The 119,594-nt window shown below is 36.1% G+C and overlaps 4 protein-coding genes across 6 annotated transcripts; 2 read left to right on the top strand and 2 right to left on the bottom strand.

The window, feature by feature from the left end:
• Positions 1-463: 463 nt before the first annotated feature.
• On the top strand, positions 464-61,989 carry DIP2 (DISCO Interacting Protein 2). Of its 3 annotated transcripts, none has more exons than XM_053768223.2 (18): positions 464-675; positions 6,452-6,529; positions 26,524-26,604; positions 34,680-34,808; positions 38,694-38,903; positions 41,980-42,101; positions 42,758-43,058; positions 43,709-44,020; positions 47,260-47,452; positions 50,248-50,460; positions 51,544-51,713; positions 52,345-52,548; positions 52,814-53,035; positions 53,540-53,748; positions 54,013-54,244; positions 54,684-54,793; positions 55,053-56,662; positions 57,110-61,989. In XM_053768223.2, the coding sequence occupies exons 1-18, from the start codon at positions 591-593 to the stop codon at positions 57,360-57,362; spliced, it is 4,734 nt and encodes a 1,577-aa protein (XP_053624198.1). In that variant the 5' UTR covers positions 464-590; the 3' UTR covers positions 57,363-61,989. The 3 variants fall into 3 exon arrangements, with proteins under 3 accessions (XP_053624198.1, XP_053624197.1, XP_053624199.1); XM_053768222.2 differs by lacking the exon at positions 26,524-26,604 and adding an exon at positions 9,864-9,971; XM_053768224.2 differs by lacking the exon at positions 26,524-26,604.
• Positions 23,747-24,789, bottom strand: LOC128683048 (zinc finger protein 555-like). The gene has a single exon (XM_053768242.2). The coding sequence runs from the start codon at positions 24,603-24,605 to the stop codon at positions 23,790-23,792; it is 816 nt and encodes a 271-aa protein (XP_053624217.1). The 5' UTR covers positions 24,606-24,789; the 3' UTR covers positions 23,747-23,789.
• A 6,505-nt stretch (positions 61,990-68,494) lies between the features above and the next one.
• LOC128683234 (uncharacterized) lies at positions 68,495-70,717 on the bottom strand. The gene is made up of 3 exons (XM_053768637.1): positions 70,713-70,717; positions 69,334-69,903; positions 68,495-69,290 (listed from the first exon to the last, which is right to left on the bottom strand). The coding sequence occupies exons 1-3, from the start codon at positions 70,715-70,717 to the stop codon at positions 68,495-68,497; spliced, it is 1,371 nt and encodes a 456-aa protein (XP_053624612.1).
• A 4,813-nt stretch (positions 70,718-75,530) lies between these two features.
• On the top strand, positions 75,531-118,122 carry RhoGAP15B (Rho GTPase activating protein at 15B). The gene is made up of 11 exons (XM_053767689.2): positions 75,531-77,266; positions 79,108-79,300; positions 102,960-103,080; positions 109,034-109,155; positions 112,070-112,193; positions 112,699-112,911; positions 113,540-113,727; positions 113,956-114,189; positions 114,611-114,970; positions 115,588-115,712; positions 116,294-118,122. Exons 1-11 carry the CDS (start codon positions 75,849-75,851, stop codon positions 116,415-116,417), a joined length of 3,222 nt encoding a protein of 1,073 aa, XP_053623664.1. The 5' UTR covers positions 75,531-75,848; the 3' UTR covers positions 116,418-118,122.
• The last annotated feature ends 1,472 nt before the right edge of the window (positions 118,123-119,594 follow it).

The raw sequence follows: 119,594 nt of genomic DNA, 5'->3' as shown, positions 1-119,594 counted from the left end.
CACTATTGCGACCCAGACGCTGAAGCCGGCGCGTGGTGGAAGATGCGTGAAGCCATGGTGAAACCTCATATGACATGAAATCCCAAACGCTTCGACTTGGTCGAATCCGATTGATCAATAAAAAGAGATGCATGTATTCAACATAAAAGGAGAGGCTTCCTTGTACTCTTTCTTTTGTATAACTGCATTCCTTTCTATATGTATTGTATGACTGCAACAGTCAGTTCAAGTGGTTCAAAATATACACCTATCATACTGTTATATTTATTATACGATTTTAAGTTGATCAAAACCAAGTTTACAAGTTGATTATCTAAGTATCATTATCGTTAACAAATTTTCTTTTTTTTTTTGCCAAGAAGTGTATCATACCTGAAACCCATAGAGTAATTATTTTTTTATTGAGCTCAAAGGGCCCAAAGACAAAGGATAGCGAACAGTGACCTCTGGTGGATTCGGTTGGCAACTTTAGTTGCCAGTTGGAGTCGAGCAGAAATTAATCAAAATTCAAGATGGCTATGTGTCACGATGGTGTCTTGAAGTGTTATCGTTAACTTTATTTGTTTTGTGTGAAAAAGTGTTTTTCCACGATGGCTGACTTAAGTGTTGATGTTTCTAAGTTGCCTGATGATATAAGAGACAAACTAGCTGAGTTGGACTTGGAGTTATCTGAAGGTAAGTACAGCAAAGTCTGCGTTTCTTCTAGATCGATAATTTGTTAATTTCGATTATTTTGTATAAATGAGCGGTCAAAACATTCTGTTATTTTTATTCTCATTAATTTTACTGTAGTTCCATGTACTTATATGTTGTTTAAAATTCGTTTTGAAGATATTATGGTAATCTTGACAGCTGATATGAAATCTTGATGTTTAGGGTAAGTAAATAAAAGATGTTAGATAGATTTGAGAATTTGTATGTTTTTGCCGTATAATTACATCGGTGTTAGTCGTCCATGGTCTAGTTATTTGTGTTACACATGGCCTGTTACGGTATGCGAGGAATAATTCAATGTGGTTGTACATAACGGCAAGAATTCGACGCAACTTTGTCCATCAGTTGCACGTCCATTGAACATTTACCGAGATCCTCTCATGTATATATCTAATACATTTATTGTTCTGCAGTTTCATTTTATTTTTAATAAACTTTGGTTCAGTATTATTGTTTCATATCCCCAGAATAAATTGTCACCTTTTTATATTTCATTCTGAAATACATTTTTTATTGGGTCACCACTACAATTTTTTTAAATGAATTGACTTGCTAATAGTGATTTGCACTAATTTAACAGAATGAATGAGAATATAAAAATGTACATTTGATATTTTACCAGATAACACAATAAAGTTACTACAACAAACAAATATGCTCTTTTTATTGTATGTAAAACAAATAGGTACATAAAAAGTTTAGAATAAAATAAATTAAAGACAAATGTGAGTATGTATAATTTCATTATGTAAGTATATAGTCAATAAGAGTGTGTTTCTTCAATCTCTCTCCTTTAGTATATGAACTGGATCAGACATGCCTGTGACTCTGGTAAGGTTTCACAACTTGTGGTTCCATCTACTGAACAAAGATGTGTTTATTATTATATTATACTATGTTATTTCATTGTTCAGTGACACTATTGTTCTATATAAAGTTATTGTAGTTTTTTTTTATATTCAACATAACTACTCCAGAACCTATGATACTATAAACACTGGAGTTTGTTTATTTTACTTTTATTTTCAAAGTGTAAGCAGATATTTTCTTCATTATATTATTTATTCGTATTATAAATAATACAAATATTTCTAGAATTTGATAGAACAACATACACAGAACAAAGAACACTTGTTCATTTGGTGTAAATGGCAATAATGCACACAGTTGTGTAGAGCATTCTTGGATATTATAACATCAAAACCCAGTTTCAACTTCTTTCGTCCACTTTACACGATCTTTAGCACCACACCATTTGGCACACATATCATCCTTGAAGATATCAACCCATCACTTCTTGGTTTTGCTCTCAGGGCCAAACAAAATCAGCACACCTCATCATTTGTTCTGTTTGCTGGTTTACGCAGACATGGCCAACTCTAGGAGTGCTGCATATGCTTGTATGGACAAGTGGCATTCCTGGAATTTTTCTGCTATGCCATGGACATGAAGGATGTGCATATGCAACCTCACAAATTTTTTGCATTTTAATTATTATTAGGCTTGCAATTATAACAAAGATGTTTTTAATATTCTTGTTTATAGGATTAGTCTTGTTTGTAATTTCCAGACTGACATTTGCCGATCATACCAAATTTTCTATCCATTTTTATTAGATATATATGTTGAGTTTTATAAACTCATATTTTTCATACTTTAACTTTTAAATGTATAATTTGGTTTTTTGACTTTAAAGAAAAACTGTAACAAGTTTGTTGCGCCGCTTATTCACCTGCAACTGCTTTGGAAGACTAGATTTTGCTTCTACGGAATTTTAGATGTTGGGTATAAGTTGAGACTAAAAAGTTTTATTATTTGTACAAGGGTCTGGGTCTGGGTACAAGTAAATCATGTTTAAGTCACTGTGGCAATATTGGATGACATTGGATGACGCAGAATCAAAAACAAATATCCCTATAAAATAATACACAATGGGTTAGCATAGTCACTTAATATACTCTTCAAAAACGTCCGGCAGATCTAAATGGGCTACTCTTGTAGGCTAGCACATAATGGGAAACAAAATATAGCTATCTGTTCCGTTTCTCCTCGTGTATTTCTAATAGGTACGCGGCTCTTTTTTATTTTATCTATCTGTCCTATCGCAGAATAGTGTAGCCTACTGACGACTAACACCGAATCGAAAAATCGATGATGCGATCAGTGATGAATTAATCATCAATCAAATAATGACCTTACTATAGGTACAACATAAGATTTTAAACGAAAACGTAACTCGTGCCATCTCGCTCATAATACTTTTAAGCCAGACGAATAACCGATTACCGCGATGCTACGCAGCTTCCAATAGCTCGCTCGATTCGCTACTATTGTCTGAAATATTTCGCAATATACATCTTATTTTACCTGCATCGATGTAACTTTTAAAATTGGGAGATGTATACTCACTTTGAGTAATTATCCTTATAACGGTTTCTTGTTTCACCGTTTTAGCGTTGCGTCAGTCAACTTTGATCATAACTTTAACCTGCGCACATCAACTTAAAGTTCGACATTTCATTTCATCCACGCGAGTAAAGTTAGCTTCAAAATTGACTGGTTCGAAGTCCAAACCGCGTCTCGTACAAATGCTTATTTATGCTGGCTGTGCCCAAATCATGTTAGAGCTTGCCGCTGAAGGGGTTTATTCCACTTTGTGCACCTGGCTGATAGCACCTGAATGGACAAACTGGAATTTCAAGTGTCCTCATTTCACCCCTCTCTCATATCAACCAGATGATATTATTCTTTACACTTTTGTTGGTCTCCTTTGTTCACCTTGGCATCAACTCACCCAGGTGATCATTTGTGACTTTATTGACTTTTATTAGCTAAATGTTTTTAAGAAACGAGGTTGGTCAAAATATTTGAATTTTACCATCCATTATCTTGGCATCATCAAACGGCTGAAATGATTGTTAGAAACACCAATCCTATATTAAATAGATATGGCTTCTAGATGTTACCTTGGGCTCTGACGCTCAATGGCTGCGGAAGAAACATTAATAAGCTCAGATGAGAGTGAGAAATTTAATAAAACTGATATTTAAAATTGGCTTGTTATTGCGTATCGAAGAAAACACCACACCGTAATTTGCGAAGCGAATATTTACTGCTTTTGCGAAATTGTTTTAATCCAAATGAGTACTGCATTGTTTTGATTTTGTAATTGTTATTAAATTCGTGACTTTTTAAATATATGATGGGATATGGAAATATTTTAAATATATTTTTAATATAATAAAAATCCATATCTATTAATAGTGATTAAAATAAAACTGTAACGTAATGGGCGTCTCGTGTACTTAATCTTGTTATAGCTTCAATTTTATAATTCAGCCTCAAGTTAAGTTCATAATAAATAGTTCCTAACTAGTTATATGATCCAGATTTGTGTTTGGTCTGACAACTAGGGATGCCAACGACGACCCTGCGAAGTGGTCACGAAAAAATAGGAAAGCATACCCTGGGCTCAAACGCTCAACGGCTGAGGAAATAACCGGGAAAATATTCAGATGAGAGAGTGTTTGGTAAATCTTTAGGGGCGTCTACCTTGTAGATTTTATCGTATTGTGTCTCTAATAAGACACTATTTGCTGTATTTTAGTTAAAGATCTTAATAATCATAGGGCATAATAATAATATAACAAGGGAATAAATTATGTCGTATGCACTTTTAAAATTTTAAATTGTAAGCAAAAAAAAATTATATTATAAAAATTTGGTAGGCAATAAAAAATTTTGCCGGTAATTCTTGTTCCGCATAAAATCGTGATAATGGTCAGCAATTTAAATATAAGCAGGTCAGCAAAATAACTATTTGGGTAGCAATATTTGGTCAGCCAGATATGGCCAGCAAAATGCTTATTTGCTTATTTTGATGCCCAATTGGTTATTCCCTTTCGGCTGACCAAAATAATATTCGCATTTTGAAAAGCAGAATGATTTTCAAAATGATATAAATTGCAAACCTTTTTATAATCATTTGCTCCAAAATCCAAACACTTTCGTTTAATAATAATACGCTAGCTATAGGCGACACTAAAGCTGTGCTGGATTTTTAATCTTTGGGTGATCTGTTGATTTTGATGGGTCAGTTTCTTTATGGGCTATTTTAATTAGAAGCCATTTGGAGATGCTACATCTTTGCAAACGTCCGGAGGTACTACTACGGCTTACAGCTACATTATTATGGCTGGCTTGAGGCAATCTTTTATTATCCAGTTGCTGGAGGTGCACTGAGTGACTTCCCACTGGGCTGACCTATTCGCCTGCCGAGAGACAGCGCTAATCAGGCCGTAGTGGTATGTGGTAACGTGGTACAACTCCATATCCTCCTGCGGATGTAGTATAGACCCGCAACGATCCGAGAGATGGAGAAAGTGAGACAAAGCGATAATCCCGCATGTTAGTTACCGCCGGAGATTATTTGGTATCCCCAGATATGAGTTAAGGTCTTCTTTTTCTTTTCTTCGAGTCGTTTATGACTTTATATAATTTGAAACTAGTATGAGATCATTTTATGCTCTGTCGTTTGCCTTGTAGAGGTCATACATGTTACAAGAAGTGGGACAAAAGAGCCATTGATTGGACAGCACTACAATCGCAGAGATGGCGGTTAGAGAAGACCCACTTCAACACACACCCGGTGTACCTACGCGTCTCAGCAGGAATGAAATCGGGATAGTCTAATAGCCATTAGATATTAAGTGTCCTCACGATCTGTGTCACGAGATTTTTCTGATTAGCAAAAAGATAATTAAAATTAAATGTTATGTTGGACATTGTAGCAATTAATTTAACTAGTTATTTTTGTATGTTTTGCTTATGTTATACATAACGACCTCGTTTAGTCGTATTCCTCATGGTTGAGGGTCGTGGTCATAAGTGAATGAAGCACACAACAACTCTCTTGGCAATATTAATGGCGTGGTTTGCCATTGCCTTCTCTCATTTCACAAACTAGATGATAAATTATCATCTAGAGTGCTGGTTTCCTCACGATGTTTTGTAAATGGTGCTTGAAAACTACTATAGATTCAGATTGGTGTACGAACTCTAGGACCTTTCGGTTTACAGGCGGGCTTAACCATTACACCACCACCGCTTTATTGAAGCGGTGGTGTGCACTGTTATACATGTCTACATTGATATACCTGTTGTAAAATTGTTAAGATAAGATAATGTTTTATCAGTACCGCGCATGTTATTACGTGTACATAACAATATCTGGATTATATGAAGTGTCAGATGCATTTGTAACATTGTTACTTGTGGTCCGAATATTTGGCAGTCACGCAGACGTCCAGAGAAAATTTAGCTTTTGGAAATCTTTGTGTACTGGTTGACATGAAATTAGTGATTGTTTAGTTGCCCTAGAAACATGTTGATGCAAATAACATAGCTTTTGCCGTGTTTATGGTTCATATTCACTAATTTCATTTTCAACATACTCTAAATAACTTTAAGAATACATATACAAATTATAAGAAAATTGTAATACATATGTAATTTTATATTTTAAGTTTATTATTTTCAAGCTATTTATTGCGATTGAAATGTTTGAATGTTTCATATAAAATTATATTCTTTTCGTATCGTTTGTGTTTCTCGCTATTATAATAACACGATAATTTGAAATACCTCAATATGTTTTTTTCTGTCATGTTCTTGTCTGACTCCATATAAAGTATAATGATCTTTCTGAAATATATGTATACTTGTTTTTTTATTGCAGGAGACATAACACAAAAGGGATATGAGAAGAAACGAACCCGCCTCCTCACCCCCTACCTTACACAACAACAGCCACAAGGTAATATATTTTCATAAATAGACATAAAGAAATCGTTGCTAACACCGACGCCTCAACTAATAAGTCTACCTTAGTAACCGCAAGTACTGGTGTAAAAATGAATATTAACGCTGCTGACTTCATGCGACGAATTTAATAAGCTCCAGTACTTACGCGTCCAAGGTCGCGACAGAAGCATTGCAGGGGTCAAGTGTCAATTGGTAGACGTCGATGGTCGCTGGACATTCGCGAAAGGACACTCGCGCCTGCCGAGCCTGATTCAAACGAGGGTCAAACGGAGAGGCCACGTTGAATCTGGATCTCCGATTGTTTGAATTTAGAATGCGAGTGCGTTGAACTTTCTGTTGTCTTTTTATATTTTAAATTTATATTGTTGCCAGTAACCTAGTAACGTAAGTAGTGTCGGACTGTTGTGTCATTCTATTTTTAAGAGTCATTATAAATTTTTTATCGGTCGAGCGGTTGAAATTATTGATATAATGAGGTCGGCCTTCACTAGCGTTAAAAAAATTGTTCGATGTCAGAACGTCCAGCGACCACCGTCCTATAATTATGATTTAACGGAATATTTTCATACCATTTTCTCTATTATAATTTATGATGGTTTAGTTAGTCGGTTGTCCTCACACACCCAACCACACTTATCACATGGTATGTCCTAGTGGCACGAACTTTTAGAAACACGGCACTGTAAAACTCGCTTGCTGCTTGCCGTGCAATTAGTCATAATATACAAAACATAACCATTAAAAACCTTGGCCTGGGAATATACGTAAGTAGCCTTGAACAGTGTTGCAATTTTTTTGTTTTTCGAAATTACGTCCACTTGCTAATGTCTAGTAATAATATTTTCTGTATATCGCCTTATTCCTTTTCTTTGATAAATGACTATCGTTCTCATTAAGTCCATAGTTATCTCATCATCTACGTAATACTAGCTGCACACCGCGGTTTCGCTACCGTGAGAATTTTGGAATATAAAATCGTAAAGTGGAATCATTTCCACACGACATTAGCTTAAAGTTAGACGAGGACCTACCTAAAAATCATCCTGCAAATAAAAATAAAATGCTAGCACCAGAGAGCGGCGGCGAGCGCTCGTGTCCTAACTAATTGACAGTAAAGTATCCACCGAACACTTTTATTTTACGTAAACCATTATATATACCAGTATAATCCATTTCCTTATTAATGGAAATCTTGAAAATATCCAAATTTCGTTTCCCAATATTGATATAACACACGCATAAAGTCATCTAATCAACGACGCATCTGCACTCGTGTGACGCGATATAACCATACTCCAATATGATTGGCTGGCCGCGTCTTACTGCGTAAAGATTGAAAAATGTATTACAATCTTGCATTGAGGCCTTTGTACATACATAAAATTACAATATTGTATTTAGTTTCATATTTCCCGATGTTTGTTTGTACTCTATATAACCAAATTTTGCAAATTAAATTTCACCTACTTCCGCTTGTCCTAAACAGTTGAAATTTTCCCTGTCCCTTCTGTATCCATTACAATGCATTTATTATGATAAGCACGACCAGATGGTGCACCGAGAATTGGCTGCCAATGAACCCTCGTCGGGAGCCGATCCTAGGTGCCACCCCTCAATGGTTTACTGCACGGAAAAAAATATTGTTACGCAAGATCTCTTTGACGACAATAAAAGCTTGTAGCAAAAATGACATTTTCGTAAAAAAAACTTGTAAAATAAATTTGCAATATAAATCAATATTATAATTAATGATAACACGTATATTAAAAAGTAATTTTGTAGCCCTTGGAAGTGCGTAACTAAAACTAAATGATAACGGTACCATGCAATGTTAGTTGTTACTAATTTGGGCTGGTTATCGCTAGGGATCTACGAACTCTGCCTAATAACGGTAGAGGCGAGGGCCTTATCAGGTGTCGCAGTGCAGGCCCACACTATGGGCTTGGCGAAGTGAGGTGGCGATCGATATTGGTTGCATTGCACGGCGGGTTGCGACACTGCGTACTGCCTGGCGATTTTAATTCGATATTTCGATATTTGAAATACCTAGATATCGAACATTTTATCAAAGAACTCTCGAAGAACGTGACTTCGCAAAATGGTCACCGTAAATAATGTTGTCATTTTGCGAAAGTGAGGTTCTGTTCATCTTCTATTTACGTTCTAAATAAACGTCGGCTTAACTTTGAAATAATAATATAAGTTATAGATTTGTATAATAATATAAGTTGTAGATTTGTATAACTGTTCTATAAAATATAGAATTACCAAAAAGTGCAATGAGTAAAACTCACAGATTTAATACATTAATTTTTGTTCGGACGAAGTGCCTTTCCTTGTTCGATAACTTCAACCAGAGAGATATTTTAAGCTGATAACGCTTGCGTCCCTCGCATTGCTAGTAGGTAAATTTACGTGCATTAATATGTATACACATCGGTTCTTATTCCAATGTGACAGATTCTAAAATTCAATGCAGTTCCGCACAAATCAATGCACGTGACTGTACGTACGTGTATAGCAAGGCATCAGCACGCGTCAGTCTGACCATTGAATGGATTTGGCATACTGTACCTACTCGGGAAATTTAGTCTGGAGCTCTGGACATATCGTCGACAGAGGAATCTGCGTTTCATGCTCATGTCACATATTTTGATGAGCCGAAATTGAAAATGAATTTTGGTCAGATTCAATTCCGTTCGATATGCCAAATTAATAATGAAAATACGTGCATCACAGTGCAGCGTGGTCACGTTGGACGAATACCCGCCGAATACCGTTAATTAATTCGGAATCGAAAATATGCATATGTTAGTTTATAGAATGTAATCGAATATATTTTGTTACTACTAGTGATTTCTGAAAATTTATATTTATAAACAATTTGTGTAATTTTACAAAATTTGAGATTCTAGTCTCTAGATTGGTATATTGTTACTTTTTTTATATAACTTAATGAGCATTACTAAAAATACTGTATTACCTATGTATAGACTTTTTCTTTTAGAGTAGGTAAATGAACGAAAGCTTAAGAGCGGCCTCAATAGGCCAATTAGAGCAGTAGTATAATTAGAATTAAGTATGTCGATATTTACATCGCTATTATACATAAATATTACTTAGGTAACGAATTATACAAGGAAACCTATGAAGAATTGACTATAATAACCTAATAAAAACTTCAGTTATTGGTTTTGAGTGTAAGAAATATTAAAGTTGGTTTAATTTTTGTCGAAAAACTTTGAAACTACTTGAAATATGAAGTGATGAAATATGATTTGTTTGAGATGGAATATTAGCGTGAACATTGCGGGATGTGTCTGCAGGGATTCAACCACCGAGAGGGCCTCGTGGTGACGGTGGCAGCAGACAGCATACACGGAACAGGCGCACTCATCGACGCGTCACCCACAATGAGAAGAGATACCATTCAGGTATCTTGTAGTTTTACACCATGGTACAATCATCAAAACGAGTATTTTGACGTCCCACTACTACCGACAAAATTGATTTTAATCTAGGTATTTAACAGTTAAAAGGACCGACTTGTGCGCGATTTTATCCACTTTGCCGCTTTGGTTCGATATCATAGGAGACCATGGATCTTCATTTACATCGCCTTAACTGATCCTCCGATGGTATCAAATTTAGTCGGGATTCAGAGAAGAGATGGAAGGATTTTAATTAATTCTGCACGTGTGCTGCATAGTTTTGCTCATTCATTCATTCTGAATTCCATTTTATAATTTCATTGTCATTTATTAAAAACTCTGGAGCTCTCTCTTTGTCCGCAATTCGCGATAAAAATCTGTGAGCCACGAATTCAATTGAGTAGGCACTGGGGTGCACAAAGAGTTTACATAAAATTAATGTATTATTGATATTGTACCATGGTAAGCAAAATGCTCGTTTGATTGGTTTGGTTTAGAGAACATATTTTTAAGGTGGTTTTACTTTTTCCTTTTGATAGATTTTGGCATGACACTGTAGTTCGGTATTTTGTTTTGTTTGGTAGATAGTGGAGTCAGCTGTAGTTTTATAGTGTTTTAAAATTTTAATAGGTTGTTTACGAAATGGATATTTTTTTACAATATATTATGTTTTATGGAACTAATTGTTTCCAAAGTAAATTACGTATTATATATATATTCATATTACGTTTGACAAAGATTTTGATTATATTTATACTTTTTATATAGTACAACCTGTGTGCCACATTTATATGAGACACATGTCACTAGAATCTTAAAAGATTGTGCTAGACGCCTCCTTATCAAGTCCTTTGTAGACAAAAGCTTACAAAAGCGGTAAAATAGCGCGACGCGATCAAATGTATTTACTTGTGACTGTATTTTCTCTGTAATTGAGCAGCGTTGAATCGTATCGTGTAGCGTTTCGTCGTTCACTTATCACGTTGGGCTCGAACAGGAAAATAGGCCACGAAAGTATTTGAAAAATAACATAATGCCGGCGGCGCTAGTGCGCACAGATGGTGTTTCGAAACTGCACGCACTTTAGTGCCCTCGATAGGCAAACTTTACTGCTCTATTATTAGACATTTACTCAATATACAGAGTGATTACATAGAGTTATTGCTATGCATGAAAATGGAAGATTTATTCTGGGTGTTTATATCGATACATAAGCACCCAGAATAGTTCTTCTATTGATTGATTCCAGTTATCGTAAGGTATAAGAAGGTGTCGACTTTACGATAACTGGAATCAATTTCAGCAATTTGTAACCCGCTTCTTTCTAATGATGTCGCACATATTTCATTAATAGATATTGTAAAAAAAAAACCTCTAATCAAGTTTTAATTAGTACTTTGTAAGTCAGCGTACATTTTTTTTCGGCTTTGATATTGTACTTCTTTTATGCGAAAGTTTGGATTATGTGAAGGTGTTTGTGTTGTGACTCACATCACAACGATAAATGTACTGAGCGGGTTTTTAAGAAAATGTTTCGGGTGAGATGTCTATGGTGAGTGAAGTGAGGGTGAGATGGTGTAAAATATAAATAATGAACAATGTTATCTGTGTTTCTACGTAGGAAAATCAGCAAAGAAATATTCATCCGAATTGACTGCATAACTTGGTCGATAAATATTTAGTGTTGAGAAAGTTGTCCATTTCAATTTAAACTCGATTCCGGGTTTGCGAGATGAAATTTATTATTCGAACTAATATTGGAATTATAAGCGTTTGTTTATGTGTTTCGTATGTTTAGCTTATGTAACTATCTATTAGCACGGCACCATTAGTGTTCGTTATGAAGATCGGTTTTTGGCCGATGTTGATAATCTTCTGCACTAGCTCTCATGGAATCGTAAGAAAAACATACAATGTGCAAGCTGCTTCTCCCGCACAGATTGTAAAATTAGATCAAGGGGCTATATACTGGAGGGAGATACTACTCATAGGAGATAGGCTAGCAATATTATCACTATTAAATTAATGTCGATTTCAACAATAGCCGTTGTCCGTTTTCGCGTCCAGTTCGCAAGGTCGTCGGCATTCGACGACCTCCGTGGCCTAATGGTCATCATGCCGGACTGCTACACTGGAGGTCCCGGGTTCGATCGCCGGTCAGGTCAACATGGAAAATGATCTTTTTTCAGATCGACCTGGGTCTTGGATATATGTTACAGAATATGGTATCGATTGAGTTAGTATCCCATAACCCAAGTTTCGAACTTACTTTGGGGCTAACTCAATCTGTGTGATTTGTTCCTATATTTATTTATTTATTATTGATATCCCTGGTTGTCAGACCATATGTAACCTATATGTTTTATCATTGCGCATCAAATGTCAACAGTGAATGTGTCTATCACTATATGTGTATATTATCGCCAAAATGTCTGTGTACCCAATACATTTCTCCATCGTGTTATTGGCCACCTAATTGATGAAACGACAAACATAGTGACTAATACAAACAACCGATATGTTGTTATATGTCTTTTGTTTTCTTGTTATGTGTACACAACGACAGATAATATAGTAGGTACACACTTTTAAATTAAATTGTAGTTTTGAAGGTCCTCTTCTAGATTAACTAGCCTGTTATCTGGTCAGATGTGAGGAAAGTAGGATACTTACATCTACTCTATTCAATGATCCAAAATAAACAGGTGATGATTATTTGAACTAAGTTCCAAAATCAAGATCTGGCACTATTTATTTATTTTAGCCAGGGTATAATAAAGACAATTGAACAATAATAGGATCGCAGTCCGATTGGAACGTGCGTGAACTGAGTAGTAAATTTCTTGTTAAATAATGATTCTGTGTTCAAACCTACGGTATATGGTATATGGTTTTACGGAACTTGTGAAATCTCATTTGTTAAATGAATTATTATCTTAGCATTATCGACGTCCGTACGAACGTGTGTGTGTCTTAATCATAATATATTTTACATATGTATTTATACAACTGTAATGATTGTAAATATGATGTCGATGATGTCGTAACGTAATTTTATAAAGATTGTATTTTACACCTAAATTAAAAAGCAAAAATCAGAGCATATAATTTTTTTGTTTTCCGCCCACGGTAATTAGCTTATTTTCGTATTGTTTATATGAAAATAAAATTCCACTTTGTTTTCATTCAAACTGTTAACAATCAAAATCGCTTGAGGTTGATTTAATAAAAATAATCATTTCACAATCATATCAAAATAGGTTTAGTAGTTTACTATGCTACCTTTTGACCGCAGCTTCGCCCATGTTAATTTAGAGATAATTGTTTGAGCAGATAATGCATGAATATAATAGTCAATAAACTTACTACTGCTTTAATTAAATTATTTATCATAAACATCGCCTGTGGTTTCTAAAGATTCTCAACTACATATATTTATCAATTCGAAAGCATCTAAAATCTCCTTTCAAATCTGTGTTGATTGCTTTTTATTGGTTTTAAATAGACACTTTATCGATGTAATAGGCATCAAAATTATATTTGCCAACTACAAAACGGCCAAGTTATCTAGTGAAAGTGCAAAATATGTTATTTGGGCGTCGTCGTTGTAAAACGGGTATGATATTTGGTTGTTTTCTTTTTTTGGGGTTCTGTATCTAAAAAGTAAAAGAGTTTGTTAAGAACCTTTCAGGAAGGTGTAAAAGTATCAAGTATAAATTTATATCAAGTACTCTTTTAACTACGGACTCTTTATTCTGTGAAAAGATGAAACTTGTAAGTAAATGCGATATATTTAACGATATACGCGTATTTAACGATTTTACAAGGGACCAATACGTATACACATAGTACGTACTTCCCGTTGCGCTTGAAACTTTAAATTTGACAGTCTACGATACATATACTACTATACGAATACTATACGATACATATAAAAAACAATAGATATAAAGAAAATAATCCGAAAATAAATATTACCTACAAAATTATATTTCTAAATCATTTCTTAAAAAATGAGTCCAAAGTATTTACATATGGACTCGTTGGTACGGAACACTCGGAGCTCCAATCCGATTCGCTCTTAACCGGCTTTTTTAGATTATATTTATGACGCACTAGGTACGTCCCGCTTTCATATTTTAAAGAACGTTAGGATTAGGATAGTTAGCATAGGATTAGATACCTACGATTTATTTTAAAAGTATTATGCAACTACTGAACGGTTAGGTAGTTAGTAAACAGTTGAAAATTCAGGCCACATAGGTACTATGCTTAAAATGTATGCTGTTATAAACTACAGCGTTGCGTGTGATTAAATCACGTAGGGTTTTTTTACCTTTAGTAGTTTCGTTTTTTTTTTTTTTCGTTTGTTATACTTAGTCACTCTGGCATGACTGTTGAACGCGTTGATGTGTTATTTTTTTGTCTGATGAATAATATAGAGCCGGGCCTGTTCGGACACGAGGCCTTGGTTAATGGCGTAGGGTCACTTTTTGTATATTTTTTTATTTTATTTCTATAGCTATCAAATAAGTACAAAAAACAGCATACCAAGCTATTGCTACAATAGAGTAATAAATTCATTGCAAATTCGCCGCTATCACTGCCGCATGCAGTGTCACTTTGTTTTGCGGTCGACTATACATTCTGTTCGCTTTTATCATGAATTTTAATTGCATTTATTTTTATTGTCATAATCAAAGTCAAAGATTTTATTTATAAAATTATATACTTGACTATATACTCCATGTCATATTCTGAGTGAAATTACATTACTCAAAACGACTATAGCCTATAGTACTATTAGTATTAGTGATCATCATTAACAATTTTAAGGGGGCACTCCCCAGCAGTGGGCACCTTAAAATTGTTAATTATTGAAGGACAGTGGTCCTTCCTAATGTTGGATTAGTATTTCTTATTTATTATTCAGATTTAATTTCGAACGTTATTTTGGAGCGACCATTATGCTAAGAAATGCCGAAAGAAATTCGTGACTAACATGACATGATGATATATATTCGTAGGTTAGGACTCGTACCTAAGTATTTTCGTCACGGGACATTTTTGTCCAATCTGAGTCAAATAGATCCTAAACGGCCACAAAAACAACATATTATTTTGATGTTTTCGACAACAGCTCAGTCGCGTTTTCGGGAATGCGTTTTCGGGAATGTAATATAAATCAATAATTCCTTGGAATGGAACCTAGGAATGGAAAAATTTTCATTGATTGACTTTATGCAAAATTCGTGCTAGTTCTTCAGAGATGATGTCTCGCGGTCGCGGCAATTGAGGTTGCGGATCTTGATCGACAATTAGCCGGCTTTGGGAGGCCCCTGCATGAATAAACTATTGACCTATTCCTGTGTTGCATCCATAATAACGACCCGACGTCGCAGTGCGTCTCCTTGGTAACCCATTATCCACTCAGGTTTCACTTGACCAAATTGAAGCAGTGGTGGCCAAGTGGTAAATACGCCTGTGGTTGTAAGGTTCGTGTTTTATAGTCCTCCTCTTAATTTGCATGATAGCACTTTTCATAGCCCACCATTTACTTCCAGTTAAGGAAAACATCGTGGATACTTGCACTGATAGATTGTTTAGTTAATTAATGTGTATGCGACAATTATCGCTAAATGGATGGACTTGATTGATAAATTTGTTTACTTATGTCTTTGAGTAGTAAAGAAAAATATAGACAGGAAAGTTGGCAATGAAATTGTTACCACGAAATATACTCAGGACAGCATAGTATGCTGAGCATAGCATAATAGCATTTTTCCACTGAAAATGCTCATTATTTAATTAAAATACACATCAGGTGCATTCCACGTATTTAAGTTTAACAATATTTTGTAGCATTGGTGGAATTAATTAAAATTTGAATTGATGAACTGTGTGCGAAAGTAAGCAAATTTTACAAAGACGAAACCATTCCTATAAAAATAATTTTCATTTTAAACTACAGGGGTTCGAGCCCGGGAAATCTGGATCAGAATGTCGGGTTATATTTTCACGTTATTTTTATGCGTTGGTGTGACCGCGAGTGCTCTGATGGAGACTAATTGTTATTACCCGTTATTGTCACATAAACATTTACGCAACACAGATGGCCCCGCTGAGCCCCTTGCGCAAGAGTTGCGTCAACTGCAGATTTTACTGCATTGGAGATGTATGGAACAACAAATGCATGGACGATAACTGTAGTTACAAGATAATTTCACAACACCGATATACCGACATTATCCAACAAATCAAATTAATAATAATCAACATCAACAAATCAAATCAAATTAATATTTCTACAAAAGCTGAAAGCGCACGACTCCGTGCTCAAATTTCATGAATTTTCATACAAAACGATTAAACTACAATTTGTATTTGTATTTTTCGATAACCTTTCATAACCTATAATTTCATAAACTAAAATATTATTTCAAATATTTTACTAAAAGCGGGTACAATAGAAATGGGGAAAACTTTAAAATAACTTTTGAATATATTTCAAAAACCGGCATCAAGATCAGTTGCGTATTCGTTTTAAATATTTAAACATATATAGATAGCGGGAAGTGACTTTGTTTTGTATTATGTACCTAAAATGTAATGATATACACATATAGACAAAATTAGATCCAGATCAACTTGAAAAAATTTAATTTTACATCATGACCTGACTTTCCAACAAACCCGGGACCTCCAATGTAGCAATGCGTCTTTTAATGAGATCCCTCCAGTAAGTTAGGACAAAGATCCTAAAAGGACCGCAAGTTGCTGGGATGACCAAAGTGCAAAATGACGGGGGTGGCCGCCTGTGGATCAAAAGATCTCAATCGTGCCTACTCGTGCCACATAAGTATGTACTCTATATGTATATACCAATCTGACTAATTTATAGTAGTTTTTTTTTCCATAGACGATCACCTGCTTTCGGTGTAGGAAAACATCGTGAGCACCTGCACACTGGTTGATTTTTTGAATTGTGTATGAAATGGAGAAGGCAATGGCATACCACTCCATTCATAAGTGTCAAGAAAGTTATTGTGTGACTTTGACCCTCAGCCATGAGGAAATACGACTATGAAGAAGATAATTTAGCCAGATATGTCTTCAAAATGTAAAAGACGACTACGCCAGCTATACTAAGCTGGCGTAGCGCAACGACAACAATAGCTACTTCTCAGTCAAGTCTGATCTAATGCCGGCTTTAGACTATCGGTAAACAGTTTATTTTAAAAATTATAAGCCCTTTTCGTATTATAGGGACGAACACTTTTTAAATGAGTCTCTTTCGGCGTTTCTTTTGCAGCGGTCGCTTTGAAATACTAGTAGTTTGTAGCTTTGGTAAATATTATTTATTTTAGAATATGAGGTGAAAATGTGAGTGCCTAATTTCTGAATAAATTATTTGATTTTGTATTGATCTTGATCGCTGAACTTTACAGTTTCCAAGTACATTGCTTGTTTTATTTACCTTTTTTAAATATAAATATCATATACAAATTACGCAATGTACATTGCGTCGGGATCTGTTCGAGTTCGTCGATAGTGTGTAGCCAGCGTAAAACAAATCCCACATAATATTTTATAATCCCCGTCTACCTGAACAAAAGGGCGGCGCGGTGAGGGATAACCGGTTCCATCTATCCTGCCGGAACTACAGTCGATAGCATATCAACCTACCCAAATTCATTGAAAATTCGCCCCTATTACCGCGCCGTAAAAGATTGTAATTTGATAAGTGGGCGATATACATATGATAAGAACCGAATTCGGTTGTAAAGATTACGCTAGCCGTATAGATAGGCGACTTTTCTAACAATTAGTCATTAGCGTATTGGTCCTTTATTTATTTATTTTAATAAATACAGCACTTGGTGGGACGGAACAGGTTAAAAAAAAAGTACAGCATGACCCACTGCTGGGCAACAGCTTGAATTGGTGAATCGTACAAAACCTCGTCTGGTAAATTTTGAGTTTAACGCGTTCATACATACAGACTTCTTTTTATAATATGTAAGGATTTATGGTCAAAATCACCTTTAATAATGTCGATAAGCCACTTATGATCTGTGAACATAAGGAAAGAATGTTCGGGCGGGACGTGGATACCCTAGAATCACCTCATAATAGGTGACGAGTGGACACTCTACCGGCGGATGTGGGTTTCCGCGCCGCCTAAATACCTCTGGTAATTAGGTTTCGCTGGAAAGTAGTGGCCACAATGTCAATACATTTAATTGCAAATTAATTATAATACGCCTATAATTTTTATTTAATACTTTAAATTATTTAATAGCGACTATCTTTACTTTATTTTCCTTCGACATCGCAGGTTATTCGATTGAAACTTGTCTCACGTACGCGTGTTGAGATTCGTACAAAAAAGGCCATGGGGCAATCATTCACCTATAACATGCACTATATAGGTAAATATAGCCGTGAATCCTCGAGAAAATGTCAAGGCTGGCCGCACCACACACGGTCGAAAAAAATGTTTTATACGACACCTGTTATGAAAGAATAAAATTCCATGTTTGAAGTTATAAGTGATCTATGTATCACTCTAGTTCCTGAGCGGTGGTGGTGTAATGGTTAAGACCCACGCCTGAGGATCGAAAGGTCCCAGGTTCGAATCCTACTCGTGCCACATGAATTTGTATACCAATCTGAGTCATGTATAGTAGTTTTCATGGATCAGCAAGTGCTGATCCATGAAAAGTTAACCGGAAGCAAGTGCTTCCGGTTAAGGAAAGGCATCGTGAGGAAACCTGCACACTTGTTGATTATTAACTTGTGTGTGAAATGGAGAAGGCAATGGCAAACCACTCCATTAATAATACCAAGAAAGTTGTTACGTGTGTTTCTTTCCATGTAATGACCACGACCCTCAGTCGTGAGGAATACGACTATGAAGAAGATCTATCACTCGAAAGAAAGTACGAATACGATTCACAACTCGTGTGTTCACAACATACACCCTCGTTATAGAATCTGTGACTTTCTTTGGACAATAATGTGGTCAAATTTTAAAATGAATGAAATATCTAACCATACTAATAACCATTATATTATAAAATGTGAGATGATTACTAACGGCTGTGTCTCACAACACATTCTTTTCTTTAGTTAGATTTTGCGTAATGTAGTTTTATTGCACTTTTAAGAAATAATTACTGGGAAGTCGTTCAGCAAATAGTTTTATGGGGCCTCGGCTTACCAAGATGCCCTGCCGTTTTATTATTATGGTCTTTTAACTATGGACTTAGCATTAATGAGATCAAATCTCAGCACTTTCTATTCGTTTTATTCTATACTCGTATTACCGAATTGTAATGCAGTAACCTCGACGTCTAAAAATAACTAAATGCTTAAACCTAGCGTTTTAACAGAAACGCCAGTTTCAATTAAACTCGCTTTTGCGCGAGCTTTGCCGATATTTCAGGATTGCTGACGGTCTACGTAATATCGAGGGACGAAGCTTTTAACATTCGAGGATTAGCGATTTCCTGGAAAGACATCGAATCAAATGTGACTTACTTTTGTGTTATCAGTTTCAATTAACTCACTGCTTATCTACTGAAATAAAGTATGCACAAATTTTTTTAGGAAGTATATTAATTTTGTTTAATTATATCATAAGTCATGGCTATCAGGTTATCATAAGTAACGGGGAAGATTTTTTTTAGTCTCGTCCCATTTTCCCTTTAACTTGTTTAAAATATATTTTTAATAGTTTGGGATGTCCCAATGCTATCATATAAAATATTTATATTTTAAAAAAGAAAAATAATGTTTTACCAATATTTAAATATGTTGTCTTAACAGTTTCATAATAAATTAGGGGGATAGATAAAGAAATAATACAAGAAACTATTGGAAATTACAGTACTATTTTTCCTCTGCAAGCAATTTTTCATATCAAAAGGTTGGAACTTTACATGGATAAGGCAGCCGTTAGCACATTTTCATATTTCGTTTAAGGTTAAAATCACTTAGTGTTTTCCACTTTTTCACGCTCAACAAAATACAGCAAAAAGAGTTCTTTCACCCACTTCATCCCCGCAGGCGCGTAAAAATTACAGCTGGACTTTTAAAATTTTACGCCCGACAACCTTGGATGACACTTCGTGAAGCAAGTTCATTTCGCCAATGTTTTATCTATGTCCCCTAGGTACGTTTTCCCGTTTTAAAAATAGCAAAATTCTCTCCCTCTTAATTCATTAATCGAAATAATAAAAACGGGATAAAAATGTTGATTATGAAATTTTGATTGTTAGTTACATTACTGATACTGTTATTATAGTCGAGCCAATTAAATAATAATAATGTGGTTTTAATCACTTTTGCGAACCGTGCTTCAAACAGATTGGTTGTTCATAAATTTCGGTATCATTTGCGAATATGTAGGGTATCATTAATCTAAGTATATGTGTGTGTTGGAGGTACTAGTTCGACTTTATACATATTGTTACATGCCAGCTATACACTATCGCCGAACTTTGACAGGCGCCGACATTAATATTGGGTAGTTTGAATGAGTGCTTTTGTTTGCCATATTAAAGAACAGGCAATGCATGCGGTATCCACCAATTACGACGATAGCGTAGGTCTAGTAGTATTCTAGTTGTTGCCCGCGACAAATGTTTGTCACTCTCCCAACAAAAATCACCTCAATACAATGCACCATTTTGCGGCACACGCTATTTCTTCTTCCTTTTATTATATTCGTATGGATGTGGTTGAAAGATACCATTTTTTAACATACTTTATTTATCTATGGTAGATATAGGTAGATAAATAATTTATACTTGAAATTAATCAATAACAAAATGTATTGTAATCATAAACATATCAATGAACATTTTGTCATAAATGTATTAATATAAAAGCTGCATTCGTTTTCGATAGTTTTTAATTGAAGCTCAAACTGAAAATTTTAATCCTACGGTTTTTTTGTATGTAGTGTGAATATAATATGTTTGTTCATCGGATTCGAGTAAACAAAAGTTTGGAACTAAAACTCCACCACCATATTCTAGTAGTTATCAAACATAACTGAGAGCGAATACTATTCGAATTTGAAATCTAGATGCATGTGTTAGCGACAGGTTTGCCACGTGGTCGGACTAGAGATTTCCCCGACATTTCATACGATGGCTAGAATCCTAACAAGTGCAAAGTTTCCCCGACCACAACACACAAAGTAATGGTAATTAAAAAAAAACAATTAGTTCATGATATCTTTAATATAAGAATGACATTTATTTCACACATGTAACATGCAATGTAATTCAGTCATACGATTGTACACTTCTAAAAATCATAACAAGAATTAGAAAACTTTTAACTCCAAACTAAAAAATTTAAACAGTTGGAAAAAAATATTTGGCCAGGCCAAGGCCCACCGGCTGTAGAGCATTAGATGATGATGATGATGATGAGACATAATTTCAAGTAAATTTTTGACGGCAACAAGTGCTTTCTATCATCGCATGTTGAGTAAAGAATTTGATGATATAACATTTTATTCCCGACTATAATCCCGATTCTTAGAATTTGGTCTAGATATTCTGGTTATCCCATCTGACGACCCTCTTTAGCGACCGCGTACACCCACACGCCCCTAGTCCCCCTCCCCCCCAACGCCAATTAAACAAGTCTACATCACTCCCTACACTCTCCCCATCTGAACGCATTCCTAATCGGATATGAGTATGAATTCTGACGATGAGAGAAAAATAGCCTTTTTGTCTTTCATGACAAGCAGACCAAGGATGTCTCCGAACGGTCTCTGTATTTAAGCATAAAAATTTAGGCCATAATGTAATATAGCATATTGTATTATCGGTTAACGTTCTTATGCATAGGTAACGTTTTACGTATAACTATTTTACCTGTATGCCAAATATCAATTAGATGCCTTAGACCCTATTATGCCAAAACCGGTATACCAAAGACCTTTAGGACGAAATAAATTATGCAAAAAAGGGACCCCGTCTCCGAATACTGGTTGGTCTACAAGGACCTACTATCGCAGGCTACTCGGACAAAGTGTTACCCGTAGGATACCTCATACCAATAATAGAGCACAAGAAGCAACATTTAAAACACTTTATACAGTTTATACAGGCAACATATAAAACTTTGTATGCCAATTTCACCAACAGATTAGTCACTCCTAATTAAAACAAAGTCTGGATATTACTAGGCATGACCTAAACATGATGCTGTACGTTTATATATGTATTTGTAGAGTGCAGCCAGTCAGTAGCGTTTAATTTATGCCTCTTAGTCATGTTAAAATACTGACTAACCACGACTGAGTCTCATAGACCCATTTATTACAAAATGTACACTTACATTAATGTGTAGAGTGATGACATTTTTACACCCTGTTAAAGCCAAGTATTGATCATTCTATGCATTCTTCACACCCATATTTCGAAAATACACTTTTTTCTAGATTGTATATTATCTAGCATTAGTACACCAATTAAGTATTGCTACATTTTTAGTTACAGATAAAATATTACTTTGTTTTTCGCAATGAAAAATGCAGTCGCATGCTACCAGTTTTACAGAAATAAAAATAAAAAAAGTTTGGCTTTTTGTTTATTTGTGTGACGATTTAAAAAATGTGTAAAAAAGATTTGCCAAAGTCGACGCTGCTGCAAACGAACTAAAAGGGGATTATTCCAATAGGATTTTGCAGTGCATTCAGGTGAATTCGTGATCCCCGGGAATATATAAACCCCTACAAGTAGGAATTGAGATAAATTTGCAGTGACAGATAGACAGGCGATTACGTCCTCGGCACGAGTTCTTTCATGAAACGCTCGTTCGGAAAATGCATGCTTGGTGAAATATCTCACTTATATTTTACTTCACTTATACTTCCAGATTATTGCATAACAGTACTTTTGAAAAGTACTATCATTCATACTGAAATAGTTTAATATTTATTATATTCATACGGGAATATTTGACTTTTTTGTATATTTTCGGTCTAAAAGTGAGATGGCTACATCTGTGGTCATACGATAAAGTAACGGACAGTCTAACTACAGCTGCTTTACTAATGGCTGGAAGGGATTTACTTGGTTTGGACTATTTGGATGTGCCGAATGGGCCGGATTGCCGAGTTGTAGATTCTAATGTTTATGTTACCCTACCTACATATTACTCTACTTAAATATTCAGATTTACATATAGACAAAGCATTAGGAACCTAAATAACCTTCTAATTGTACCTTGCCAAAATAATTTGAAACGGCGGCGGTTCGCTACTCGCACGAAATCTCCGCTAAAATGTTAACGTTTTATTACCTACATTTTAGAAAGTTCGATATCTTTTGAGGTATGGAACCCTAAATCTTTTAAAGACAGATACATTTTGTCAAAGCGTCTAAAACTATTAGGTACTTTCAGTTTAAAACATTTTCCACGACCTTTCAGCGTAACGAAATAAATTGCTTTCCTACAGGTTTCCGTAAAATAGACTGAGGAAATGAATTTTGCGCGAGAAATAAAAGGTCTGCTTTTACCTCGAAAGAAATAAAATGACAGTTGTTTCCAGACTCTGTTTTGATCTTATATCTTTAATGATCTAAAGATAAAAAGCGATTGTTTGTTAAATTAAAAAAAACGACTTAACCATTAGCCGAAATTTGTGTGCCCTGTCCGATCTGCCTCATATACCAAAATCGCTAACCAATTGTCATATTCATACATAGCATCTGTTAACACTGAAAAATTATAACAAAAAATGCATGTTATTTGAGATATATTTAATAACAATTAATACTTGTGAAAATATCAAATGGCGGCACCGCTATAAGTTGGATGATGGTCCAAGACGTGGCGAATAAGGTCGGCCCCCACATCGAACAATTCTAAACACACGTCACAGCTGAAACTTTTGTGGTTCTTCAAACGATGTCGAGAGAGACTACTCTGGGATGTGAAGACCTTGCGGCACACGGTACATCGGGCGCTGTTTTCCGTGTGCTTATACAGAATGTGGCTCTGCAACGCCGCCACCGAACTGAAATTTTTCCCGTCCTTACACAAAGTACAAGCCGTCCCCGGCGGGTGAATCGTAGCCATGTGGTTACCCAAGCCGCGTTTCGTTGTAAAGGCTCTCCGACAGATTTCACACCAGTTATTCTTCACCAAAGGATGCTTGTATCTTATATGATTGCGAAGAGACAGCTCACAATCGAACACCTTGCCGCAAATCGTGCACGGCTGTTCATTTTTGAAGCAGTGTTCCGCATGGGAGTTGAGCAGGTCGACGGTTGCGAACGACTTGTAACACGCCTTACATTGAAATTGATGCTTGTAACGTATGTGCTTCTGCAGGCTCACTTCCGAAGAGTACTTCTTCTCGCAAAGAGAACATTGCACGTCGACCTTCTCCTGCGGATGCTTCAGTTGAGAATGCTTTAAGAGCGTGGTGGCATTCTTATATACTTTGCCGCATTCATGGCATTCGAACTGATGGGTCGTGGCAGGCGAACTGTCTCGCAGCATATCGTGCAACACCGCGGTAGAAGAACGCAGGTGATCATTTATCGCCTCGGCGTCCAAACGAACCACGTCGACTCCCACATTCACCCCACGTATCTCCATTCTACACTAAAAATTGATTACGATATTTGACGATAAAAATTGATCAAGATTTTTTTTTGTTTGCAAAACGCGAATCAGTGTCAAAATGACAGATGAAAAAAAAAGACGACAAAAAACAGTTTTATTTTTTTTGTCTTTTGCTTTGAGTTGCGACAGGATAGACTACTGACAATTGATTCGTATTCATACTCCATAAAAATATAAATAAAATTGAAGTATCTCTCTTTATGTTCCTAATAAATGCATTTTTTAATTGCATTATGTTATTAACTTGTATGTTTGTATACCATATTTTTATAAGGTTTATATTTCGATTGTGTGCATTAATTAATAGATAAATAACCCGCTTCCAGTAATTACATAAACAATTTTTCAAAATATTTTTTTTTGTATTCTTGGGTCTGGTTACCCGATTTTGATGAAATTTTCTCTGGGAGACAATAATGAGATGCCGAAGGTTTTATCCGATGAAACAAAAATGAAGGTGTAATTTATTTTGAGCGAGAGGATAGGTTCAGTTAAGACATTTCTTACATCCAAGATCTTGCCTTACAATATCAAAATAAAATTATTAACGTTGCAAATTAGAATACAGACTTTAATAAAACAACTTTGCGCGCCCGGATTTCTATTTTTACACGAGACTGAATTCGTGTGGGCAATAATCTAAATCAGCAACTTTTGAACAAACATTCATACAGTACGTCTGTATTGTATAATATTCAGAACAACTTTTACGTATGTAAGATTTGGAAATAATCCTCAGGAGTTACTTTGGGTCAAAATATAAATGTCACTATCACACGTAACGATATCTGAAATGTCTGACAGAACGGGATAAAACATATTTTAACTTCATCATGTATAAAACGATAGATTATAAAAGCTATGCAGTGTAGTACACGCATTCTACAGGGTCAGAAGAAGTTAAAATGCATATAAAACTGTGATTCATGCATTTGACAGACAATAAAATTGAAATGGCCGTACCATTTTTACACGTTTATCATGACATCATGACGCATCATCTGGCAGACCTGTGGTTTATCGCGTTTTACAATCATTATGACTTGTCAAATCGTTTATTTTTCTGGATATAATGATAAAATTGGAAATTATTGAACAACAAGTAGGTATAATATAAAAGTGAAAAAGAATCGATCGGATATATCGGATTTATTGATATCTCCAGACCTATGTAAATTAATAATTTAAGTTCTGTAATCTGTGAGTGTACGTGCCTTTTTGAAATAAATAAGTATGACTATAATTATAAGTTTACTTTCTTCCTCTAATTTGATAAGAGAATAAGATATTAAACGGAACCAGTAAATGCATCATATTTACTGTTTTAACAAGCTGCGATCCGCTCATCGGAGCACCATAATATCTGTTTATTGCATTTCCAATGACCTGCTTTTGAGATTTTATCTATGGAACTAGCTTTATTCACCTGATATAACCATCGAGTGCCTCGCCAGCTGATAATGTGTGGTTGCGGGTGTGTCTTGTACATACCTCTTGTGTGTAAATTATAAGGTTTATGTGTGAGTCAGGGGTTTGAGGAAGAATAACAGACCGCACGTTTAAACGTCATTATGTATCCCACAATAGTAATGACTTGCGTGATATTGGCTAGTGATAATTATCTATTGTCATTAATTTCGCCTTATTTTTAAATAGTCAAATGATGATTGAATGTGCAGACAAATTTGTAATCCAAAACAGTTATATAGTTTTACAACAAACCAAAATCACATCTTCCTTTCTGATCGTAATTCAAGCCGTCTAAATTTCCACATATAGTTTAATTATGATGAAAAAATGAAAGAAAGGAAGCCAATATTTTGGATTCCAAAATTGAATGTAGTGTTGTGTGTGTGGTCACGTGACCGTGTGGTTGTTTATCGGGTCGCAGGGAGTTCGGCCGCCGCGCTCCACTCCCCGCCCGGCAGGACCAACCGCCGACTCACACGGAACGAGAGTCGCTACCATTCTGGTGAGTCACTACACTATAAACAGGTTTATACCACTTTGTTACACGCTCTCTGTCGTGAATATCTTTATTATGATTAAATAATATTTCATTTTGATTTTTGTGCACCTAATTGTCATCACCTGGGCGAACGAAGTGGAATTTTTAGTCAACTCATGACTCTTATCACCTTCCACCCAAATAACTACCCCTGTTGAGCTAACATACTTCCGCCCAACACCAGGTTGTTTCGACTTTTCGTTCTTTTTTGTTCTTATTGTCTCAGTTGATTATTTGTATCGTTGTTAAATTATTCCAGTACTCCACGTTTATCACCTACATGCTATATTGTAAAAAATGACAATCATTAATCGAAATGTTTAAATGAATTTAATAAACATACCAATACAAATAATGTAAAAAGCTAAAATTATATTAAAGAGTTCGTTAAGTATACAGTATCAGTTGAAGAAAATTAAAGCCTTCTAGCATATTTATTTGCAAACATTCAAAGTAATAATCTGTACTTTTTTATATGTTAGTGGGAAAACGAGCATGTGGGTTGCCTGACTAATTATATATAAGAAAAAAAATATATAATAGTCACTTGTTAATTAGCGAGAGTGTAAAAAGTATTTCCATGTTATCCGAATACAATAAATCCCACTAGAATATTATTTAAAAAGTCGCAAATTACCTGTATGTATACATAAGATCTGAGCGAATATTAATAGATGCCAAAGGGAACAAAGAAGGCAACAAAATCTCGAAGCAACTCATCTAGGTAATGGTTCCGTTGTGAAATGTGATCACAGGTGATGTTACATACGTGCACATGTGGAATAAACCTATAATGTAACTATCTCTCTCTAAGCGGCCGTATTGGTGTTGATGTCATACGTATATATTGTCTAATGTTTATGTATTTATGTATTTTTTAGATATATATGGAACTCGGATATCTGTTCTCTGTTTTATTGTTATTATTAGAAGTAACGATATTTTTCTTATATTTAATCTTTAATTTTACATGTCTATCAAATTTGATAATACTAAAAAAAATTTTTTTTTTTAATTTTTTATTTAACTACACGACTTAAAAGTAAATAGAAACTACTTAATTTTATCTCGAAGTAAAACTTGAAACCCCTATTTCTATCTCTTAGGGGTGGAATTTCCAAAAGAACGTTCGTTCTTAGCGGACGCCTCCTAGTCACTATCCATTTGCTTAGTAGTTTTGAGATTTCGCGATGAATGAATTGTTTTTCGCTTTTATATACATAGAAGAGTTACATAGATATTGTTTACCTACCATAATACACACTGCAAATTGTAGTGTAAAATTGTTTAGAATTATCGAACACGTGCCAAACGTGGCTGCCGAAATAGCTATTAGCACCCTGCTGGGATTCGGGTCGGGTTCATTATAAACGTTTATTGGCCAAGGACATAACCGTTCTGTGATTGGTTACTTCCAACAGAAGCGGCCTTAAGGGTAGAACTAGATATTTTCAGTGCCATTTTCAGACTAATGTTTACTAAAAATCAAACTTGCTTTTACAAGCTTTTATTTATTTATTTGTTCACCTGTATACCACACATATAAATTCAGTGACATATCGAAAAAATATTTTAGACTTTGCCTAAAACTAAGCATGCATCTGTGTGCCACAGCAGCACAAAAGGGCTACAGCTCAGCACTATGTCACCCGGTTTGCCGAGCAACTGCTGATTTTCAGATGGCACTCACATAAGAAAGTGCGAACGAGCGATACATAATTCAATTGTTTTGATCCGTAGTAAATTAAATTACATTAATTGCGGTAAAAATGTACATTTAACTTTAATGTATGTAATATGTTCGGGTGAAAACTTGTAACTCAATAAAATTTGAAGCAGAAATCATCCACCGATTGAGTTGAAATTTTGTATACACAAAGTTGGAGTGACAACGCGAAAATATGATGAGCATTACTTGATGGTTGCACCCATGAATGGCTTTCGACGAGGGAACTCCTCATTGGCTGACGGCACGGTCTCGATATTTTTTGTCACGCATTTAATGCAATAAGATCTGTCTGCCAACAATAAATCTTGTGCAAAAGCAATAAAAGCTTAGAATTATTAGACAGAGGTGGGCAGACGCTTGGTCAAAGATAGATAGGTAACAACACTTAGCGACTGACACTCGACATTTACTAGATTGCCGCATGAATATCTCACTGGAATTGTAGAAACTTTTTTCCGGGAGTGTTAAATGTTTTAATAAAATGGACTTTTTCATTCCTCTATTACTCACTAATCTTACGAAGTTGAAATATGAATAACAAGCGCCCCGTCACGGCTTCGTTCGGTCAAAACAATAATACACTTTATATTAAAATTCTTCATCTAATGTGGCATATTATGTTATTTTTAATTACGGCTAAGAAATGAAAGAAATTATAAAAGCGTGCTGGTGGCGTGTGCAGTTGCATAGCGCCTTAATATATATCATTGTTTGTGACAACAATGTATTTGTCATCTTCGTACCATATTGAAACACAAACATATGCATATTATGTTTGTTGGAGCGTACTTTTATGGCAACCTATTCTAAACAATAGCGACCTAATTTTGTGATCGCATCCGCTCCACAGCGTCAGTTCGGGCGTCATAACTTGCATCAATTTTGCGGCTACATGACTACATACATTAGAATGGGATGAAATCTTTAAAATAGTCGATACTTTGGCTCTATTAATTAAAAAAAAAAACCACAGACTTGTATTTTTGTTAATATATAAGTATGTGTTTATACGGTTTGTTAAAACCGCTTTTATTTAGCTAGTGAAACTTACTTGTCTCGTCTGTCTGTAATAAATCTCGCAAGATAAATTTCACTTTCTTCCAATTATCGTACTGTTAAAATTTTGCTCGCCGCTTGAGTTCCTATGACGATTGACAATGCATTATATTGATAAACATGATCTGAGACCTGAGAGACCCAGGTTATGGTCCGAAAGGGTTTATCACAGATCGTCGCTTGCTCCGATAGCTATATCTAATATTCATTCTATTTGAAAATGAGATAGAAAATAAGCTTCAGACCCATCGTGCCCCTGGTCATACCTCAGATGATATGGTGGGTCTTATAAACGATACCACTGAATGTTTTTGAGTTACCAATATCTTTATGTACCGAATTCTCCGTAGATACTTGTGAACACGTGCCAGTCTTTTTGACTTTATACATTTTGTCAATTTCGTATTTTTACACTTTAATGTTAAGTTATTTCCCCTATATCGGGGAAATAACTTTATAGGAGGACCCAAAAAACACACTTTCTAAATCTAATAAAAGGTATCGCACTTTTTGCACCATTAGGCAATTTATAGTTGTCATTATCATACATTTTACTTTATCAAAAGTTAGCTTTACTGGTAAGAACTAGCTAAACAAGAAATGCGTTCAGTAAATAATTGTATTTGATACAATTAATAACCGGAACTGACAGTTGCATCAAATTGGTCAAAATATTTGTCCTATTTAAAGTAACCTGTTTATTCTCACACCGAAAAGAACTGTCCTTTTGGTTTGCTGCAGCAAATCTGAAATTCTCACGCGAATTTATTTTGTTGCACGCATACAAAATGTAATTACATATGAAGGAAAGAGTACAACATCTCTGGAGCAATGAATATTGTTCCCGACACGTGAGCAAGGACTCTTTTAAAGTCACTACACTCTTCGTAATTTTTTACATGCCCACGAAAATACGCATTCTTAGGCTTCGACACGCAAAGAAGAAGAAATGGAAGTATGATGATTAAATAAATTGAGAGAATAAGTGGAATAGTTTTTTTTAGGGTTTTTCAGTTTATCGCGAACAAACAGACAGGATAAGGATACAAGAAGACAGTAAGGATATAGCTGTTACATTGGTATAAATCTGTAAAAACACATAATAATATGTACAGTATAAAATAAATGAAAAAAAAAAAATTGATGCAAAGTTATTCCGTCTAGTATATTGGATCTTGTGCAATGTGCATGATGTGAATAGCACTCTCATCCAAGTAATGCCAGTGGGCGCAAGCCGACGTTGTTCCGATTACACATTGTGGTCCAACAAAAATGTTCATTTTCATAAACCGAGTCAAACACAAAAGAAAAATGTTAAAAGCAACATGTCAGTGATGTAAATACGTTTATTTCTATATATGTCTGTAATACCCAATTAAATGTAAACTTAGAACTTTATAACTGTTCATCTATTTGTATAGTCATAAAAAGTCGTTTCATGAAAATAAAGAGTTTTGAGAGTGCGTCCCTATATCCACGCAATCGTCGCCCTACTTACCGATCGGAACATTAATATAAATTGAATCGTGTAATATAATCCTATACGTGGAAAGGTAATCATCTTCTAAATCTATCTTATAAATAACATTAAGAAATATAAAACACATCTGTGAAGTTATTAAAAAATATAATAATAATTATATATTATGAAAAAATTACGAATGAACGGCTTCTTGGGTTTGGTTTCGCTTTCATATTCATATTAAATAATATCAATTCTCTGAGTGTTACAATGATCTTAAAGGAATTACAATTAGTGCTTACAGGTATTGCAAAAAAATCCACGCGCACAAATTTTAAATTTTATTGAAGGCGAATGCCACGCGCACAAATTTTAAATTTTATTGAAGGCGAATGCTACCCTTTTAAGTCTTAATTACTAAATCGGTCATCATTAATAATACGTTTTCAGGATAGGAAAGGTTATTTTAAGCAGGAGGAAGAGTTTATCTAATTTACAAAACGTGTACTAATGTGTAATGTATGTGGAAACCGCGAGCAAAAAGGTTTTGAATACTTAATAGGTGTTAAGTGGGTATATGTATTCGATACGGACTAACACTCCAGAGCAGTCTAATAGGTAATTATGTAGTCATCAAATATTAAATGACGTGTTTGTTCGTAATAATAGTTTTAATTTTCTCCTAAAATAGAAACGGGAGCGGCGCTATTATGCATGTTCCACATATATATATATATATATATATATATATATATATATATGGATCATGCATAATATGGAATATATATATACATGCATAACACAACATGCATAATATTGCACCCGTTCGAAGCCGGAGCGCTTTGCTAGTTTATGTACATTTTTGTTATTTTAACCTTTTCGAGAGACAAAAGCAGAGTTGTATAAAATCGATTTCTACTGTTTCGTGTAGATTTTCTTCGCTTGCGCATATGCTTATAACTTTTTGGTCGTTCAGTTGATTGGAGCATAGGGTCTCTCGTAATTGCGTATGCAAACTATCAAGTACATCTTGAATGAGTGAAAGAATGCCATTGTCACCATTGAACGGAGCGAGTCGCGTGACTGGGCCTATGCGTTTCTACACTTGCACGACATGTGGGCGACATTTGGTTCAATTGTCAGCACTAAGCCCCTATTACCACGCGATAGGGTTCAAAATGGCATTGCATCAATTCAGACAGGAAGTGGTATAACTATACCTAACACTTAAGTGTACCATAATATGCACTACTGAATGCACTGTTCAAATAAAGTTCCCCAGTCGTTTTATGGTCGTCAGCATTTATCTTCATATCTGTGTGTATCCTTTTGTGTGTGTATGAATTTCGAGAAAAAGAATATTGTGTTGTTTCAGATTTGCAATACAAATTGTGACTGACGGACATATGTATCTATCTATAATAACAATTACAACAAGAAAATTTGTCTGTCCACTTTCACTGCTAAACAGCTGGACTGACTATGTTGAAATTTGGAATAGTTATAGTTAGAATAGGAGTTACCATGGGCAAAGCTGCTAACAACATCTAGTTCAATAAAGATCTGTTCAAATTCCGAAATTTTGCGTCTTATTTGTTCATACTTAACCGAAGTATACAAAAACAAAGTTAAAAAAAAGTAATTTCCAAAGAAAAAAATACTTTTGTTTTCATTTATAATTGTCTACGTAGGCCGAATTTTAGGGACTTTTCTTTTACAATAGACGTGGGTTTTACAAAGTCGTACGAATTCGTCTGCTACTGTATTTGTTGACTATAATATTTTCAAAGCATTCGGAGTTTTGAGAAAATCTTATTTGTTATTTCTTTGCGAACATATTGCTAACGAAGTACCTACTTAACGCATTGTTTACTTTTCTTTGAAATCATACTGTTACATAACGACATGTTTCTGAGGCGCGTCCATATTATGTACGACGCTGTCTCGTACATAATATGGATCTAGGGAAGTCATAAGAACACAATAGAAATATTGTCAGTTATATATTTCCTTTTTGCGCTCATTAAAACTTTGTAACAATTTTACTGTTTGTACACCAGTCACAATCTATACTATTATATATATTTTATTATTATATTATAAAGAGGTAAGCGTTTGTGAGTTTGTGACTTTGTGAGTTTGTATGTTTGAGGCGGGTAATCTCCGAAACTACCGAAAAGATTTCAAACTTTCTTTGATCATTAGAAAGGTACATTATCAAAGATTGCTATAGGCTATATTTTATCTCAAAATCTATCTGTCTATATATTCTATCTGCAACATCTAGTATCGGATAATCCTGATCATTAAGGTTAAAATTATAGGTACCTCAAGTTACTCCTTCGTAATGAACTGTTATTACAACCAACAACGTGATACGTTTCAATAGTTTTCGCCGGTGGTTTGTAGCGAATTTTCCGGCCAGATATTTCACAACAATAAATGCTTATAAATATGTTAATCGTTTGATCATTGCTAGAACGTAAACAGATTGGTTGAAACATTCTTTAGTTATAACTGTATTGTTATTTGTTTGATCTAAAGCAGTTCAATTATATAATCAGCTTCAGAATTATTCATTCCGTTAAAACAATAATATTCTTACGATATTCCGTTTATGGAGAATTTTATAGCGAAGAATTCTTCATATGAAGTCATTAACTGCGATGGAGAAACTTCATCACACACAGACAAGTCCTATTCTTACAAGTTAATCTCTTCAATTTTATATATGTGTATGTATTGATCATTGTTGACATAAGTTAAAATAAATAACTATGATAAATATACATTATATCTTGCACTGTTTTCGCTTTGCATCCATTTTCAGCACTAAAATTGTATGCATGGTATTAAAATAACCATATTAAAAAATGTGTGTGGAAAACTATATTAAGTACCTACATATATGCATGTAGTATGAATAGTGAGTAAATGTCATAATTGCGAAACATTTTTACCTTGCTTTTGTTAAATTATTGGTCACTAGTGCACGCGTACTCCACCTCAAATAAGATTTTGATCCAACACGTCAAAATCCCTTTATTTTTAAAAATATTTCCGGATTTGCACTAATATATAGTCGCGTCGCTTCTATTCAGAAGTAACGAATTTTATGAAATTCACGAAAACTCATATCAACTTCATCTTAGGTGTAATAGTACCTATGCTAAACTATATCAAAGCAAAATGCATATGTAATTATTCCGAATTTTGTTGAAATTGTGTTGATAACATATACTGAAACGGAAACGAATGGAAAATGTTTATTTGTTGTTCATTAAATTTCGATATTACACTGCTCTTAACGTTTATTTTACGAATAGAGGATTGCTTTGATGTATATGTTTGCATATTGAAATGGAAGCGTTGATTTTACAAAATTGTCAGCTCAAAATTTTTAGTTGTCCGACCGAATTGAATTGCTGTCCATTTGCGCTGGAATAAATTAAAAGCGATCCAATTTTTTTTTCATTTTGCATATAAGCTTTGTTTTACTAGGTGTTCATTAAGATTTGAATTAATATAGACGACGACCTTATTATTTATGTACTTATTTTTACTTTATTGAAATATACGAGTACACTGTATTTATTTTATTTTTTCATATTATAGAGTAATCGTCTTAAGTCAAGATAATTTGTAATGTATAAAGATTTTTGAATTGTATATTCAAAAATACCTAAACACAAACGAGCTCATAACACAAACTAGAATATATACTACCATCCAATTTTGGTAGCAACAAAGCGAGTTTGCAACAAGCATCTAAATTAATTATAAATTTCGCAGAAGTTAGACAAGAGGCGGTCCAGCAGGCTCTGGCGGAGATGCAAAACAGACCGAAGCCTTCTCTGCCGATGCCTTCCAAAAGGACTTCCATCATGGCCAAGAGTCCCGACCGGGAGAGGCATGATCTATGTAAGTATACATTACTAGCTGCGCCCGGGGGCTTCGCTCTCGTGGGAATTTCGGGATAAAAAGAGAAAAGTATATGTTATTCCATTTTATATACTACCCGTGTACCGAATATCATAATAATCGGCATAGTAGATTTTGTAACAAACATACATACACACAACTCGCATTTAGTATGATTTCTCTCTAAATAAGTGGCTTGGCTAGGAGGTCACAGTAAGAGCACTTTTTAAAATGCAAAATATATATTTCCTTATTCGCAAAATATATCTTTCTCATGTGTTATGTCCCTAAAGGTCACTTTCGCACAACGTCTGTTTCTCTAAACTTCTAAAAAGGTACTTTACGCTGAATTTTATTGCTACACCTGTAATATTAACTTTAAACGAAAACTTTGCAGACAGCCACTTGAAACAGCAGAATTAAAATGGTTAGCTATAAGGATTTTGTATGAAGTATACATTTTCCTTTGGGTTAATACTGAAAATGCTTAAGTAGGAGAGTTGTAGTGTACCTTTTTTATTTTTCTTATAGTAATTATTATTCACTGTGGACCTGCGTTCGGAATTCGACTGTAGTAACTAGGAGTGGTTGCACCAGTTTTGACGTTAACTTTAACCTTTGCCGAAAAACGGAAAGTCGCAGACAAGTCAAGAAACAATCTTGGTTAAGCGTCGGTGGCGCACAGGCTAAATTGAACGTCAAACTGACTGGTGCAACTCAATTTCATCTCATCTATCTGCCGGCAGCCGGCGGCAGTGATATTATTATATACGTTTCATTATGTTTGTTAAATTTTGTCAAATTGTGACACGTTAGGAAAGTGTAAAATTTTGTAGGGAAATTTTGTGGTCCAATCGAGTATATATAAATACGTTCCAACGTTAAAAATATTGATGAATTTTATGTTAATGCATAAAATTGTTAATGCTAAAACATTGCTTGGTAAAATAGTTTATCAAGTTCTTTTGAAGATAGTTCTACCTCTTTGTAGTAAAACAATTAAAGCTCGAAATAAATCGTATTTTTGCATTTCAAACCATTCTTTGTACACAAAGAAATCTTTGTTAATTTTGAAATCAGTTCACTTAAGCTAGAGTACGAATCGATAGCTCTAGACACCAGACACACTTCGTCCAGCGCCGTGTAAGAACAGGAATATACACTACAATCCTCCTTATTATGTTTAGATTACGAGCTATATTTCTTTGAAACAACAATTTCTGATACTTTTAATTGGTACAGTGCTCTCAAAGCAATGGATTGCTTTGAGTTATATATAAAACCAGCGATTTGCGTTGTGATTGTAAAATTCATCTTTTGTTTTCCCTCATTGTCTACAGTTTTTGCCTCTATGAACAATAATGATTCTTTGAATTTCTGATGAATAATATATTCTTGTAAACAAAATTATTAAATTGTGGAACGTGGATTTTCCTCATTTACCTCTGTGCCACGTAAGACTTCAGAACTAAGTTCTTTGTGTAATTTCTGGTATGTAATTTTGTGTTACTGTTTAGAGAGGTTTTCTATTATTCATTAAACTTTGATAACGTAACAAGAATATCAACATCAAGAATGAACATTTTTGATTTATGTTACGTGTGTATCTTTACACAAGATTCGTAAAAATCTGTTGCCCTTTTTAAAAATATGTGGCTTATATGCTAAAGAATAACATATCTGTTCTGTATTTTGTTTTCTACCGATACTAAAAAACATGACCGTTCGATGGTTGTAATTAATTCCTCTTGTACATATTCGCCTAGAGCGAGATGTAGCCAATTATAAAAGTGTCAATTGCAGTGTACATCCGGAGTGCTGCACTGTGCAAGTGCAATGTACTAGTGGACATATTTCCCCTCGGATTTCATTTCGATTCTCTCAGTTTTTTAGCGTAACACCTTTTTCACTTTTGTGCCCTTTTCCATAGTGAGAGTACACTAGAGAGAGTATTTACTGGTGGGTAGTAATATCAGCTAGTTTTACTAGTAGTAAGACGGGCCAAAATTGATAATATCAGCATGGAAATATGGGTTGTACAAATCTATAATACTATACAGGGTTACGTTACTGGTATCTAACGCATAAACTTCCAAAGGCACATAAGTTACATAGAGACTGACATCTTTTGTTCTACGACTTTTGTCTAAACGTAATAAATACAAAAAAAATCCTTTTTTAGATTTAATGTCGTTTCTATAAAACGTTAACACTATGTTCGATTCCGCTATATAACGCTTCTGTTGCTTGGCTATTACATAGAGCTAAGATATGTAGAATCGCAAATTAGATTGTATTTTTTATATATATAAAAAAACTACGAATTACGAAAAGTCGTAGAATAAAAGTTGCTTGTTTTGACGTACCCAAGTAGTCTTTAGGAGGTTTTGCGTTTGATACCTGTAACCCTGTATACTACCGGTAGTAAAACGAGCGAAAGTATCTATATGAAAGTGTGTTTGGACATGGAAAAAGGAAAAACAAACAGACGCTCTCACATTTATAATATTAGTTATGGCTATTTACTTTTCGGAGTTCGAAAAATATCAGTCAAAGTTATACAGTGACTTAATCGTAAACTAATTACTTATGCTGTGTTGTTATTCATAAAATAAGTTATGCTTTTTGACTCTTTCTGTCAATTTCAAATATTATACAGTGCGATATTGACAAAACATACTTTAGCTTAAAGTAGCCTTTTTATGACAGGGTTAGTTTATAATCTAATCGCGAACGTCATATTGATATCGTGTTTGACTACAGACAACGGATCGCAATCAAGCCACACGATATAGAGCATATTAAACCCGTATTACTGTGCATTCATGTGACTGACACGAAACTTGATACAATTCTCTCTGTCTTATCTCTGCATGTTCCAGGATGCGTTCGGGGTTGTGAAGCCGCGAACCTCTGAGTCAGCTTAAAAAATAATCTTAACATTTTTAAGATTCAGCTGTGATTTACAACCGGCCGACTGTATGATTTCAACCCTCCTTGGGAATGATATTGTTGCTTATCAGCGGCCTAGGCTGTGCGTCTCTTAATAGCCTCTTACGATATCGACACGGGAGGATATAGAGTGGTCCTATTGTGGGGCGGATCCACACGCCACGAATAACTTTGACCCAATTCGATATAACTGAATCGAATATATGACGCCATTAATAATTTAATTGAATACTAATATTATAAATGTCGCTTTCCGCTGTCTGTCTGTCCATATGCATCCTTAGATCTTTGAACTACGCAACGGATTTCGATGCCGTTTCTTGTGATTCCTGAAGAAAGTTAAGGTATAACTTATTATGGTTTTACCCGAGCGAAGACGGGACGGGTCGCTAGTTTAGTATAAATGTGAAGATAGATTATACCTACCCATACGTACTGCGTTATGTGTATATTATAAAAGCGAAAATTTGGCTGCGAGTAATGTATGTGTTTGCGGAAGGATGTTTGTTAACACAATCACACGAAATGTAAATGAACGTATTTCGATTCGATGCACTCGGGTGGAAAATATCCTGGAATAGCCCAATATATGGTAATTTTCATCCCGATATTGTCACGGAAGCCTTAATTCAGCTAAGTTTCTGGCCTAACTCAATCTGGACAATTGATCTATATTTATTTATTTATCTTTCGATTTGGATCCCATTTTCTACTGCGCATTGCTAAAGTTTGAAATTCTCTCCCCGCATCGATATCTCCCAATTTCGGGATCTTCGAGGAAAAGTGAACAGGCATTTGTTGAGCTTGCATGTGACTGCCTATAACCTCATCTTGACTTTCCATCGGGCTATGTTTCAGGTCAAACTAACTCAGATTTAACAATAAAAAAGTATATACATATATTTCTATTCTTATCTGTTATTTGTTCACTAGCATCCAGTTCAGACGAAGACTCGTGCGCGGGAGATACCGACCTGCCTCCCCCTCCGGAGCTCGGGTCTCCACCGGCGCGCCGCCCCGCTGCCCCTCACCCCCGCGCACATCCTCACCCCTTGCCGCAGCCGCACAACCAGAGGGAGAAGAAACACCAGCCCAGGGAACGAACGGAGATTGACTTGTCGGAGATCACACACCTTCCAGCTTGTAAGTTTTTTTTTTCTATAGTTATGTTTATAATGTGATCTCGTTTTTGTCCGTGTGTCACTTGGCGTTCGTGAATTTTTGTTAAGGCGTTGAGAGTTCCGTTAGATATTTTAATAGTGACATGTTTGTATTATCTAGTCGGACAGACTGGTAGTTGTACGACTTACGATGACTCATGTGCCAGTTTTACCCTATACTATATAATATCCCAGGCAGGGTAATGTACGTATATCGTTGTACGTGATTCGGATAACACTTAAACAATGCATGCAAGGCGCCTGGTGAAGACGATATCACACAGCTTCTTAAAGCGGGCCGGAATGCTGGAACTGAAAGTTTTTTCAGCAATGTCTCTCTAAATACGAAGCGGTGGTGGTGTAATGGTTAAGACGCCCGCCTGTGGATCGAAAGGTCCCAGGTTCGAATCCTACTCGTGCCACATGAGTTTGTATACAAAGCTGACTCATATATTGTAGTTTTCATCGACCACCACTTGCTTCCGGTGAAGGAAAACATCGTGAGGAAACCTGCACATTGGTTGATTATTATTAACTTGTGTGTGAAATGGAGAAGGCAATGGCAAACCACTCCATTAATAATGCCAAGAAAGTTGTTGTGTGTGTTTCATTCCACGTAATGACCACGACCCTCCATGAGGAATACGACTATGAAGAAGAAACACGAAGTCTTTCAAAACAATACCCGTAGCATCTTCATCAGATAATATATCAGATGGTGTGACAAACTTTTAAAGCATGTATAAGTTTCTCCTTATATATAAGAGAACAATCGAGGAATCTAATTGGAACCGATCTGGAATAGATCTGTCAGAACTCCGTAACTGCTCTCAAGTTTCGAAGCGCGAGATGTTTGCTGCGAGATTTAGCACTTTCATAGTCTGATCTCTTAGAAAAGGAGATTACCACGAATATAAGTGTAGATTGTTCGAATTAAAATTTATTTATTTGTATAATTGAAGGTATTTGCAACTGCAAATACATAAAATTATAGGTGTTATATACAACGTGGAATGAATATCTGAAACAACCCTATAAAATGCTAAATACTTAAAAATGCTAGAAACTATTACGATGTGTCAAATTTGTGACGGTTTTATCATTTGAATTACCTAAATGCTTAATAGTTATTATGAGAAACTCCACCGCAAAACTTACAAAAATATAAATTTCTTATTTATAGAACGGACTTATTAGTCCGTCAGGCATTACGGATCAAGTCTTACAGCAGATATACACATGTCTGTAGCTTGCAGACTTATATGGCAGCTACGGGCGCGATTCACTGATATGCATGCAGGCTACTAGCATGACAATGTCAGGCATCACAGCGCGTTGCACATGCCAGCTACTTACCCATTTTACTTGGATGTATATCTCCGGTATACACAACCCTAAAGGTTTTAAACAAGCACGTGCAATTTCAAACTACATCACGCAGGATAAAGGGCAACCACGCAAGTATTTAAGCCAAGCACCACTATTCAGCTCGGAGCACACTGCTACCAACCCACCATCCAATTTAGCCTCGTCGATTTATCACACCGACAATTGCCTCCTTCAATTAAACTTTCTAGAGTGGCTCCAACTTTACCAACTAATCTTTGGCCCAGTTTTGTTCCCGTATGCGATGATAAATATAGTATTGAGGAAGAGCTAACCCTTCCTTATTATTTTTGGACTATCCGTAGATATAAAATTCAGTAAATCGTTGCATGAGAAGGTTCGTATGGATGTTATTTTTAATACAAACATGGGTTAAAAGTGCTTCGCAATAAATGCATCAGGTCATAATTAGTAGCCGAGTCGTTTGTAAACAAGAACATGTTTAGTGTCCCACTGTCTATTCCTTCCACTTCTCATCAGTGAAAAATTGAAGTTGGTCTAATTATTATCGTAGCAGTTACATATGCAGTAGAATATTTAATAGTTACTTAATACAGTATTTCTGTAGTCTACTAAGCTTAACAATCCAAGAACTTCTCATTTTTATCGAGAATATCGACATCAAAGGATTAATAAGGGTTGCCATATTTATTTTCAGATTAGAAAATATATATTTTGAACCCTGATTTATTTCGATTCTTTTACCAAGCTTATTACGCGGCTTGTTGTCGCATTTTTTTTATATGTAGGATTTGAGAAGCTACCACCTTTACTTTATATATGACATATTACCAGCTTATACTTAAGTTCTAAATATATAATATGATTCATGCTATATATTTTTCTGTAGTATAGTACAAATTGCCCTCGGCATGCTATGTCACTCTCCACTCTTCCAATTGTTTCCATATTAAAAAAACACTTTGATTTCCGTTTCGTTTCGTTAAAGAACACCAAACAAACATTATTGGACATATAAGTATGATTATAATATGGCACGGGTAGCAACCCTACGCAATGTACACGGTATTTGCCTCATAGAATGCTTCAAAGCGCTGACTAAAGGGTAGCCAAAGATGGCATGTCTTCAACAGCCAGATACAAGAATATTTGCAAGTTAAACTTTAATGTTGCTATTCGCGGAATTCATGCGAAGCATATTTCTCGAAAGAATTTTTAAAACTCTGTGAATCTTACACAGCTTAATAGATGGTATATATATATATATACACATTATACGAATGCAGATAGGTATCGGCTCGTCGCAGAACAACATTTTCACAATGCTCGTCGTGAAATATTTAGTTTGTCGTTTGATTATAATATTGCCAACCTATTATAGCTGCTCATTTTTGTTATAATAATGCAAACCTACAAATAAATACTATGAATGCAAAGCGAAGATGCTTAAAACAATCATGAATTATCCTGAACAGATATTCGATTCGAAGTGAGACGCAGCGCCAACCAATCACATTGCGCCACTGTGAGGCAATTGTTGTTGGTTCGCTGCGTCTAAAACTCTTAAGGAGCGTTGCACCAGCTAACTATCACAGCTCAACAACGCAAAGTTGGCTTTTATCTGTTCGGCGACGGCCAAGTTACAGTTAACACCAAAGTTGACTGTCAACTGAGCCATAAAGCGTATAACTGGATAGGGTTGTGATTCGCAGATATCCAGCCAGACGTGACTCACACGTCGTCCGGTGCGCGCCGGGGCGGAGCGCTAGTCGCGGACCGGGTGCAGTGTTACGCTCAACCAGAAGACACGGGCACCGGCACTGGTCGCTGGAAGGTACGGAATGCTTATATATTATAAAGTCCCCCGTTGCGTCTGTATGTCTGTATGAACACGATAAACTCAAAAACTTTCGGGCGGATTTTCTTACGGTTTTCACCAATATTGTGATTCTCAATGACGCCAGTATGCTAGTATACCTATAAAGATAAATGTTTATTAGGTTTTAGTGTCACCCTAAAGAACTAAATTCTATAAATATCATCTTATAATAAGACTTCTAAATGTTACTATAAGATTATGTCGACGTGTTTAGCAAAAGTATTTTGTAATAAATCTTGGTTTTTTGTTGTAATGTTAAATTAATCGTAATGTGTAAATTAACCACGTTTCCAGCTATGAAAACAATAATTACAGTTCCTCGTATCGTCGAATTCATTAATGCTCAGTTGTTCAAACATGAATCACCACTGCATTTATTTATTAGTGAATACAGTGACTGGTGCAGCAATATGATTATCACTCATGTGTGATGAATACGTATTACAATGGTTGGTTTTTGGTTACGCATATGTCTGGATCCCAAAAACCATTCAGATTTGTTGAAAACGTACGCTGCGTGTTTTCGTTCGTAGGAATTTATATGCGTCGCGGATTGCGGGCAGTCGACATGTCTGTCGCGACACTGTATTTATTCCAACGTGAATTGCCAGGTGTCTGCCAAAATACAGCAGCTGTTGAACACATTGAAGAGACCGAAGCGTAGGCCATTGCCGGAATTTTACGAGGACGATGACATCGAGCTGGAGATAGCAGCGAACCCAAAAGACCCGAATGCTCCGAGGCCGGAGGGCGGCACCATGACCCCAGCCGTGGGAGAGCAGCTGGTGGTGCCCGCTGGGTTGCCACGCAACCTGGAGGCGGCCTTGCAGAGATATGGCACGGCATCATTCAAAGCCAACGTGGCGACCGTGCTCGATCCCAACGGGAAGCTCAGCAATTCTCTCACTTATGGTATGATTTTCACCATTTGCCTTTCTATCGTCGACGTCTGTGTAGTATACAACATTATTGTATGATTTTTCATGTTTATTACAAAACAATTACTTATTAGCCTACAATTAACTTATTACCATTGAAAAAGAATGGTCATTACCTATAGGTTATAGGAAATATCTATTAGAAGTCTCAATCCTGTGTGTGAAGCAAATCACGAAACCCCATTTCGCTCGACACTAAATCGCAATTTACTGGCATTTTGAAGCGGGTGAAGTTGCTCTGTAATATTTAATCCCATTCAGTTCTTAAAGTATTAGTCCAACACTATGATAACATGTTTATTAACTTGTTCCGTCCCACTGTTGGGCAAAATGAAAATTCATTCAAACCGTTTACTATTACATACATTGTAGAACATTTCAATAAATTTATGATGAAGTAATTCGAACCAAATTGTGGGTTTTAATTTGAGAGAAAAGAGGCTTAAATAGAATTTAGCAATTCGTTAAAAAAATATTTTTATTTTATTTTTACATAGGTATGTAAAAATAAAATAAAAATATTTTTTTCACCGATTGTTGACTTTAAAACTAATTTTAAAACGCAGAAAATCTACGGCACTACAGATTGTATATAGCTATTTCAATTCTCATATTGCTCAATAGGAAAACTACTCAGCCGATCGCTGAAAATCGCTCACGCGCTACTCAACAAGACGTTCACATCCAAGACCAGCAGCGGTGGACCCATGACTGGGGACAATTCCATCAAGCCTGGGGATCGCGTGGCACTGGTTTATCCCAACAACGACCCTATCAGCTTCATGTGCGCGTTCTACGGGTGTCTGCAAGCCGGAGTGGTCCCTGTGCCTATCGAAGTCCCACTCACGAGGCGGGACGCGGGCTTGCAGCAAGTTGGCTTTCTTCTGGGTTCGTGTGGGATACAGTATGCTCTTACGTCGGACGCTTGTATGAAAGGTAAGTTGGCACACTGTGATTTAAAAGGATCTACCTTTGTGCTCACGTGATGATCTCTCACGTGCTTTGAGGTTGTGGAATGAGCTATGGTTTTCGAAGGTGGAGTTTTTCAGAAAGTCCTTTTTGAAGAACTCCAAGTTGTAATCAAGTGAAAAGATTCATTCAAAGTAAAACAACGCGATTGTGTCACCCCTAGTGTATTCAGAAATTGTAGCAAATAGGCATTTTGCGTTTTAGACGTCACGTTCAGGACTAACAGGGCGTAACAAGAGGGCATAAAGCTGAAGAAATAAACTTTTTTTCAGTTCTTCAAATTCAAATTCAAATTCAAATTCAAATTGTTTATTGCTTCCTTAATGTCAAATACAGGTCTTCATTATAAAATAGTAGCAATTAAGGACCCTGACGGGCGCTGCAATGGGAGAAGGGCCACATTTGTCGATGTTAGAGAACCTTTGTCAGTGTAAAGTGACATTATTAACATGAATAAATTTTATCTATTAAATTTAATCATTTTTGATAAGTATAAATTACTTCATGTTTCATCTTTAGGCATAATCTATTATCAGTCATACATTTTTGATAAGTCAATAATAATAATAATATTAATAAAATTAATGTCAAAAGTTCATCCTCAAGTAAGTATTTTAATTATTTGAATTAATTTTTATTGTGTAAATTTATCTTCTAAATATTCATTAATTGTGTAATAACATTTATTAATCAAGATTTCCTTAACTTTTTGTAAAAACGTTTTGATATTTTCTATTTCTCTAACGGCGTTTGGGAGTTGATTATAGATTTTTATAGACATTACTAGGGGGCTAGTTGAGTGGAGTCGGAGGCGTGAAATAGGCAGCTGCAACTTATTTTGATGTCTGAGTGTGTATTTGGTTACCATATCTTTCCGCGATTTGAAAAACTCGGGATATTTTCGGGTAAATTTGCATGCTTGTAGGATGTATATACACGGCAGAGTTAGGAGTTTGTGCTTTTTAAAATAAGGTTTGCAGCTGTCCGTTTGTTGTGTATTTGTAATTATGCGCACAAGTTTCTTTTGTAGGGTAAATATTCTATCACAGTCGGTTCCGTTGCCCCACAAAAATGTACCATAACTAAGCCATGAGTAGGCATAGGCGTAGTACGTGATAATTGCCGTTTCAGCGTCAGTGGATTTTTTTACCTCTCTGAGAGCATACGCGAACTTAGATAGTTTAGCACATAGCTTTTGGATATGCGACTTCCAGTTTATATGGCTATCTATGTTTAAACCCAGAAGAGTAAATTCATTTACTACCTCCAAGTTCATCCCATTGAAACTTATTTTAACATTTAATGATTGTTTTTGGTATGGATGGAAGACCATTAATTTTGTTTTCAAATAATTTATTTCTAAGTTGTGCTCATTCAACCAGTTTGACGTTTTTGTAAGAATGTTAATAAGTTGTTCGTGTAGATTTGTATTATCTTGAGCAGATGTTAGGATCGAAACATCATCGGCAAATAGGACACAGTGCTCTTTGATTATTTTTGGAAGATCGTTTATATATACGAGGAACAATAAACACCCGAGAACGCTACCTTGTGGTATTGAGAAATTGACTGGTTTACATTTTGATCGGATAATTTGGACCGTGCTTGTTTGGTGGTTAAAATACTCAATTTCCACGTACTGTTTCCTATCTTTGAGGTAAGAATGAAACCATTTGTGGGCGATTCCTCGTATACCTATGCCATACAGTTTGTCCAGTAGGACATCATACTGAACCTTGTCGTATGCTTTGGTCATATCCAACAATATTCCAATGCCATATCTACCCTCGTCTAGCGTTTTTAATATTTCTTGGACGTATTTAAACACTGCCAAAATGGTCGAGCGGTTTTTTCGGAAGCCATTCTGACACTCATCAAAGAGTTTGTATTTTTCGCAGAAACTATATACGCGATCAGCTACAGCTTTTTCAAAGATCTTAGAAGCCGTCGGTAGAAGTGCGATGGGGCGGTAATTGTTAAGGTCAGTCTTTTTGTTCTTCTTGTGAACGGGTTTGATGACACTGATTTTCAGAAGGTCGGGAAATATTCCTTCGTTTAATGACTGATTGATTAGAATAGTAAATGGTAAAGTTAATTCTTCCGCGCATTCCCTAAACAGATTTGGGGGCAGTTCATCTATACCGCGACTTCTTTTATTTTTTAGGTTTTTAATAATTTTATATATTTCTTCGGCATCTACAGGGCGGAGAAATATGCTATTTTCTGTAGGGCAGTATACAGTACGTGACGTTTTAATTCCCGTGCGTTGTTCGCCTATACTTGCAAAGAAATCATTAAACTTATTAGCTATTTCCACTGGGTCAGTAATAGCTGTTTTATTTATGTGTAATTCCATGTTGTGTTTGTCTTTTATAGGTTTTTTATTTGTACTCTCATTGATAACACTCCACATAGTTTTCACTTTATTAATTGAGTTTTTAATTCGTTTTTTATAGCACATCTTTTTTATTTATTCTATGGTTTTAGGAGCCCCGTACCTCAAAAGGTAAAAACGTAATCTTTACAGGATCACTTTGTTGTGTCTGTCTATCCGTCTATCTGTTAAGACAAATTCGTTAATATAATACTCAGGAACGTTTGGAGTTATCGAGTACTTCTCGTTGAATTGGAAACATAATAAAGAAAATAAACCGAAAACGCGCAATAGAAAAACATAATATTACGGACCGCTCGGGCGCGAGTCGGACTCGCACTTAAATGTTTTTGAAACAACCCTTATTTTTCATTTTATCTCTCAGTATTTTCCTGTCATGATTTACTTTAGAATTAACAACTGAAAATATATTTCAACGTTATATTTTTACACAAAATTTACAGCATGAAACCTATCCTATTCAGGGCAGCTTTTGTGGAACAACTTCCAACACCTGCGTGGTGAATTTATTTTCCAACGGGAGTTTTCAGCTTTTGTGCCTTTGTAGGAAATTTTATATGAGACGAGTTATTCTTAAATGAAACCGGAAAAACATAATAATACCTAGCTGATTACGAATTTTCAGAAGTTAGTTTAGGAAAGCTTTTCTGTATTTAAGGATTTACTTTTTAACATTTTATTTATAATAGAAGTTATGGACTGTATAAGCAACTAAGGTAACAAAAAAGGTTTGATATATTGTTTTAGGTTTCCTTTAGTATGTATGCCATCCTAATTTGATTTTTTCAAATGTCATCCCCTACCCCGTCAGGCCTCCCGAAAACGTCATCAGGCGACGTGGTCTCCTTCCGAGGTTGGCCGTCGCTGTTCTGGGTGTCGACTGAGAAGCTACCTCGGCCTCCGCGCGACTGGATCCCTCCGCCCCGCCCCGCTGAAGACAGTCCAGCGCACATCGAACATACTTCCGCTGCCGACGGATCAGCTATGGGCGTTATTGTCACCAGGTGAGACTGTTACCCGCGTGGTGGGTCATAGTCCATACTCTTTATCCATCCTTATGGAAAATATGTGCCCCAGCGGTGGGGACGTTTAAATGACTGTTAATGATTAATTGATGAAAACTGACTATACGTGATCTACAACATTTTGTGGAAATGACCTTTGTTCGTCTCAGCCATCCAGCCGGTGATGTCGGAATTGATAAGTGGACTTGAACTCGCTAATAACCACACGGTATCAGCGTCTATACGTCAAACTACCACTATGTATACTCTTAACACCACAAACTGTATTTATACCTCCTTCCTCAAGGTAAAAGGTATTGCACTAACGATAAGTCCGCCTATAATACATCTTTGTAGTTGTTTTATTGTTTGAATTGTCTTGTATCTTGTTTTTGGTGTAATAAAGTGTTTGAGTTACTTATTTATACTAATACCCTCTGTTTCATATAGCTCTTCTGTTTTATTTTATATAACTAATTCGCCAAACAATGCGGAATTGCAAACGGCTTTTTAAACTTTGGGCTTGTTATTATTTGCCTCGTTTTCCCAATGATTATTATTAAAGAGGACATGTCTCTTATTATCTTTTCAAATAATAATTTCGTTACAGAACTACGCGTTAGCATATTAAAATGTCTTATAGTACCAATATTGAAATAATTTCAACACAAACAAGAGTAAACATCATAAAACTTAGAATTGAATTTAAATCGACTGACTGAACAGGAATATTTTTAATTATGACTGAATAAATATTGAAACGCGGAATGCAATTTTTCCGGGTGACTGACGATAGCTGGAGGATACAATTTCCAATAATCAGATTGCCCGTCCGGACGCATTGTAATAAATGCTAAGGAAATAAAAATGAAAACAAGTTTGTAAAAGATTGCGAAGAAATTTCCTTCGACGACTATGAGAAGTTTCCTTCTTTTGAAGTACAACGCTTAAAGGAAGTACGACGGAAGTGCTTTATTTTCTTTGTAGTAGGAAAGGGAAGATATTCCTATAATTAAATATTACAGTTGCGTTCACTCAACTGTATGAAAAAGAATTATTAGTTATTTGATTTTTTGTTTTGTAAAAGTTGTTAAAATGTATTTGTAAAACAAATTCTGACTATTTCTTTTTCTAGCTGTTCGTGTGGCTAATAAAAAAATATAAACTTTTTATAAACTTTTTTATATTAATATTGATGATTTTTTATCTATATTTCTGACAGCAATTTCTTTTGACTGCATAATTTATATTAAGGGCTTATTAAATATTTTGTATGAGTTTTTTAGTTAGCGTGTCTCGTTGACTAAACCATTTAAAAACAACGAAATATATTTTTGCCAAACCAAAACATCAAAATTGTAGTACTATCCCTAAATAAACTACCCAAAAACAAAAGCTGTCGGAGAAATACTATGTTTAATATCATTCAAGAGATATCAAATTAATAGGCATGCTATCTGCATCGCAATAGATAGACCATTGGGAGTTTTGTCTCAATGCTGTTATGTGGTTTGACGTAATTTGGGAAACCGAGTATCGCCGGGAAGTATTTCATTAATTTGTATCTAAGTTGCAACAAGTGGGCGACCTGTTGCGCAGAAAGTTAATAAGAGAATAACAACCATGTCATAGGGTTCCGTACATCAAAAGTAAAAATTAGAAAAACGGATAAGAATACCATTAATTTTTTGTTGTCTGTCACACACAGGAGTCTAATGAAAAAGTTAAATTTATTCCTTCAATCTAATTTAAATTTGGGTTTTTATGAGATTTCCTATTAGTTGAATTATCATTATGAAACTTAATAACATTGATGATAGGAAATTTCATGATAACCTGACGCCACTTTCAGACTTTAAAAATTGGTTTATATTTTTGTTGCAATATATTTATAATTTTAGGAAACAAAAGTAATTTGGTTTGCTTTATAATGCGATACCGCATATTAGGTTTTTATTGAATAAAGTTTGTAACGTTAGGTTTGTTAGTTCTAAATAATGCGAGCGAAGTTACTTTTTAATAAAGTGTATGTATGGCAAATTGCGTTGCGCATTTTAAATGTCAACTAGAATAACAAGTGCTGTAAGTAAGATATAGCATTATGTCCTTGATTATAGGTTCCCATAGGTTACAAACTAAGCCTTTACAAGATAATAATTTCAAGTTCTTGAAAAAAATTTGTGACGGTAAATACACATGAACATTTCTACGGAACACGCGTTGCGAGAGTCGTATTCACATTTTCCCGTTTCCTGGTGTTTAGTATTGGGTCGCTTGGAGCCGCGTGAATGACACATTTTCCTTTTATTGGCTTCCAGAACTTTCCCAGCACGAATTGAAACAGCACTGCGAATTTTTTTATCTCTTTTTTTTTTTCGGGAAATTGTATCGCTTGGAAACTAACAGGGATTGTGGATAAAAGTTGTCTAGGGAGTTGGCACCATTTATTTGCAGTAGTAATGCAAATGCTGTATGTAAGTTTACTTTCCTGGTTAAACGGATGGAGAGACATTTTTTTACCTCAAGAGATAAATTAAAGATTTCCCGAAAAATTTTCTAATCCATTACTACAATTACAATTAACCTTGTGTTGTTAGATTGCTAGCGCGAATAACTCTTAGCTAATCTTTATGACTAAGTCTGATGCCGATGCGAATGACTATACATTGCATAATTTGTACGTGAACTTTTCAAGGGAATCAAACAATCTACGTCGAAAACCGTCTTGTATGTCGAACGGATCTTTAGAGTGGAGTCCGCATTTAACAAATTACATTTGACAAATGTATTCGCAGATCGTCGATGCTGGCTCATTGTCGCATGCTGTCGGTGGCCTGCTACTACACCGAGGGGGAACACATGGTGTGTGTCCTCGACTTTAAGCGGGAGACGGGGCTGTGGCACGCGGTTCTCGCCAGCGTTCTCAACGGAATGCACGTCATCTTCATCCCCTATGCGCTCATGAAAGTCAGCCCCGCTTCTTGGATGCACATGATTACCAAGTACAGGTCGGTCGAAGAACAAAGTTTTTTGTTTATAATCTCTTTATGGTATTTTTTATCCCGAATTTCCCACGGGAGCGAATCCCCAGGGCGCTGCTAGTAAAATATAAGACATTGTCTATTGTGAAACTTTGATGTGTTAATGTTTTTATTTTGATTAATAATAATGATTATTCACTAATTTTTATATTGATCGATCTGGATATTGATGACAAGGCGTACTTGGTGCCATCAGTGTTAGAAATACGTGGCGTGTGGTTCCGCCCTCGAATAGGATCACTCCATATCCTTCCCATATTTTACGCTAACCTTGACCTCGGGCCTCACAGTCGAACATGCGAGGATGAAAGGGAGAGAAGTATTTATAAAGTCCTATTTTTACAAGATTATCTTAGGGAGAGACAATAGGGAGATAAATGTAAATAAAAAGCAATGTGATTGACGACATCACAAACACTCGTGTTTTATGACACATAGAATATCATGTAACTTCAGCACTTTTAAGCCCTGCTATCAACTAAAGCCAACATATTCACTTCAATATGCACATAACTAGAATCCATGAACATCGCTCACTTATTTGCACATATCCGGCTCACCGAGGTACAGTAAACTGCACGTAATGTCACCCTGCATGGAACCCGATGCGGCGGTAATAACGACGAATTCGCAATGAATTGGTGCTTGATGAGCTATTGACTGTACCATGAAATGAACGGATATTATTTTCCGACGCATTTTCATCATTGGTTCCGTCTGGGTTCGACGTGAAACTTCAAGGAAGGCTGGCGATGGACTCATCTTACCTTTGCGTGTAAAGATTTGAAACAACATTACGTTTGAAACATTTGGACCGATTTCAATATTTTGCGGAGTTCGTGGATTATAAAGCCTTAAAGGTCGGATGTAAGCTCGAGACTTATGTATATTATGTATATTTTATAACATATATAGATTCAACCAGACAGAACAATCTGAAAAATATCACTTTCCATCTTGACCTAACCAAAGATCGGACCGTCCCGTATGATGAGCATTAAATTCATCAATAAATCATAAATTTGAAACGAATTTATTTTTTCTGCAAAGGGCATCAGTGGCGATAGTCAAGTCTCGCGACCTTCACTGGGGGCTGCTTGCGACCCGTGACCACAAGGAAATCTCCCTAAGCACCCTCCGTATGTTGCTGGTCGCCGACGGCGCCAATCCCTGGTCGCTGTCTTCGTGCGATCAGTTCCTGTCAGTGTTCCAGAGCAAAGGTAACCTGTCGTGAAGCTGTACCTAACACTGCCACACTAATATGAACTTCTACGAGGCGCGATCTCCTTATGAATATGATTCATAAGGAGATTTGTCTCAGCACAATCCACATGGTGTCACCCTGACAGTCTTCCAAAGCAAAGGTATCTGTTATAAAGCTATAGGTAATGCCAGTTGCGCACTATCGGTAAACAGTTTGCAAAATTGTCGCAGACTTAAAAATTGTCATACAAAATACGCCATTATCGGCATCGGTCTGAGTTCCATAGTGTGTAGTCCGGACTGCTAAGAATTTTTTGATCCAATATACATATACCTATTTCATTTAATGCCCTACATATTTTTCTTCAGAGTTGAAAGTTATAGCTATATGTTAAATACCTAATAATCCTCATAATACATAAGAAATGCGGGCCACATATGAAAAATATACCAAAACTATTTACTTTTATTTTCTTCAAAACGAAACTAATAATTTTAGAAGAAATTTTCATCCGAAAATTGACACATTCTTTTTGAGTGCATTTGACCTCAATGTAGTCTAGCCGGAAGCATAGATGAGGTCTCAGGTCTTACATGCAAGCTCAAATAATTCCTGTTTGTAATCTAATGTGTACGATGTTTGTTCAGGCGTCCGCGGCGACGCGATCTGTCCATGTGCATGTAGCAGCGAATCGATGACGGTGTGCGTGCGGCGTGCGGGGCGCGGGGGCTCCTCCGCGGGGCGCGGGGTGCTCTCCATGTCCGGCCTCTCTTACGGGGTGGTCAGAGTCGACGCTGAGAACTCGCTCACGTCGCTCACCTTGCAAGACTGCGGGCAAGTCATGCCTTCCTGTGAGTATTGTCGCATATTGTAAATTACCTCATTGGGAATAATAATTTATCATCATCTCGTCGTAGGTACTTGCTTTTACAGGATGGAGATGATATATTCTGTATAGATAGAAAGTCCTTTTATAAATTCAATATAGAATTGTCGCACGAAAAGTGCCTGCGAAGGTCTAATTTTGCAACATACGCTTATGTCATTAAGTCCGGTTGTTAGCCTTTTAAGCTGTGTATTTATATTTTTAAATAAATTTAAGTAAACTTGATACAGGCGTGATAGTGGTCGTCAAGATGGAGGGGCCAGCATTCCTATGTAAAACGGATGAGGTCGGCGAGATCTGCGTGCTGTCCGGCGCGACCGGGTCCGGCTACTGGGGCCTGCCCGGACTGACCAACACGGTGTTCCGGGTCCGGCCGCTCGACTCGGACGGGGAGCCCATCGGCGAGGAGAGCTATGTCCGGAGTGGGTTGCTCGGCTTCCTCGGACCTGGTGGTGAGTTTGCACTAGTACACGCGCCCGTCTGGCCATGGGTTCGATTTCCACCGCGGTCAAATATTGTCACAGGTACTTATTTAGATGTTTGTCTACAGTTCGGGATGTGTTGCCAGTTTCCGTTTTTTTATGTCCTTTGTGCCCGCGACACTAGCTCAGTGCTTAGGGTGGACTGTTGAGTGTTGCCTATTTATTTATTTTTTAACGTATTAGATAAACAGATAAATAATTTTCCCCACAAATATTGTTTTATTAACAACAAACAAAATATTAAAACACTAACAAAACACAGGTTCACAATATATTGTGTACTATTTTGTACACAATATACATCGAGAAGTGAAAATCACGATTTGTCAATCTACTGCTGTAGTCGCCGGTCGCGTCTTTTTAGAAGTTTGTGTTAATATTAGCTTGAAACTTTATTTAATTAAGATAAATTTTACCACTTACTATATACGGACATTTTGTAATACCCTCTATATTTATTTATTTATTATACAGGCCTAGTATTCGTATGCGGTTCCCGCGACGGCCTGATGACAGTGACAGGCCGCAAACACAACATGGACGACATCATAGCCACGGTGCTCGCCGTCGAACCCATGAAGTTCATATACCGCGGCAGGATAGCTGTGTTCTCCGTGAGGGTGCTGAGGGACGAGAGGATCTGCATCGTCGCTGAGCAGAGACCCGACTGCGGGGAAGAGGAGGTATGTATCACTTCACACTTTTATCTACTACCGATTGTTGAAATATAAGCTCGCAACCTTCTCTTGTCATGTCAATTGAACTGTCAAATGTCAAGTACTATTTTCCCGCCTTTTGCGATCATTTCTCGAAGTTCTCTAACGATTTACATGTGCTACAGAAATGTCAATAGTTAACTTTATTTAACAAATTACCAGAAAAGTTAACTTTATTTAACAAATTACCAGATTTTCATTACTGTTAATGTGTAATGTCTTTCCTACCAGTCTTTCCAGTGGATGTCACGTGTTCTCCAAGCCGTGGACTCTATTCATCAAGTGGGCATCTACTGTCTCGCTCTGGTCCAACCGAACTATTTGCCTAAGACGCCGCTAGGGGGCATCCACCTCAGCGAATGTAAACGCCGCTTTTTGGAAGGCACTTTACACCCAGCGAACGTGCTCATGTGTCCCCATACGTGTGTCACCAATCTGCCGAAGCCGAGAGAAATACATTCAGGTCAGACTGCGAAATACATTATACTAGTTATTGACCGTAATTCTGCCCGCGGTAGCCTAAACCCCACTTTGGCGCCGTGTCAGTCACGTCGAGGAATCTTCTATTATAAAATGTATGTCAATAAATTTATTCCAGAGTAATGTTGGATCGAATGGGTATCTTCTAGGGTAATGACGAACTGGAGGGGGAGGCCTTTGCATAACAGGAGGATACTAAAGTCTTCGAGAACGACTTGAGGAAAATAGAAAATAGCTTTGGATAGCATGGGAAAGGGGTGAATGGCACTAAACAGTGGAATATCAAGAGCTGCCAAATAAGGAACATTAAATGCTAATAAAAAAACACGGTCTCGTGAATTCCGAAAACATTGTTGGAAAACTGTAACAAAAATTCAATAATATATTTTTATTTTTAATGAATATTGTGAATTTTTTTATAGACGTGGGTCCAGCTTCAGTGATAGTGGGAAATTTGGTGCAAGGCAACCGTTTGGCGTCGGCTCAAGGGCGGGACATGGGCTACAGCGACGACTCCGACGCTGCCAGGAAGGTAACTCTTCAATTAAAAAATGTGACTTTCAAATTTTCGTCTACAAATTTTTACCTCAATATCTATGAATAATTTATGTATTTGTTGGCCCGATTTTGTGTGATGAACGTGTGATTTCGTATGGGTTAGCAATTGATTGGGTACAAATTACAATTCTAAACATAAGAGACATTTTATTCAGCAGTAGATTAGTTTGTTCTTGTTCAGTTGTGCAAGTGGGCCCCAGTCATTCTAACAAATAATCTTATTTCTTCCGCAGTACCAATTCATATCTCAGATTCTGAGATGGCGGGCTCAGAGTACATCGGACCACGTAATCTTCACGCTCCTCAACTCCAAGGGCGCCGTGTCCAAAGTGCTCACGTGCGCTGAGCTCCACAAGAAAGCGGAGAGGATCGGTAACCTCCTCTTAGAGAAAGGGCGAGTCAACACCGGAGACCACGTCGCCCTCATTTTCCCGCCAGGACTTGATCTCATTTGCGCGTTCTATGGCTGCCTCTACGTGGGCGCAGTGCCCGTCACCATCCGCCCCCCGCACCCACAAAATCTACACACCACCCTCCCGACCGTTCGAATGATTGTGGACGTCAGCAAGGCTACCTTGGTCCTCTCCAACCAATCTGTGATAAAACTCCTCCGCTCCAAAGAAGCCAGCAACGTCCTCGACAGCAAGGCCTGGCCTCTCACCCTCGACACTGACGACATGCCGAAGAAGAAACTGCCGATCCTGTACCGAGCTCCCACCGCAGAAATGCTCGCGTATTTAGACTTCAGCGTGTCCACCACGGGAATGCTTGCAGGCATCAAAATGTCCCATGCCGCCGTCACGTCGCTCTGTCGATCGATGAAAATCGCCTGCGAACTTTACCCTTCGCGACATATAGCCCTTTGCTTAGATCCTTACTGTGGACTCGGATTCGCACTATGGTGCCTTAGCAGCATTTACTCCGGACACCATTCTATCCTCATCCCGCCTTCGGAAGTCGAAATCAACCCGGGCTTGTGGTTGAGTGCCGTCTCGCAGTACAAAGTACGCGACACTTTCTGCTCTTACGGAGTTATGGAACTTTGCACCAAAGGATTGGGCAGCTCAGTCAATCAGCTCAAATCCAAAGGCATCAACCTCGCTTGCGTGAGGACGTGCGTTGTGGTCGCTGAGGAAAGACCGCGCATCAATTTGACAAATTCGTTCTCCAAACTTTTCTCGGCCTTGGGACTGAGTCCGAGGGCTGTGTCGACGTCGTTTGGTTGCCGAGTGAACATAGCTATCTGCCTGCAAGGCGCTTCTAGTCCGGAACCATCCACGGTGTACGTTGATCTCAGAGCTCTCCGGAACGACCGCGTGTCGCTGGTCGAACGCGGCAGCCCACATTCTCTATGCCTCATGGAATCAGGAAAACTATTGCCCGGAGTGAAAGTCATTACGGCTAATCCAGAGACGAAGGGCCAATGCGGAGATTCGCATCTGGGCGAAATTTGGGTGCAGTCGCCGCACAATGCGAGCGGATATTTCACTATATACGGGGACGAGAGCGATTACGCTGATCATTTTAGCGCTCAGCTGGTGACCGGGAACACCGGCGAGGTATACGCGAGGACGGGTTATTTAGGGTTCTTGAGGAGGACGGAGATCAGTAGTACGAGTGGGGGCGGGGACGACACGTCTATAATGACCCGGGACAGCGACACGGAGTCGCTGGCGTCCGCTTGCGGCAGCGTGAGCGGCCTTGCGGGCGATTCGCACGACACTCACGACGCGGTGTTCGTGGTAGGGGCCCTGGACGAGACCATCATGTTGCGAGGCATGCGCTATCATCCCATTGACATCGAGAACTCGGTGATGCGGTGCCACAAGAAGATTGCAGAGTGGTGAGTAATCAACACCATAATAGTACGTTTATTGCGATTGCCTAACATTGACAATGTCGTCTATATTCATTATTATTTAATCATGCTATTGTGATTATAACTTTGTTTTATCCTGTTTCAAAATAATAACTTAATACGTTCGTTTCACAAAAACAAAAATACTCATTCTCGTCGACCTCGATGGCGCAGTGGTAAAAATGGTTGCTTCAGAACCGAAAGGTTTGATCCCCGGTCGGGTCATGATGGAAAAAGATCTTTTTCTGATTGGCCCAGGTCTTGGATGTTTATCTATATAATGTATTTGTTGTAAAATATAGTATCGTTGAGTTAGTATCCGATAACACAAGTCTCGAACTCACTTTGGATCTAGCTCAGTCTATGTCATTTGTCCTAATATATTTATTTAGTCATTCTGAAATTTATTAATAGTGAAATATCGTTTTCCAGCGCCGTATTCACCTGGACGAATCTGTTAGTGGTTGTAGTGGAGCTAGACGGAAACGACAGCGAAGCTTTGAACCTTGTGCCGCTCGTCACCAACACGGTCCTCGAAGAGCACCACCTGATTGTCGGGGTGGTAGTCGTGGTGGACCCAGGGGTGGTACCCATCAACTCGCGCGGAGAAAAACAACGCATGCATCTTAGAGACGGGTTCCTTTCTGATCAAATTGACGCCATTTATATCGCCTACAATATGTAATTGTGCATGCATAACGATACACGATTGATTTTAATATATTTTCGTTGTATGTAGTTTGTCATGATATTTGAAAATGCGTTTACTGATCCATACGTATGATGTTTAGGAGTATTATTTAGGTATATCTCACACGAATTACTTGTAAAACCTTGGTTAAATTTTGTATGTAATATCCTTTCTTTTCGATATTGTTCCCGTTTTGCCGATGATAAACATTCCCGTTCTTTATAAATCACAATTTTACGAATTAATAAATGGTTGTGCCCGTCATAATATATTGTTTAACAGTTATTTGTATAACCAATTTATATTAATAAGCTTTATTTGTAAAGTTAAAATTCAATCATGTATCGTTATTGTAGCCATTGTGCTACAACCGCGAAAGCGAAACAGTGCGCAAGCGCCCCCAGAATTGGCCAATCACAATACTCCGTGTCTGTACTAATGCACCCTATTGGTCAATTCTGTGCAAACCCCGCCTCAACCCTATTCTAATGTAGATCAGTGTATAGTTAATTTTGACTGTCTTTTGAAAATTTTTGATCATTTTGTAAAGCGCTGTACGTACATGCGAGTGATGCCAAATAACGCGCTAAGAACGAATCGGAATTTTAAGACTGTAAAGTTGTTAATTTCTAAGGCTATTATACACATCGCTTTTAAGATCCCTTCATGAAGACATTGGCGAACCGCATTTTTTGTGTCATTGAATTAAATTTATAGAGCACATGCAGTTTGTGATTTAAAAAGGTGCGCGTCTCGCCGGTCTATGCGAATGGACCCTTACAACATCTCTTGTTCAAGACTGATCGTCTAAAGTCTGATTAATTTCACATTTTTCCGAAACCTATGAATAATCCAATTGTTTGATGAATATGTAGGTTATACAGGTGTCTAAAGTCGTAGACCATTTAAAAACGTCGTTACGTGAAAAGAACGTGATTACATTTTAAAAATACTGGCAATACAAACAACCGTTCTCTATGGTTTGTGTTCGGTTGTGTAGGTAACTATTTGTGCCAAGCATATTATTTCCTTATATCGTATATATGGTATAAACTAGTATGTCGACCGTGACCATAGATTTTCTTGAGCAATGTTAGTGATGTTTTTAAATGTCCCACGTCTTCCTTAACCCAAGTAGTAATTTAATTAATAATCTCTAGCTGAAAATAAGCTGATATGTACCGTTTCAAAATACGTACAATATAATTGTGTTTTCAACGTAATAACATAGACATTATTCAATGAAATATCTTCCTTGTTGCAATTCTAAATGTGACCGCAGCTAATCGAAAAATTCGCGAGTTTGATCATGACTTCGATATTTCTTTTATGATGTCACTTTATTTACGCTTTTATATAAAAATGGCCGCTAAATCGCATCTACACAAAATATGTTCTGAAAAAATTTATAAATGACCCGAGTCTCATCTGTGCAGAATCAAACTTAGAAATAATAACAGAAATAAATACATAAACACAGAAAGGTACATATGGAAAACATATTATAATGTGCGGGGAGAATATGCGACAGAAATTTTCTCTGTTGTTAGTAAAGATTTAATTTCAATATTTTATTAATCCAGTATAAACAATATTTATCGTACTAAAATGATTCCAAATTCCAAACCTATTTGTGGTAACGTAAGCGACCAAGTTAACTACCTCTTGAGGATAAATTATAAAACATATGAGTTACTGAATCAGATAAGATATAAATCAGATGTTAAAAATTCAGACTTTCCATTTGTTAATTTGCATTTGTGAACAGAAAAGTATTTTTTTTTCAATTACCTCGTATATTTTCCATGCAATTTCTGAACGAGTCATGCTGGCTCTGCACCAGCAAGATGACATATCAAGCTAACTTAGGCGTTACGATCCATGTTTTACTGTTCAATTTTGTTTGACAAAGAAGAATTGTCTTACACAGATGAAACTCGGGATCAAGTCCCCCAATCTGAGTTTACAACTGGATTGCACATGAAACATTTTTACTATACACAATTGTTGTTGTGATTATTATGATCATGTAATTGTAATACTAGTATATAACTGTAATGTATTACATTGGTTAATTACTTAGTGTTAGTGTGAGGTACTGCATTTAATGTCGTTAGTTTAACCGTTTTTTGGACAATAACTTTGGCATGATGTTCAAACTGAACTAAAATTTCGCTCACCTTTGCTTATATATGTTTTTTTTAAGTGCGTTTTGTAGATAGAAGTAAGCTGGTTCCATACATATTCATTTTTGAGTCAATAACGCGTATAAGATTATTTTTTGTAGTCTTAGTTGTCGTAGACAACGGTTTATTTAGTTACGTTGTTTGCTAATTTTGAGCGGAAACAATGTGGAATCAGCAATTCATATTTGTTATTTTATATGTCTCGGAAAAGAATCAAAATAAAAATAAAATGAGATTATTATACTGGTTATAATAAACTCTTTTTTTTTTCTTCACCGAGACTAGAAATTTGAATCAAACCAGAATTTTCTATTATTTTTTACATTGTGTGGTATTGTCTGGCGCCACTGTTTTTTTTATTGAAAACTACATACAATCAATTACTTAATGTTTTAAAACTTTGTGGTGTTGAATTCACGTTGTCATAAATATTGATGTATTAATTTGAATTCTCGCACATAACTATGGACGAAATTAAAATTCTTATTCAGTGATTGTATTATTATTAGGTGTTATTGTTAAGTGATTATTTCTGAGGATTTATTTCACTCTGTGCACCTGAATGAACAAATCGTGGTTTTTATCATTTCTTTTGATATATAAGGTGATAAAAAGCCACTGTAATTATTTTAAAAGCTACATGGGATCGGATCACTTGAGTGAAATCACGCCAAGGCAGACAGAAATGTCGAATTGATTCCCCGGGTTATATCCGGGTAACGTGAGTCCGATGTGGAAAGAATAGACTTAATAATTCATTTCTATTCACCCAGGTGCCCAGTGGTATAAATTTTTATGACTTGTCAAGTTTGTGCGAGATTACAATCAAATCGGTAAATACATTGCTCTAGGGTTGAAGACCATGGTGTGACAAAATTATTTTGTATTTTGCTGAGTCCTCAATTGTGCACACAAATCGTTTATGCCCCGGACGACGTTATGCCAACATAATATAAAGTCGTCCGGGGCTCTCAAGGTATATTAATGTCTTATGATGATTTTCTGTATTATGAAAAGGGCATAAATCAAAGATGTGAATAGTTTTTTTTTATATAACTTATACATCACATGGACGAAAGAATATTATATTTTTCCATTGATAGGAGCCATGAGTCAGACCTATCTAAAAAAAAAATTAAGTGTGTGAATTATTTTTTGTTTTCTCATTTCATTCCAATTAAGTATGACTGTCTCAATGCAATGATTTTGCGCATTAATTTATGTAAGCGAAAATTTATTTTAATCAATATTCTATTGTTAGATTTCATTTATTTACTATTCATTTTGTAATTATTTATTGCTAAATTGTACATATATTTTTGTTATTTAATTTTACGTTAAAATGATTTCTGTATTTAGATATAAATGTTGTTTTGATGGTCGAGAGGGGAGTATCGCAATGTAGCGTCGATTGGATAAAAATATGATTTTTATGGTTAATACAAAATGTAGTCATCTTGAATAAGTATAAAAGTAGTTAATTAACTCAGTTTTATGAACAAACAATGTCTTATTTGTAATCGTTTATTGTAATGTAACTATAATGTAAAACATGATGCGTGGCGCGAGGGATCCCTCGCCCGGTAAATGGAGGCACGTTAGTACTATGTTCTTAGATTTCACTACCGCTTAATTGTCGCACATTGTTCTTTTTCTTGTACGTATGAATTTTTAATTGTGTACGCAAGTACACTGTGCTATGAAAACCTCACGCCCACGCATGGCTGTATGTGTCCTCGTGGATTTCTTCCGTGTCGCTACCAGAATTCAATGACAAATACAGTTTTTCTCTGAATGCTGGATAATTTCATTTCCTTTCTACCGTATGTGGGCATAGTTTATCATCCTTTATCCCTTAAGTTGTAGGTGGTTTACATCATACTTCTAGCCTTATATACAATGGCTAACCTTTTTGTAACCCAATATAACGCCTATTCTAGAAGATAATTTCTGTAAGTAATCGATATTTGGATTTGCACTTATTAATTTTGCGTACCTACAATATTCGCACAAATAATTGGATGTACGAATGCTCTAAAACATTCAGAGTGGATGTTGCAGTTCGGGAACATTTTGTTTGCGATATTATAATTTTATTGGTTGTTTGAAGGATTCAATCTCTTCAGCGGCGCCTGTGGCGATCAACGCGTTTCCCTTTTGGTTGTCCCTTGTGCGTTCAACCCCGTGGTTCAAACGCCCACCCGCCCACAGGTTCGAGTCAAAATCTTTCGATTTCGCCTTCTCATACAACTACCTTTTCTGTTAAATCTCAGCGACTAGCAACTTATTTTTCTGTTTTTGTATCGACGTCCAACGAGCTGATGTGGTGATCAGATATCATCTGCTAGTGAGCTTGGACACTTACTTTTTATAAAAAGGTCTTAGGAATTGTGTATTTGTTTTTTTTTTTTCAAAAATAAACGTGCATTCATGTTTTTCATAGTTTTATTTCACAACATCGATAGTACACGAACGTTAAATGAACAAAAGAGTTTAAAGTCGACTTAAACTTGACATCGACATGTACAAACTTGATCATTTTAAAGAAAACTGCGGGGAAGTTGGTAGTTTTGTTTTCTTAAATCATCAAGTTTCAGTACTCGCAGAACTAAATTAAGTTCAACGAGTAACTTACACGATTACAATTTAACAATATAATATAATCACAGACATTGATATAACAACATTTAGAATGTTTAAAATTACATTTACTTTCGTTGCTCTATTCTAGCGCAACATGAAAATGTAAAAAATATTAGTAGCCATGTGTCCTATAGCCACAATGTAATCTACTATTTCCATGCAGCGCTATACCCAATTTCACATTATATCTTTGCGGTCAATCCTTTAAAAAACATCGTTTCACGACACTGATGTACGACACAACATTTAAATTCATTACTAATATACCATGTTAATGGCCATGAACCTCCTAGACACTGAACGATTCGGGACTACCTATATAAAACGTCATTTTAAAATGAAACTTATACGTTACTTAAGTTTCTTTTAACAATTCCATTTAAACATTTTCCTTATTTCTATAAGCTAACCATAATGGCTGTCTTCTAGTTGTTTCCTTTTCTTTCACTAGCTTTCACTACATTCTTTGACCATATATAGGTGATCCCTCTGTCGTATTACATTGACGATTTAATATAATGGAAAAATAAAAAAACATTTTTTTATTATTAAACCAATATAGACCATCAATGATTTTATTGTGATATATAGTAAGGAGGTTCATGAACCCTGAATTTGTAACCAGGACTATTAACAACACCCAACATAGGTTATCTAGGTAGGTAAATAAGTCAATTCCTGTATATTCATCCAAATCGCTTAATTTTTCGCAATCCCACAAAGTTGAAAGTATCTTCTCATCTCACACCTACTTACCTACCTCTAGACAACATTAAATAAATACAACCAAAAATAAATACAACGATAAATCTAGGGAATATAACCTAATATATATACCTAATATATAACAATAATATATAACCTATAAACCAAATTCCTAATACCTACGTCATAAGAATATAGAATAAAGACCCCGAGGTGTAGTCTGTATTGTATATTCTATGCAAAATGCCGAGCGATATCTAAAATGACGAATTTTTAAAATTAACTTATATAATAAATAAGCCCCCATAGTATAAGTTACGTATTAATACAGAACTTATACTATGGGTACATAGTATAAGTACTTGGTCGATCGTCTGGGAAGTGATGGGATTTTTTAAAAAAAGTATTTTTTACAATCAATTTCAAGTGCAGCTGACATGGTGAAACTTATTCGTTTTTAAGTAATTGAAAAATAATTTAAAGAAAATACTGACGAGGACAAGCAAGAAATTGTTTTAAGTTGAAAGGAAGTCATTGTACAGTTAGGGTTACCTAGACCAAGTTAATCTCTGACGCAATGCTTATTACTAAGTACTTCTAAGAAAATCTTAAACATTATTAGTTTTAATTGCTATTTTAAATACTAGGTGATGTGAAATGGTATATATTCTAAATACTAAGTAGCTACATCTAAAACCGGACGTTCCAGAGCATGAACTTCGCGCCACCCCGCCCCAGGTTTACGAGGTGAAAGGTAAGCCAGCCCTGGAAGCCCTCATTCCTATTCTATTATTATTTTTAGAAATCCTAGTCGAAATCTGCCCTTCTACATACTGTGATACACGAGTTGAGTGGTGCTTCAAAGTGGAACGAGGGATTCGGATGTTGCAACGACTGATGACATAGGGTCATCCATAAATTACGTCACACTTTGAGAAAGAAAGGATTGACTATTTGAGGTTGAGGTGAAATTTAATGAAAAAATGCCGGAGACCGAATGAGACTGTTTCACTGAGTCAACAACAATGAACGACCACTTCGGCTCAAAGTGGTGATGTTGTTGGCTCAGTTCTTTCGCCAGATGTTTATGGTGTTCTAGGATCTAGAATATCAATAGAATAAGAATAGACGTTTAACCCACTCCTCTTGTCTAGTGCGAGGTGGCAGGTGAGCAGTGAGCCGTCTGACGACCCGTGGGACGCCGCCGTTGCCGCCTGAGCGGTCTTCCGCCGTCGCCCTAAGTCAATATCCTGCCCTGACATTGACTGTACCGGTTGGACCTAAGTACCTTTTGGTATCATAAGCTCCATGCCGGGGTTACCCTTAGTCGCCTTTTACGACATCCATGGGTTGGAGAGGTCCTATTCTTAAACCGGGAACCACACGGCCCACATCTTTTACAATTCGGCATTGTATAAAACGGAACCCAAAAGGGTTTCGTTGACGGCCGATATGACGAAAACGTCATATCGGCCTGACCATCCGTATTTTAGAAAGTAAATAAATATATTAAGACAAATCACACAGGTTGAGCTAGCCCCAAAGTAAGTTTGAGACTTGTGTTATGGGATACTAACTCAACGATACTATATTTTATAACAAATACATATATAGATAAACTTCCACGACCCGAATCAATCAGAAAAAGATCATTTTCCATCATGACCCGACCGGGGATCGAACCCAAGACCTCTCAGTTCAGTGGCAAGAACTTTACCACTGCGCCACCGAGGTCGTCAAATAAATAGGGGATTTCTCTATTCGCGTAAAGGCATCTGATATGGCTTTTACGACTGCCTCAATCGTATACAAATTAGTGAGCTTAAACTATCATTTCATGGATTGGTTGGACAGAGCAAATATAAATCGATTATTAGGTAAGTCCTATATACGTCTGGAAATTCAGTTACTGGTAAATAAGGGTTTGCGTTTTGACCCAGCCTAGTCTGGTCTTACCGCTGTGCCCCAAAATGACACTTCTGACCCATCTAAGTCGGATCACAACACTTATTTGGCGGGCAGACCAGACAAAGATTTAACCATGTTAAGTCTTTGTTTGTGTCAAATTCTTCATCCTAACTACAAATCCTCAAACTAAAGGATAAGGATGTTCATTATTTTTTATCGTTTTTTTCATTTTTATATCTAAAAATATTTGTAAATCTATATCTTTAGATACCTATATAAGTACTTAGTTATCTGTAAGTTTACACGTACCTAAGATGCTACATAACTAAGTTTATTAGAAAGCGTAACTCAATGTGGTATTTCAACCAAATTGAAATATAACATTACATTTTTACAATTACATTTTATTTGTGCGTTACGTTACGCGACTATTATTTGATAGGTACCTACTCGTATTTACAAATTTAGCTACATTCTCTAAACTAATTTTAAAATGGCTTGACGCTAACGGCGACCTGTTCTCAGAATGGTTAATTTTCACAAATAGGGCATTTTCCGAATGAATTATAATTATGTTGTTTATTTATTCGTTGTTGTTATTTTTTGCATATTGTTAGACTATGGTACCATCGGTATGGTACCTATAAAATATTTTTATACATAGGTTTCAGTATTATGGCGAGACTCCAAAAACATCGAATGAAATCTATTTTTACATAGTTAATTAAGTCCTAATTAATTTTAATCCCAATACAATAGTCTTCTTAGAACTTGCCGACCGCTCACTCAACACGTGGCGAGTGTTTCTTATAGCGTTTCGACGTTATAATTTTCAAATGTTGACAAAAACTAAAATTCGTTTTACTATTTGACTTTCAAATAGTAAATCTGTACTGTGGGAATGTAAATTTTATGAATGATTGATTTTGGAAGTGATTCCTTCCTCAAGGGATGGATATTATTCTATTCTATTTACTATAATGTACTTAAATCGTACAGTCATGGTCATCCAGCTCTGCGAGACGGGCGAAATTACTTAAAAGTATATATTTTATACAATTACTACTTGTGCGTTACTCCAGTAGTTAGTTCAATGTATAGAATCTTTACTTTTTACGTTTACTTAAAGCCAAATAATAATTCTATTACTTAATACTATTTCTATTTTATTCCTATTTTATACCTTAATTAGATTTTTACCTAATTACTTCAATTTAGATGAAATTGTGAATATCATTATCTGCGTAATTTTTACTGGAATAGACACAACTAATATTAAACGCGAGTGCAGTCGCGAACTAACGTTCATCATTAATATTTGCAATTGATTAATTTAGTTAGATATTCAAAATTGTACCTACCTTCTCTATTTTAATTATACTTAAACATGGCATTCTTTATGGCATGGCATTTGATTTAGACCCAATGTGTTATTCCAGGTTATATTCTACTCGTATACCAAATTTCATAATTCATAACAATCCGTCCAAAAATTTTGCGCGAAAGAGTAACAAACATAAACGCATACATAAACAGATTCATCCTCACAAACTTTCGCATTTATAATATTAGTAGAAGTAGGATTACATTAATACTCTTATTAGTACACAAACTAATTTAAAAGTCGATAAAGTGGGTGCGTAGTAGGTATACAAAAATATGAAAAGATCACAAAATATAATTTACAGGTTAAAATGAGTACTACCTTAATTTATGAGAAACCCTAAAACATCAAAAGTTTCCTATTCGGAAATACGCCACAGCCATATCACTTGCTTTGATAACCATTTTTTAATCCGCTTGCGCGGCGCGCCAGCCCTCTTTGATGGATATAGTAAGAGTGCTTTGAAAGAATAAATGATATTTTTTAAAGTAACAAAGATTCGCATAGTGCTCAGTGCACCAAGCGAACGAAATAAAAAATAAATTCGTTAGGACAGATTTACGTGGAAATAAGTACTATTAAATGAGAATTGTGTCGGTGTGTACTAGACCGTTTTAAAAGATCTTTCTTTACCCTTGGAAAGCTATACACACTTATATGCTAACATGATTAGCCTAAATATTATTTACAATAATGTCTCTAATCTGAGATGTATCTCGGCTGGTATGACGAACAGTGACGCACGTAACACGTAACGAAGCTCGAGGTGGAGTCCATCCAAGTTGAACTGTGCATGTCGCGCGTTTTCCATTGTGGTATACTCTGCGTATGATATGTCTGCTCGATGTGGCAACATGTACAATGTTATAAAACCAGCGAAGCTGAAACAAACAATTGCTTTTTATATATAGGGTTCAATTTAACATGCCGTTGTAGGAAAGATTTTTACTGAAGAAGACAAAAATTGTATCTTACTGAGGCAAAACGTTTAAATTCTTCCAACTGTTAAAAAAGTACCTAGTAAATTTGAAGTGATTGTTTTGAAATTATAATCATGAACAGGCACTATCAAAACATTCCGCACGTTCACATTGGTTGGTAAAGCAGTCAGCGATTGTACGGTAGGCTGGACGCAGGATGAGGGATGAAAATTGCCCTCTATAGAGAAGGTGAGATCTACCAACACTGAATCTGAAAACTATCGGTTCTCTACTGTGCAGTTACTGGTTATTTCGAAAGTCGAATTCGACTCATCTACATATACATCAGACTACTAATAACAATTTGATTATTGTACGTATATTTACTTACATATAACGTAACTAAGTTATATAGACATTTCATAATAATCCTGTTTTTATTTAAGTTATTCACAATAATACTTACTGGGAGCAGAAAAATGTCAGCTGTTCAAAAGCAAGGTATCGTCGGTACATTGGATACCCCGTCAGCCGTAAACAGATTCTTGGCCTGTCCTGCCGTTTGGCGATCCAGTAGCATTCCCGGCAACGCATCAGATCGTGTACTATGTAGGGCGGATGCGATGCCGCCTCTCGATATTCGTCTATTGGTTGGTTGAGGCACATTGCTGACATTGCAGTAGGCAAGCCGTGATATATCGGCCGCCTATAAAGATTTAAGCACCTACACGGTATCTGCCGAGGCCATTCCGTGCTGGTGACTACTGACATGCGGCCACCTAGTGGTTTGACGGTTCTATTCGGTGACGGCGGGTTGCTGTATAAAGCATTGCCGGTCGAATTCGACGGCGGCAGGCTAGCATATATCTCACTTTTCGTCGATCGTTGCGGGCTGGCACATTGTGTTGCTGTGCTCGTCGGTGACGACATGTTGGCCGATCTCACATATAGTGTGAGATCGGCAGTCTTGGAAGGCGGCACGCTGGCATATATTTCACTTCTAGTCGATCGCTGCGGGCTGTCATGCAACTCAACGCCAGTGCTCGTCGATGGCTTCGGGTCGGCATATGGATCAGGTGGTGGCAGCACCTCACTTTCTATACTTTCTACAGGCGAACCACTATCTTGGTGTATATCAAGATACTGACTAACATTGATATTTGTATGTGCTTCACCCAAATCTTCCTTAACTTCGCCGTTGCGGGTTCTTTGTCTTATTTGCTCCATCCCTCTTTGTCGAAACACAGACATTTCGGGGCTCGGCGGTATTTCATTAATGATGATTGGACCATGATAGATCTGCCGGGCCCGTGGTTGCAGAGTCTGCGGTTGCCGGGTCTGCGGTTGCCGTTTCGCGCGGGAACGTCGTCGTGCCGTATGTCATAAGGGCGGAGGCATCGGAGATGCTGTTGGGCGGTAGGTTTCCTCCTCATTATGCTGGTTCTTTTTGGAATGACAAAATTCCAAACAGCAAGCGTCACTCATAGACGAATCATTTTCTGAGTGTTCATGCTCGCTGTAGTCATTGACGATCTCGTCGAGATCTTGTCGTATTTCTGGTCGATGGCTGGTTGTAGTACCATCGTTGTGGTCCGAGTCAAGTGCCTGCAATTCCAAACATTCCGGCTGCGTGTCTGCAACTAGGGAGTCTCTAGGACTCGCGAAATCTGGCGTTATTGCATCCAAGACATCAGAGTCTTCTGTCTGTGCTTCTGCGTGGTTTATTTCTTTTTTTTTTACGTTTGATTCTATATTTGGAGGCAAGTTCGACGACATTGTAATCTGTAAAGATAATTTTGGATTCTTTATTTTAATCTGAAACATAGGGCTAGGGCTAGGGCTAGGGCTAGGGCTAGGGCTAGGGCTAGGGCTAGGGCTAGGGCTAGGGCTAGGGCTAGGGCTAGGGCTAGGGCTAGGGCTAGGGCTAGGGCTAGGGCTAGGGCTAGGGCTAGGGCTAGGGCTAGGGCTAGGGCTAGGGCTAGGGCTAGGGCTAGGGCTAGGGCTAGGGCTAGGGCTAGGGCTAGGGCTAGGGCTAGGGCTAGGGCTAGGGCTAGGGCTAGGGCTAGGGCTAGGGCTAGGGCTAGGGCTAGGGCTAGGGCTAGGGCTAGGGCTAGGGCTAGGGCTAGGGCTAGGGCTAGGGCTAGGGCTAGGGCTAGGGCTAGGGCTAGGGCTAGGGCTAGGGCTAGGGCTAGGGCTAGGGCTAGGGCTAGGGCTAGGGCTAGGGGTAGGGGTAGGGGTAGGGGTAGGGGTAGGGGTAGGGGTAGGGGTAGGGTAAGGGGTAGGGGTAGGGGTAGGGGTAGGGGTAGGGGTAGGGGTAGGGGTAGGGGTAGGGGTAGGGGTAGGGGTAGGGGTAGGGGTAGGGGTAGGGGTAGGGGTAGGGGTAGGGGTAGGGGTAGGGGTAGTAGGGGTAGGGGTAGGGGTAGGGGTAGGGGTAGGGGTAGGGGTAGGGGTAGGGGTAGGGGTAGGGGTAGGGGTAGGGGTAGGGGTAGGGGTAGGGGTAGGGGTAGGGGTAGGGGTAGGGGTAGGGGTAGGGGTAGGGGTAGGGGTAGGGGTAGGGGTAGGGGTAGGGGTAGGGGTAGGGGTAGGGGTAGGGGTAGGGGTAGGGGTAGGGGTAGGGGTAGGGGTAGGGGTAGGGGTAGGGGTAGGGGTAGGGGTAGGGGTAGGGGTAGGGGTAGGGGTAGGGGTAGGGGTAGGGGTAGGGGTAGGGGTAGGGGTAGGAGTAGGGGTAGGGGTAGGGGTAGGGGTAGGGGTAGGTGTAGGGGTGGGGTAGGGGTAGGCAGGTGTAGTATCTGTAGGTAAGAGTAGTAGCTGTAGGTAGGTATAGGTAGGGGGTAAGTAGTGATAGGTAAGGGTAGGTAGAGGTAGGTAAGGGTAGGTACATTTCAGTGTAACGGACACATTGACACGATAAACAACAAATCGCAATGAGCGCTTGGCGTAACAACAAATAATTGCTATACACTTTCGGCCAACGAATAGTTTAGTTTATATGTGAGGTTTTTTACCACAGAGAAAATCCAGCAATATATATCGACCCCGCCAATGATCAGCAATCTGTTTGCCGATAGTGTATAGCCGGTATATTGGAAAACTCTAAGAGACTTACTCGAAAATAAAGAATTCTCCTAGAAATGTAGTATAGTCAACAGCTTATTCATATTTATTCGCCAACCAAATCAAAGTATTATCAAGCTACCCAAATTTATTGCAAATTCGTCGCTATAGCCGCCGCATAAAAGATCCAAGCAGCAACTTCATATGCGTTCGACTGTGCCTACCAATCCAGATTACATTGTTCATTCTATATTTGTTTAAAGTTAAAAAAATTAATTCCTAGCACAATTTGCGCGTGTCTGAGTGACCAACATCCTCTCTCACTCACATTTTAAGCGTATTTATGATAGCAGTTGTCCGTGACTCCGCTCGCGGTAAAAATCAACATATTAACGGTGAAGTACCAATAATAATAACCTCCTGACTGGATTTTAGTAAAAAACTAATAAAAATTCTCGAAAAATGTATGAATAACACCTTCAAATTAATAATTATTTAAAAATTGTTTAAAAATATGTAGTTAAAATGTTATTGTTTTTAGTACTTCATTGTCGCTATTTTAAAGTCACGTATGATACCTTGAAAATCAGAGAATGAGAGAGTAAAATAATGTTTAACTTAATAAATTAGAAAATACTATTAGGCATTTAAAATACAGTAGGCTACAATAAAGCAGATGAAATCGCAAGGCAAGTCAGCGTCTCGCAGCAGTCTCCTTATCGTAGAGTTAAGAAAAGTCTTGTTGCCATTAGGAATATTAGAAATTGTATAATTTAATTACTTACAAAAATATTTTTTATATAAAATGTGTTTGTTTTGATATCAATCGATATATAGGTATTTTGATAACATTTTTAGTTAGATATAATAACATGTAATATTATGGAATAGATTTAATGTAGGTACTTACGGATTTGATCAGCTCACTTTTTCATAATCACATCATACAATGAAATGATGAATAAATTTTTAAACTACGAAATTCAATTGTTTTAGAAATTGTTTTTGGTGTAAGTACATAGAATAAACATTAACAATGATTTTACTCGCACCATCACTCACAATAATGTCATTTAAAACTTTTGTTAAATTCATATTCAATAATTTTACAAATACCAAATTTAAAGTTGAAAAGAAAATCTATTTTAGGTACTGATTTCAATTATATTTAACTACCATGACTTTTAATTTTTTAAAATAAAAAACGATCTCTTAAAATATTGTTTTTAAAACATAATATCAGCACTGAACTTTTAACACTATTTAACAATATAAAAAATTATTTAAACATTAAGAACTAACAAAAAACTCAAACCGAAAACTTAAAAAAATATTTTAACCGTTCAAATAAAATTTTAACTTAAACAGTTAAAGCACTGAATTGAATTTACGAGATATGTGAATTTAAAAATTTTAGTTGATTTACTAGTCGACCTTCCTCCACGAGATTCGGAAGACGAATGTGATGAGCTAACAGGACATCACGGCAGCGGGGTGAAAACCGCGCATGCGGCATGCGCCCACCTTTGACTTTAGAATACGCCTCTTCCCGGAATTCCCAGTACCTGCATAGGTATGCCCCCTGCCCCTTTTATGCCATGTCTATATATATCCAAAATACTTATATGTATATATGGATCCAATTCCATATCTGGTTCCAATATTTAAAAGTACATAGGTTAAATAATGATAATAATAATATAACATTATTTGAATTGATTTATAACTGACTGTTTATTCATCATTTATGTATTTATTGTTGTTTGTATATTGTCGTGAAGTTAGTACCTTAGGATTTACATAAATGGAACTTTTTAATTTACAATTTATTTGTTATGGCATATATATTATGTATAAATGAAAATTAAGAAAATAATATTATTACCAATTACCCTTTTCAATTATATTTCATAACAAAGTAATACTATACATTAAATATTTGATATATAATATATAATCCCAATCCCAACTTCCCAACTAATATTATAAATGCGAAGGTATGTTTGTTTCTTACCTCTTCACGCATTATCTACTGAACAGATTGTTATGAAATTTGGTACAAAATAACCTGGGATAACACAGGGTACTTTTTATCCCGAAATTCCAACGGGAGCGAAGCCCCGAAACGCAGCTAATAAAGCGTAAGTAATAAACATTATTCGATATGATAATCATATCAATAAATTCTGACAACAAAATACTAACTAATTAAATAGTAATACATTTGAATTCAATAGATTTCAGATCTTTCCATGATTATATCTTGATGATAACTTCGTAGGCCAATTTCACCGTCGGATATTTGAGCTCGTAAACATAATTAAGTACCTATATAAGCATATTACACAATAAATGTATTAAATTAACAAAATGTCTATTCATACGGGAATATTTGATAAAGAATTAACTACAACAGACTAAGTACAAGAAATATAAAGTCAAAAAAGGGCAAATCAATATATAATTTTGAAAAAACACAATTTTAATTGAAAAAGCAAGGGATGTGAATAATACGATTATACACGATAAACGCTTTGTCTATTGCGTTGTGTGAATTTCAAATATTAGCCATTTCGATTTAATTGATTGCTTAATTTTTTTATTATTCATTTGATTTTCCGGGTACGTCTTACCAATGTATGGGTACACAGCTTTACAAAAAAAAATATCTAGTCAATAGGGTATATTATTAACATAATTAGGTCGAGACGAGACTTAGACAAATTACCAGTAATAGAGAGCAAGAACTATCATTTTTAAATTACCTTCTTCGAGAACTTTAGATTATAGAAATAACAACTTGTTTGAAAACTTGTAGCCGTTTGATACCTTATCAACATTTAATTGAAGTTTGAATTTGATTTCAGCATTACTGAGATTTCCCTGGTTTTAAGTTTTCAGACAGAAAACCTTTGGTTGTTTCTAGAAAAACATCCAAGTTTGGCCAATCTCTAATTAGCCACGGCGTCAATAGGCAAGGGGTAGAGAAAAAAATATTGAAATTCGACCGGGCACTTTAACAATTAACTAAATTGTTTTATTATAAGTTTATATGTATCTCTATAGGCTGGTGTCTGGTCGTGTAACGACTGAACTGTGAGCTGTGGTTCCGCCCTAGAATATAACCAACCCTAGTAGAACGGGAGCATATGCTCCCTTGGATTTTGTACGAGGCGACTAAAGGACACATAGTATTGACAGCTGATAGGAAACAATAGCATTGCCACACGTTGATGTCAGCCAGGCGGCCGGTTTTGAAATCACAGCAAAATCTTCAAAATTTGTTTTATTTTTACAAGCTTTTATTTAACTTACGATGTACCTAAGTGTATATTCGGGTGGTAACTTGTAACTCAATTTTGAAGCAGATATCTTGAACCGATTGAGCTGTAATTTTCTTCACATAATTCGTTTAGACGATAATGCATTATTATATATAATAAGCATAACCAGATGATGCGCCCAGGAATGGCACCCGACGAGGGAACTCCTCATCGGTAACTGCACGGACATGTTTTTTTTGTCACGCATTGATTGCAATAAGATCTCTCTGACAACAATAAAAGTTTACATCAAAAATGTGATTTTGGGCATCTCAGCCCGGATTAAATTAACTTAACGCAGAGATGAAAAAGACATTTTACTTAGTTTAACATTAAACAAACAGTGTTAATAATCAGCTAGGAGGCCGCTTATGTGTTGACAGCTGTTGAGTCACTATGAACTTGGTCTCTGCCACAGCGCATTAAGGTAAGCTCCGCTTACCGTCCTCGTCGTTTCCGCTAGATCTTAGGACCAACTGTAAGATTAACTAATATTTTAAGCCATCAATACTATAATCTACATATCTCTTGAATGAAATTATCATACATTTATTATATAATTATAATACATTATTTACCTATTTTCTAAATATATATATTTAGGTCATGTGCGACTTGGATTCGCGCACCGAGGGTTGTATGTACTAGTTTTTTTAAAGCAAGTTTAAAATGACCTCGATGTTGAGCTATATTCTATAAATATTATATACATAAAATCCGTAAGGAACCACCGTTCTAATGTAATATTATGAACGCAATGGGTATGACGGCGTTTTAAAAATAGTGCATTATATGACGCCGTGACATTGGATCGATGGTGGCGCCCCCACAAAGATGCCAAAAGATCTTCAAAAGTTGGAAGAGATACATAGTTCGCCTTGTTTGATTAGAGTTCAGTGCTTCTGCATAGTGTGTGGGCGCACACTAGCGCCACCATCACATTTTTATCACACCCAATTTAAAATTCATTCATCATCGAAATGTATCATTATGTTTGCAAAGTATTGGAATTTAGCTATCGTTTTCAATACCTACATACTCTACTATGTATGTATTGAACTAAATGATAAATATGTAATTTTATATTTTATTAGTTATTATTTATACTAAGTTATTTTTTTATTTAGAGCCATCTGGTGGGCAAAAGCCTCCATTCTTTCCATTTGTACGGTTCTGTATTGTAATAGATTAATTTTATTTTTGTAAAAAGGTAGGTTTGAACATGTTCAATCTCGGTTTACAGGGAGCCAAGATACATACAAGCGGTCATGAAAGTAACGGCGCGACCTCATAGCTTATATACAAACTTGTAAATAAATTCAGACATTAGATAGTTATTAGTTATTAGGTAGGTACTCTGTAGTGAATTCAGTTGTCAAAAGTCCGCTTTTTCATTGGTTGCAAACTTGCTATATTGTGTGACGTAATGATCTTGTAGTGTTTTTTGCGGGAAATTTTTAATTTAATCGACACTAGGTCTAGGTATGAACTTTTATAAAGAATATCAATTTGTGGTGGTAAATCAACACATGTCGCCTGTTTTAAAACATATCTCGTAAAACTGTCACATTGCCAATTATTATTTAAGTACTAAACAAGTACTTCGAAGCTGAAATTCATTGAAAATATCTGCTCAATTAAGAAGCATATATTTTCAATGGATTTAGGTAAAGTTTTATGTATATGTTTAATTTGGACAATACAATGTTATGCTTGAACTGATGGCGCACCCAGTATCGGCTCACGACGAGAGAACTTCTTAACGGTTTACTGCAATGATTGTATTTTTTTGTCACATGTCAAATGCAATATTAGATCTCTCTGATGACAATAAAAGCTTGTGTAAAAGATGTCATTTTTGTAAAAAAACTTTTTCGAGTTTTCCTGAAGCTTTCCATACATTGTGTTGTGCGTGTCGTGTGGTTAGTGAACATTTTTATTTATTGACAGAACCGCGGCCGGTATATTCTAAGCTGACAACACTGTTCTTTTTACGTCGCACACCCATTGGCTCTGTATCACATCAATCCATGAATTGGATTATCCGTGGCCCTGTTGTTTGTAGTACCTACGTGAAAGGAAGTGTTTTTACTACAATTTAATTCAATTTGTTCTGTGTCTATTTCCGCGTTAAATTCATTACCGTATGGATTTCAAATTACTGACTAAAAGCCTCAATAGTGTTAGTTCTTCTGGAATTTGATATTGAGGTAATTTAGAGAATTATTATGGTACCTACTTGGTGACTCAACGTTTTTGTTTGTGTGGCTTACTTGTTGAATAGTATTGTAGTAGGTACATTGGTATCGATTTTGTGTACATAATCAATATAATAGTGATACGTTAGGTCTTGGGATATGGATAATCCGCCTGTCCCGAAGCCTCGAAGCGTGTTACCAGCGCAAATAGATTCAACAACGAAGCAGCCGGTGCCGCTTCCCCGAACAAAGGTTCCGACTACAGAAAAATCTAGGAGTACTGCCATTTTGAGATCATTCAGTTCTGTGTCAAAAATCACGGGAGATGTGGCCAATAAAGTCGCTAGTTCGGCGAAAACTGCCAAAACAGACAGTTCAAAGTTTGCCAAAGAAACCCTGGAAAGAACGCTGCAGTCTTCAAGAGCTGTCTTCGACGGGACCAAGTCCAGTTTGAAGCTGCGCAGACATAAGAGATTGGATGGTGATGAAAATCTAGCAGAGAAACATATGTCCATGCCATGTGTCGATGTCAGTCTCTTTGAAAACATACAATTCCATTCTCCTATGCTGGAACTGAAGAAGTACAGAAAACAAGATGGACATATTGAAAATCCTTCTCTGGCTTTAAACAAAACACAGTTTGATGACATTTCGATATTTTCCAACAACTCTGATTCAAATACAGAATCTATGAGTGATTTTTCCCGAGACAGCATAGAATTTGAACATAATCCAAACATGATTGAAAGCGATCAAATGACTTATGATACCCCAAGACAATCCAGAACAAACAGCATGATCAGTGAGACGGTGGAGATACCAGAAAGAAGGACGAAGAGGGCTAGTGAGGTAAGCTTTATGAGAAACAACTCTATGTATGAAAATTGGACTCTGCCATGTTCAAAAGCTCCCAAAGAATCTACGCAGGAGGTAAACACTGAAATAATAGATGAGAGACCTAGTAAAAGTACAATATTTGAATTTGACCCTCTGAACACGAGTTCATCAAGAAAATATGATGGTGTTAGTAATGAGTTGTTATTATTGGAATCTTTTTTGATTGGTGACACATATGGTTCTATCATCTCAAATGATGGGCATGAAGATCATTTTGAGTTCATGGAGAGTGAGCACTTCAATCCCCCAACGCCACCAGAGAGGTCAGACAGTTTGTTTCCTGATATAGAGCCAGTGTTGATGGAACCAGTTGTCAAAGATGGTAACAAACCTCTGTGCAATGATACAAAAAAGACTCCAAAGTCAGTGATGCATAAATTCACACAAATATTAAAATTAGACTCTAAACTAAATAAGGTGAATAAACAAGAAGGGGTGGATGTGAAAACCGTTGAACGCCCTCCAATAAATCAACTACAAGTTCCGTATTACTGCGGAACTTTGACCCGGGTAGGGTCTGCAGTAGGGGAGGAAATCTTCAAAAACTCACAATCGCGGTACTGTGTTCTGTCTGAGCAAAAGTTTATGTGTTATACAGACCCAACAAAATCTGTTCTAAAGGAGGCTTACACACTGGATAATATACACTCAGTGCAATTGGTCCTGCCTATATCTACAAGGTGAGTAAATTTATATATATATTTATATCATTATGAAGTATTTTACGTAGTTTTATCACATTTTATTTTAATTTATCACAACTGTTTGCTTTGTCATCAAACATAATACAATGCCTTTTGAAATGCAACCTGCATCTATAGCTACTATCTCGAATCAAAAAACACTCATCATTTGCTAAAACTCCGACAAGCATACAGGAGTTGATAGTACATTAGAAAAATTGAAAAAGGAAAAACAAGATATAATATTAATATTTATAGAATCACATGTGTTACCACCAAAATTGATCAGAATTTTTTTGTTTTTTGTATTGTCTGAAGTTTTTGCAGTGTTTGCTTACCATCAGGCTATGGTATGGTTTGCCCAGTATACAGTAGCAATAATAAAATAAACCTGTTTGCAAAATAATTTTGGGTAGGTTGATGTCATTAACTCCACTCACTATAATGCAAAGTAATATTTCAATTCATTTTGTACAGTCAAAAATTTTGTAATGGATTCCATTAACTTAATTAATCCTATATTAAAATGAATACTATATTGATAATATAGGATCAATTAAGTTAATGAAAACAGATTATATAAATAAGTACTCATACGAGTATGTACCTAGTAATATACATTTTTAATTATCTGTCCTTACACAAATTTCGAAAATAAGTTATTATAAATGCTACTTCAATGTTTGTGTTATATGAGAATTATTATACATATATATATATATATATATATATATATATATATATATATATATATATATATATATATATATATATATATATATATATATATATATATATTAGCTTAGCTTCATATACCAAATTCTTAATTTTGAATGTTGGATGTATGTAATGGAACTGAGTAGAAAATCACATCATTTGACGATGTCCAAAAAATATAGGTCTATTGTAATTGGAAGATTAATTAGTAATTATTGGAAGATAATTGCAAGATTCCAATGCATCTGATATGGGTAAATCAATAAACTGACATCCTGCTTCATACATGATGGTTTAGAAATTATGACTGAAGGGTTCAAAGGTTATATTTGTACTAAAAATATATAAGTGTACTAAAAATATTAACGTGATGTGCCTGGAATGTTTAATTTCTGAATGATTTTGACTTTAAAATCTAGAATAAAAAGTCGCAGCTGAAGTGAAGCCGAAGTGTAGGTTTGCAATCCATATCTCACTGCGAATCGACAAACTATCGAGTCGATTCGCGAATGTGATGAGATGTGAATTTCACCCACTTTTCGCCGTTAGTGAGGGTGCCGTGTTCGATAAACTACTAGTTTCCGATAAACTAATGAGAACGAACGTGGCAAGTGGCAATGTCCTTCTACTGTTCTATCGGAAAATGATTGTGTGATAAAAATAACCTGCCTTTTTGGTCAGACAGTGAGTCGTACAATTAGAGTTGATTTGTTTCAATTAAACTGCTGGTCAAATAGGTAGTTTTCGATTAGCAATATCGATGAGTAATCGAACAACCTCAAAACAATCGTTTAAGTTTGACGTACCTACTAACATATTTATTTAAGCCAATTTTTGTGATAATAGTGATATATTACTACCATTAAGAACATTAATGATGACATTTTCTAATATATCTAATTACATGTGTAATTTTGATATTCCTATTTAAGAATAAATTAGTATGCTATTGAGAATAATGATGGCGTAGTACCAGTAAATGATTTCTTTGATTTCTTTCTAGTAAGCAGAAAATACATATTATCTAATTCTTAAAAAAATAAGGTGATTTTTATTTTTTATTTATTAATATTTTGAACTACAGTCCTAGCTATTTTAAATAGTCTTTTTGTTGTTGACAGTACAACGGCGAACTCATTCTGTTTTGAGCTGTTGGTTTCTTCGGGCAACAGTCGTCAAGCGCGGAAGATAGTGTTCAGTTCTGAGACTGCTGCGCTTCGTAGGACCTGGACGCACCACTTTGCGGCGCACTTAACCTCCTTCCCTAACAAATATACCCTGGACTTCACGAGATGCGGCTGGTGCTATTTGAAGGTTAGAACTTTTATCTCCTCTGATTTGGTTAAGTCAACTAGTTAGCCGCGCACGGGTCATGTCTGTTGTTCAGACATGTGCAATTGTGCATTGCATGGCCTAGTACTGCAATTCCTATCACTGCCGTGTGTGAAATATGCCCCTCTTGTGTCATTGCCACTAAAATACAATTGCCGGTGCATTCACGGCTATTGGGTATGCATTTCACTAATTTACGCACTAAACGATTGGTTGGACACTATTGGACAACCAAAGTGGGGATAATATGGGCATTCGTTCGCTTGTGTAAATCGGCCATCAAATGTGTAGCACTGTTATATCGATAGAAGCATTGAGGAAAGACCCGGGAGTTTTTTAAAAAAAGAATTTAATTTGACGTATCAATAGCTTAAATTTATGATTTAATTGCAGATTAGCATTTTATCAGCCAATGCTTAGCCAAATCAATCAATCAATTATCTATTTCCTTCAGTCTTCATTCTTTCTTTTTACTTAGCTCTGAGAGTTGTTTCTTATTATTAATACATTTTTATTTCAGACATTCCTTGCTGACGTAAAAAGTTTTTTCTTTACCAAATTTCTTCATAAATTGTCGTCAAAACTAAACGTGTATATTAAATTTTCAGCTCGTTAGCCTAAAGAATTATCTTTAGAATTCAATGTTGCAAATGATAATTGATTACAATTATCTGTTACAAATTTTAGTTGCACGGCCAACCGAATAAAACATACTCGCTTTGATTTAACTTTCAATTAATTTTAAATTAAATAAAACCTTGTATTTTTTTATTATATTATAATATGCTGAGAAGAAACAACTAGTAATGAAAACTTATATCTAGAATCCTATTAATATTATTAATGGGAAAGTTTGTGAGGATGTGGCGTAACTAGTAAGAAATAGGGATACTACATACAAGGTAGAAGTACAGCTATCGACATGTCAAGTCCCACAGACTCTACGAGTCACAATGACAATGACTAGTTCAGTTTATAACTTTGCGTAGGTTTATTAGTGAATGAACTGCATATTTATCATAATACTGGGATTTTTTGTTATCTGAAATTAATTTAATTTTATATAGATAACAATCATTATCTAAGTTTTACTTCGGTACCTGCAGAATGGATTTAGTGACGGGAGTTTTTTGTACAATATGTTACAGAAAATTTACTAGTTTAAATATATGACGCCATTGTAATCGATAAATGAATCTCTGTTTTATATCTATCACACAAATTGAAAATTGTACAAAGGCAATATTCATAAGAAGCGAAACAAAACTGTACAAAACAATATTAGTGAAAAGATGTTCTCAGTTTATTCAAAAACTTGGGCGCTAATCCATGTCTTGTTTTCGGGCCAGGATTTGTGAGAAGTAATTGGGAATATATTCGTCGTATAGCCATCTCGGACACCGTTTTGATCTTCCAATCACAGTTTCACTACAAATTATTGGTTATTACCTCTAAAATCATCGCCATTTCTGATTAATTACACATCATGACGTGTGTGACTATATCGCCAATATTGCAATATTGGTGATGTTTTAACAGTGTTAACGCCGAATGCATGTGCAGCGCACTTATGTGTACAGTGTATGTTGTATTACCACAATAAATGCGAACCGCTACCCATACGTTCTGCATACGCAAATGGTCTACATTGAACTTTAGGACACCACTGCGCGCATCGAGGGATTCTTCGGTCGATGCGTGTGGCTTCCGGAAATAGTCTTGTCTTCTTTGCAAACAATTACGACGATCATTCATCAGAGGGCCAAGTGCGGGTTTGCATTTTCACTTCTCACCGTCACACTTCGAATCGATTATCGAATCGCAGCGAACTAATCATATTGCAGTGTGGTTGTCGTTGCGTCACAATGGCGCAATGTGATTGGTTCGCTGTGTCTCATTTCGAATAGATTCGATGGTGAGAAATGAAATGCTAACCCGCACTTCGCCCACCCGTTCTTGTATTTTGTCGAAAGTCGAATAGTATCATAAAAAATATAGATTTCCAAAATAAAACTTTCAATCTGCCCGTGGATCAAAGATGAAAAAAATGTCCTTTAATTCACCGGTGGATCGTAGAAGTGGGAATAGTGAGAATAAATAATAGAACCCATCGGAAGTCTGTATGAATTTCGATTAGGAAATAATTAGGCACTTTATTAGGTATTTTGCAATCTTTAAAAGTTAAAGATTTCTAAAGTTGACTTCCGGATTCATCATCCCTTATATACCGGAAAAGCTGTGCCTAAAGGCATTCACTAGGAATGTTAGTCCGCGCGGTCAATCAAAATTTCTAATTAGAGATCCTGGACGAATGTTTCATAGTAAAAAAAGCAAGCTAGCAAATTTTATTGTCCGATGTCAGTCAATATAAATATAAAATCAGACGCTGTGGACAAACTGTCAACGAATTTAGAAAAGCCTTCCTAAGGTTTTCTAATTCTTAAGATATAATTTACTTTGATCAAGTTTACTGTATAGCATGGGAGGCAAACAATCGCGGGTGCAACTTCATCACGTCCGTTTTTTATTTTGCGACCATATTCTGCTTTGTCTACAGCTGTCACATTTTATTTGTTAATGTGCTGGCGAAATTTTTATATTATATATCTTGATTGCTATTCAGGACTTTGTATACTTATATTTCTACTCTCACGAAAGATAAAAAAACGATAGGGACCAACACTGTTCAAATGAGTTTCTTTCGGCATTTCTTCTCAGCAGTGGTCGTTCCGAAATGCCAGTAGTTTGTAGCTTGTGAGAAATAACTATAAATATAAAGATTGACGAGAAAAAGTGCCTGTGAAGGTCTAATTTCTGAATAAATGATTTGAATTTGAATTTGAAATTGTTTACGGTGGAGATTGACAATGAAGACTATTAATTGCTTGCAATTTACAATTAAGGAAAACGCAAAAGTAATTGAAATTTTAATCCTGAACATGTTTCGATTCATTTCGAAATACACTTACAGAACTAAATAATTTTAAAGTATTAATGAATGTGAAAATTTAATTTGTTTGTGTATCATAATTTGTTAGTGGTACCTCCTTTGATGATTAAAAACATATTAAATTGTGACATTAAAATCGTTTCGAATATGGCAGGTCTGCAAAATGAGTTGAAACCCCATTCATTTGATAAATAAAATAAAACGAAACCTTTGTGTAGCGATAACTGATTAGTGGAGTTTCATGAAGTACGCGTGAGTGGATTGGAAATAAATTGAAAAGTGATAACTTTAGGACGGTCAGACATGGATTAAATCTACGGAGGGGAGTGATCCCTTTGTCTGCCACCTGTCTAATGAAAATTATCCCTAGACCAAAGCAATATTAAAAATAGGGGACAAGGTCAGAAAATTGTAAAAATATGTATATGTATGTTCTAGATATAATTATATTTAAGATCATTGAGATAATTCAGACACTGAAGGCTGCAGATCATATACGAACATAAATTTGATAAGAAAGTTCATCAAAAGAAGTATAAAAATAAACTCAACCATTAATTATTATTTAAATTATATATATACAATAACAACTTTTTAAGAAGCATAAACTGATGAGCGACTGTTTGAATGTTTTTACAGCTTCATAAAGACCAGATAATGCATTTGTTAAAAACAAATGTAGATTTATATAAAAACCCTTACTTGCATATAAACGACACATTGTGATGTTTATGTGCAGGTAAAGCTTCAAGAAGGAAGTAAATACATACGGAATTCAATGTTTGCATAAATTATTTCTGTGTGTTCGGTCTAAATATATGTATATGTCGAAGATCGGAACGCAAAGTCCGGCGCGAATTAGTCCGAACAGGTGTGTATTCAATGAATTTGGAAGCGTTCGATGAATTTAGCAATATTACGACAACCTACCTGACAATGAAACGCTCACACCCCCCTCTCGGACATTTATTTGGTATTCTATTGTGATGTGATGGATGTTGGGAATCACGTATTGTGAAAACTAGCTTTGCGATTGTAAAGTACGACATTTTAGAGCATGTGGTGTCCAAACCCTGTCCAATACTTTATTTCACAACAAGGATTGAGTTTTCTAGCAAGTCTTGTCGCCATCCATTTAATCGCAGAAAGTTTTAATGAGTATATTCCAAGCTTCTTTCGCGGTCAAAGCTTCGCGAAGGAATGGAAAAATTTGCGGTTCAAGGTGGTAATGCTAATGGTTCCTCATGAGAGCCGATTGGCTGTCACACCAGTTAGTCACACCAGTATGACACAGAATAATATTTTTCCTGACATTCACACTTCATGGTGTGACACATCTTTATCCATGTCTTCGGTTTTTGATAGATCTGGATTTTTCGCTGTCAGATGGAACAATTTCTCTTTTTTCAATAACATTTTCGTTATTCTGAAATACAACATAAAATAATTTAAACAATTATGCAACTTCTATTTTGTCTCATAACATAAGCACACTCGATGTATTGGAGAAAATGGAACTAGCGCGTTTCGGAGAAAGGTATAAGGAAGGTAGGAATAAGGAGAACTGCTTGAACGATATCTAAGTAGCATAGAACTCGTGTAGCAAGCATATTGCATTATTACGAACAGCCTGCCACGTGCGGTCCATTGTAGCGCTCAATCGACGCTATTTGCTTAGTTTCATGTGATTAATATATTTTTACCTTATTTAGCAATGCACATTCGTTTTTAGACATATAGTATTAGTAGTTACTTCATTCATAAAAAAAATCATCCCGCTTTAGATAAATATAATTATTTAATTTGAATACCATTTTAAATAATTTGGATTGATATTGTTATTACGACGGTTATTAAGTTTATGTGGTATGTGGAATTCTTTTCGTTCCGTTCAATTGAACTGATATCCTTTCATTATAATTGTTTATTTTCCGTGCTCATCGGATTGCATTTTTTTTTCTTTTTTTTTCCTATTTACCGCCTGTGGAGCTGGGGAAACCCATCATGGGCACCTGGGAAGGGAAGCCCAGGTAGTGCCGGACCCCTACCGGCTAAAACCCCATCTACCACAGACGGCGAGTGCATGTACCCTCTAACATTATTAGAGCCTTTATTTACGTCTTTTATTTGCTTGTGTATATATACATACATACTTGTGTATATTTAATTTTAATTGGTCAATACAATATGTGCTGAACATGTATAAAATCTTTTGTTGCCTTTCCCTATATTGGGTTTGTCTAATGTATTAGTTATCACACTTGTTTTGTTACCTTACGTATGATTAAGGGAAAAATATTAAACGGATGTGACGACCTCGGGTACATATGGAACTAAAGGGTCCTTTGTCGTCTCCACACTGTCAGCAAATTTTGCGGTTAGGACGTACATTGCTTGTTTTTCGTTGTGGTTAATAAAAGCTTTCGTACAAACTACGCAACGTTCGTGCATTCGCGTTGGCACCCGCTTGAGGTAGACGATAGTATGTAGTCGGCGTAATGGTGTAAGTCGACAGGTAGTCACTGGGCCGATTCATCGAGCGTCAGCTTTGTGTTGCCAAGAGGTGGGTTTAAGTAACAATAAACAATACTAGAATCTTATTAATTAAAAATATATAAAATTATGGTTGTTAAATATTTTCCAATATTTAGCAATTGTATTTCGAACAAAAGAAATTCTTACGTCACATTCAGCGTTCTTTTTAAAAACAGGGACCAAATTCGCGAATCTGATTTTGATGACGAAATATTGGTATTTTCAATGAAATCTGTAACAAAACATATCACATTCACATATCAGTTGATTATATGCTCAGTATAGAAAGTATATAAGTATAGTTTGTGGATTTTTTTTTCTTAAAAGTATTTCGTTAAAATTTGTTATGTAAGTTGTTGATTCAATGTACTGGGTGAGTGAAAATTGGAGTAGTTTAATAAGTCCTTTCAAACTCACAGTATGTTACCTCTTTTAAACTCACTGTTGCTAAGTTTTAAAAAAAGCCTTCGAACAGTCGACACAACTCTGTAAATATACGGGTAATGCGTCACATACGCTTAAGTAAGCTCTTCGAGCAGAAGCCAAGGAAAAGGTTGCATCTTTGTTGATAGGCAATACGACACCTGAACAGATATTTGAAGTGTTAACATTGTATTTGGAAGGCCGGAAATAATTGTAAACAAGTTGGTTCAGCAGTTTAAAAAGATGACAATTTTTCCAGTCTCGCTGTGAGGCTTTCTCGATGTTGATAAACGTAGTCAGTCCATTTAGACACTATTTGACACAGAATTTTGACAGAGAAAAAAATTTGGCAATAATTGATACCATTTCAGGGCTTTGGAGATAATCAAACTGCTTCACTGCTTTCACTGCAGTTACAAAATTTTTAACCTTGATTGCAAAGTTCACAATATTGTGGTGATAGGCATCTGATAAAGCTGGCATAATTTATGTTTTAATTAATAAAATTCGACCACAATAATTGGGCGCCATTGTGGGTTTTTTCACTCCGTATCAAGAACCGGTCTAGCGACGAGTTTTATGGAAAATGGAAGAGGTTTTATGGAAAAAGGGGTATGTTTTCAGGCTATGGCCTAGGTTTTCATTTTTGGGTGAAATTTCCAACCTTTGTAGATATTCTCTGATACGCTTGATTTGGTGTTGTGTTAATAAAATGATCTGGGCACTTTTTTTTTACGAAATTATTCAGTTCTGGCAGTGTTTGAAACAGATTAGTTTTCTTAATATATTAACATCAGAAGATAGACAAAATGTTCGGGGTTTTGGCATTTTCATTTCATTTGTTTTTATTGATTTTATTTTTAGTTCTTTCATGTTTTTGTTGGTTATGATCATAGGTATCCTATAATTTTTTCCAGGACTTCCATACAGGACGACATTCATTTCACAAAAGAGACAAAAGCATTGTTTTTATCTGATCAAACTAAAGGTCCATTGAAAGGTTATTTCGATTCTGCTTTGTGATTTGTGTATTGTTCAAATATATTGATGTGCAAGCTAAAATCACAAAGGAAATGCCATTGGTATTTCAGTTTTTCATTATTTCGACGCCATCAAAGCAGTTGGCCTGTAATAATGCTGAACAAGCATTATTATTGAGGATCCAGACATGCTTTGTTTTTGGCGTGTGTGATCTGGATGCACAGTTTTATTCATCGTATATAGCAAACGCATCGCTCGCGGGGGGGGTGGTGGGGGTGTATTATCAGTCAGTATTTTGACGTGCCATTGACTTCACTTTATGTCATCATAGATAGACGATATTAATGAAAATTACGCTGCTTAATTGCATAATTCACTGCAAAGCTGTCTTTGAATTATGCAATTGTCTTTGCAGTGAATTTGCAGTGAATTATGAATTTGAATTAAACTGTTTTAATTAACATATATGTTTGTCACACCCGTCATATTTTTGTTTTAATGACTATTCGAAGACCCTTTATATTAATAGAAACACCGGTGAAAAATTACTGTGACAATGACAAAGATTTCAGAGATATGTCAAAAATAAAAACTAACTAAATATTTGGAAGAAAACCAATGTTTGTTCGAGAGCAACCTTGCAGTATTGCGTTTATGGCGATGAATTTATTATAAAAGTTGTTACAAATTTTTAGTTTTATAAGATTGGCTGTATTATTATAATTTTTAAATGTACTTTCCAACCAACTTTAAATCTTCATATAATATTCGAAGTGCATTGTTACAGTCAATTAATTATCATAATGATTTTAAATATATCTATTTTAAGCATATTTTTTTTACAATTTTTTAACCTTGCATCCGGCATTAAGTACCTCTATGTTTTTTTAAATTTAGTCTAGAGCTTTAAAAAGGTCATGTTTTACGCTCTCAAAAGGCTTGAGAAACACAATGGCGCGATGAAATGTGAGGATTTGTAATATAGCATTTGAATTATATGTGTTTGTCAATTATTTTATTGACTAAAACTGATCGGTGATGGAGTTGTGGAGGCGGATAGGTGGCTGGCATTCATATAGGTGGTTTTAAAACCACCCGGTTTTATGAAATTAATTGGCTTATAGATTGGCAAAAACTTTTGAGTTGATTTTTGTGTGGATTTCATATTTTTTTCATGTGACATTTGATATTGAAATGTCTTGGTAGCTTTTTAAAATTTCAGCATTGGTGATCATTTCATCATTGACATAATAAAAGCCGAGCAAGACCCAGCGCTGTTCTCATACGTGATGCATTTAGATCGGTGTAAACATCACTCTAACATATTATTACATTACATAACGCATCTTGAGTACGTTCGTGTGTGTAACGCGGTCCTTCGACGAAGCAAGATAAGTAACTCATCACACCATAATTCTATTACTATTTTATTGCATAGCATTTCCCACGTATCATCTTCAGCACGTACGCAAACGTGCCTAGTCGTTGCGTAAGTATATAAAACTAACCTTTCTGTTGCTATTTTCATACATATTGAACAACCATCAGATTTTTCCAGAAAACTAAAATAATTTCATTTTATTTGTATGTGATAAAAGTCTTGGGCCGATATATATATATTTTAATTTATTCTCCTAGTGGTAGTGGGATTAACTTGATGCAGATTGAAATTGTATCCGTCGTCGCCATGGCAACATATTAAGGGATATTGCAGGGCATCGTAAGCTCTCTTCGTAATACAAGGTCTCGTCTATCGCATTCCTGATCAACTAAAATTACTGCAACTTCATCTTTCACAGTTTAAATCTCCCAGAATGTTATTCGGGATGTCAACCAGATTAATTTTAATTTTATAATCGTTATTTTGGCCTTGTAGAATGGAGTATGGTTGATGTTTAGTTGAGGAAAGTTTTGACTTCGTATGATAGCCTGTTAATTATAATTGGATATAAAATACATTTGCAGAAATTTTGGCCAATCTTTAGGTCGTATCGATCCAATAAGGTGATGTACACTTGGTCTTGTACCTTAAAAGTTGACATTAATAGTCCTTTTATAATTTGTTTAGCACCAAAAGATGTCATTTGGTATGCGATATTATGTAATCGTACTAGCTTTTGCCCGCGGCTTCGACCGCGTGAGTTTCTCTGTGAAAGCGGAATGCCTTTAACTATATGCATATCAAACAGTGGCGGATATTCACTGTTACTACTTTCCCACTTGATACGGATCGTCTGTTTTCACGTTTGCAACTGCTCAGCATCGATGCGAATTATTAATTCATTCTCAGTTTTATTATGCGAGCGTGAATTCGCCATTCAACCAGATGTCTAAACGTCATTACAGAATACCGAAGTGCATTCGGTGCCGGTCCCGGGCCGCGGAGGAGGTACGGCGTGGGACCCTGTTGCCCCTCCCACCCGTGCTCTGTGGCCTGTTGGACTTTATTAACTGAAGCCCTAAATATTAACCAGTTTGTTGATTGATTCTACATAATTTTACATTTATTGTAAACTTTCTCGAGTGAAAATAATGTACTCGTAGGAAAATATTTTTCATTATCTGTCCTGTTTAAATCATCATGATAAAACAACAACTTGTAATGTTCAGAAACCTCATGATTGATTTGAAAAACGTCTATCTCTCTCATCTGAGCAGTTTTCCGGTTTCTTCCGAAGCGATTGAGCGTTGGAGCCAAGGGTCAATTTTTCTACGTTTTCGTCTCCACTTCGCAAAGTCGTCGGTATCCCTAGATCATTGGCACTCTCAATGTGAACAAAATCAAACAAACGCTGTAGTGGCGGAAAAACAAAGAATTTTTCAAGCAACTATGTCAAATACCCTATCGATTAAATTGTTTTAGTAGATTAGTTGAATAGAGGAATGGAATTGATAGCTGTGTGCCTATCTTTAATAATGAACTTATTGAACAATGGCCCTCAATCAATGTATTGAATGAGACATTTGTTTTAATTCAGTGTACAATTAAAATATGTTTGTATCAGAATGTCTGTTTATTATCTTACTCTAATCACGCAACGGATCTTCACGAGTATTGTCACTTTTATTTTGACGAGTTAGGGTTTCGTCGAAACTTAAGTGTGTTATCGAAAATGATTTAATTAAAGCATCACAATCTTTGGAGGTTCGTATTGCATTTTCAACGATAAGTGTGTACTCAGGTACCAAAATACACATAAATATTAAATTTAATAAACTATGCTTGATAACGTATTATATTGCATACTTGAATGCATTATCTATCAATAGGCTTAGATGACGTGATTATCTTGACATGATTAAGATACGAAAACTGCGTAATCTCATGCTAAACCTACAAACAGGTCTTATGTATATTTTTCCTTCTTCCACAATCTTTTTTAAATAGTTACATCTAGTCACACTTGCGTCAGGGCTAAGTCTACACGGCGCAAAAATACTCAACTACAATACACTATCGTAGAGTCTTATAAAATAACCTCATGTAAGTCTTCTCAAGCCTGTTCAGGTGGTATAACACGTTAAAATCTTATTACCTCTTCTCTTCAATTCATACTATTTCATTTCATTGTGGGATGGTACAGTCAACAGCTCATCAATCTACCACAAATTATTGCAAACTCGCCCCTATTCTGCTGTTGACTGTTCAGTGGATGGTATATAATTTGTTATCTAAATGTAATGTTGTTTTGGTAAATTGGGTTTGGGACAAAAAGAAGCTCACATGAAAATTACTTTATCTATTTCTTTTAATTTCAAGGTTTGTTTTTCAGGTAATAAATATATCAGTATGAGGGAATTTTCGTCTGTAAATGTAATTTTGAATATTTAGGATCTTTCAAGTATGAAAATTCGGCATTGGTTAAAGTAAATAATTTTATTATCATGGTACGTATGAATTACATTTTTATTTTTGGCGTTGACTGTGCTGATGAATGCGATTTTCACACTTTCGGTTGAAGGCGTTGTTAGAAGAGTGTCGGTGAAACATTGATTATAACGAAAGGCTTGTCGGCGAAGTGGGAAAATAGTGGGAAAATATTATAATGATAATGTCGACGAACATTCTATTTGCGAATCGGTGTTTAGAGAACAGTTTCGGATAGTGAGGCCGCTTAAAAGAAACCGATTGATTTTATCGACGTTGTGTAATGTATCAGGGTATAATCATAGGTCAGATTTTATGTAAAAAAAACCTTTTATATGCATATCAGCAGGAAATAAGGACGAATTCAATATTTATGAATTATTTTCTTTGTTTTTTGTTGTTTTGTTCACAAACAAGACTGTCGGTTTTGTCTCCAAGGAGAAAATCGAGCGATTATTTGTCCCAGTGCGCGGAGAGAGTATTCAGTTACATTTACAGCGCGCTCAGTCTACTTACCTACCTTCCCCGACTTGTGTATGATTTAGAAACTATTTACGCCCGTTATTTCTATTGTAATGTGGGATTTGGATCCGTACTTACTTGGCGCGGTTTGTTGTACTTTGTTTCTTGTATTGAAGTTACAATCGGGTGTTTCAAAAATGTATCAAATTCTTGTTCTGTGCCATTTTTATAGAATTGATGAAAATAAATTTACAGTATTTGTGTACATCTTGTAATAAATTTTAGTTGATCGATTACCTGAGAATATTGGGTTAGATATACATCAAAAAATATCATCATGCTATTCTTATTGTTCCCTATACCTTTTCCTTTGCCACAAATTTAGTTTAAGGTTTATTATATTTTTCAATATTCCTGTTTGAGTTAATAGGATCTCTAAACATATGCATCTGTTATATAGTATCGTTTAGTTAGTATCTCATAACACAAGTCTCGAACTACTCCGATTTACATTGAAGACGGAATATAAACTGGATATCTAAGGTCAACTATTACCGACAATACGATTGTACGCGTCGTAAGGTTTACTTTCGTCTGCTTAGTTCCGGGGTTGGGAATTATTAAAATACACGTCTTTCCTTGCCACTGTTTATTGCGAACTGACTTTGATTTCTACAAACATGCAGTTATAAGGCTCGCCCGTATCTATGCATAGGTACTTATACATACATTGACAATATTGTGCTTGAATAGCGGAAATAGGCGCAACATGCCGCCCCCCTAAAAACGAAGTTTTTAATTACAGTTCCGAATGACAAGCCTTATTCTTATATCTCATCTATACATAACATGAAATTATCTTAACTTGCTTAATATAAACTAAAATCATACAGAAATACGAGTAAAATAAAACCACAAATTGTATGCATTAAATTTCCAACAAAAATCTCACTCGCATCGTTAACTAACATTTTATTATTAAACTACCATCAATATGAAATAATACATCAACCATTTCATAGGAAACTAAAGGCCTATGCAAAACTACTTATAGAAAAAATGTGCCTCGAACAAGTAAACAACATTAAGGAGCTATCACACTTACACAATACCAGATTTTTTCAAATACAAGTCTGAGTTCTTAGAAATTTAACCTTTTGAACAAAATTAAATGTTTTACAGTATGACACTTCCACTTTGACACTCTGCACTCTTTGACACTTAACACTTTTTTTTATTCATTTATAGGAAGTTCACATATTTTTGACACTGAACGTTTGATTATTTTACCGCCCGTTCTAATACTATATACGCGACATATATTGTCTTCTCCTGGATGTTTATCCGTGATACGACCCAGTACCCATTTACAAGGTGGAAGATTTTCTTCTTTTAGCACAACGATGTCGCCAACTTGAAATTCCTTGTTTTGCTTAAACCACTTGGGCCTTTGTTGCAACCGTGACAAATACTCAGTCTGCCATTTACGCCAAAAGTTTTGCACCAATCTTTGTGAGTGTTGCCATCTCGATAAACGATTCCAATTGACATCCTTCAAATCTGGGTCAGGCACGTTCATGGGAGCTTCTCCTACGAGGAAATGTCCAGGGGTAAGTACATCCAAATTTTCTGCATCTGAGTCGTCGATGGGACATAATGGCCTAGAATTTAGGCATGCTTCAATTTGACATAGGGTGGTAGTCATTTCTTCAAAGGTTAAGTTCATGTTCAAGATTCTTCTTAAATGGTGTTTTATAGACTTCACCCCCGCCTCCCATAACCCGCCAAAATTTGGACTTAATGGAGGGTTGTAATGCCACTTTGTTCCATCGTCCGCTAATAAAGTTATAAGATTCTCTGGCATCTCAAGCTTGCTCTCGTTCCACATCTCTTGCAGCCGTTTGCCCGCGCCAACGAAATTTGTACCCCTATCACTCCAGATATGTCCACATCTACCTCTTCTCGCCACAAAACGTTTAAAGGCCCCTAAAAAGGAGTCTGTAGTTAAATCTCCGACCAGCTCGAGATGAACTGCCTTCGTTGACATACATATGAAAATGCAGATGTAGCCTTTTTCACATCTACTGCCTCTGCCTTTGGAACGTAATATTTGAAGAGGTCCAGCGAAATCTACACCGGAGTTATAAAAAGGACGTGCAGGCGACACTTTTTGTTTAGGTAAATCTCCCATCATTTGGCCACGAATTGTGGCTCTTTGTTTTGCACATATAAAACACTTCTGGATAGTCGTTGATACCAAAGTCTTAAGTCGGGTGATCCAGAAACGCGATCTTATGTAATTCATGGTAAGTTGTATTCCTCCGTGTAATGTTCTTTTATGAGCATCTAACACTATTAGTTTAGCTAAAGGGTTCGCTCTACTCATTATCATCGGATGTTTTCTGTTTTCAGGTATATCAGCATGTCGTAATCTACCTCCTACTCTTAGGATATTCCTGTCATCAAGGAAAGGGTTTAAATTTTTAATCTTACTTCTTCTTTCTATAGCTTTCCCTTGCTTCAAATAATTAATCTCGTTTCTGAACTCTTTATCTTGTACTATTCTAACACAATCTTCTAAACTTGTGCTTAATTCTTCCGGTGTAATAATATTGCTTTGTGACTCATTTTCATATTTTTTAAATCTCAGAAATCTTTTGCAATAGTTAATGGACTTGATCAGTTCCGTCAAATCTTCAAACTCTTCGAATTGGGTAAGTATTGTCTTTTCTTCATTTTCTTGTTCAATAATTTTCGTGTTTACATTAATCTGTTTTTTCTTTTCCAGGTCTACATCTCCATCTTCAACTTGACGCATATCTATTTCTTCTTTCTTTAACCACACTGGTCCTTCCCACCAAAGCTCATTCTCCTCTAATTCTGTCAAAACCATTCCTCTTGAGGCTAGGTCTGCAGGGTTATCTTGGGATTGGACGTGAAACCATTTAGTTCCAATATTATCCAAAATAGTCACCACTCGATTTCTTACAAAAGTTTGCCATCTTCCGGGATCTCCGCGCAGCCAGGACAAGACAATCGTGGAGTCTGTCCAAGCGTAGATACGTCCGATAGGTATGCGCATGGCTTCACTAATATGTTTTAGAAGCTTGGATAGCAAGACAGCTCCGCACAATTCCAACCTGGGGAGTGAGAGCGGTTTGAGAGGAGCAACACGAGTTCTTGCGGCTATTAATTCTGTTTGGATTTGCCCTTCTTCAGTCTTTACTCTAAGATATGCCACGGCCCCATAAGCTTTCATGGAGGCATCGCAGAAGCCATGTACCGATACGTCAGGTAAGTTTTCATTTGTTGTGTGTATCCATCTTTTTATCTCAATTCTTTGTAAATTTTCTAAGCTGTGTCTAATTTCTAACCATTTTCCTTGTATTTCAGGTGACAAAGCTTCATCCCAGGTAACACGTTCCAACCATAATCTTTGCAGCAGTAATTTTGCAGGAAGCAACGCAGGTGCCAACCAGCCAAGAGGATCGAAGATGTAATGTATTTCGGCGAGTATGCTCCGTTTAGTGGTTCTTTCAGATTGTGGAGGTAAGTTGCTATTATATTTCAGCTTGTCCTCATGGAGATTCCAGGACAGACCTAGAGCACGGACGATCCCGCCATGTAAATCAACTGTCACCTTTGTACTTATATCTTTAGGATTGAACTCTTTCAACACATCCATGCTGTTGGACGACCACTTTTGCAGTATAAAGCCTCCCTTTCTAAGTATATTTGAAATATCACGGGCCACTTCTATTGCCTTTTCGACAGAATCTTGTCCGGACATCAAGTCGTCCATCCAAAAATCCGACTTGATAGCTTTAGCTGCTTCTGGGTATGCGTCGCCTTCATCTTTGGCTATTTGCTGAAGCGTTCTAACTGCTAGGTAAGGGGCAGATGCAGTTCCAAAGGTTACCGTAAGTAGTCGATAGGCTTTAACTGGAGATTTTACATCGCTTCGCCATAATATTCTTTGGTATTCAGCATCTTCTGGCGTAACAAGCACTTGGCGATACATCTTCTGTACATCTGCAATGTATGCAACCTTTTTCATTCGAAATCTCATAACTAACGATCTCATGTCTTCTTGAAGTTGAGGTCCAACCATCAAATCATCATTTAAAGTGACTGCGTTGGAGTCTTGCGATGACGCATTGAAAACAATTCTTACTTTTGTTGTCTCACTGGAGTCTTTAATTACAGCGTGATGAGGCAGGTAAACTGAAGGCTTCTCTATTTCATCCTCAGGTACTTCTTCCATATGCTTTAACGTGATATATTCTTCGATAACTTCGTTGTATGCCTTTCTTTGTTCACCATTCTTCTCTAAGCGCCTTTCCATTTGCTGTAGTCTCTTTCTTGCTATTTCTTTTGTATTTCCATTTATTGTTCTTGGAGGTTCTGTCTTCAAGGGTAACTTTACTACATATCTTCCATCGTTGTTTCTTTGATAAGTCTCTTCATATATTTTCTCACATAATGCTTCTTCTTTAGTTAGTTTCTTACTATCATTGCTATCTATTTCCCACAACTTACATAATATCTCGTCTTCGTCTATTTGATGGTGCATAACTGTCATTGCTTCTTCTGAAGTGTAGCTGCGAATTTGTCCGAAGAGAATCCACCCGAGACTTGTTTCTTGAGCACAGGGGGTGTCTGGAGGTCCCTTGATAAAATTGTTTCTTAAGATTTGAGCATACACTCCTACGCCTAACAGTAAATCTATCCTCCCTGGTTGGTTGAAACTTGGATCTGCCAGAGTGAGGTTAGCTAAATGAGGCCAGGCGTGTGATTGGTATCCGAACGATTTGTTTGGTAGCTTCGAAGTTAAGCGTGTAGGCAAGACATATGCCTTCACGGGAAGTAGGAATTTGTCATCGTATCTTGACAGAAGTTGAAATTGTACCTCATGTTGAACTTCTGCTTGGGTGGTTCCTACCCCAGTTATAGTTCCTCGCGCTGTTGTCTTCTTTAATCTAAGTAGTTGTGTCGCCCTTTCCGAAATAAAACTTGCTTGGGATCCTTGATCTATTAAGGCGCGCAACGTGATCGTTCGGTTTCCACCATCTCTTACAGGTATCAATGCTGTCGCTAGTAATGTTGTGGACTTTATCTTTGTCATATGTGAAGATATTATAGTTTTCACTTCAATGGGTTCGCTTTCTTCTATTACAGGATTCTGCTGAGAAACTTGATGGAGTAACGTGTGGTGGCGTCTTCTACATTCTTTACATAACACTCTTAATCGACATCTCCTAGCAGAATGGCCCGGAACCAAACAGTTGAAACATAAGTTCTTTTCTTTTGCTATCTTGCTTCTATCTTCAGTGCTGAGTGAGGTAAATTCTTTGCAATGGCAAAGCTTATGGTCTTCGTTACATACTACACAGGTTTTAGCTGGTGCAGGTGCGGATACATGGAATGCTTTTTCTTTTACAGGTTTACTCTCTTTTATTGCAGGCGCTAATGATGATGTAATCAACTCCAAGGTACGAAATTTAGCTTCTAAGAAGTTCTTTAACTCTTGCCAGGTAGGTAGCCTTTCAGAATCTGGTTTGTAGATATGATCTTCCCAAAGTTTACGTGTTTCTAGATCTAGTTTCTGTGTAACCATGTAGATGATAATCGGATCCCACGATTCTGTAGATACTTGCAGGTTGCCAAGACTATTGAGACATTCAGTAGTTGTGTCTACCAAGTTTTTAATCTGGGCTGCCATCGGAGTGGTAAGTTTCTTTAAATTAAATAATCTTTTCAAAAGAGAGTTGATAATAAGGCGTTTGTTTCCATACCGTTGTTTCAGAATTTCCCATGCCTGTTCATAGTTGTTTTCGGTAACGGTTATGTGTTTCAGCAGTGCTTCGGCTTCTCCAGCTATGCTCGTCTTTAAATAGTGCAGCTTTTGAACTTTTGTTAAAGCGGTGTTTTGATGTATCAGCGATGTGAACAAATCATTGAAGGTTGGCCATTCTTCATATTGACCAGCAAAAGTCGGAAGTTTAATCCAGGGGAGCTTTACTTGTGGGACTGTAGCTTGATCAGATAAGTGGGTTTCCTTCGATTGTATAAACGTCATCATTGTATCTTTCAAGTCACCAATAGTACATAGGTATAATTCTTCCGCTAAGTAATATTGTTCTTTGGAAAAATATGGAATACTTTCACGATTTTCCTTCGGTACAGCTTTAATTAGTGCTTGATGATATGATTTGAACGATTGCCAGTCTTCTTCAATGGATTTTAGTCGCGCTTCAATGTATCCCTTAGTCCGACGCTGTTGGGGGCATTTCTTCATATTTATCTGTGCTTTCTTTATCACATTAGCCTTTTCTTCTAATAAACTTAACAATTCTTCACTTGAAAGACTCATCTTGAAAAATTAATAAAGTTGTCACTTAACTTCAAAATAATTGTAAAGTCCAATGTGTTAGCTCCTTTATAATATTTCTTAATGAGGAATGCCGTCCGTCTTTGTTCGCTTATCTTGGGTCGTCGCAGGTAAATCTTCTGGAGTCCGGCTCGATGTCGACCAAATGTACGCGTCGTAAGGTTTACTTTCGTCTGCTTAGTTCCGGGGTTGGGAATTATTAAAATACACGTCTTTCCTTGCCACTGTTTATTGCGAACTGACTTTGATTTCTACAAACATGCAGTTATAAGGCTCGCCCGTATCTATGCATAGGTACTTATACATACATTGACAATATTGTGCTTGAATAGCGGAAATAGGCGCAACAACGATTATATTTTATTGACGTAACTGTGATTTTTAATTAATTGATATATTGTGTTGTTTCGATCTAGTTTTTCTGTGATTATATCTTGTCGTGCTTGTTTAGTTAGTTGTTGAGGACAAATTGCAGTTATGTTGGTTAGTTAGTTGATTAGTTGAATTAATTGGTTATAAAGTACAAATCAATTACTGAAAATAGCGGCCCAAAGGCAAGAGGGTTTGCTGACCTCCAAACTTCATGATGATGATGACAAAGTACAATTCCGCGCGGGCTGAGTACGGAAATTTGCCGTGGCTGGGTGTGATTTTACTATCTTCTTATATGTAACATTTAATGTTATGATCAGAGTCTGTCAATTCCGGTTGGGTACAGTCAACTGCACATCGAGTTACCCTGAATGAATCTTTGTAGCGCGCTAATAGAGACGAGTTTGCGATGATTTTGGATAGGTTGATGTGCTGTTGACTGTACAGTGTTATGACATGGCAGTACTTCCGTCACACCTATTCATATCTATATATCGTCAAATATGCACGTATGAACCATTGTAGGATTGCAAGATAGAATATTTCGTCGTCGACTGGACTGTAGCCGAATCTCATTTTGTAATTATGTTTCAATATGATAATAGGTACGTTTGTATCGCAATACCTGGTGAGAATCAATGGGTCGGGCGCGATATTTGTCCTATTAGATTTGCGTGGTCGCTTGCAGACAAAGGTATTATATTCAGTTGAGTTCCCTCAAGTATACGAAAATAAAGAGAGGGGCTAGAGAGAATTATGAAGCCGTGGGAAGCATAGGATTTTTGCCCTTCAGCTTCATTCCAAACCACGTTTAGAAAACTGTTTCTAAGTGAGAATATTCTATTTAATGTTCGAAATATTAATAAACAATCGCTAAAGTAAATCATAATTTTCACGTGTCTCACTTCAATAAGTTTGAATAATCATTTATTGTCGTCAAAGATATATCTCACTGCATTCAACACGAGGCAAGAACATCAAATCATGTGCAGTTGAGGAGGTCCCTCGTGGAGCACTCAGGATCGGCTCTCAAGATCCTGGGTGCTTCATCAGCTCTGTAAGGCAAGTAGCAAGAAAATTCAAATTAAATTCATTCAAATATTATTTTTTTTACAACATTAAATAAGGTTCTTTCCAAAATGATTATCATGATGACAAGTCAAACAATGGCGGTTCCGACCTACATTGCTGGTTGTTCATTACGGTAAAAAAACTCCCGTACAAACTGCGCGATGTAAATTCATTGGCGTCAGCATCGAGCGAGTTCGCCGGTAGTTTGGAGGAGCCATTATGGTTTACAACTTGTTTACTGAGCTTGAATGTTTCATCCGAATTGTGGTGGTTTGGGTGTCGGGTGTCGTTGCTAGGGGGATATATGGACATATATTTAGCTAAAGCTTATTCGCTGCCATATTAATTAAAATAAAAGGGTCTCGCGAGTCAAAACCATTCCCAAAATTTGCTATTAGCAATATTTGATGACTGGAATTTAGCTTTGACTACTGCCTATGTTTTGACCGATAGAAGCTGCAATCGGACTGCCTTTTGAAGTTATTCCGGCGTGTGCAGTGCGTTTTAATTTGGCGATGGATCTAATTCTACGTAGTTTCAGCGCTCAAATCGAATATTTGTCATTACTGTAATATGTTGTTTATTACGCTTTTAATACGAAATTATTTGTGACACTCAAAAATAAATTGAAATTACAAATTAATAGGAACAGAAGCAATGATAGATGCCTTCTTCATATATATTATTGAAGGAAAGGTGGTGGAAGGAAGTATGGGACCGAGAAAGACCAAAAGATAGTTAAATTGGACAAATTAAAGAAAACGTGGGTGTTGGGTCGTATCAATAAAAGAAGACAGAGTACAATGGAAGAAACTCCACCGACAAGAGCCTCGCTCTTAAATTACATGATTATGTTGGGGAATAGAACTTACATACCTATTAGGGATTGTATTAGAGAACATTCTCGTATCAAACATTTAACCTTTGTTTCCACATTGATAATGTGGCGGACAGATAGTGATTATATCAAATGATGGAGATGAAGTATTCAATTTGAAATGCATTTTGAATATTAAACTGTATCGGTTGTATATACTTACATTCAGTATGTCGCCTATTAAATGGCGATAAATCAAAAATGTTGAACCCTTAATCTCGAAGATCTACCTGGAATATATTCTTTGCTATAATTAAGCGTTAAGGTATTCCAAGCCAAATTCTATGGGGTAGATTAATTCAATATCGTTTGCCTCTCAGCTGCAGTCCTAAGGTTAATGTTGCAAGTTCTATTACACGCTAAAATGTGGTAGATAACAAAGGCGAGACAACTAGAAATAGCGAGTCAGCTTCAATTATTGCGTCACCCATGGTTGATTGCAAATTTCTTACTGCCTTTTTATAAATGAAAATATTAGGGGAGAACTGTAGTATTGTAGGGCTAGTAAATAACAGGTCTGGAGGCGTTGAAAGTACGTTTATTTCCTCCAAGATGGAGGCACAGAGAGAGCGGTAACAAACAATAACAAATGAGCCATAGACAATAAAGTAAACTAAACTAAAATGTTGCTTTACTTTATTGTTTCCAACACTGCCTCATAGTCATAGACAAGGTAGAATGATTTATTTGTTTTTTATTCTTACATTACATTTTTATTTATGTACATAATAATTTTAATATAATATTTTTTTTACATTATACTACAACTAAAACAACTAGAAGAAAAAAAATAAAACTAACAAAAACAAATTATAAAAAAAGCATTAGAATTATTTACATATACTTACAATTTGGAACGAAAAGACAGCATCGTAAAATATCGAAAGCAAAGTGATTGTGAATTTTGGATAGACGTTCTAAGGCAAAGTCAAAAATTTTAATCTTACTCTTTATACATTTTGAAAAAGATTCTGCAAAAAAACACATTTTTAGAAATTAAAATCGAAGCCGATATTTTTGAAATCTTCTTTTATAATTTTGAAGTTTTCTAATACATCATGAGTTTATCCTAAAGGATTGCCTTGCTGGCAGCCTACACAAGAAGGAGATTTTCTCTAAACCCTAATTTATAATTTAGACTGTTTGCCAAATATACTTATAAAGGAAAGGATTTTTTTTTACCTGTGTGAGCAGTACGGCCCTATCAGCCGAATTGAAGGCGTTCTTTATGTCCACCTTCAAAAGAACTTCACCTTCCTGCTGGTTCAAAAATGTACGGAGCGCATGAACAGCCGCTTCATATCCACCCTTAGAACCAAATCCGAATTGAATAGGTTGGAAATAGTTACTGAGGGTGTATTCAATTTCTTGACAATATATTTTTTATGTTAAACGACGGTAAATTGTTCCAACTGCAATTGGTCTAATGCCACCATCCTTTTTTTTAAGTTCACATAAATTAGCCCCGTACAATACATCACATACCTCAAATGTAACACGTCCAGCGAGCAGAGTTTCACCAAAGCAGTAAGGTCCTTCAGAAGGACATCCCCAGCAACACTGACGCCTCCCCCCACAAGATCTTTCATATGTTGGGGAGATAAGCCATCGAGGTCACGGGCGGAACCGCTCCTAAAAGACATTCCCGATTTGTAAACACCACCAGGGGTAGTTACCAATGAGGCTGTTCAATCATCCGGAGCAACAGGAAAATTTTCAAAGCCAGTCGAAGGCGGATGTTTATCTCGCAAGTATTGTTTCTCGATTCTTCCCATTTTCTTAATGTAATGGTTGACATGATACAAATAATTAATACATCCCATTGATTAGTTGGCAATCCCAAACTATCGGTGCCTCTTTGTGCCGTGGTCTATATTAATCCAAGTGACTTATAAGATAGCCAGTGTGAGATTAAATACTGAAAAGGTAATTTTAAAGGTAAGTGATTATTTATTTATTTTTAAAATTATTTTCCCTCAAATTGCATAATTAAAACTGCGAACTCAAAAAGCATAATATCCTTTTAATCACCTAGTCCAAGACTAATACTTAAATCAATACATATAATAAAATTGAAGAAAGGCTAAATTTGTACATTGGATATATTTTTTAAATTCTTCATGGAATGAACGAAAATATAGTTTTGGAAATTTTTGTCTGTCTGTCTGTCTGTCTGTCTGTCTGTCTGTCTGTCTGTCTGTCTGTCTGTCTGTCTGTCTGTCTGTCTGTCTGTCTGTCTGTCTGTCTGTCTGTCTGTCTGTCTGTCTGTCTGTCTGTCTGTCTGTCTGTCTGTCTGTCTGAACGCGAATCACTTGAAATCTATTGGACCGATTAGGTATGTAGGTACCTTATATACCGGGTTAACATCTTCGATACGTATCATCCCGGTAAATGGTCAGGTTCCCGTAGGATAATTGAAAAACGAATTAAGAATAAAAAATGCCTCAGAATCCCAGGTTAACATCTTATAGACATTTCATCCCGGAAAATGAGGGGGGTCCTGTAGGAAAATTAAAATAACAATCCACGGAGCCGACTTACTTTAAAAATTTTGTAGAAAGGTGTAAACAGAATATAAACAATTTATTTTTATCGATTAAAATATGATATAAATATAATGGGCGCAGTATGTATCAATATATCAGTATAAAACTCTTCCGTTACTGAGTGACTGACTGACAGACAACGTACACCCGAAACTGCTGGGCCGAAAGCTGAAATTTGGCATGTAGGTGAGTGTAGGTGAGCACTAAGAGAGGATTATTGGAAATTCTATTCCGAAGGGGGTGAAAGGGGTGAAAAACTGTAAATATGAAATTTCTACATCCTTGAAGTTAGTGACTTGAAAATTTGGATATTGGTTGTTTACAACAAAGTAATGAATAGGTGTTTCAGATTTTTCTGAAAATTAACCCTCAACCCCTTCATAAGGGGAGTGAAAGATTGTATGGGACTTAATACAATTTTCAAGATAAAAAGCTGAAAATTGGCGCACTTACTTTTTGTAATAAATCACAGTAATAGTAAATACAAAAAATGTTTCATTTACGTTTGTGGTTAATAAAAAACCGGGACGTAAAACGTCATGGAAAATGGGATGGCACGCATTGCAGAAAGCGGGAGTGGGAGTAGGAGCGGGAAATGGGAAGGAGACACGTAGTGGGAAACAGGACGGGAGACATTGCAAAAAACATGATGGCACAATATATAGCAAACAGTACGGGATATCTACTTTACATTACATATCAGGAAGCGGGATTGACAAGTTTGCAGTACGAGAAATGCAGCAGGAAACAGAAAATTTAACTAAATATGAGAAAAAATTAAAGAGAAAAAATTAAAAATTACAGAGTACGCGATAAAAAATTACTGAGATTTGGCTATGAAATTCACGCGAGCGAAGCCGCGGGCAAAAGCTAGTATATAATAAGCAGGCTTACATAATATCTACCTGACTGTATTTCATAATGATAGTTAGACTCATGATATTTCGATTTATTCAAATCGCGATTGTAGTTAAACTGAGATCTAACTAACAAAGATCTAGTCTAGTCGCGATCCAGTCTATTTGTCTACCTAGTCTTAATGAGATATAGTCGTAAAGCTTCTAACCCATAAATCGTAATATCCATAAATTTTCTTTACATTGATAATGTTTGATTGATAAAGAAAAAAATGTCCGATGTTATAAATTTACGTTTGTTGTCGCAGGAAGGCGTGACCGGCGAGTGGCAGGGTACCTGGATGATACTGCATCGACGAGTGCTGGCCTATTACGTCGGCCAGGACACTAATGTCTGCAATGTAGATCTTAGGAAAGCGAGGTGTGTTGGTGAGTATCAGCACAATGCCGCACGAAAAGGGGTGCGCGTCATTCTTTGTTACAAGTTACATAAGAATTAATAATTGAAATGCCGCACGAAAAGGGGTGCGCGTCACTCTTTGTTACAAGTTACATAAGAATTAATAATTGAAATGAAATATTTTTAAACAGCATCATGTGTTGAGAACGTTGATAGATGTCTCTAACGAGAAAGGTGTTGATTTAACTGACCGACGTAATTATAACAGTCCTGTATCCAATACCAGGAGCTCGTTGAACATTGGTTTTTAGCCAGTAGGGGTTCGTCATAGGTAGGAAGTAGTAGGAACAAGGGTGCGACGTTTGCCCAGCAGTGGGACTCATCATCAAAAGGTAAAAACAAGGAGTCCGTCACTATCCGGGCTCTCCTTCCCATATTGTCATGGTGGATATTTCCACATAACTTAACCCTTTAGTTATGTACACAAGACTTATTAAACCACTCCAATTTTCACTCACCACTCAGTATATCGATTCAACAACTTACATAACAAATTTTACCGTAATACTCGTGAGATTAATTTTACCGTAATACTCGTAAGAATAAAATTTCCACTTTCCATACTGAGCATATTTTCGACTGATCTTAAATAACACACAGGGTACTTTTTATCTCGAAATTCACACGGGAGTGAAGCCCGTGTCTCGGGGCAGCTGGTAATAGAATAAGCCAAGAAATGTTATTTTCCAATTTAAAAAAAGAACGAGCTCTAAATGCTTTAAACAAATTAGGCGTCCAAGCGGCCAGTAACAGAAAATAAATTCCTACGATGTGTAAGATTATTAAATTTTTATTTTTTCACGAACATTTCTACGTTGATTTTATACTTTCTTTATACCTAAAAAGTGTTCCTAATTAATTGACCACTACTTTATGTATGTATGTCTTTGTCGTAGCAACATTTCCTAGGGAAGTTTATCGAAAAATCACTTTATCACTAAGTTAAAATACATATTTCGGATTACACTTAATTCTAAATTTTTTCACATTGCATAAGAACATACAAATATTGAAAAAAAGAAATCATAGCTTTGGGTTATATATATATATTTATTTGGAACAAGTATGATATTCTTATTAGTCTAATTGAATTGAAAAACGAAATTGAATAACTAAAGTTTTCCGAAAACAAATCACTCGCCTAGTGCCTGTATAGCCCATTAATGCTCTAGACAAGAGTCTAGACGGTGATGAGCTACCCTGTTGAGCTGGTTCTGTTCAATTTATGTTATAGACGTATTGTCCTCCAGTTCTGTTTTTCTTGTTTACGACGTATCCAAAACGCCAGATGATTTAATTCGTATTAGCTATATTATTTTACCTATTCGTATTTCATAATCTAACATTTTCGATTTGTTCAAATAACACAGACAGAGCTCTGAGCATTTTATGTTATAGTAAGAGTGTGTAAGAGCGTCTACGCCGTTCGGCTTAAAACCACTTCTATTACAAATATATTAATTACGAATACCTTTAGGAAATTCCTTTATCTCTTATTATAGCTATAAGAGAAAACATTTCGATTGTTAGATTGTTTGTGCATCCTATCGAGAAAACTGAACATGGATTTTAGTAATTTGGCCTACAGTTTCATTCTCACTCCAGATATTAACAGAATAAGTAACAAACTTGAGTAGAAAAAGTATAAAAACAAATATAAATAAATAAAATAAACAAGTATAAATCCTAACCATTTTTTTTAAATTTAGTAATATTATAATAACAAATTAAAATTGAAACAATGTGAAATATTCAGGAATTAAAAGGGTATTTCTCCATTATATCTACCTTAATTTAATATAAAAATAGCTTAACATAATAGAAGAACATCTGCTTTAAAACATCAAGTTTGTAAAAGTAAATGTTCAATAATTTATTGTTATAATATTATTCCTAAATATTTGAAATCTAGTATAAATCGCTGCGCTCGATAGAATTCAAACAGATCGGCAGCGCTTAATAGTTATTTTCGTAATATTAATTAATTATATCTGACTGACTGAACGCTTAATGAGAGGGGGAGATATGGTAAAAATGTTAAATGTAAATATGAAATAATTTATACTACGGCATTAAGTCCCTCTTGACGCAGATATGCAGACTAATTTGGTTTTCAATGCTCGTTGAAGCGAAAAGTAAATTTTAATAAATATGATCAGACTTATTGATGAATAAAACTACGTTTATTTCGTAGGGGGGGTTACTTTTTAATTATTCAAATTAATTTCTTGGTTTATCTGATCATAATATAACTTTGATATATATTGCAATAATGTTCGGCATTATGAATTTGAAGGGGACATATAGAAATTTCGGGTGTCACCTTGAGACTGATGGCAATCAAATTTGCTTATTAACTACCATTAGTCTCACAGTCAGAGCCAAAAATTTTCGACGACTGAAAAATAAACTAATGGTTGTCCGTTTTCAGTGATGTCTTATACCCTTCTGTTATCAAATTTACTACTGAATAAAATATTCCACATTATGTTCGATCGAATAGGTAATAATGAGGCGCGCCTCCCATATTAAGAGCTCCTACGCACACGAGGTTATTGAATTTGTAGGTGCAATGTGAACGACTTCACAACCATCCTTTAAGTACACCATCGGAAAATTAATTATGTGGGGATATAATTACTTAAGTTTAATTCGGCTCGGTACTTAATTTGGATTAAATCTGGGGGCACGATCGTGCTCCCGCCAAGACGAGCCAAGCTAAGCGCAAGGGTACCTTTTCTCGAAACGTTTCACCGTATTTTTGAACCCTTGAAACTTTGGTTTGAATAATGCCAGATAGTTAAAAATTTCAAGATATAATACCATGAGTACAATAATTAAACATGCAAAGTTTGAATATCGTAGCTATTATCGTTTTGCTAACGTCACGTAGATTTCATAGGCATTCGTTATTTTATTTCTAGAGTAACGAAACGGCCAAGCCACACGTTTTAACTAGAATGTTAGAGTATGTGAAGTTAGGTCTGGTAAAGTTAGGGCGCATATATCAAGAATCTTGGCTCTACATGAGATCTGACCACCTTTTCGTACATTTTGATTAAAGTGAGTTTGTGAAGTTAGGGCTTGTAGGTTTAGAGCGTGTAGTCTTTGAACCTTGGCTTTATACGGCATTTTCACAGTATAAGCAAACTAGACTCGTCTTGGCAACATTTTTACATGAAAATGTTTTTAGTGCGATATTATTTTTCGGCTGATTCTTTGTATTTTCTTTTTTCCGATACAGAATGGACCTCCCCTGCGCTATGACGGCCGAGATAAAGAGCAGCCGATATATGTATTCATTCCATTCAATGACATTATTACCTATAAATATGTCGATTCTTCAGTAACAAAAGTAAACAAATTTATCTATTTTACATAAATAACCAAACGTTAATATACGTAAAATACCAAATTCAACTTAAGATCATCATACATCACTCATTGATATCAAAAACGTACTTAAAACTAATTAAGTACACAGGCTAAGTATTGGGGGTGCTATGCTACGCCTCAATAGACTACAATTAGCGCGGAAGATTGTCGAGGGTTGAATGAGAGTTGAATATCCCAAGGACTTTATTAAGTATTTGGGATTTTCTGCCCATATTTTTTGCCTCCAACGCCAGCATTGTTCTATGTGAAAAAATGGTTTTGAAATGTTTGTACTGTGTTATTACAGCTCGATGTCCTAGTCGATACAGTTAAAGCTGAGGTGTGTGGTCTGTGAGCTCAGGGAAAAGTCCGACTTTTCATTAGATATTTTGGTTGGAGCTCCAAATTGGATTAATGCAGCCGCTCTCAATAAAATGGATCATCATAGGCGCCCCGCGTTGCAATAAAATTTTAATAACACTTTATGAACGTGCACCTGTTTGATCCGCAATCTATAAAGTACCTACTGAGTGAATCAAAAGCAGAGCATTGAAAACTAAATTAATAATGTACACGTGTCCCATCGATTAAATTCAATTAACTACACGTAAAATGGAATGTTTTTAAGTTTGTTGTTAAGACAGGTGGATTGTTGATGGATCCAAAAGATGCATATTAAAAATAGAAATTAGAAATGTCTGTCTAGATTATTTTTTTTCTTTGAATAATTGTTTCCATTTTGTTTATGAACGTTATCCAGACTTAGGTTTTGTTAGATTGATTTGTTCCACGCCTGTTAAATAATACGTTTATTAACAATCAATAAAATACACATAATACAAAAACTGTCAAGAGAAAACCTAAAAGCAAAATCAAAAAGTTTTAACCTAATCTTGGATATTAAATTATATTCAATTATTATTATATAATTATATTAAACATACGTTAATTAGTTTTAAACTTTCGCGTTGCATAATTATATACTAAACAACGTAAACGCCACGACCATATGGGAAATAAAAAATCATGTGCGCGTTTAATACTGGTTGTTTAGTATATAAACATACTATATAAAAAAAAAATATAGAGAATTAATCTAACTCCTTAATTAATATCTGCATGATTAACCATTCTGCGCGGGCGCAGATTTGGAGTATCCGAGGAACTTCCAAGTATCTGAATAAAAGGAAATTTAAAGTAAATGTAATACAAACACAGACATATATAAAGGATAGCTATTTGGAAACGAAATTAAAAGGAAGCTATCTATCTCTCATCTAATAGCACAAGATCGTCATCAATAACATGTCGCCCAGTGCAGGGGATGTTAAGTCGTGAGGCCCGTATTACAGAAATCAATATTCTGTTCTAAAAGTTATAAAGTAGGTAATTGCGGGTGAAGGAGGAAAAAATGGAGATGGTACTAATATGTGTCCTTGTGTATTCATAGGCCACGGAGACGGATTCTCTGTGAAAATAATAATTGACATTGCCATCTAGCATCGATAAATTATGTTTGTCATGGAAATAGTAAAAGAGCAGGAAAAATATTGGAATTTCCTTGTGGAAGTGGTCGATTTTAACTACTTCCACAAATGCCGTTCGATGGTCTATTGCGAACAGCATAGCGATTTTTTGAATTTTTTATCTCTATATTGTTTCCATAGAATTGTGAGTTTCTGCATGTTTCTACAATTGTTTGAGTTGAGTATTGTTCACAAAGTGCAGTCTTTTCAGGCGGGTCCAAGTTTTGCAAAAACACTCTCAAATATCCAATAGATTGTATTGGTCTCCGGCGATATTAATTGTAATAACGCATTCCTTCCATTTACATTCAACTTCTTTGAAACTCGAATAAACTCGTGTTTACTTTTTAATGCACTTTTGTCCTTGTACGTGAATGCAGTTTTCGAATATGAGCTCGCAAATATAGCGGTGATTGTATTGTAAATCAATCAATGCGACCCTCTGACCCACATCCAGATAGGCTGCCGAACCCTCACCCCAATTATGGACACGGTGAGTCACGTCCTGTAGGTACGATAAATCGAATTGAAAAGATTGATTATGCAGAGATTTCTTTAATTATTTATTTAAGTAGCATGCAGATGAGTGGATCCGCATGATAGCTGTAGTCTGGATTTTTAGGATCTAATTTGAAAACTTGTCAATATCTACTCTGATGTGTATGTTCTGATCCGACGGGTAAAGCCGTTAGACTTTTGTTTCGCGAGAATCATGGCACCGACGCTCTTGTTTTTAACCTTTTTTGAAAATTTTTCTAGTTAGTACTGTTGAGTGCAGAAATATTAATTATTTATTTCGTTCACATACGTCAGTTTAGTAATAGCTATTTTTCTTTGCCCATGGGCGTCGCGGACCGAGTGTTTAACGACACTCAACGCTGTCAAATTTACTATCGGCAATGATATCGTTTGCCCAAGAGACGTTTTTACAAATTTAGGAAGTAACTTTTGTGCAAACTTTGAGGAAATTTAAATATTTAAATATATTTAGGAGATTACAATTCTTTTTTTTTTTCTGTAGCGACCCAAGAAGCGGACGACGACACGAAGTCCACTTGTCAGTCGGATTGCGGCGACAACTTGTTGCTCGACTGCCCGGACACCACGCTGTACCTGCACTTCCCGCACGAGCGAGAGCTCAAGGTGAGACTTGAAGTTTTGAAGACTCCATAATCAAGACTCCAAGCATACAAATGAATACAAATTATGCTGAGAATCAAAATTCGTCCCACTGATCGATCGATCAAAATATATTCGAACTTTTTTTTTGTTATTCAACGTTTTACGAAACACGTTGATAAATTTATATCGTAAATAAAATAAGTACTTTATCCTATTAGTAGCTATTTTGATAAGTAGAAAAGTTTATTTTTTATTAGGTTCAACAAACAATTTTACATTATGTTAAATCATTCTTGTAACATAAGCGCTCTTTGTTGAGAGCTTATTACTTAAAGAATAATACTTTGTAAACATATTTACGAAGAACAGGTGTGAACCTATTGTGGTTTACTTTTTCATTTAGGTATAATGAGATTTGTTGATTATAAACAACACTTGGTGAATAACACATAGGAATTTACCCTTTATCTATAGGTATAATATCTAATGCTTTGCAAAATTTGCAATATTTTCCCTACTCTTTCATTTTATTATCTTTGAATTCATACAAATAAATGAAGATTTAATACATATTTCATATATTTTATTACAATTTCATTGTTAGATTTGTTTACTAACGTCTCGTCGGGTCGCTCTAAAAGCAAGGATTTGCTGGTAATAATTCCGACATCCGATTTTTCAGACAGACTCGTCGTAGGTCGTGGCTATGTCTATAACAAGCGAGCGCAAGATTTGTCAACGAATTGTTATTTTTTATATGTGTGGTTCCGTAGTTACAGTTTTGATACTTATGTGTGCACTCCATAGTGCGCATGTGCATAAGTGCAACCTTGTTATGATATTATAATTTTCTGTTTTTAGTGTCATATTTGTTTCCTATGAGAGTAATAAAAGTTTTCCTGTTTTCTGTACAGAAATCACTTCTAAATTCCAGACCTTTGTGTCACCAAAGCCTTCTTTCCGCTCATCTGTCACATCTCTTCCGCTCTAAGCGTCTTTAAAACCTCCTTCTCTCTTACTCAAATTCTCAAATAAAAAATTCCACAAAGCTTACCTCTTCAAATTTAAAATTATCGATGACGACAAATGCCCTTGCGACGGCACTACACCACAAGAAATCCCACACCTTCTAAAAGAGTGCCCCATATTTGACAAGACACGCTGTGACATAGTCATGGCGTGTCTTTTACGAAATAAAATTGGCGAATTCGACTTAATCCAGAACTCAACTAAAGAGGAAACGACGACGACATTTTTAAAACTGGTAAACAATATCGTCTACAACCTAAAAACCATCAACGGGACTTAAACCTCTAAATCTCTCACTTCCTCCAAAAAACCTCCTCCCCTCCTTACATTTAGGATACACATTTTTTTTTATTATCTTTTATATGTACCACATACCCTGTGCAGGGAGTCCCGCTAATCTGTATTTATTTTTATATATTTTTAATATACTTATATATATTGTATTATGTTTATATATACCACATACCCTGTGGCGGGACTCCTTGCAAACATTGTATCCATTAGCATAAACTGCAAGGAGCCCAAATACAAATGCTACCGATATTTGTTTATACTTTGCCCAATATTTTAAATACTAGCCCACCTAAAAAAAAAACATTACTGTACTCTGACCCAAGGGCACTTTTTAATAGGCAGGCCGCTCACTTCTTTCCCATCGCCATGTCTGGAAGACCGTACTACAAACCTTGATAGATACCAAAGGATAGAGCAGGCTAGACAACATTTTTGGAGACGATGGACTACGGAGTATATCAGAGAATTTCAACAGCGCACTAAAAGGGAAAGTGCGTTGCAAGGATCTGTGCCTGAATGACCTCGTCATTATTAAGGATGACGCTGCCCCACCGCTCTGTTGGACACTAGGGTGCATTGCTAAGTTATACCCTGGGCCGGACGGAGTTCCAAGAGTCGCTAACATCGCCACCAGCCGGGGCACCGTGAAGAGAGCAATAAACAAGATATATGTGTTGTCCAACTCAGACAACACATAGAACTATGAAGGCAAGCTTCAGCCGGGGAGGATGTCTACGCCAGTGCACCACAACACTAGGCACGTCCTGCCCGCGACCTCTCGCGCAGCAGCCAATGGCTATTGAACACGATAATTTAAATTTGATTCCTGCACGCGCACTACAAATCTAGTTTTTGTATTGCTTTCCTGTCATTCTATTCTATTCCAATCTACCAATTTGCATCAACAAGTAAAATATAATTACCTTATTTAATAGCTCAAAAATAATTTATTGTATCTATTAGTTCCGTAACGAACATTTTGGGCACGCTACTCAAGGTAACGCAATTGCAGAGACTGGCATTTTTGTAAATATATATAAATAATTCTTTTCTTTTAAATAATTTGTTTTTTTTAGTGTTTATTTTAGTTGTATAAAGTAGCTTAGGTTAAAATAATGTTATGTATGTAAAAAGATTGTGACGTTCGAATAAAACCAATATTATATTAGCGACATCTACATAAAGTACGATTAAAACGACGACCGATTAAAAAGACACAATATCTTCCACATATTATGTGGAAGATAGACTTTTTCATGATTCTCAAAATTGGGGTAGTCTAGTGGATGAATCTAGTGATTATGCCTGCTAGGTTATTTGACTCTGGGACACCTTTTTTCCCTTCAAGGGACTTTACTATTGCAAATGGTATCGTCTGACTGAAGGTAATATGAATTCATTCGAACGTACTTTTCTGGAATTTCTATATTTAATGCACTTTTTGTGACGAAAATCCTCATCTATAAGTATTGGCCATAAATTTCTACGCTACGGGGATATGCACAAAAACAAATGCATGTTACTACTTCATTTGTATGAAGTTATATAATTTTCAATAATAAAGATGCGGTCGGATGTAGTAAACAGTTGGTAATGGAGGTGTTTTCGTCAGAGCTGGCGGTTCATGGCGCGGCTGGCGGCGCACAACAACGGCAGCCATTTGTACCACCAACAGCTGACCAAGGAAGACGTGCCCGTAGTCGTCGACAAGTGTCTCAGCTTCGTGTATGCGCATGGTATATGTACAACAAACCTATAAAAGTAGGAACTATTTTTAGAGGCTTTTATTTAGTGTCACATGTTCCGACTCCCGATGTTGTGTATTTATAATCAAATCTTGCAAGTTAAATGCCAACCGCTTGTCCTACAGTGTCGAAAAATTCAACTTTGCTTCAGTTGTCATGACTATATGCACTATTATGTTTTGCATAACCTGTTGCTCTTTATGAATTGAACTCTATGACTTTTTATAAATAAACCGTCGGCTTTATATGATAGATTAGAGAAAATAAGGGACTATGGACTAAGACGGATGACGACTAAGATAATACAAAAGTACAGCCTTGCCTTTTATTTGAAGTGAAGCCCCTTCAGGGAGGTACCACTTTGTCGGCGTGATTAATGTATACCCATATTAAATTACATCATTGTAGTATTAATAGTTTTAGAGCTAGTGAAAATGGGTTTGTCTGTAGGATGGAACCCTAAAAAAGATCACTAAAAATACTAATCCTCTATCAGGAAGCCTATCGGAAGGCATCTACAGACGCGCCGGTTCCAACTTGATGATTTCCGACATCTTGACGCGGTTTCGGCGCGACGCCTGGGCGGTGCAGCTCACCCACGGCGTGCAGACTGAACATGACGTCGCCGGAGCCCTCAAGAGGTTCTTCAGGGAACTCCCGGAGCCACTCATACCCAAGGACAAGCATCAGGAGATGCTGGATGCTCAAGGTTAGTCCAAGCAGCTGTGCTTTCCGACCGCCTACCGCAGCCTGTAATAGTAATTTCGCCACGCCAGAAATGCAATTGATGTTTTAACAGTGTCAATAACATAGGTCTTTCATAGCATGACAAATTATATACGAGGAATTGTGCTCTGTGGCAATGAGTTTGTGTTTCTATATACTTCATGTACTGAAGAGACAGCTACTTGTAAGTTTTGCGTAATGTCCTTATTCCAGTGTAAACCATTTTAAAATAGGCTGTGTCTTTCACATGTCTACCAATGATTTTCTATTTTGATTTTCAATTCACGTGTCACTGGATGCGGCCTAGTCTCCTTCTAGAAAATTATACTAATTGGCAGCATAAGTATCAAGTAAAGTTTATCGCGGGTTCATGCTTTTTCGATCTACCAGAATATATATAAAACTCGATATAGGTACTTTAGCATATCAGCACAGCAGACCTATTATCAACTTTTACCATTCCAATGCAACTCAGTTCCTAAAATGAACCGCATTCATACTAAGTCCAGTACAAATTTGCGATGCAGATCAGTTGAGGTCGGAAAGTGTATCGCGTATAGAGATAATGGTAAGTCCCCTGGACTCGTTATGAACGTGGCATTTTTTTGTAGCTCTGGAACCCGCAGAGCGGTACGAACTGTATCGAAGGATCATGACGTCACTCCCTCTCGTGGCTGCTAACACAGCTCGGAGGTTGTTCGCGCACCTCCACTTCATCCAGTCCATGATGTATGCAAACAAGATGAGTGCCGAGAACCTGGCGGCCATCTGGGTGCCAACAGTCACGCCTGCTGCTATGGTAAGCGGTCCCACTTTGGCAGGTTATAATTGTTTATATTAAACATTTGAGTGTGTTTGTCCCCAATCGAGTCATAGGAAGCAAAGAGGGTTTAGTCCTATGGCGGTCAATAGAATAGGCGTTTAACAATAAATCAATATTAATATAGTAGTATAATAAGTTTTAAAGTGTTTTACTTTAGACATTTCATTCCTAAATATCAGTATTGCAAAAACTATTCCCTTTCAGACGACAGACCCTCTTCAGAATGACTGGAACGCCTATCTGGTGGTTGTGAAAGATCTGATTGCTAACTTCGAGTCTATCTGGGAGCCAACCGAGGCTGAGAAGCGGCGGGAAGCGGCAATCCGAAGGGTGCTGGTCAAGGTCTACGGGCCGCCTACCCAGGTGGCTCCCAAGGCAGCTGGCGACCTGAGGACGTGGATCTACGTACATGACAGAAACACATGCCATCAAATTGCGGTAATTTTATTTTAATGCAATGCGAAAATTCTTGCAGAACTCCAAATATTTTTTAATGAAAAATGTCGTTATGAACGAGCTTCTATAGATCTAGCGTATACCGTCCCCATGATATAATGTTAATTTTACTTTGTAATATATATTTTCTTTTTCATTCTTAGCGTTGCAGATCAATTAAAATCCTTATATCTTGAAACCAATATTGTTTCCTTTTCATTGATGTCTATATCTGTCTGCGCTGTGGCGACCAGCTCGCGCCAGCACCATGCAATTATGTGTTACTTTTAATTTCTCTGATATTTATGCTTTTGAATAAAGGTAATTCATATTGACTATGTCGGATGCCTTCTTCACGACTTTGTTGATTCACATTTCATAAATTAGGTACTTCAACATTTAAAAAGATTCGGATTGTCCTCAGTTAACGCCAAGCAAGACATGTTCAGACATATGTATAGAATTATGCGAGAAAGCGGGTACGTACTCCCACCTTTTGATGCTCGAAGAGATTGTATGCGAAAATTCAATGCGTCGTATAATACACAAAGATGAGATTCTTCTAGACGTAGTTCTACGATGGGGTTACTGGGACGAGGAACATATAAAGGACAATTACCTTCTGTTGAGCGAGAACACGGTCCTACAACAAATCGACAACTTAAAGGGCTCGGTGGGCGCCATCAGCGGAATGTTGAAGTTTGCGAACGAAACCACAAAAACATATAAGTCGCATATGTTTGGAATCCAAGATGGCAGTCTCTGCTACTTTAAAGATAAGCAGGTAAGTTTGTGTGCATTTGGCTAACAGATCGTCTAGTTAGCTCTACTAGAAATGGTTGGACATTATTTTCTGTCACATAATAGCAGGGCCACATTAATCATTAGCGTCTAGCACTGCGCGTGCGCACACTACAATTTAAAACGGGTAATTCCATTTAAATATACTATTTATCAAGATTTTATGCATGGTTTTATAATGCATTTTAACACATATTTGAAAGCTAGAAATGATTTTTTTCCAAACATAGAAAAAAAAACAATTCACTTCCTTTTTTGGCAATTTTGGACTAACCTAAATATATAATTGCAAAAAGTTCGACTCTCCCATAAGTTTGATCCCAACTAATATTATAAACGCGAAAGTAAGTTTGCTTATTTGTTTGTCTGTTACCTCTTCACGCATTCTTCTTCATTCTTCTACTGGACCGATAGTTATGAAATTCGGTACATGGGTATATAGAGAGATTCGGTACATAGAGAGAACCTGGAATAACACATAGGGTTATTTTTATCCCGAAATTCCCACGGGAGCAAAGCCCCTTATTATATCCTGTGGAAGACCCAATGACATTGACCCATTGCAATAGATATACGCTAACAATGTTCGATTGTTGCCAGGTAACACAGAAAGTCGAGGAATGGAAAATCAAGGACCACCTTTGGTTCATGGGTCACGAGCTGAAGGCAAACCCGCATGCGCAGTGGTCGATCACATTCGTGCCCAAAAACAACAAGCCTAAACGGTAATTATTTTCTATAGCAGCCGCCCGCGACATCGCCCATATTTTTCCGCTTTCTATTTCCTATATAGCAACCGCCCGGGACTTCAGCGCATTTTTTCCGCCTCCTAAAGATTTAATCTTAATCTGCAATCTAATTGATTTATAAGTTTTTAAAAATAAGACTATTGAGGAACGCGCACCCCTAATGTGCTTACAGAAATTATTGTATGGAATTGATGGCTTCAAGCGTGCACGCATTGCATCATACAATCCCATATAATTTGTGCTGCGAAGTGCTGCATATGCATTCGGTGCGGACGAGCCTTAAGATTTATATTTTAGCAAACTTAAGTAATATTACATTTTTCAGGAAATTTTTCCGCTCTTTTCTTAAAAAAATGTTTGTAAACAGGGTACGTAAACAAAAGAAATTTGGACGTATCGTATTTCCAGTAATTGTTTTCATGTCGCCTTCTTAGCGACAAGTTTTCATTCGAATATTAGTCGCTGAAAAACGAATCAATATGATTCTTGCTTTGTCTATATATAAAATTATATATTTATAATAGTCTTCAAAAGATGTTTTATTTCCTTTTTTGCAGCAAAGAAAAGTTTGGGTGTACCATAGCGGGAGCGGTGGCCGACTACCAGCTGAAATGGATTGCAGCACTGATGGTGGCCGAGCATGCAGACTTGTTGCCTACACCGAGGCTGATCGACACATAACACAACCTCCTCATGTCACCATCATCGCTTACCTTTTTCACATTGTACAAAAATATTCAACAAGGCAAACCCTTGTAATTAGTGAAATATTTAAAAGAGCATTTTAAAAAGTTTAAAGGACTGATATGAATCATTCGAGTCTAAGGCCAGCTAATATTTAATTTTGAATTGAGTCCAAAATCAAAAGGAAAGAAAATTGTTTTGTTTAAAACATTAGGCTCCAAATAAGACTTAAAAGTTTATTCATGACTTCAAAAATATATATATGTATAAATTATACAAAATTAGAAACATACAATATATTAACGTTTATATACAATTTTATAGATCTAAGATAAATACGAATGATATATCGTAATGAAAATGTAATTGAGTTTGTATAAAAATTAGATGTGGTATATTCCATTATTCCAACAACGTCTATAGTTCTGGTGAAAACTAAGTGCAAAAATTTAATTCAAACCAGTAATGTTAATTTTATGTTACTGAGTAAATTATTTGATGACAAATACCATAGTAGTAGATGACTAACATTCCTGAGATATAAAATTATAAGTATAACCTTGTAATGTGTAAAAATATTAAGTAGAAGAAACATTCGCAAACAATAAATATTTTCGTAATATAATCAAGGGTACTGAACTTGAGCCTGTCTGTAATCATCATCATCATGGCATGCCATCTTCGAATTGAAGTTTGGAGGTCAGCATACGGAAACCCTCGCGGCTTTGGGCCGCTATTTTCAGTTCGTTGTATCTAAGTCGGGCCAATCCTTTATGTCATCAAACCACTTTCGTCGAGGGCGGCCAGGAGGTCTTTTGGTTTCTTTGGCCATATACAAAGGGGACCCCACTTTGAATTTCTAAGACTGATTATTGAAGGCAAAATCCCTGTCTGTAATGTTTCTGATAAAAATAATGCTTTAAAAAGTCTGATCTGGTGCTAATATTGGTATAGACTTGAAATGATCAGAGACCATTATACAATTATTCTAGGTTAAGTAAAATATACTATGCCGTATGTGCCTATTAAATTGGACTTGCCTTAATTCTAATATTATTTTCGTACGCATTTTAGCCAAGGGTCCATTGGAACCCAGTCGTCTGAGTGTTCATCAGCGGCGAAAGCCAACATTAAAGGGGTCTTTTACACCTTTGTATAATAGGTGAAATGGCTGCATATGCAGAGGTATATAACTAAATAGACCATATCGGACAGTTCTCCGCATATTACTGCAGTGCATTTAATTTTATATAATTATACACTACAATTAAAGTACTATTCAGAGAAAAGATTTCAAGCGAAATCATATTCCATCATTCCAAATTTGGATTTGTTTTAATATATTCGAATTTATAGTACGAATTTTGTAACAATTATTTCGATGTAATAATATTTTATGCAAACCTGAAAATGACAATTTCGCGCATAGGTTATTAATAATAATTAACTTAGTATTTTTCGGCCTTTGCTGCTATGTAGGCAGTTTTATATCTATATGTATAGGTATTAGTTGTGTGATACGTAATATTGCCAAAGTGTACAAATCAATGAATATGAACTACGAAAGTAAGAAAATTATTAAGTTTTGCAGACGTCTATCTACTGTAGTCACAATACCAACATTATACCCTTTATAGTTATACATTTAATAATGATGATTATTGTCATTGAATATTATATGAATTAATAAATTTAAAAAATATTTGTTATTTTATTTGCTCATATACTTTTATTTTATATTTAGATCGCGATTAGTACAATATAGCATAATTGTGGCTTGTTCCGCATTCGATCTATTCGTATAAGGATATAGACTTATTCTTAAAATGACTTATTCCAGAAATGGCATAAAGTAAAAAAATAAATACAATTTGAATTTGTATTTAATTCTGCTTCACCGTCCAACTTCAACTTCAGGTTCACTTACACCAAACGCACCACTTTCAAAAGGCAGTTTTTGAAAAGACAATTGGTTGAATCTAGAATGTAGACACTTTTCCGATTGATCTAATTTTGTTACCCTTTTAACTTATTTGTTGTTGAGTGGCGTGACCTTAGGACTAAACAAAACAATAAACAAGACGAGGCAAAATAAAGATAATACATTTATTTGTTTCATGAAGCGTTGTACTAATAAGGAGTTTGTTTTTTTCTGTAATGTAACAAACATTAAAGAAAAAAACAAACTTTTAATGTAACAAACATTACAGAAAAAAACAAACTCCTTGCGATTTAAAAAAACAATAACATCGACAGCACTCTACTAGTGCTTACGCCGCCGGTGTCGCTTAATTCTTTGTCTAAAGTGAATGCCTATACTTATTATAATGAGAAAAAATATCTTTCAAAAATTAAACTATAATTTTAATAATTTGCGATTAAAAGACACTTTTCTTGGCATTCTATTGAAAGGTTTGAGTTTGCTTGACGCATAATTTCTTTCATGCTTCAACTTGTAAAAGCAGTGACAAAAATTAGACCTTTTTGTATGTTAGCATAGGTTCATTCCCCTTATTTTGGTTTAGGCAGGGGGGAATATTCGACCATTTACAACCTGTACACCCTGGTTAGATTTTTATACGTTTGTTTTTTAATACCTATTTAAATAATGTAAGCGCAGTCATAAGTATGTGTTTTTCCTGTTAATACTAAAAATAGATAGTTTAATAGATGATCTATTAAACAAGATCTTATTCGTTTGACTTCATCCCGAATCATTCACTCATTACGGCGTTCATGTCATTTTGGCGATCTTAAAAAAGTCGGTCGATATCAACTAGGTATATAACAAAATTGTTTTGTGTTGTGTGAGGCATTGTTGGGGGGCGTCTTTGGAAAAGAAAGATTTTGTGATATTTTATTATTTCAACATTTATTGATTAGGTAAATAGTAAAACATTGTTGTCATTTCGTAAAATGTATGATATACCTAATGATTCCAAAAGAAGTTAAAATAATTAATGCAATGATTTCAGTGATCAATGAATATGAAATTTATTTAAGTATACTTGGAGGAAGAAGTATGTGGCGTTATATACTAATGTTGCGGGATAAGACTAATCCGTTTCACACTTTTACTGATAAAGGGTTTATTAAATGTTATCGACTTTCGAAAACCGCCTATGCGAGGAGATTCGACCACTTTTAAAAGAACCCACAAAATCAATTGATGTA

The sequence above is a fragment of the Plodia interpunctella genome, chromosome Z (genome assembly GCF_027563975.2).
Source record: "Plodia interpunctella isolate USDA-ARS_2022_Savannah chromosome Z, ilPloInte3.2, whole genome shotgun sequence".
NCBI classification, from domain to species: domain Eukaryota; kingdom Metazoa; phylum Arthropoda; class Insecta; order Lepidoptera; family Pyralidae; genus Plodia; species Plodia interpunctella.
The sequence above is the reverse complement of the archived record's forward strand: the minus strand, read 5'-3'. Positions and strand labels throughout refer to the sequence as shown.

Bases quoted from the DNA above. Each gene is read 5' to 3' on its own strand.
- DIP2 (XM_053768222.2), top strand. From the start codon at position 591: ATGGCTGACTTAAGTGTTGATGTTTCTAAGTTGCCTGATGATATAAGA. The intron at 6,530-9,863 runs GTAATATATTTT...ATGTGTCTGCAG, and splicing joins TACACAACAACAGCCACAAG to GGATTCAACCACCGAGAGGG. The intron at 51,714-52,344 runs GTAACCTGTCGT...ATGTTTGTTCAG, and splicing joins GTCAGTGTTCCAGAGCAAAG to GCGTCCGCGGCGACGCGATC.
- LOC128683048 (XM_053768242.2), bottom strand. From the start codon at position 24,605: ATGGAGATACGTGGGGTGAATGTGGGAGTCGACGTGGTTCGTTTGGAC.
- LOC128683234 (XM_053768637.1), bottom strand. The intron at 69,291-69,333 runs GCCCTAGCCCTA...CCCTAGCCCTAG, and splicing joins TACCCCTACCCCTACCCCTA to CCCTAGCCCTAGCCCTAGCC.
- RhoGAP15B (XM_053767689.2), top strand. From the start codon at position 75,849: ATGGATAATCCGCCTGTCCCGAAGCCTCGAAGCGTGTTACCAGCGCAA. The intron at 77,267-79,107 runs GTGAGTAAATTT...TGTTGTTGACAG, and splicing joins GTCCTGCCTATATCTACAAG to TACAACGGCGAACTCATTCT. The intron at 103,081-109,033 runs GTGAGTATCAGC...TTTTTTCTGTAG, and splicing joins TAGGAAAGCGAGGTGTGTTG to CGACCCAAGAAGCGGACGAC.